The sequence below is a fragment of the Manis javanica genome, chromosome 3 (assembly GCF_040802235.1).
Source record: "Manis javanica isolate MJ-LG chromosome 3, MJ_LKY, whole genome shotgun sequence".
NCBI classification, from domain to species: domain Eukaryota; kingdom Metazoa; phylum Chordata; class Mammalia; order Pholidota; family Manidae; genus Manis; species Manis javanica.
In genome coordinates, this window is record NC_133158.1 from 157,402,390 (window position 1) to 157,544,433 (window position 142,044).

The 142,044-nt window shown below is 37.9% G+C and overlaps 2 protein-coding genes across 3 annotated transcripts; both read left to right on the plus strand.

Annotated features, from left to right (window-relative positions):
• Nucleotides 1-5,594: 5,594 nt before the first annotated feature.
• On the plus strand, nt 5,595-39,799 carry LOC108401824 (phospholipid scramblase 1-like). 2 transcript variants are annotated; one of them, XM_073232235.1, is made up of 9 exons: nt 5,595-5,660; nt 6,610-6,711; nt 13,119-13,194; nt 18,157-18,228; nt 19,322-19,364; nt 22,002-22,222; nt 31,341-31,502; nt 34,427-34,588; nt 39,682-39,799. In XM_073232235.1, the coding sequence occupies exons 4-9, from the start codon at nt 18,160-18,162 to the stop codon at nt 39,709-39,711; spliced, it is 687 nt and encodes a 228-aa protein (XP_073088336.1). In that variant the 5' UTR covers nt 5,595-5,660; nt 6,610-6,711; nt 13,119-13,194; nt 18,157-18,159; the 3' UTR covers nt 39,712-39,799. The 2 variants fall into 2 exon arrangements, with proteins under 2 accessions (XP_073088336.1, XP_073088335.1); XM_073232234.1 differs by lacking the exons at nt 5,595-5,660; nt 6,610-6,711; nt 13,119-13,194 and having other exon boundaries at nt 18,136-18,228.
• A 12,037-nt stretch (nt 39,800-51,836) lies between these two features.
• LOC108392836 (uncharacterized) lies at nt 51,837-117,746 on the plus strand. Its single transcript, XM_073230485.1, has 10 exons — nt 51,837-51,924; nt 77,481-77,981; nt 83,664-83,707; nt 97,755-97,813; nt 98,767-98,909; nt 100,095-100,171; nt 113,062-113,376; nt 114,705-114,774; nt 115,502-115,681; nt 117,279-117,746. The coding sequence occupies exons 1-5, from the start codon at nt 51,837-51,839 to the stop codon at nt 98,861-98,863; spliced, it is 789 nt and encodes a 262-aa protein (XP_073086586.1). The 3' UTR covers nt 98,864-98,909; nt 100,095-100,171; nt 113,062-113,376; nt 114,705-114,774; nt 115,502-115,681; nt 117,279-117,746.
• The last annotated feature ends 24,298 nt before the right edge of the window (nt 117,747-142,044 follow it).

Sequence of the window (142,044 nt, forward strand, 5' to 3'; positions counted from 1 at the left end):
CAGTTTCTTAGGACAATGAAACCTGCTGCATCAATGAACTCCTTTCAAGAACAATTTCTCTAGCATGACAAGCGGTTTGATAGTGGAACTTCTTTCAAAATTGCATTCAGTCCTCTGAAACCCTGTCACTGCTTTTGTCATTTCAAGCATCTTCCCCAAGGCTAGACAATGTCTCAACAAGCCACTTTGCTCATTCATGAGGCTACTCCTCACCTGTTCAAGTTTTATCATGAGATGCAGCAACTCAAATATAATAATAATGACAAATTAAAATACTGTGAGAAGTACCAAAATTACTGTGATGGGTAGACACCTAGACACAAAGTGAGCAAATGGTGTTGGAAAAATAGCTCTGATGGACTTGCTTGATGCAGGGCTGCCACAGACCTTCAGTTTGTAAAACATGCAGTATCTGCAAAACACAATAAAGCGAGGTCTGCCTGTGCCAGACAAATTTAAGGAAAATCACATATGCATGTTATTTATTCACAAAACAATTATTACACGCCTGCACTACAGCGGACATTGTCAGGCCATAGTAGAATGGTTTCTGTGGCCTAACTTCCATGATACTCCCACAGTCTGTTTCATTTTCTCTTACTTCACCAGTGGGCTTCAGTTGGTTCTGTACTCTTCAATTGCAGGCATTTAAAAGGACCAAAGGATATGGAACAAAATGGTAAATCCTTTAAAGGTACTTACAGCCTTGCCTCCATTCTCCCATGCCTGCCTTTGAGTAGAGACCATACTAATTCACAGATTCTTTCCCTTAGGATGATGTGACATACAGAACTGTGGTGTCATAAATTCATTCAGAACAGGGGCTCCTTTTGCCTGTTATTTTTTACCCTGAAGAGAGCAAAGAAAAAGTATCACACACTATGCCCACCTAGTCTTAGATCTTTGCTTCTAAAGACCATTGTCCATCTGCTTGAACTGGCTCTTTGAGAAATGGTTGATCCCACAGTTACGGCCGAGAAAAAACAAGACGGGCCCAGAGCAACTTACGGAAAAGCAGGGAGGTGCTGAAAGAATGATGGCCACATGACAAAAGGTTAAAGAACTAACTAGAAAGGGCCCCACCAGCAAAATTAAAGACCATTTGAGCATTAGAATAGTAATAGTAAAGGATAATGACCTACTGAATAAAATAGGACTCTACACATCCCTACAGACTTACTTAGAAATGTGTAAATTAAAAGTTTGTACTAAGATACATATAGGTTCAAATTACTTCCCCACAAACCCCTTTAATTTTAAAGGGGGAAAGACAAACTTTTACAGCAAAGCCTGAAAGCCCCCACAATAGTCAAGTGATCCAAGTGATAATCAATAATGGGATAAAGTGCACTTGAGCACCACTTAATGGGATTCAATAAGATGAAGCACCGCCGGGATTTTGCTATGTTGTATAGGACATACAGGTGAGGAAATTGTTTTTAATGAGCTCTCCTTTCCTTGTGTGCCTTTTATTCGGTACTTGTGTTTATCTAGTCAGGAGTTGGACTTAGTTTGCAGTTTGTTCTCATAGTTCCATTTGTGCATCCCAGTCTTCAACTTTTTCTCGTGTTCAGGGTATGGGGTAGTTTACCTCAAGGCTTTTATTCAGTGTCTGCTCCTCAGAATCTGTCTCTTGCAGCATTCCCAGCTATAATTCGCTGTTGCTTTTATTCAGTGCTTGTAGTCTGGGGGTGGGGAATGGAGAACAGAGTGTCCACTGAGGTTCAATTGAAGTGTCAGTCTTAAGCAGGCACTGTAAATCTGAGGCAACAGCCCAGCTCAATGCAGTCTGCAGTCAGAGACTGTGGGCACTTGGCCCTTCATCTCTTTAATCATGTTATCATGCAGCAGGCATTCACAGAGAGCCCAGGACTGGCTAGAAATGTGAGAGGAGTAAATGGGTGATGGGTACTGGGGGGGCGTGGAGGGGAGCCCAGGAGGAGGGTTGATAGCATCTTTCAGTCAAAAGAGACTCAGTAAGTAGACACCTACCAATTCCACTGAGAAAAATGCCAGAGTGGAAAAGTTCAGAAAAGCAAAGGGAGACCACTCATTCTGGGGTTACTTGCCCTGTGTGACTGGGCTGGGGCAAAACTCCACAGAATATTAAGTCTCCTATTACCCTGGAACTGGAAATTCCTACAGCACCTAGGCCATCACCTCCTACCCTTCATGCCCCACACCCCAAGATGCCTTGGCCTGAACGGGAACACAAAAGATGAGGAGTTTCTCAACCTGCTCTGGCAGCACCCAGGCCCAGGAGAGGAGAAGTTTAGGGCCTAGGAACCAGGTCACTGGAGGGTGGGTTGTGACACTGAATGTTACATCACTGGATGTCCCTGAAGGGTAGGTATGGGGAGAAGATTCAAAGTCAAGAGGGTGGAGCTGCATTTTCAATCTGGAGAAGGTCGTTCGGGGTGGGGAGGTCTGGCTATCAGCCTGAGGGCCTTTGGGGGTCAGAGTAGGGAGGAAGGGGAAAGATTGAAGTGGAGCAGCTGCTGGGAGAGAAGAGATGCTTCAGGAGAGACAGTTAAAATGACCAGAAAATCATGTCTGGGTTTCTAAGCATCTAGTCAACTGCTCTTTCCAGTCCAGGTATCGAGGCTGAATAGAATTTGGGCTCAAAAAAAGCTATGATAATTGAAGGGTACTTAAAGGGAAGTCAACAGAGAATTCCTGTCATCATTTAGGGGGAAAATGATCTTTAAAAAAGCTCCCAGGACACAATTACTGCTCGCAGCTCGGGCACTAGAGTGTCCTTGGTGGGTGCTCAGCGGTTCCCTCAGAGACCTGCCCAGCTCTGGCCCAAGGTACTTGAGCAAGTTCCTGCTCATAGAACCAGAGCAAAAAAATGAAAATGATCACGTTAGTAATAATCAAAGGTTTTCAAAACTGAGATAAGGTGCTCAAGCCAATGTGGAAAATTTTGGCTGAATTGAATTTCTGTACTGTGGCTTTCAATGAAATGGAAAATGTTTGTCTGAACCCACAAATAAAGGCCAATTCTCCCCTGGGAAGAGAAAGGATGTCTTCATACAAGATGTCAAACTAGCGGACCATTCTCCTCTCAGAGGAGAGTGGAATACCATCTCAGCACAGAGACCTTGACTTCTGTTCTCAGCCTCATAGTCTCAAAATGTGGTCAAGCATGAAAGACAGGCAAAAATCTGGAGCAGGAGACTAGATGAAATATTATTAACTGGACACTGCAGGGTTTGAACTGGTTTGGATTCCTAAGCAGAAATTGCCACAAGATAATACCCAGTTGGCTACTGACTTCTGAATTTACTTTTCTTCACAAAAAAGCATTCCAATTAAATTTAAATCTACCTTTCCTACTTGTACCAAAGGACAGTTTATAAATATACCCAAGTTGGAAATTAACTACAATTGGAAAACAGATGCTTGAAGCCAGCTTGCCTACTAAATTCTGGCATTTGTTTCTGCCAATGGATTTGATTCCCATCATTAACATACTGAGGTTATTCTGTCTAACAATGACAGGAAACAAGCACTGATTTATTTCTTCCTGCTTTAGAAGTTGCTTTTGAGAATTAGTTGCTAGGAAACATTTCAACTTTAATCGCATTGGCAGCAGATAGCAGCCATCTAGAAATAGTTCAGAGAATGTCCCTGTTGGATGATATGACGATGTAAATTGAATCACAGACTACTATAAATCTACTGTGCACGGTCCTATTAAATCATACTGCCAGAATTTTCTCCCTACTATTGCTATCCACGAGCAGAAGACGTTTTACTTGCACAATTCATTTTGTTTACAAATCTATTTTGTTGTTTGTAAGGAGGACAGACTCACTCAAATAACTCAGATAAATGTGCTTGTAACATTTGTTCCATTAAAATTGGGGAGAAAAATAGAAAACTATAAAGTGAATGACATTAAGGAGCTAAAACTGATCATCAGTCACATAATATATATGTACCAAGTTCCTATCGTGGACCATTGGGAGTGCTAGGTATGCCCGTCACAGTACTGAAGTAAAAAGTATTGTCCTTAAGTTGCCTAAGGCTGAGCATACATGTGGAAACGTTACGATAGTGTTCAGGGTATTACTGAAAGTAAGCAGTAGGAACATTTAGCTAAGTTTTAAGGGTCAGGAAAAGCTTCCTAAGGAAGTGATCTTTAAACTAAGACAGGAAGTTTGCTGGGCAAATGGGAGGTGAGGAGGAGACTGCTTCTGACAGAGTGAAAAACGCAAGCAAATGCACAAGGGGGGCTCTGCAATGTGGCTGGAACCACTGAAGTTGTGTTCGTGTGTGTGTTACAGGCTGAGGGTCAAGAAAGGAATGCGACAGGCGAGGACTAGATCTTGCAATCCCCTGTGAGCCACATTAAGAAGTTGAGGTTGTATCCTGAAAGCAACAGTGGAAGGTTTTAAGAAGGGGAGTAAGCTGGAGGTTTTACAAAGGGGAATGGAGGGTAAATGTCTCGCCCATCACAATCAACGCTAATATTTAGAATAGGTGTCTGCATGCTCTCTGCGGAAATGCGCCTACACCACGACTCTCACAAAGGCCCTTATGAGAACTCCTTATGAAGAACCATCAAAACTCCCCTTTGTCACAACTCATAGGCTTTCAACTAACTTGCAGTGCTCACCAAAATACATACCTATAATTATTTATTTAGCTTTATTTCCCATTTCTCACCCAAATGAATGCTAAGCAACCTTGTTTTCCTCTCTTTATATATGCTCTGGTCTCCCAGGATTTGTGTCCTCCTAAGAAGAGACCTTGCTTTGCTCTCTCTCTTTCTGTGTGCAGGTACTAAGGAGAGGCCTAGTGAAGAGTCAGAGTAAAGGTGGCCATCACAAGTCAGGAAGCAGCCCTTACCAGAAATCAACTCTGCTGGCACCTTGATCTTATACTTTCAGCTTCGAGAACTATGAGAAAATAAATTTCTGTGTTTAAGTTATCCAGTCTGTGGTATTTTATTACGGCATCCTAAACAGACTAACACACTAGATTAAAATCAAGGTATCAGAGGGGTTCATTCTTTCTGGAGGCACTATGGTAGAATTCTTTTCCCACCTTTTTCATCTTTAGAGGCCACCTATATTCCTTGACGTGTGGTCTTTCCATCTTCAAAACCAGCAAATGCTTCCATTATAACCTCTCCCTCTCTGACTACAGCTCTTCTGCCTCCCTTTCCCACATTTAAAGAACCCTTGGGATTAAACTGGACCCACCTGGATACCCCAGGATAATGTCCCTATATTCAGTTTATTTGATTAACAACTTTAATTCCACCTGCAAATTAATTCACCCTTGCTACATAACATAACATTGGGCTTAGGATGTGTACATATTTGTGAGGCCATTACTCTCACCATCACAGAAACTCAATCACCCACTCACCTAGGAATGCTTTCAGATATTTGGTCAAACACTGTATTACATGATTTTCTGAAAGTATTTTCTTGATGAGATTAACATTTAAGTCAGTAGCCAAGTAAAGCAGATTACTCTCCATAATGTGGGTGGGCCTTAATAAAAAAATTACTCACATCCCTCAAAGAAGAAAGAATTCTGGCAACATACTGATTTTGAACTCAGATTGCACTATCAGTTCTTACCGGGTCTCCAATCTGTTGGCCTGCCTTGCAGAATTTGGACTTCACAGCTTCAACAATCATGTGAGTCAATTCCTTAAAATTTATCTTTCTTCCCTTCTTCCTCCCCTATCCCTCTCCCTCATTCTGGTTTTCTGGAGAACCATGATTAATAACTTTCTGCAATCGATCTTGTGGTGAATATTGCTGTATGTGTTTCCTTGTATGCATATTGAAGAGGTTCTCTGCGGATATTCCTATTATTAGAATCACTAGTTGTAAGGGTATGAATATCTTCATTATCATGACATATTATAACATTGCTTTCCAAATTGGATATTCCAACTGATTGTCTCAACAGCAATGTATGAGTATTGCTCTTGCTGTACATGCTTACCACATCTTGATATTGTTAGTTTTTGTCAGTTGATAATTTTAATAAGGACTCTCATTGTTAATTTGCATTTCTGAGATTTCTAATGAGGTTGAGCATATTTTCATTTGTTTGTTGGATGTTCATCTTCTTTCTAATGTGAATCATCCTTTTACATACTAAAGTCTTTTTTTCCCCATCAGTTTACTTATCTTTTTTCTTATTGATTCACAGAAGTTCTTTTCTAGGTTAACAAATATTTTATATTATATGCATCACAGATATATTCTCCCAGATTGTGGTTTTGATTTCATTTATTTGTGATGATATTTTTGTGCAGAAATTTTAAACTATCATAGTTATCAAGTGTTTGTGTTTTTAGGTGTTTCATGTCTCTCTCAGATTTGGTTTTCATAGTTAGGTCATTAGTTCCCTTGGAACAGATTTTTTTAAATAGTGTGAGCAGAAACCTAATTTTATTTTACATAAATGATCACCCCAACATCAAGTAATTGTTCATCTTTTCCCTGAGTTGTGATGCCTCTGCCAGCACCAACTTTCATAGTATTGTGGGTCTGTATCTAGGGTTCTATTTTACTGATTCATATACCTGTGAAAAGTTGCTCAGTATCAGTAATTCCCTTCCAATTTTCTTGACAGTGTATTTCCTCTTGAATATCATTCTGATTTGGTCCCTTTGAATGTCAGCTTATTAACTGTGGACCACAGAGCAGGCAGTGAGGAAAGAGCACCCCAGAACAGGTAATTTAATGTCCTACTAACAGAGATTAATCTTTAGTAATTTCCCAGGAATCAATTCTTTATTTTAGTTATGTTTTTCTTCATTTTGTTTTGTAAAAACCAAGTTCAGTCATGGTAAGAAAGAAATATGGGAATCAAATAAAACTTAAAAGGTACATACAATTTTGTCACTAAAGTAGGTAACCTACCCCAACACTCTCAATTTTATGTCAAATATTTTAGGATACATAATGCATATTTTTAAATCATTGGATACTGAAGTTTTTAATAGAAAAAAAGATGGATAGTCAAAGTTCTGAGGGTGAAATATATGTTTTTTTTGTTGGGCCTAATGGATGACTGCCTTATATGACCTGTAGAATAGTCTTTATTTTATAGTCATACCTAATGTAAGTGGAACCTATGTAAGAAATGTTTTAAAGATAGTATTTATGCAAATGGGAGAATTGGTATTGTATATAGGTCAGAAAGGCTATCTATTGTACTTAGAACTTAAAATATTAAGTCGATTGAATCAGGTTCATAAATTCATCATTGTCCACTAAAATGTAGCCAGAGAGGGAAACAAAACAGGGAGAGAAAGGAGGCAGAACCAAGAATGCCTGCAGTCTTTAGCCCACTGCAGGGCAAGAGGTTTAGAATGCAGTGGGAGTCTGACCAAACTGGGCTCAGGTCTCAGTCACGGCTGAATCCACACAGGCCCCTCCCACTGACCATGGAAGTGGGGCACCCACCACGTTATATAAAGTTGCTGGCATTATAATAACGAAAATCTATGTGCAGTGAGGTGATGAGTATTTAGAAGAGTAGCCACATGTGGACAGTATTGAATATTTGAGGTATGTAAAGTAGCTTAACCTGCACACTTACACGTTTGTAAGTATCTCAGACCTCCTGTCTGCCCTGCTGGCTCAGATCAGAACCAGCGTAGCTAATAAATCATGCAGGGCAGGATTGTTCTATCCTGTTTCACTAAATGGGAACATGTTGTCTAGTCCACCAAACAGGAAACCCAAGTCCTGGGAAAGGTGGAAGTTTGCTTCCTGGTGACTGTGATAAGAGCAGTCACAGCAGCCTTCCGTTAGATGGCTGTCCCTGTCCTTCGTATTTACCACAAGTTTCAGCCACTTGGTGGGTAGAGAACAGGGAGTCTCACTCTTGTAATGTAAGTCTCACTTACATTAAGTCTCACTTAATGTAAACACATTTTTTTTTAAATGGGGGTAGGGATCTAAGGTGCATGATGGTGAGTTTAGCGAACAATCCTGTATTGCATACATGAAATTTACTAAGAGAGTAGATCTTAACTGTTCTCAGCACCAAAAAAAATTAGATAACTGTGTGAGGTGTGAGGTAATGGATGTGTTAACTCATGTATTATAGATCATCTCTCTTCCTCTCTCCCCATCTCTCTCTCCATCTCTTTCTCTCTCTCTCAACACACACACACACACACACACACACATACACACACACACATACCTTAAATTTACACAATGTTACTTGTCAGTTATATCCCAAAAAGCTGGGGAAAAAGAAGGAAAACAAACACTAATAATAAATACCCATTTATCCATCACCAAAAAAACAAATCAAAACAAAAAATACTTGAGATTTGCATCTATGTTCATTGCTCATTTTTCAACCTGTGACTCCAAATAGAAATATACACCCTGGGACCTTGAATGCTCAAGCAACTCCTGCTGATCCCTGTTCATTTTCTTTTTCATTATTATTTGTGCCAGATCCTACTCAGGCTCCTAGAGAGAATGATGTGAAGTTCCCACAGAGAAACTCCTCATGTGGGTAGAGGCCACACACAAGCAGCGTAACCTTAATGCCAGGTGATGAATGGAGGACAAATATTCCATCACCTGTGCTTGTGACTTTCAGAGCTTTGTTTTGGACTTATTGACTAGTGAACTGAACCTGTTAACCTGGGCTCATTACTCAACGCCTGATAGGTCCAGGCAAGTAAGAAAAAGTTGAGAGGCTGAAGGTTTAAGACATCGGGAACGAGGGAAGACAGGGGAATTGGCAGTGCAGTCCAGCCTAAAATCTCTCAAATTAAAAAGTAAACAAGCAAAATACTTTTCTGGCCAAACCCTCACCTGTAGGCTGGCTTCATCAGGGACAAAGGTCTCCATTTGCATTCACCTACCTATAGTGTTGTCATACCTACTCCCTACTTTTCAGAAGCAAACAACCCATGAGTAAAATTTAAGTACTTAAAACAATTTATTAGAAACATCAGCATTTCCTCATGATTGAAAGTGAGGACTGTAGAAATTCCCAATTAGAGTTAATTACTCACCTCTGCCACCTATTAGCTCCGTGCCTTTTTTTTTCTTTTGCCATTTCTGTGCTTTGGGCAAGTCACATAACCTTGCTGTGGCTCAGTGTCCTCATATGTAAAATGGGCATATTTGACCCATTCACCTGTGGCTACACCTCCAAATACTCCCAATAGATCTCAGCAGGTTGTTGTGAGGATTCAATGAGTTATTATATGTGAAGTTCCCAGAACCATGCCTGGCATATTTATAGTAAATATTACAAAATGGTGTTACCTATTATTATGTAACTGAGTTTTCCCTTTTAAATTAAAAATCTGTTTTTAATTTGATACCTGAGGTTGTCTATTATACTTGCATAGTTCAGTTTTTTGAAATCATTCGATTGCTTTTCTTTTTTAAAATACCAAAACATATGATTTCTAGTAGACTTTGTAACAAGCGTATCTACTATACCTAATCCATCAGTTTAGGATTTTGTGGTGTAGTGATGTTGTTAAACGTTAGCATGCATAATAATTATGCAGATTGCTGGGCCCATTCTGACTCTGGATCTCAGGTGCTGTGTGAGAATTTGTATTCTAAGACTCTTTAATGTAATACTGATGCTGCTAATTTGCCTATCAGACTTGAGAACCACTGTCATTGTAAATGAAACATAATAATAGTTCTTGAGGATTTTGAAATAGTAAATCTATTTGTCCCTGTGTGTACACATCACTACAAATACATACACACATAATTTAAGAGACATATAAATCTGTTAATATCATTTACTATATATTTAAAAGGTAAGACTTATTAAATAAAGAATCATATAAGTACAAATATTTAGGATGTTTGACATTCATGTAATATTTACCTAAGTTGCCATGTTGGGCTGTTTTTTAAATTTATAATTTCACAAACATGGAATTTTTTATTCTCTCAATTTGTCCTTATCTGACAGGTGGCTATATGATCACTGCTTATTCAGAGCAAGAAGGCATCGTGGTTGTTCTCCTTTATGCCCATTTTCCATTTTCCCCTTTATCTTTGGCAAAGATACAGTTAAAAAAAAAGAATCAACAAATAAAAACTCTATTTCTTGCTTCAAATGTGATTTGTGTGTGTGTATGACATTTTCAGAGATTTTCTTTTAAAAGCAGTACTCCTTTTGAAAGTATTTTAAAGCTATATGATGTTGAATTTTTAATAAGTATTAGTTGCACAGTAGTAAATAACTTAAGGAAGAGGAAAGCCAATCAAAACAATAGTAAGCTTGTATTTTGCAAATGAGTTCTTTTTACCTAAAATTGTGCTTAAGTTAAAAAGCAGAACAACATTGAAAAAAATTTTCCTGCCATTTATTGTAAAAGTAGGCACTTATACTGCAGGGATTGACTTTCTGGTTTTATGATACATGGTATATTTTTGACCAGTATATATCATGTGTTTTTATGAAAGTAGGAAGAAATAGGATTTGAAGTATGAAAAACTGGGCGCTTTAAGCAATAGAAAAAAATTTAGATTGATACTGATTTGATTAAATTTTCTTACCTGTTGAAAATGCATACATTCATTATTAAAGTAACTGCATCCTTAAGAGAAAGAATTGATCCTAATCACTCTTTACTAATGTATGTAGTGTCCAAATATATAAAATGGTATAACTCTTCTCTTTCACTCAAATTAGACACCAAATCTTCTGGAATTCTGCCAACAGATCAAACAGTGTTCCCAGGTCAGGTGATACCACCTGAGACTCAAGTGTCAGGCTTAAAAGATCTGTAAAGACTACCAAAAGAATGGTCTGGGTTTTTTTTCCTGATTGGTTTTTGGCACTGTACTGTTCTGCTGTATAGGCCACAGACATCTACGTATGCAGTATGGAACTGATCCAGTTTTCAACTGCAGAAATAGTGTCAGGTTCACCTCAAGCCTCAAATTAATTTTATGGAGTTGATGTTTAGAGAATTGTTAGTCAAATCACTCTCTTAACAGAAGTTTCCTGAAGAACTGATTTCATACAGTGTTAGAGAATTAAGAGTGATTGGTAGATAATTAAACTTAATTATATCAGCACATGAAAGAAATAGGTAAAGCTATAGCATTTTTGCTTATAAACCAAAATATGATCAGGATTTGATTTCATCTCCTGAATTTCCTACCTGTGTGATTTTGGATAAAACTTTAATGAAACCTCTCTAAGCTTTGAATTCTTTATTTCTAAAATAGGTTAATAATTCCCTTTCTGAGGTTTTTGTAGGATTAAATAAACATGTTTTACCATTATTATTACATTTATTGTTAATGCACCACCACTAATTTCAGCTCTACTTAGATAGATGACATTACACTGTAATAATTTTTTATGACTTTCAGATGATGCATATCATATCCTGAGACTATTTTTTTAAAACAATAATGTTATTCATTCTTGGTATTGGATATAGCTAATCTAGCATTTTCTACCCTGAAGACATAAGTGTTCTCCTATACTACCATGTGCATTTGTGACATAAATTTAGTCTTTGATATGTAATTCAAGTAATTATAATTATATTTGTATGTATTTACTGAACAATTTACATTTTCTAATTTTGTTTTCTTAAAGGTTTATGTTAAATTGTGAATTCACAGTGTTAATTTAGCTTAATTTCTACATATCAAAACATGAACAGTGGAACTTACTTTAGTGCTCATAAAGGAGTATTTGAGAGTATAATCATAACTATAGAATTGTATACCAGAGGAAACCTTTTAATTTATAGATAGAAAACAGAGACTAATGCTTTTTAAGATGGTTAATGGTAAAGCTCATTATATGAATATAACCTTTTAACAATTCTGGTTTTTTGAGGTTTCTATATAACCTCAGGATTCTTGTAAAAGTATAGGAAATGTAGCTTATTCTTTTCAGTGACTGAAGAAAAGGAAATTAAGAGGGCAGTTCTGGATGAAAAGGCTTGTAAAAGGCAATAATATGGCTCTTTCAAAACTCCAAATATACTTGATTTTGAATGTTACATAGTATCTCTATACTTCTTTTAATCATTTTGTCAGTTTTCTGCAACCGAGTGATTACTGGGGCCACAGGGCACAGCTCTGGCGTACTCGTTGCTTCCTCCTGGTCCAGAGAAAGGGGAGGATTTCAACATGTTAATCTGGCTGAGGGTTGGCCTGTGACCTAAACAACCCTTCTCATCTTCTCCATGGAGATTAGCTACTTGAGGGACATAGTTCCTTGTGGACTGACCTAACTTCATCTTTGACAATGTGGCAGCCTTTATCATGGACTTTCCCCCTTTAATGATCAGTGGGCACTTGTCTCTCCCTCCTGTACAGTTAGGGCTGTGAGATGCTAAAGCTCTGTCCCGTTTATGGGCAACACCCCCAGCCAGGGCTTCACTGACATCATGGGCAGGGACGAGGTTGCCTTTCATGCTCAGACTCACAGGATGTGCAAGTCTCTTCTCGTGGTTCAAGGGGGTTTACAAGTGTCCACGACTGTTGTGTTGTCTAGCTAAGATTAGCAAATGGGCCCATGCATGAGGGAAGTTCACCACTGTGTTCCTACCCCTCTGTTTCAGGGTCCTTGTGCAGTGAAGTTGCTCTCTCTCCTCCGTTTCTAATATATATCACTTCTGTTTTGAGATACCAAAGTCTGCACCGTTCTGTGACCCAAAGTCTGTTACCAAATGTGATGTCCTAATTCACATTCTAATTAGCCTTTCTCCCTTTTGTGTATGTCTGAATGGGGATTTCTCAAGAACATCCCTTTACACAAGGTGCAAAAAAGTAAACCAATACAACAAAAGACTACATACAACACAGCTCATTTTATGAACCATAGTGTAATTTAAAAAATTCTTTCTATGATCATTGTTTAACAGAGAGTGGTAGAGCCTTGAGTATCAGTAAGTCCATGAGTAGGCAGCCCCAACGTGGTCAATTATTTGAATTTAGGGTGTGGTGCTTGGCACTCCACTTCCTGCCTTTGCTACCGTTCCAGGACCTCAGTAGAATGATCGGCTTTATATCTGTATACACATAAGTATTCATAGAACTAATAAGCTTTGAAGTTCTGAATGGAATGTTTATTGTTGTGTCTGCTTGGCTTCCCCATGTTAGACGACTCCTCACAACTTTGAGCGGCTGCGGATGTGGGCAAAACAGAGAATCAAGCCTCTTCAAACTCACCCCCAAGGTAGCCATTTCACGTGGTGTTTCCAGACCGATGTACTCTGTTGGTCACCATAACTGACTTCTGCCCTTTGTTTGTATCCGTGGTCCTATCCAGTCTATCTTAACGAGATTTTATAACTCACACTGGGAAACTATGGTCTTCAGGCAAAATGATCTATAACTGCTTTTATCATTAATCTGTATTAATTTTATCTATAACTGCTATTCTGATAGAAGTGAAAAATCTTGCTGCCTTTTTTGGAAAGGGTATCTAGGTTTGTGTGTTTAGGACAAATTTCTGAGATTACCACCCAAGTGTTCAGTATCCAAAGTAGAAAACAGACATTTATATTTCTATTTGAAGGACAGAAAAACACACATCAAATCTCATGAGTAACTAATCTCCAACTACGTCTTATTTATGACTTACAAGTAGCCACTTATAATGAGATAAAATATATCCAACCCTATATGAGCCTTTTCTTTCCTGCCCTGATTCAGTTTCTCCACCTACATGCCCTGCTGTCATTCCATGATCCATTTCAATAATTCCCAATATTATTCTTCGTTAGGGTACCTGTAATATCTTTCTAACTGCTCTAGTTATAAATCTAAATGTCAACAAAATATCTTTCAGGTTAATATTTTTATCTGTCAAACTCAGATGAGAGAGAATGATGTCATTAAAGAGGAAAAATCAATGTTTTCTACCATATTTCCCTCAAAGAGGACTAATTTTGACAGTCACCAAAAATGAGAGTGTCTTTGCGGCTTTGTCACCTAAACCAAAGGCAACAAAAGGAAAAATCAGCTAGCGGGACGATGTGAAACTAAAACACTTCTGTTCAAAACAGGAAATCATCAACAAAATGAAAAGGCAACTTACTGAATGGGAGAAACTATTTTCAAATCATATATCTGATAAAGGGTTAATTCCAAAATGTATAAAGAATTCATACAACTCAATACCAAAAAAAAAAAAATCCAATTTAAAAATGGGCAGAGGATCTGATAGACATTTTCCCTAAGATTTGTACATTTTATTATATGTACCTCATTAAAAAAAAGGAAAAAGAAAAACCAGGAGATAAAGACAATGTAAATTACAAATTTTATATATATATGTGTACATATATATATATTACAAATTATAAATATATATGAGACTGACAGAAAATGAAAATCAAAATGGCAGATATAAATCTAACTGTATCAATATATCATTAAATATGAATGGATTAAACAACCTAATCAAAAGACAGAGATGGACTGAATGGATAAAGAGAACAATCTAACTCTATGCTGTCTATAAGTAGCACACTGTATATTCAAAGACACAAGTAATTTGAAAGACAAAGGATAAGGAAAAATATACCATGAAAATAATAACAAAAAAGAGGCGAAATGGATATATTACTCTCAGATAAAATAGAGTTTAAAACAAAAATGCAATGAGACACATAAGGAATTTCATAATAATAGTTATTCCATCAAGAGATATAACCATTATGTGTATTATATATATATATTTACATATAATAAAAAATATGTACAAGCCTAACAAAAAGAAATATAAAAACACATGAAGCCAAGAATGACAGTAATGAAAATAAATAATAAGAGTTAGAGTCTAGTATCTTACTCTCAATAACCTATGTAACTAGACTAGACTGGAGAACAGTAAGGAAATTGAAGACATGAATCATACTATAAATCAACTAGACTCAGCAGATATATAGAGAACTTTCCACCCAAGAACAGTAAAATACATATCCTCCTCAAGTGGACATGGAATGATCTCCAGACTATACCTCATGTAAGGCCATAAAACAACAACTCACAATAAATTTTAAGAGAATAAAATAATACAACATGTTTTTTTCTGTCCACAAGGAATGAAATTAGCCATTAATAACAGAAGGAAATTAGGAAAATTCAAAACTATATGGAAATTAACTACTTGCTGCCAATTACAAACAAGTCAAAAAGGAATTCACAAGAAAATTAAAAAGCACTTGGAGATGAAGGAAAATGAAGAAACAACATAACAGATGTGATGCAGGTAAAGCAGTGCATGGGGGACACTTATAAATATAAATGTCTATAATAAAAAATGAAAGATCTCAAAGCCAAAGGCATTTTAAGACATTGGAAAAAAAGAGAAAATTAAGCCTAAATCAAGCAGGAGGGAAGGAATAAAAAAGATTAGAGAGGGAATTAATCAAGCAGTAAATTGTAAAATGAGAGAAAACCCCACAAAACCAAAAGTTCATAGTGTGAAAAGATGAACAAAATTCACAAACATAGATGGACCAATAAAAGTGAGACAACTAAAATTACTAAAATCATGAATGAAACAAGGAATACTACCAACCTTACAGAAATAAAAGGGATTCAAAATAATATTATGAACAAGTATATGCGAATACATTGGATAACATATGAAATGTATATATACAGAAGGATGCAAACTACCAAATTTGATGCAAGAAGAAATACAAATCTGAATACAGCCACAACAATACACTGAATAAAAAAAAACTAACTACAAAGAAAGTCCACACCCATTTGGGTTAAAGGATGAATTATACCAAAAAATTTTAAAAAGAATAAATACAAATTCATCATAAACCCTTCCAAAAAAAAATACAAGAAGAGATCAACTTTCTAAATCATTCTTGAGGCTAGTATTACTTTGATAACAAAATCAAAGACATAAAAAGAAAATAAAGCAAAATTTCTTATGAATATAAACAAAAAAATCCTCAAAAAAATATCAGCAAACCAAACCCAGCAGGATGTAAGAAGAATTATACACCAGAACCAAGTAAGATGCAAGGAATGCAAGGTTGATTTAAAATCTGTAAATCAGTTAATATAATGCACCATATAAATAGAAAAAACTATATTATCATCTCTATAGACGTAGAAAAATGCTTGAAAAATAATAAACACTCTCTGTGATTAAAAGAAACACTCAAAAAACTAGCAATAGAGGGAAATTCCTCAACCTGGTAAATGGCATCTGCCCCAAAAAAAAACAGAAATTAAAAAAATATATAAAAAAATAAAACCCACAGCTAACCTGAGACTAAGTAGTTAAAGACTGAATACTCTTCCCCTAAAATCAGGAACAAGACACAGATGGTCCTTTAACCACTATATGCATACCTCAGAGATATTGTGGGTTAGGTTCCAGACCCCTGCAATAAAGTGAGTATCACAATGAAACAAGTCAAATGAATTTCTTGGTTTCCCAGCACATATAAAAGTTATGTTTACACTATATTGTAGCCTATTAAATTTGTAATAGTACTGTGTCTAAAGAAACTATGTATCTTAATTTTTAAAAAAAAGTTTACTGCTAAAAAATACTAACCATAATCTGATCTTTCACTAAGTCATAGTATTTTTACTGGTAGAAGTTCTTGCCTCCACGTTTATGGCTGCTGTCTGACCAGGGCGGTGGCTGTGGTTGAAATTTGGGGTGGCTATGGGAATTGCTTAAAACAACAACGAAGTTTGTCGCACTGATTGACTCTTCTTTCTATGAGAAATTTCTCTCTAGAATGCAGTGCTGTCTGATAGTATTTTACCCACAGTAAGTTTATGTCATAGTCTATAAATCCTTTGTTGTCATTTCAACAGTCTTCATGGCACCTTCACCAGGAATAGTTTCCATCTCAAGAAACCATTTTCTTTGCTCATCCATAAGAAGCAACTCCTGATCCATTCAAGTCTTATGAAATTGCAACAATTCAGTCACATCTTCAGGATCTACTTTTAAGTACAGTTCTCTTGTTATTTCTACCATATCTGCTCTACTTCCTCCATCGAAGTCTTGAATCTCTCAATGTCATCTATGAGGGCTGGAACCAACTTCTTACAAACCATTCATGTTGATATTTTGACCCCCTTCCCACAAATTACAGATGTGCTTAATGGCAACTAGAATGGTGCAGGAAGGAAGGAAAGAGAGAGAAAGGAAAGCAAATAGCTCCTAGTTTTGCACTTTACTCTCTTTTGCTAGGACCCTTCCTTCATTTCTCTTTACCTTAACCCATTTCATAGTCTGATTATTTGGAGTTCAGTCTGTTATTTAAAACTCATTCATTTTCTGTAGTAAATAGTTTTCCAAAATTCCTTTATCATGATTGATGTTCATGTCCTGTATTCATTTTGTGAGCTGTTTGTTACTGTTTTTTCTTTTGATGTTCATGAATGAGAGTATAACTTACAATATTTGCTCCCAAAACAATGTAAGTAAATTCTTTAATACCTTCAAAATGTTTATAGGCACTGTTAGAATCATCCTCATAAAGTAATAGCTGGAAGCATGGGTTTGTAAATGTATTTTTCAAGTTTAATTCTGATACAACCTGAGGAAAAGACAAAATAATGAGGCTTTAACCACAGCTAATAAGAAAATTTTGACTCCATACATGTTTATTCTATGTTTGTTATAATTATGACACTATAGATATACAGCTCCCCAAACCTCATTGTTAAAAATTTTATCTGGTCTTTACCCAAAACAGAATGTTGTCCTGTCTACCATAACACATCTCAACATTAGAGGGGAAAAGTGCATCCAGCCATTAATGAATGATTCTGTACCTGAAGATTTAATTGTACTTAAAGAGGTCAAGGTCATGTAGTTATGTAGGTAACAATTTACACTCAGTATATCATGTTGGTATTAATTGAGGCTTCTGGTATTTGTAAGGTTTCTTTCTGGCTTTAGTTGGGAAAGACTCCATAAACAAAACCATAAAAACTTCAGTTGAAAACCATTTAATGTATGGATGATGTTTATACCATTTAATGAAGAAAAACTAAACCTGAAGTTGAAGTTGATTTCACTCTTTAACCAAGTTAATGTCTCTGCAGTGTTAGATTTTAAAGATAAAAGGAGAAATTCCTCCAATCTGTCATACTTTTGAGCATTTATATAACCCAGATTATGGCTTCTTGTAATCTACAGCCAATGATGCAACAGATGCAAATACCAGAGTCAATATCCAACTGTCCACCTGGATTGGAATATTTGAGTCAGGTATGTATGTGTTTATTAATTTTTTTTATCAATCAATAATATGAAGTTAGAGTCTCAAAATATAATTTGTGTTCTAAGAAAAATTTGTGACTTGAGAGAAAAATACTATACTTGCAACGTTAAGAATTTTACATTTTAATTTTTGATTGAGGTAGTAAATTTACATTTGAAATAATATAACTTTATTTCCCAATTTGTTTCCTGGAAAATCCATTTAAAAATAAACACCTACTTTTTAAAATAGGAAATTGTATTTTGAGAATGTAAGTAAAAATTGAGTTCAGGAATCTTTAGTTCATCTAGCTGCTTAGATATTAGAAGCCTGGTTTGCAAATGGAAAATGTGAACACTAATATTTGAAAATGTCTACCCAATTTAATGACACTTGAATTGTATTTTGTTTAGGCTGTAAGTTCTGATTTAATTTCCTGTAGTGCTGTCCCTGAATAACTTTGGCATTTCACGTGACTAATCATTGGCTTTATCTTATTTCTTAATTCTTTTAAACTTAACAGTATATATATTCCTCCTTAAAAAGGTTGTTTACAGTTTTAACAATTATAAACTTGTCACAATGATATAAATGTAATGACATTTTTGAATGTGGGTAAAAACTACATTAAAATTTTTACTTCAAATTACTGTATAGATATTTCTCTGAATTTCAAACATTTTTAAATAAAAGTCTAAATATTTTTGGACAACAAAAATATTAAGTACATTAACAATATATCACAAAGAATACACTTTATAGACTTTCTATTTCTTTTTTCTATGATAAAAAAACTTCACAGCTAAACTACTGTAATATATCAATTACTTTAATTATCCTAAACATAAGTATTAATGTATATTTATTGGAATGAAGATTTAATTGTACTTAAAGAGGTCAAGGTCATGTAGTTATGTAGGTAACAATTTACACTCAGTATATCATGTTGGTATTAATTGGGGCTTCTGGTATTTGTAAGGTTCCTTTCTGGCTTTAGTTGGGAAAGACTCCATAAACAAAACCATAAAAACTTCAGTTGAAAACCATTTATATTTAGTTTCATTATGTCATAACATCTATCTTTATTTTCTATTTTAATAGATAAATCAGTTACTCGTATGTCAACATTCTGATCCTCTGGAAGGTATGTACCAAACACACTGATATAGTCATTCTTGAATATATAACTTGTTTTGCTATAGTTAGACCAATCTCTATAACTTTAAGTGCTTCTTATCTCTGAAAAAAACTAAACCTTGAAATACAAAGAAAATATATAGAAGGTCCTTAGAAGATGAGAAGGTGAATGCAATAGTCTTTTCATGGGACAGGAGCAAGATACTGGCTATAAATTAGTATTGAAAAGAGTAGTCTGCCAGTTTAGTCTTGCTAAGTGGTTGGGATATTTCCCAAAAGAGTTTTCTCATCTTGAATAACTCAAATGACAAGTATTTCAGAGAAGCAATGAGTCCAGCTTCTTCAGGAATTCTGCTGGTAGAAGCAGAATGCAGGTAAGTTTCTGAGCAGTCCAATTCTACTCCAAAGTCTGAGAAATTAAAGTGCCCTTTGAGTACAGCTGTTTATCTCTACTTCCTCAACTAAGTAGAAATATCCCTTTCATGAAGATGAAGCCATAATACATGTAAATAAAATGAAATGTTAAAAGCACAGTATTATCACCACTGATGACCTTTCTTATATACATTAGAGGATCTAAGACTGAAAAAGGCATTTATAGTTTTATTTAATTCATAAAAACTTTTCAGTGTAAGTATATTATAAATGAATGCTTTCTTTGAGCTCTTCCTGCTATTTTATTAAAAGCTTTATTTATAAAAGACCACTTATTTTATTTATAAAAGACCACTTATTTTAGAACCCCCTTGGAGTACCTATAATGAGCAAGGCATGTGTTGGCAAGTTTGACTGAACCAAAGAGTCAGACCTGGGCTTACCTTGAAATATGAGGGTGAATATACTTAAATAAAACACACAGTACAAAGTCATATAAATCATGAGATGTAAAAATCAGTTATAGGAATTCACAGAATGGAAACAGTCACAGTTACTTATAATTTCAGTAACCATAAAAATAGCAAAAAAAAAAAAAAAAGAGAGAGAGAGAAAAATCTAACCTTCCATGTTATAGGGAACTAGATCTCCAAAGTAATGATTCTGAAAGCATTGTTGCTGGACCAGCAGCATCAACGTCATCGTGGAACATGTTAAAAATCAAATTCCAAGGCTTCAGCACAGATCTGCTGAATCATGAAACCCAAAGTTGGGGTTCAACAATCTGTGTTTTATCAAGCCCTCCATATTGTTCTGATGCAGTCTAAAATTTGAGAACTACTACTCTGAATTATATTTTCACATGACGCTGTGTAATTATTTAAAATAATGAGGAACTCTGCAGAATATCAGGAATATCTCCAAGATATATTGCTAAGTATAAAAAGCAGTTACAAAGTAGTGCATATAGTTGTGTGTATCTGTGTGTAAAATATACTTAGGCTTTGCATATGTTTGAGATATCTCTAGAAGGATATATATGAAATTGGGGAAGGAAGAGGAAACAGAATAGGCATGAAAGGAAAAATTATTTTTCATTTTATACCCTCATTTGAATTTTTAAATTTGTGTCATGCATAGGGAATTCCTACTTATAAAAAGAGATTAAATTTAAAAGGCAGTCAGAAAACTTTATTCATTAATTTTGAATCATTATTTATCTTTGAACATTAAGTAAAAGTATCTTTCAAATGTATTTATACAATATGAAAAATAATTAGGTGCATATGTCCATTAAGTCATTAAAAAATGAGGAAATTCCCTAACAACCTGTTTCAAAGGTTAACACAAAACAAAATGTTAAATGTATATTATTGTGGCATATACTCATTAAACATATACTCATTCAAAAACATCTGAAATAAAGAAAACAGGAGAAAAAAAAATCACCCATCTATAACTACTGATTCATTTCCTCTGAGGTTTTAAAAATGACTTTTATTACTGTCCATAGAAGTTTTTCAACTCCACAGAAGCATTTATTCAATGAATGCTTTTTTGTTGTTTTTATCTTAAAATCCAATATTTTAAATGTCTACACAATAATCCTCAAAAGGGGATACTACATGCTGCCTCTTGTTGGATATTTACTTGGTTTCCTTTTTTCTCCTCTTTTCTAAGTAATGCAGTAGGGAGCATTTAGTGCAAAAAGCATTTTTTCAATTTTGATTATTTTGTTTGCATGAACACAAAAGTCAAACAATTAGAGAAAATATGATATTTCCATTTGCTTTCAAAAATGGTGAATTTGATTATTATTTATGTGGACAATACATGAGCATGCTTACTGTCTCCCTCAACTTAGCCTAAGTGAAAATGTTTTTTTTTCTACTATCCGAATTGAAAAACTAATATTTTCAAGTCCTATAGGAAAGAAAAGATGAAACAAAATTTAACACAACTCAAAAGAGTAATGAGTTAATCTCTGAAATTCAAAAATTATACACAAAACTTGTTGAAATTATACAAAAAGTCATTCAAAAAAATTGTTGAAAAGAATTTTAGCAGTGAAAGGAACCAGAGAGGAGCTAGTGCATCTCTTCTATTTTTCTGTATGGAGAAAGTAAGATACCAGTGAAGATAAGTAATTTAGGGCCAAGCAGTGTATTACCAAACCTATAGTTTCATATTTGAAGGTAATTTGACATATAATTTATACAAATCTCCCACCAGTATTACTAATAAATCAACACAGTGTTTCCTTCTCTAGTCCTCAGACATTTTGAAACTAGTAAAAAATATGAAGTCATGAACAATCAAGGGCAGAGAATTTATTTTGCAGAAGAGAAAAGTAATTGTTTTCTGCGACACTTCTGTGGACCTACAAGGCCTTTTACCATGACAATTTATGATAATGTAGGCCGTGACGTCATTACTATGCATAAAGCTCTAAGATGTAGCTGCTGTTGCAGTAAAGCCTGCCTACAAAAGGTCAGTAAACATTATTTCTACCATGTGATTTAGAATGGATTTGTGTTCCTTCAAAAAAGCCTCAACACTTGGCAGTAATTAAAATTAAAATACTGTGTTTGGCTACAAAGTATTGTCTGGAATAAAATATATCAGAAAGGGAATTATATATTTGTACCACATATGTATAGGCTGAGAATCATGCACAACTGTGAATAATTTTTAGGTAATAAAGGTCTCAAGATCTTTAGATTTTTAAGTTTTCTATGCTAAAATATCATTGTCATTTTTTTTGCATTTCATTGCAGGTGCCTATTAACTATTTACTATCCTTTTTGAGATGTTCAAATCTTTTGCCCATTTTAAAAATGAATCTATTTGTCTCACTATTGAGGAGTTCCTTTGTCAGATCTATGTACAGCCAATATTGCCTCCAGATTTACAGTTTGGCTTTTCATATTTCTGTTTTTGATAAACCAGAATGTTCCAATTTTGATAAAATCAAACTTATCATGTATTCTTTTATGGTTCATATTTTTTATGACATGTTTAAGAAATCTTTGCCTAGTATAAAAAGACAAACAGTCTCATGTTTCCTCAAGAATTCCTTATTTAGGTGTAGTACAATTTTGAGTTAATTTATATGTATATGTGAGGAAAGATTTTGAGATTTTTTTTAAATTTGGTATTTAGTTGTTCAAATATCATATCTTGGAAAAGACTTTTTCCATTGAGTTGTGTTTTTACCTTTTTGAAAATAAATTGCCAAAATATGTGTGTACCTATTTCTGGAATCTACTCTTCTCCATTGTTCCACTGATCTATATATATAGATATATACCTTTATACCAGTAATACATTGTCTTGACTACTTAGCTTTAGAGTAAATCTTAATATCAGCCAGTATGAGTTTTCCAATTTTAGTTTGACTTTTAAACATTATTTGGCTCTGCAAAGTACTTTGCATTTTCATATATCTTTAGAAGAATTCTTTATATTTGTAGCTCTGGGAGGAAAGGGTGTTCCTGGCCCAAGGTGGATCCCCTATGAAACCAGTGAAACCAAAATAAGTCAAGGGAAAGAGTAGACTGGGAGAAACCGTTTTTATTGCTCACAGCTTGCTCAAATCTGTTGGCCAGGCTTGGCACCCTCCATCTCCTCTGGCCACAGCTTCCATTCTGCAGCCATGGGGCACTCTCTACTTTCTGACAGCTGCTTCTAGGAGAAACTCTATTGGCAGGTCCTTGGTGAATGGCAGATGCCAGACCAATTATGTTCCAAGAATGGAGGGGAGGAGAGAATGGCTGTTTTCTCTCCATCCCTTGCCTCAGATCAACAGAAGGCTCTGCAGTGGTAACACCTGATATGTAAATGAACTAAGGCCAGGTGGGAGATTCTGGAAATTCTGTCATTTACTCCAAAATACACCCCTCCAGAATTCAAGCCTAGCAATCTATGTGCCTCCCATCTTCCACAGTGGACCCTGTGCAGGAAAACTGGAGTACTGCAACCAGACTAACAACATACAATAATAGCTTGTCCATTCCACAGGAGGCTGGCAACTGAACCAGCAGGGCAGCAGGGAGCTCCGTGCACACTCAGCAAGCACCAGCTGTGGCCAGGAGTTGGGCCAAATATGTAAGGATTGTAGAAGAACACAACCTTAAGGGTGATAAAATACATGTTTTAATGACACTAGCATAAGCAAATCCTGTCCACCACGTAGGATGCATGCAAGAGAGTGGTCCTGTGAAAGGACAGTGGCAGGAATGGGATCTCGTCCTGGTCTAATATGCCAGACTTTCACCCCTGTGGGAGTTAAAGATGGGTCAATATATAGGGCTACAAGAGGTACACACACTGGCCATAAAGACAAAAAAAGACAAAACTTCCCCATAAGAAGGTTTTACCTTTCAGCCATTTTGGGTACACTACTGTGATCTTTGGGGGCCACTCTATTGTTACTCCAGGAACACACAGGAAGCAAAATTCCAGGCCTTGTCTCCATGGTGCCAGAAGGGCCAACCACTGCTGGTCCATGTGTTGAAATGTCCAGGGCCATGTCCACTCAACATAGTCTCCAGAGTTAAGAGCAGTTGGTGCTGGAAGCAGGATGTTGCTCTGCTGGCCATAACCTGGCTTTAGTAACTCCTCTTTGGTTTGCACATGAAGTTGTATAGATAAGGCAGCAATATGTGCTAGCATGTCCACAGGACTTAAGGCTCCTTTTCAGGGCTTTTCATTCAAATGCTGTGGCACTGTCCACAAGTGGGCTGACCATCCTTGTAGAGTTATTGTCTGACTTCAGGCCACATTTCAACAAACCATTGTACTTCACTATCATGTCTGTCCTAGAAGGGTTATATGGTACCTGAAACTTCCACCTTATCCCTAATTATTGCACCCATTATTGTAACACACATCCAGTAAAGTGGGTGCCTTGATTGCTCTGAATCACCTGTGGTCAGCCAGAGACCCTCTAGGCCCCTTTTGGTGGTTTGCTGATCTGTACAATGTGCAGGGAGATAAACCAAGAGTCCAGTAGCCATGTCCACACAAGTTATGGCATACCGAAATCTTTCTGATATGGGCAGAGGCCCAATACAGTCTATGCCACCTGACGAGGGGTACTGGCCCCTAACTATTGTCCCACATTGCTGTGGGACTTGGTATAAGTCCCTCTTAGAGAACACAAGACACTTCTGCTGGGCTCTGCTTTTTCTTCAAAGGTCAATGGCAAGCCCCACCAACATCCTACAGCCCATGTTGTTTTTGCCCCAGATGAAACAAACACTGATACAACCTTTGGGTTACATCAGAGGCAGGATTTCTTTCTAGCCAACTCACCTGGGCTAATGTGTCTGCAACATCATTCCCTGGGGATGCCAAAGGCAAATGGCTAGTCACATGATATATAGTAACTGTTCTAGTCTCACCAGAGGCCCATAGGTTTGCCAAAGTCTTGTCCCTAGCAGGGCCAGTGACCAACCATCCATTTGACCTAGTACCACATCAGTAGCCTCAAGGTCAAACCACAAAAGATTGCCCAGCTGTCCATGTAATTATTGGGGAGAACTCCTGGGTAATCAAAAGCCATACTTCCTGCAGTTCTGCCCATGGACGACTCTTCCCCTCCCAATCTTCCACCATATTGTCTCAGTCTTGGAATGGAATGCCACAGCCCTCTACTTTGTGGTCTACCCATGACTGGAGCTGTCTGTATACCAAGCATCTTCAGGCACAGGGGCTCTTCCCCCCTCATAAGGGGTCTGTTACTAATGGATCCAGACCAAGTTCTTCCTGCTTTCCACTTATGTATGTCACTGGCCACAGTAAGCATCGGTGTTCTCCACTAAAGAAGCTAGTGGGGAGGGGGAGGGGGCTATGCTGCTGTAAATATGCACCTCATCTGGCCAGTGCAGGTGTCTGTGCCACATCACTCCATGGTCTTTGGGTCCAGTCTTGCACCCACCCTCTGATGGGATAGGTCATTATTACTTTGGTTGAAGCTGTTCTGGTGAAGGGCTCCATAGCCAGTGGCATGGAACATAGCAGCCAGTTACTTCTCTATCAAGGTCTACCAGACCTCTGGTCCCTTCCAGAATTGTATCCAGAATCCAATCGGTTGGAAGATCCATCCAAGCTGCTACCAGAGGCCCCATCCATAACCATCTTTGGTTACATGAACATCTAGCTCACAGGGCCTTGATGAGTCCATTACACTCAAGGGCTCTACAGCCTTGACTGCTCACTTAGCAGCAGTAAAAGCAGCTGCAGTAAAAGCAGTTTCATCCTCGTCCCACCTAATGCCCTTTCACCAACAGGTATAAGGGCCTAAGAATTTTTCCCAAGTGAGTGACACTCTCCAGTAGCTCAAAAGACCTCAAAACTCTTGTGATACTACCACAGTGGTAGAGGTAGGGAAAGCTTGGACCTTATCTATGACTGCTTCTGGGATAACTTTAGTCTTATGAAACCATATAACCCCCAATAACTTTACTGACAAACCAGGTCCCTGAACCATAGTGCTGTTCAGAGCCCATTCTTTCTCCTGTAGATGTTGCAGCAGTCTAGGTGTTGTACCTTCTAGATCTGCAAAAGAATCAGACATGAACATAATGTCATCAATATAATGATACAACTGCACCATTGGTTATTTCTCCCATGCTTCCATGTCCATGTTACTTGTCCGTGACAAACGGTGTGACTGTGGAGGTATCCCTGTGGAAGGAGAGTGAATATCCAGCACTAGTCTTCCCACATGAAGGCAAATTATTCTTGACTTTCCTGTGCTATGTCAATAGAGAAGAAAGCATTAGCAAGGTCCACAACATAATGATAAGTCCCTAGTTCAGGACTGAGAGTGTCCATAAGGTTTGCTGCTATAGAGGGGACAGCAGCATGTTGACAGGGCGTGACTTTATTCAATTCTCTGTAATCCAGTCATACAGCAGGAGTTGTCCAGCTTTTTCACTGGCCACACTGGGGAATTAAAAGGACCATGGGTGTGCTTTATGATGCCATATGTTTTCCTAGCAGGGAAATATGGTAAATCACCCTGATTAAGCCATGCTGCCCTAAGGGCTGCAGTCAGCCAATCCAAAAGCACCACATGATTCTCTGGGATCTGATGGGCATTTTTTAACCTATGCCAGAGAGAGGAGTGAGGGGTGAGTTATCAGGGAAGCGAGTTTACCTATTTCTGACTGAGACCAAACAATACATTTACTACTAAATTCCTAAAAGAGGCAAAAGCCGTGTAGGCAGACGTTCTGAGGGCTTCTGCCAAAACTGGGTGCTCAAATCAACCAGCTTGGCCTGGGTATAGGGGCAGAGCATGGAGTGCTCCACAACTTGGGAAGGAGGCTGTTCCTCTGTTGAGGAACCCATGGTTGTTGCATCTTTATTTTCTTCAACACAACTGGGCAGGTGTTTAATACAGGAGAGGCGGGTGCCTCAGGCAGTAGCCTCAGCTGCAGCCCCACCCTCGGCCCCACCCTCTCATCCTCTCCCAGTTCCTCCTTCCCATCTCCAGGGCTGAAGGTATCACCTCTTCCTTCACCTTCCCCAAGGCCCCTTGCAGTTCATATTTTTCTGCTGCCTGCTCCCATGCCAATAGTATGTCTCTCAGCAGCATGACCTCAATTTTCAATAGCTTTCATTCCCTTTTCAGAGCATCCCACAACTCATCTTCCTGTTCTTCCAATCAATGCTGATGCTCCTCTCTCTCCTTGGTGATCCTTTTCAACGCTGCGAGAAACAGCCACCCCACACATCTTGCTGCCCTGTGGTCACTCACTTCCCCTATGGAGTCCCCTATTTTGCAAAGGGCCAACTCCACTGCCTCCAGTGTCCCCACCCTTCCCTAGTTCTGGGGAGGGGCTCACTCTTCTAGGAGGCACTTTACCCCAGACAAATCCCTTCTGAGGAATCCCCACCACCCACAGGGGGATCCCCAGTTAAACCCCCACTATTCACAGGGGGTTCCTGGCTATCTCCCCACCACCCACAGGGGCAGCTCACCCAAACATTGCACCCATGAAGACATATTTTAAGTTCACTGGACCCTGCTGACCCACACACCACATGTAGCTAAGGGGAGAAGGGTGTTACTGGCCTGGGGCTAATTCCCCTATGAAATAAGTGAAACTGAAATAAGTCAAGGGAAAGGGTAGGTTGGGAGAAACCATTTTTATGGCTCACAGCTTGCTCAAATCTGCTGGCTGAGCTTGGCACCCTCCATCTCCTCTACCCACAGCTCCCACTCTGAGCCACAGCATGCTCTCTACTTCCTGCCAGCCCTTTACAGGAGGAATTCAATTGGTGGGTCCTTGGTGACTGGCTGATGCCAGACTATTATGTACCAAGAATCAAGGGGAGGAGAGAATAGCCATTTTCTTTCCACCTCTTGTCCCAAATAGATGGGAGGCTCTTCAGTGGTAACACCTATTGATATGTAAATGAACTAGGGCTAGGTGAGAGATTCTGAAAATTCTGTCATTTACCCGACATTATTTTAAATTTCTTACTGAGATACTGATTTATATGACATTGAATCTATCTATTAATATTGGGGAGAATTGATACTGTATCTTCTGTTCAATTACCATAATACATGCATCCTTGTATTTAGGTCTTCTTTCTGAGACTCAAAATGGAGTTCCCTATTTTGCAAAGGGCCAACTCCACTGCCTTCTTCACAATTTCCAGTAATGGTTAGTTGTTTTCAGTACTTAGTCTCGCAAATATTCTATTAGCAGTACATTTAAGTATTTTGCGGGTTTTTTTATATAATTAAAAGTATGTTGAAATTAAATATTTGATTTTTGTTACTATATAGAACAATTGACCTTTGTATATTGATCCTTTACCCTTATTAATTCCAGATTTTTGTAAGTTTCTTCAGGTTTTCTACAATTATATAATATGAAAATAAATAAATTTTACTTCTTTTACCATCTGTATGATTTTTATTTATATGTGTATATGCATGAATGTAGTATTTATTTATTGCCATTTTGTTCTACTTAGGAAATATAATTTGAGTAGAAGTGGGAAAGAAGTGGGAGTAGAAGTGGGAAAGAATAGCCTTGTTTTTTGTCCTGCTTATGGAGAAAAGGATTCAATCTTTATCATTAACTTATCTGTAAAGTTTTTTTAAGATACATTTGACAGATTGAAGAAGATACCATTTATTTCTAGTTTATATTATAAAATAAGTTTTGCATTTTGTCCAATATTTTTCCATATCTATTCACTTGATTATATGATTTTTCTTTTAATTTATAAACATGGGAATTATATCAATTGATTTTTTAAATGTTAATCCAACCTTGTATTCTTGAGGTATATCTTACTTGGACATATTTGTTATTCTTCTTATATATTGCTGGATTCTCTCTGCTAAGATTTTATGCCTATGTTTATAATATATAGGTCTGCAGTATTTTTTAAATATTTGCATGCTTTGGTATTGGTATTATAATGTTGGCTCTATAAATAGAATTGAGAAGTGTTCTTTATTGTCTTCTGAAGAGTTTTTGTAGGATTGGAATTATATCTTACTTAAATATTTGACTGTATTCAACAGTGAAGCCATTTCAGCCCAGAGTATTAGGATTCTACATTCAAAATCAAAACTTCTTTAATAGATACAGGAAAGTTTGGGTTTTCTTTTTCTTCCTGAGTTACAAATTTTTGTAGTTTGTCTTTCAAAGAATAAGTTGAGGTTGTTGAATTAACTGGCATAAAGTTGTTAATATTTTTATTGTCTTTTTAAGTTTGCATATTATCTAGTAATATCCCCTGTTCATTTCTGACATGAGTGTTTGTTTTCTTTCTTTTTTCATGTTTAGGTAAAGAATTTTATTCATCTTTTCAAAGACTCACTTTTCAATTTCATTTGTTTTCTCTATATTTTTTGTCTATTTTCTATTTCACTGATTTTTTTCCTCTAATCCTTATTATTTCTTTTCTCCTACAGTTTTTCCTAGCTACTTAAAAACGCATAAAGCAATGACTGGGGCCAGCCCTCAAGGAATTCAACCAGTGCCATTCCCTTTTTCCAAATGCAGACTAACATCCAGTTTTTGCCTTCATAATAATTTTTGGAGATTATCCTAGGATGGTGGAGCTTAGGGATTTCTCTGCAAATGTTAGGAATACGGCTTCTTAGTTCTTTTAGAGATTTACTTTTCCTGAACACCTCTTCCACCTTCATCTGAGCTTCTTTTTTAATCCCAAGGTCTGCCTGTCTTGTTTAGCCTTGATTCTACTACCAGCAATTTCTTGTCATTGTGATGCTTTGTCATGAAAGGAGTCTTGGACGGATGATTTTTTTAAGGGTTCTGAAGCCTAGACAACTTCAGCACCATTCAATCTTCCCACAGCCTTTTTGTACTGCCAACAAATTGGGGGCTGTATGGTTCCATCTTATTTTCAGCTGTGTTTCTCGGTCTGGTCCTTTGAGCTAGCTTTTACTCTGAGAAGGATCCCTTTCCTTTTGGTGATGGATATTGTTAGTGATGTCTGGATTCCCTGGATCGCAGGAATATCTTGTTGCTGTCACTTGTCTCACTCAATCTGATTGTGTTTTGAGATGTGGGGCTATAACTTCTCCATCTACCTTTGATAAAGAATTTGTCAGTGGTTTGGTTTTGTTTAGCTATCATACCTGTTTTGTGCTTTCTATGAGGGTTTTGAGAAGTTTCACAAACTACATTATCATTGCCACCATGTTGATATAGTATTCTTCATTTAGTTTTGAGTAAGTAATACTGATATATGGGAAAAAAAAAAAAAAAAAGAAAGAGAAAGGCAAGAGAGAAGGAAGGAAGGAAGGGAGGGAGGGAAAGAGGGAGGGAGGGAGAAAAGGGCTAGTTAACCCAAGTGTATTCAGGAAAAACAATGTCTGTCAAACTCTTGTTTCCCTGGCCTCCTTTATTCCTCTCCAGAGGCAACTACTATTATGAGTTTAGGATTCTTCCAGAAATCTTTTATGAATACTTGTGTAATATATACATATTTATGTTATATATGTGTGTTTTTAACACACTTGGCAAATATTCTTCTATAATTTTTAACACATAATTTAATTTGAACATTATATCAGTATGTATAGAACTTCTTCATTCTTATAAATGGCTGATAATAACCCATTGTATGGATGGTATGTTAAAATTTATTTGGCCAGTCTCTACTGAGTCTGATGAACTAGGTTTTAAATCACAACAGGCATAAAGAATTTAAACGAATTCCTATTTGAATTGAAAGACATACAGAAGTCCTTGGCATATTGGGTAATAAACAGTTTCTGGTGTGACTGGAGTTTAAAGCATTTCTCATAAGCATTTAAAGAACATTGTTATCTCTCTTGTGCAAATGGAAAACGAATTTCAGAGAGTTTAGTGACATACCCACATTCCTTGTAAGTAGCGAGGTGCAGCATCAGGTCTCAGTTCACAGTTTTCAAGATCTAAATCTTGTTTTTTTGCACTTTCATGTGCATTCTCACATAGAGGGCATACCTTAGACACAAACAGTTCTGTTCGCATATACAAAAAGCTAAGTTCAAAGGTAACACACAGCAAAATCAGACATATCTCATTTGGCCAGCTTTATATTTTTCAATCTTTTGCAGCTAAAAGTTGAGGCTCCACCTGGTGAAACAATAGGATATGTTCATCAGTACTTTCACCCATTTGTGTCAATGTTTAAAATAAAAAGTGAGAATAAGGAAGATGTAATGAAAATCAGAGGGCCATGTGTGGTTTCCAGCTGTCTCAAGGATCTAAATTTTAATGTGAGTAATTCATTATGTTTTAAGATTATAATGTTCAAATTAATTATTTTATTATTTTGTAATACATATAATTAATAAATGTGATTAAAGGAAAATATAAACATGTTACCATGATGTTACTATAACTGATTTCTCTATTTTTAAATTGAATTTCTAATTCAGAATTTCCTTGCTTAATTAAACCCTTCATGTCTATGAAGCATATATGACTTCTTTTTAAGCTATATTTTAAGTATGTAGTTACCAGACAACAATTTTGGTATTTAATATTTCAAGGAATACTGAAAGAAAAAAGGTAACTGATCTGCAATGGACAATAACATAATCCAATGTTAATTATAGATTACATATTAATGCTAATTTCTGTAAAAAAAACTGGTATGATACAATCTTATTAAATTTTTATGTGCTTACTGATTTATTTCTCAGATTATGGCCAACATTCAGATAATAATTTGGGAAGTTAACTATTAAATATATTAAGTATAGTTAGTAAACTAAGAAAATCCACTACACTTAGTTAAATGTGAAGATTCTTAAGCAACAGAAAATATTGTTTTTTTCGATTTGAAAAAAGTACTGCTCCTCAGTCTTTTATCAAGGATGTTTATTTATTTTTTTAATATCTGAAATGCTTAGTCATAAATTTGGACACAGGCTGAGTAAAATGCTACCTGCCGTTTTTTCCTTCTCTAGAATTATGTCAATTCAGTTTAGTGATACTGATTCTGATTGGCACCTGCACGCACTAAGTAAAACATATGTAGGCAAATTAATCATAGCACTAATATGTTTAGTTTGGAATATTTTAACAAAATGAACACGCAGGACTCTTCTCTATTTCAAGTTGGAAACCAATGAAACAGAACTATCTATGCATAAAACTCTGGGAGCCAAAGCTACCTTGGCTCATTTTATAATGACATCAATAGACAAAATGCTTTTTGTGCATTGTTTCACATCTCACATTATGACACAGTAAATCCTACTTTATTATAATGTGTTCAGAACTTTTTCCGAGGTGTATAAAATACTTCCTATTTCCTCTAAGCTTGATGCAAAGCCGTTTTGAAGCTGACACTTCTGGGCAAGCTCCAAGAGTGAGGAGCAGGAAAGGGAGGCCATCGTTCTGGGAGACGGTCAGCCTGTGCGCAGATGCAGGCCGCCCTTTTAACACTTTCAGCTTGTTACAGGGCCAGGATAGGGTAAGGCAAATAGGGCATTTATTTCAGATACAATATTAAGGGGGTTCCAAAAAACTTAGTAATTAAGATAAATGATATTTGAATATCACATTTAAAAAAATCAAAATCAATGCCAAATCTTCAGTATAAATAAATACCAAAAATTTAAGTTAAGAAACAAACTGACTACGCACTTGCATGACTTGTCTACTGTCTTACCATAATCCTGTTCTTGGCTGGATGGGGGCATAGGGTGGATGGAAAGGTATTTTTTGGAAAGATGTCCTTCGCATGTCTTGATTTTAAAGGAAAGGAACCAAATGGGAGGGAAAGTGTGGAGAAACAGGAGAGGTGAATATTTGATGAACCCTGAGTCTTGCATGGCATGGGACCTAAGGCTAGTAGGGAACTAGCCTTAAACAGGCAGAGAGCTAGTACATTTATCCTAAGAGGCGGGAAGTAGGGAGTGTTGATACAGACACAATAACCTTCTGGGGTTGGTGTCTGTGAGTTCGTGAGTTCCTGACCAGTAGCTTCTACTATAGTGTTTTGGTGAACCAGTGTATCTGCTCTCTCCATCTTTTTCCTCTGCCTCTCTGCATTTGTATCCTAATGATAGGCTAGACTTTTCTGCTTTTGAGTTCACATGGCAGGAAATGGTCCCTGAACCAATTGACTGAGGAGAGAGGCGTTGGTCATCTTGTCTGTAAGACATTTTGCTGACAATGAGGGGGAATGGTGTGTTCAGAGTTCTGTAACACCTGAGAAGCTGTGACATAGTTACATAAAACTCTTCCATATTTCTTTCCCCAAGTTCAACACTACTTACAAGGCTATGTATGACCTAGCTCTGAATATCTCTCTTTCTCCCTCATTTTTCGCCACTAGCTCCCTCACTCACCTTGCTCCAGCTATGCTCCCTCCCAACTTGGGACCTTTTCACATATTGCTGACTCTTTCTAGAGTGTTCTCACTCTCCCTATTCCTCTGGTTACTAATTTCTACCAATCTTCCATATCTCAGCTTAAATGCCTAAGAGGTTTTCTCTAAAACCATCTCCCCAGTTCTTTTAGTCACCCTGTTTACTCCATCCTATCACCCTACCTCTTCCTATATGGCATTCATTCATTACAAGACAAGTTGTAGGATTTATCACAGATTTGTTTTATATTTACATAAGTATCTTTTATAAATTAAGAAATAAATATTACTTGGTATGAGAAGTGATGCTCTAGAGATTCTAGATAAGAAGGGAGAAAATGGAATGAGGAAAAGGTAGAGGCATCCAGGAAGCTAAGATTTCTTATGAAAGAGTTAACTGTGTAAAACAGCTGTAAAACGAGTGTCTTCATTTTATAATTAAGTTGATGCTTGGATCAAATTTAAGCAAATTATATACTAAGCATATATAATTCATACATAGTATATGTTATATATAAAATATCATAATTCATCACATATAATTCATTTATATAAAGCATATATATAACTTATGTATTATATACAAAATATCATGTATATATAAAATCAGTTGTACACAATCAACTTAAACAACTTCTTTTAGATAGGAATTATGTGTAGGTGTTTTCCAGGCTATTATGTGTCTATATTGCATGTTCTTTTCATTGCAGGATACAATTAATATGATTATAACTTACATGGTACTATTTAATTGTAAAATTGATGTAGGAACAGTTAGTATTTTTCAGAGACTTTATCTAAGATTTTTATTTATTTTAGTTATTGTCTCTGGATGAAGAAATGGTTATTGGTAAAATTTCAAAACAATTGCCTGGATTCATGAGGGAACTAGTTATCAATGCTGATAAATTTGGGATCCAGTTTCCATTTGATCTGGATGTTAAAATAAAAGCACTCATGCTTGGAGCAGGTTTCCTCATTGTAAGTCTATTTTAATTCTATTTAGCTGAAAATTACATTTTCTAAGATTATCATTGCACCTTTGCTAATATTTCTCCTCAAATCATCTATATCAACTGAAAATTGCACCTTTTTGGTCTTGTCCTCAGTCTCCAAATTATATCCTGGATTCAGTGTTCACTGTAAAGGAAGTAAAAATTAAGTACCCTGGAAATATGATCATTGAACTTGAAATCCTTAGTCTTGAAAAGCAAGACTAAGTCACTGAAAATAGGAATAAAATGGCTAGTTTATTATATCTACTGTTATTTCGCACAATTTACAATTTTGTAAAAATAAATACCTTTTTAAAGATTTCATTTAAAAAGTAATGTATTGTTAATTTGGAAACTATAGATATGAAGAAATTTTGAAAAGGAAAATATCAGTATTGATTATTATTGGTTCTTAGGGGGCAAAATGAACATAAGTGACTACCTTCATTCTCCAAATATTATGAAATCACAGAAAATGGCAAGAGAGATATGTAGGTCTGGGTCATATACAGCCTTGTAAGTAGTATTAAGTAATTTGGAGAGAGAGAAAAATAAATAGGTTAAATAGTAGATTAGACATAGCTGAGGAAAAAAATTAGTGAACTAAGGGATATAGTTGAGTAAACTATTCATAATGCAGTTCCGAGAGACAAGGAAGTATTAAAGTCAAGAGTTCCAGATAAGGTAGGAGAGAGAATAGATGACTGCTAAAAAATTTCCAAAACCAAAAAACATGAATCCAGTGATTCAGAAAAGACCATACAGCCTAAGTAATATAATTAAAAATTAACATCTCTACAAATCAAAATGGAGCAAATCAAGAAAAATAGGTAACCAGAAAGAAAAGAGATCGCCCACACAGAATTCGAGTGACAACTAACTGATTTCTTAACAGAAACAGTGAAAGCCAGAATACAGTAGAATATCTTCAAAATACTGATTTAAAAAAACAACTCTCAAATTTCATTTTCTTTAAGATGAAAGTCTCAAGGATGACAGTAAAGTAAATAAATGTATTAAAAAACTCAGAGTTTGACAACACACAAATCATTTCTGAAGGAGATAGTTTAAGAAGAAGGAACTGAAAAGGATCATCTGAGGTTCAACAATATTTATAAGCAAATAAAAGCTAAACATATTTATGAATGCAAACATGTTTTAAGAAATAATAGCAAACATCTAATCGTTTGAATTGAGAAAGAAGCAAACTAAAATAGTCAACAAAAGTATTAAAGTTGTTAGAAAGTAATTAAAATTAAAATAGTTTATCATCTTTGTACTGTTCAGGAGATGAATTAAGTTTAAATGTGTGTGTTAAAATTTCATGGCTAACCACTGAAACAACAAAAAGATTGTATAAATTTCAAACTTGCAAAGACAAAAAATGGGAATAAAATACAAACAAAGAAAAAACAAACACCCATTTTGGGGAAAAAACAGATAAAGTGGGGCAAACAGAAATAGAGAATCAAAATGGTTAGAAAAATATATATATTTTCTATATAGGTATCAAAATGAATTTCTATAGTAATATGTCATTTAAATATATTTTATGCAACTTTTACAATAACCACAATACATGTAAATAGGCAAAACTTGAAAGTTAAAAGAAAAACATTGTTAAATTGTTTTGTTTCACTATCCAGAGACAAATCTAAAATAATGACAAAAAATTTGAAAGATGTATAACAGAAAAATGCTAAGCTAATAAACACACGAAAGCTAGTAAAACTAAATTAATATCAGAAAATAATTAGACTTTAAGACAAAAAACACTAAGGGCAAAGATCAGAAAGGATAACTACATGATGATAAAATTCTACTAAAAAGAAGACATAGTAATTCTAGACCAGTGTGCATCTAATATCAACCTTAACATGTAGAGAAATATGTTATTACAGTTAGAGTGACAAACTCAACTTCATAGTGGGAAATTTATGCACATCTGCCAATTTTTACTTGGTGTAGGAGACAGAACCTTAGTAAAGTTACTTAAAATTTGAACAACAAAATTAACAAGATTGATTTAATGGGCATATGTAAAATTTCATATTAAACAAGCAGATGATATATATTGTTCTCAAACATTTTTACAAAAGTTATTTCAGAGTAGGCCAAAAAGCATTTGGACCTTGGTGTCTGAGCATATAACATTAAATTATAAATTCATAAAGATACTTATTTTTTAAATATTTTACATATGGAAATGTGTAAATAACTCAGGGATAGAAATAACGCATAACTCAAAAATTTTAATGTCAACTTACATAACTAAAAAAAATGACCTGTCAAAACTTTTGAGATGCAACTAAAGATGTTCAAGAGAAATGTATAGCATAAATACTCATTGAGGAAAAGAAGTAAGTGGAAAATAATGAGATAGGTATCCATCTCTAAAAAGTTAGTAAAAGGACAGAACAAACCCAAAGGAAGCACAAGGAAAGAGATGTTGAATTACTAACAAAAATAAACAAAAAGCAACCACATCTCATCTCTAGATAGAAAAGAAATTTCAAAGCAAGTAGATCACAAAGTAACAGGCTGCCAAATTAGAATATCTTAAAGTTCTGTACCTCAAAACAAATTGTAACATTAAATATTCAAAAGCAAACAATAAATATATGCTTCCAATAAGACCAATGAATAATATCCTTATATTAATAACAATTTTATTTAAATAAGAAGAAAAATAGCAGATTTCTATGGAAATGGGCAAAGAATATGAAAAAATCATACAAACATTTAAGAGGGAGAACAAATAACCAATAACTCTAAGAAAACATTTTTCTTTTTTTTTAAAAAAGCATATGAATAAAATAAAACAAGTGAAATATCCCTTTTCATTTATCACACAATAGAGGTTTTTCTTTTCTAATGATGAACTCTGCTGATGGAGGTTTAAGGTATGATGAGCTACTGGTACAACTTTTGGGGAACAAATGGAAATGTCTATCAAAAATGTTAAGGTTCAGAGTTTGGATATGTTACAATTTTATCCACACACATCCAATTGACTACTGTGCATCTACATGGGAACATTTAGGTTCCTTTAATTTAATACATCCAGGATAACTCAAAATCTTCGCTTGGAAATGCCACAAAGCCTGTGATTCTTCATCTGGTGAGCACCATCCTAGCAGTTCAGCAGAGAAATTAGAAGACTACTTCATGAATCCACAGTCTTTCCCACACTTGTTGGTGTACATGATTGTCGGTAATGTAAGCTGGAGGGACACTGTCATGGGGGATAGAATTTGGTGAAGAAGGCATATGTATCTAGGAGCAAATATACCAGTGAAAGCTTTGTCCCAGTGGAAGCCTGCAACCACTAATCTGACATGACAACAGCAATGGAAGGACTGTTTGACCCAAATGCGCTGGTAAAGAAGTTCCTGGAAGGCCCCCCTCTGGTTACATACCCATTTCCTAATCCGAAATTTTACAAGGGAAGAAGAAAACATATCCTTGTCAACTGAATGAAGAACGGTACCTGAGAACCAGATTTATATTCTAACAGCTGATGAGTACAAAAAAGCCAACTTCCTCCCTGATATTTTATAACATTTTTAAACAGAGGGGCTACCTCCACCCCTTCACCGGCTCCTGGAAGGACCCCCAGTGTCACTGGATGTCCCCGTACCACTTGCCCCCACATGCACATCAGTACTTCTCCCTTCATTCACGAAGATATTTCTAACAGGGCTCTCATATGAACTGACTTGCTCTGAGTATTTGGTTGTAACAGAAAACGATCACAGGATAAGAGAAATTGGGAAGATTCCTTGTTTGAATATTAATCATCTTAAAATCCTTGACACATATCATTAACAGAAATTTATCTTTTGCCAGATTTCTCTTTAGGTCCTATATGCTGCATACTCTATGGGCTTGTCTTTCTCCACTGTGGCTCATTACTCTCAGGCTGATAGCTCAGAACTCCAAATTTCTGTAACTGTTAAATGTACATAAATCTGTTTGTTAGCCTGTGCCGAGACTAGGGCCAACACATAGCCTTGATAATCTAAATTCACTGGTGGATCGATCTAAGCATATTATTAATAGATATCTGCCAGAGTTACATTAAATATTCTACTACATTCTGAAACTGTAAGAGAATGCAATATATTTATTCCTGCCTTATGTACAGAGAAACATGACTAGAATGCCATATATCAACATATTATATAAATTGTGAGCAGTCTTCCTGCATGTTGCATGTTTTCTGGTAATTCTAAATTAGGTGAGATTATTTTTGCAGTTGTTCTGTGTCACCTTCAATCTACATCATGCCTTGTTTCACTGAAAACTCAGCGATATGTATTCAAATCTTTGTGAGACTAAACAATGTTTCATTGTGTTAAAAAAAAAATTTAAGGTTCACATTCTTTCATATGTGTTAATTCCTTCCAAAAAAAATCAGCAGAGTTGCAAATAATTATATACTCCACTAATACTTTTGTATACTTATGTGACAAACTTTAGTACAATAAATAATGAAAAGTAAAAACAACCTTTAAAACAAAATTTTTTTTAATTTTGTTAAAATTTAAAATATGAGATTTATTCAATACATTATGAGCTATTTCTGAAACAGAATGTTAAACTTAAAATAAATATTCAATAAATGAACTTTAATAACATGAAAACTCAGGATATATTATGCAGTGATAAAAACTGGAGATAAGCATATTATAATACCAATTGCATGTATCTGGAAGGAATCTGAATGAAAATGTTAATGGTAGATTTTGGAGGAATTCAAAATGTAAATTTTTCCTTCTCTATTGCTATGCTTTTCTATATGATGGAGTATATATGAATATGAATATATATGCATGAATATATAAAGAAGCAGAATTACTTGCTGTTCTCAAGGGGACTTTATATCCAAATTTACTATTTTGTTGTGTTTAAGAGTAGTCAATCATTCTTATTCCTTTAGAAGTTGTTTCCTAAGAGGTCTGACCCTTAGAATTCTGTTTTAACTCAAGACCCAGAAAGCACTGTCATGTCTAAAGTCTATACCTGTTTCTACCATTAAAACAATTTAATTATACTTATTTTTCATTTTTACTCTAGGACTACATGTACTTTGAACTCTGGTCATAAGAATCAGCCTGAAAGAGTATGTCAGAGATTATTAACACATACTAAGTTTTGCCAGCCCTCAGGTAAACTGAACAACTTACACTGAGAACATGTAAATAAAGTTTTATTTCACAATAATTATTTGTATGTCTTTTTTCTGAATAGTAAACTACACAAAAATTTAGGAACTTAAAATGATCATTTTATTTAGCGTATGATTCTTCTGGTCAACCTAGCTCACTCATGCGTGTGCAGTCTGCTAATAGATTGTCTGTGGACTAATTCCCAGTTGCCTCATTCATATGTCTGGCTGTTGTCTGAGGCAAATGAGGCAACAGGCCATATATCTTTCGGCATCTAGGAGGCTAGCCAGACCTTTTATACATGATGACTTTGTTACAAAAGCAAGCAACTGTTCAAACTCATCTCAAGCATCTGTTTCTATTACAGTTGCTAATGTCCCTTTGGTCAAAGCAAATTGCATAGCCAACTCCAGATTACGGAGTGGAAAGAAAGGCTCAATTTCTTTATGGGAGTTGCTGTAAAATATTGTGACCATTTTTTATTCCCTACCTCAGTGAACTATTGTCCACCCTCTGGCCACAATCATTTCATTCTCCCCATATGGAAAATATCCTCAACCTTCTCAGGATTCCCCAAATTCTCTTTCAATTCCTACATCAGGCTCAAGTCCAGTATCATGTGATCTGCATATTTTGTGAATGCAAGTGAGGATACTTGGATACAGCTCCTCTTGATTGAGAAACTTCAAAACTAAAAAGACACACCCAATAATGAGCCAAAGTCAAAATAATTACAATAAACAAATGGCACTTTCATAGCTGTCACTGATCAATAACAATTGTAAAATTGAGATGGGTACATGTTGCTAGTTCCCCTGTCTGGGCACAAAGAATAGTCCAGTCTCTGGTAGTGGCTGTCCAGTCCATTGTTCTCTATGGATATGCCCTCTGGGATTTGGCTCTGCTTTCTGAGACATTTTTCCTTTTATAAATGAAATGGCTATGCATCCTGCTCCAAGCTATCTATAGACTAACTGTAATTCCTATCAAAACACCAATGGAATTTTTTAATGAACTAGAGCAAATAATCCTAAAATTTAGATGGAACCACAAAAGACTCCAAATAGCCACAGCAATCCTGCAAAAGAAGAACAAAGCTAGGAGTATCACATTCTCTGACTTCAAGCTATACTACAAAACTACAGTGATAAAAATAGTATGATACTGGCACAAGGATAAATACATGGATCAATGATACAGAATAGAGAGGCCAGAAATAAACCATGCACATATGGTCAATTAATATATGACAAAGAAGGCAAGAATATACAATGGGGAAAATACTGTCTCTTCAATAAACGGTGTTGAGAAAATTGAACAGCTACATGAAAAGAACAAAACTGGATCACTAAGACCATACAAAAAAGTAAACTCAAAATGGATTAAAAACCTCAATGTAAGACATGAAACCATAAAATTATTAAAGAAAAAACAGATGTGAAGCCCTTAAACATCAGCATGAAAAATGACCAAAATATATACAGTCATACAACTCAACACCAAAAAACAAATAACCCAATCTAAAAATGGCCAGAGGACCTGAGGAGACATTTTTCCAAAGAGGATATATAGATAGCCAAGAGCACATGAAAAGAAACTCCACATAACTAATCATTGGGAAAATAAAAATCAAAACCACAAGGAGATATCACCTCACACCATTCAGAATGGCCACTATCCAAAAGACAAGAAATAACAAGTGTTGGTGAAGATATGGAGAAAAGGGAACTTTCTTACACTGTTGTTTGGAATGTAAGTTGATGAAGTTACTGTGGAAAGCACTATGGAGGCTCCTCAGAAAACTAAAAATAGAAATACCATACAACCCAGCAATTTCACTTCTGGGAATTTATCCAAAGAAAACAAAAATCACTGATTTGAAAAAATATATGCACTCCTATGTTTAGCACCACATTACTTACAATAGCCAAGATATGGAAGCAACCTAGATGAATGGATAAAGAAGATGTGGTGTATTTTATTCATGCATATATATAACACAATAGAATATTATTCAGCCATAAAAAAGAAAGAAATCTTGACATTTACAACAACACAGATGAACCTAGATAGTGTTAAGCTAAGTGAAATAAACCAGGCAGAGAAAGACAAATACTATATGACTTCACTTATACATGAAATCTAAAAAAAAAACAAAACAAAATAAATGAACAGAACAGAAGCAGATCCACAGACACTGAGAAGTGACTGGTGGTTACTATAGGAGAGAGATTGGGCTGAGCAGGTAAAATAGGTGAAGGAGGCACAAAATCTTAATTATAATATAAATTAGTCATGCAGATGAAAGTATACCATAGAGAATATACTTAATAATTAATGTCTTCCTTGGTTAACAGTAACTACCCCAGATAGGGTGAGCATTTAATAATATAGATTACTGTCAAATCACTATGTTGTATACTTGAGACCAATGTAGTATTGTGTAACAACTATATGTCAATAAAAATAAATGAAGTAGCTTTTAAAAATCAAATTTAATATATATACATAGTGACATGTAGAAGTTTTATGAAATTCAAACTTTAGTGTCCATGAATAAATTTTACTGGAACACACAAAACAAATAAATAAATGAAATGGCCATGTTTTCAGCTGAGTACTTTGCAACTTTGCAGCCATCTTCATAGATACAGAAAGTTGGAGACAGGTCTCTTTTCACTTTAAACTCAGTCTCTTTTAGTGCAGGCTGGTACAGCTCTCTTAAAAACTGTGTGGCCTTCCATGTATCTGATTTAGACTTCTACATGGGAAAAAGTTACATTTCTCTTCTTTTAAAGACAGGCTCTGTCTCTGGCTTTACTCATAGACAGCCTAGTTTTGTTATATGATGGTTGAGTTCCAAAAGCAGCCAAAGCACCCATCCTTATGTGCAAGCACTTTTCACAGAACACAAAACACATTCTTATGTTCTCTACTTGCATCAAGTTTATCAATGTCCAACTGGCCAATTCAAGTCACATGGCTAAATTCACATTGAAGGGATACTGAAGAAAATTCCATTCTATGAGGGGAGGGACTGTGAAATATTATAGACTTTTAAAATAATTCACCACATTATTTAATGGGTAATTTTTCTTGATTTGTGTTTCCCATAGACTGAATGTGTCTCACCCCCAACCCTCCACAGACAAATTTGTATGTTCAAATCTAATCCCCATTATGATCGTATTTGGAGGTGGAGCCAAGAAAGCAATGCTGCAGTCCCAGTGTTCACAATATCTACACAATAGCAAAGGTGACTCTGCTGAGAAGTAAGAATTACCTTTGGACATTCAATAAACATTGGATTATAAACCCATGAAATCCAAAATAAACCAAACTAATCCAAAACTTCTTTAGTCATCCAGTAATTTGAATACTGACAATTGTCTGAAATTATCCTGAAAGATTTACATGTGGAACAGATGTTAACTGGTCCAGTGTTGTTAGCTGATTGGGATGGAATTCTGGGAATGATGATTTATATGAGATAGTTGTGGAACAGTTCTGAGAAGGCAATCCTACGAGGGCAGAAAGCCAGCAAAACTGACATCCCACAGGCACGTCTTGGTATAGATAGGGAAGTTCCTAGAGGCAGTTCCTGTGTACTAACATAATTGTAATGATTTCATTAAGTCAATGATACATTCTGTAGTGTATACCTGAAGATCCTCAACCATTACGTTTTAAGGTGTGGCTATCTACATGATTGAGTTTCCCTCTAAAATGTTTAATATGAGGAGAATAAAGATGGCAGGGTGAGAAGTGAGACAGAGGCTTCCTCCTAAAACCGCATAAAATGAGAAAATATAATTAATACAACTAATCTTTGAAAGAGCAACATGACAGAGGGCTGTGCCAGACTGCATACACCTGGAGAAAAAAATAAACTTCACTGAACAGGGAAACATACTAAAGCTGTGGTCTGGTGGGACCTAAGCCCTTCCTCCACCCCAGGTCACTGGCGGGAGGAAGAGAAATGGAGCAGGGAGAGAGTGGAGGCCTTGGACTGCTGAATACCTAGCTTTGGAGATCTCCTCTGGGAGCACAAACTTGTATTACATGGTGCTCTCTTGATTAGGGGAGTTGGAAAGCTAAGACAGGCAGAACACCTGGAGAGACTGAGATTCCAGCCGCTTGTGGAAACCAGGGATCCATATCCAGCTTCCCTAGGACAAGAGAAAGGCAGGCACTGTGAGAGAATTTTTGACAGCAAGAGGGCTGCTAAAGGGGCAAGGATTGCACAGAGCTAACTGCTCAGGAGAAAGGACAGGTAGACAAAATGATCTGCATGCACTCTTCCCAGCAGTTTGGGAACTTTAACGATCTTCAGGCGCTCGTCCTCTGGCTGGCTACACAGCTCCAAGGCACCCCTCTATGATACGCAGCCTGCTGCACCTTCCTCCCTGACAACCTGCACATGGCTCACAAACTGCAAACCCTGCCCTGGCATTAGGCCAGCCAGAGGGAAACCCCACCTACAGCAGCCACAAACACAAAGCATAGAGGATTATACTTGTGTGCTTGGCCCAGTGATTCTGGCAGTGCAGACAGGCATAGCAGCCAAAAAGCTGGAAACAGCTCTTTCCTCCCCCCAGGCACCAACATTGCTCCCCTGTGACCCCCAACATTGCTCCAGGGGCTGAGCAGCTCCAGAGAGTAGAGCTTCTGGGCACTAGAGGGCGCCACATACAAATATGAAACATCAAAGGAACCTGATTCAAAGGAAAATTATAAATACACCAGAGAAAGAGTCAAATGATATCAACCTAATGAATCTTCCTGAAACAGATTTCAAAATAAAAATCATAAACATGCTCATGGAGGTACAGAAAAATATTCATGAACTCAGGAATGAACTCTGGTCAGAGATCCAATCATTACGGAACACAGTATCAGAAATGAAACATACAATGGAAGGTTTTAAAAGCACATTTGATACAGTGGTAGAGACGATAAATGAAATAGAAATTAGAGAAGAGGATTAAAAAGAAGCTGAGGCACAGAGAGAAAAAAGGATCTCTAAGAATGAAAGAATATTGAGAGAACTGTGTGACGAACAAAAACGGAACCATATTCATATTATAAGGGTACCAGTAGAAGAAGAGATAGAAAAAGGGATAGAAAGTGTCTTTGAGAAGGTAATTGATAAAAACTTCCCCAACCTTGGTAAGGAGATAGTCTCTCAGGCCATGGAGATACACAGATCTCCCAACACAAGGGAACCAAGAAAGAAAACACTAAGACATTTAATAATTAAAATGGCAAAGATCAAGGATCAGGACAGAATATTAAAAGCAGCCAGAGAGAGAAATAAGATCACATACAAAGGAAAACCCATTAGGCTATCATCAGACTTCTCAGCAGAAACCTTACAGGCCAGAAGGGAGTGGCATGATATATTTAATGTAATGAAGCAGAAGGAGCCTCAAATCAAGAATACTTTATCCAGCAAGATTATCATTTAAATTTGAGGGAGGGATTAAATGATTTCAAGATAAGCAAAAGTTGAGAGAATTTATCTCCCACAAACCATCTCTACAGTCTATTTTGGAAAGACTGTTACAGATGGAAATTTTCCTAAGGTTTAATAGCTGTCACCAGAGGTAATAAAACCACAGTAAATATATAAAGAATGGAGGAGGAAGAAAAAGGGGGAGAAAAAAAGAACCTTTTGGTTGTGTTTGTAATAGCATACTAAATGAGTTAAGTTAGACTCTTAGATAGTAAGGAAGTTAACCTTGAAACTTTGGCAACCATGAATCTAAAGCCTGCAATGGTAATAAGTACATACCTGTCGATAAGCACCCTAAATGTAAATGGTCTGAATGCACCAATCAAAAGACAAAGAGTTACTGAATGGATAAAAAAACAAGATCCATCTGTATGCTGCTTACAAGAGACTCACTTTAAATCCAAAGACATACACAGACTAAAAGTGAAGGGATAGAAAAAATATTTCATGAAACTAATAAGGAGAAAAAAGCAGGAGCTGCAGTACTAGTATCAGACAAAATAGACTTCAAAACAAAGAAAGTCACAAGAGATAAAGAAGGACATTACATACTGATAAAGCGGTCAACCCAACAAGAAGATATAACCATTATAAATATCTATGCACCCAACACAGGAGCACCTACATATGTGGAGCAAATAATAACAGAATTAAATGGGGAAATAGAATGCAATGCATTCATTCTAGGAGACTTCAAAACTCACTCAATCCAAAGGACAGATCAACCAGACAGAAAATAAGTAAGGAGACAGAGGCACTGAATAACACATTAGAACAGATGGCCCTAAAAGACATCTACGGAACTCTCCACTCTTAAGCAGCAGAATACACATTTTTCTCAAGTGCACATGGAATATTTTCAAGAATAGATCATACATTAGCCCACAAAAAGAGCCTTGGTAAATTCAAAAAGATTGAAATTGTACCAACCAGTTTCTCAGACCACAAAGGTATGAAACTAGAAATAAATTATGCGAAGAAATAAAAAAGCCCACAGACACATGGAGGCTTCACAACATGCTCAAAAAAAACCAATGGATCAATGACCAAATAAAAAAGAGACCAAGCAATATATGGACACATATGACAACAATAATTCAACACTGCAAAAATCTGTGGGATGCAGCCAAAGCCATGCTAAGAGGAAAGTATATTGCAATACATGCCTACCTCAGGAAAGAGGAACAATCCCATATGAACAGTCTAAACTCACAATTAACTAAACTAGAAAAAGAAGAACAAATGAGGCCAAAAGTCTTTAGAAGGAAGAGTATAATAAAGATTAGAGCAGAAATAAATAAAATTTAGAAAAATAACACAAGAGAAAGAATCAATGAAAGCAAGACCTGGTTCTTCAAGAAAATAAACAAAATAGATAAACCCCTAGCCAGACTTAATCACAAAAAAAAGAGAGTCTACACACATAAACAGAATCAGAAATGAGAAAGGAAAACTCACAATGGACACCACAGAAATACAAAGAATTATTAGAGAATACAATGAAAATCTATATGCTAAGAAACTGGATAACCTAGAAGAAATGGACAACTTTCTAGAAAAATACAACCTTCCAAGACTGACCCAGGAAGAAACAGAAAATCTAACCAGACCAATTACCAGAAAATAAATTGAATCAGTAATCAAAAAGCTACCCAAGAACAACACTCCCAGACCAGACGGATTCACTGTGGAATTTTATTGACATTTAGAGAAGACAGAATACCCATTCTCCTTAAAGTTGTCCAAAAAATAGGAGGGAATACTTCCAAACTCTTTCTATGAAGCCAGCATCACTCTAATACCAAAAACAGGCAAAGATACAACAAAAAAGAAAACTACAGACCAATGTCACTGAAGAACACAGATGCAAAAATACTCAACAAAATATTAGCAAAATGAATTCAAAAATACATCAGAAGGATCATACACCATGATCAAGTGGGATTCATCCCAGGGATGCAAGGATGGTACAACATTTGAAAATCCAACACCATCATCCACCACATCAACAGAAAGGACAAAAACCACATGATCATCTCCATAGATGCTGAAAAAGCATTCAACAAAATTCAACATTCATTAATGATAAAAACTCTCAACAAAATGGGTATAGAGGGCAAGTACCTCAACATAAGAAAAGCCATATATGATAAAACCACAGCCAACATCATACTTAACAGTGAGAGGCTGAAATCTTTTCCTTGAAGATCAGAACAAGACAGGGATGCCCACTCTCCCCACTTTTATTCAACATAGAACTGGAGGTCCTAGCCACGGCAATCAGACAAAACAAAGAAATAAAAGGCAACCAGATTGGTAAGGAAGAAGTCAAACTGTCACTGTTTGTAGATGACATGATACTGTACATAAAAATCCCTAAAGAATCCACTCCAAAACTACTAGATCTAATATCTGAATTCAGCAAAGTTTCAGGATACAAAATTAATACACAGAAATATGTTGCATTCCTATACACTAATGATGAACTAGCAGAAAGAGAAATCAGGAAAACAATTCCATTCACAATTGCATCGAAAAGAATAAAATATCCAGGAATAAACCTAACCAAGGAAGTGAAGGAACTATACCCTGGAAACTACAAGACACTCCTTAGAGAAATTAAAGACGATGCTAATAAATGGAAATTCATTACATGCTCTTGGGTAGGAAGAATTAATATTGTTAAAATGGCCATCTTGCCTAAAACAATCTACAGATTCAATGCAATCCCTATCAAAATACCAACAGCATTCTTCAACGACCTAGAGAAAATTGTTCTAAAATTCATATGGAAGCACAAAATACCTCGAATAGCCAAAGCAATCCTGAGAAGGAAGAATAATGCTTCCCAACTTCAACCTCTACTACAAAGCCACAGTAATCAAGATGATTTGGTACTGGCACAAGAACAGATCCAAAGACCAATGGATAAGACTGGAGAACCCAGATATAAACCCAAACATATATGGTCAATTAATATATGATAAAGGAGCCATGGACATACAATGGGAAAATGCAGCCTCTTCAACAACTGGTGTTGGCAAAACTGGACAGCTACATGTAAGAGAATGAAACTGGATTATTGTTTAACCCCATACACAAAAGTAAACTCAAAATGGATCAAAGACCTGAATGTAAGTTATGGAACCATAAGTCTTTTAGAAGACAACACAGACAAAAATCTCTTGAATACAAACATGAGCAACTTCTTCTGAATACACCTCCTCAAGCAAGGGAAACAAAAGCAAAAATGAACACATGGGACTACCTGAAACTAAGAAGCTTCTGTATGGCAAAGGGCACCACCAACGAAACAAAAAGGCATCCTACAGTATGGGAGAATATATTTGTAAATGACATATCTGACAAGGGGTTATCATTCAAAATTTATAAAGAACTCACATGCCTCAACACCCAAAAGCAAATAACACAAATAAAAATGGGCAGAGGATATGAAGAGACAATTCTCCAAAGAAGAAATCCAGATATCCAACAGACACATGGAAAGATCCTTCGTATCACTAATCATCAGGGAAATGCAAATTAAAACCACAAATGAGATATCACCTCACACCATTTAGGATGGCCAGCATCGAAAAGACTAAGAACAACAAATGCTGGTGAGGATGCGGAGAAAGGGGAACCCTCCTACATTGCTGGTGAGAATGCAAGCTACTTTAGCCATTGTGGAGAGCAATATGGAGGTTTGTGAAAAAACTAAAAATAGAAATACCGTTTGACCCAGGAATCCCACTCCTTGGAATTTACCCAAAGAATACAAGTTCTCAAATTCAAAAAGACATATGCACCCCTATGTTTATCACAGCACTATTTACAATAGTCAAGATATGGGAGCAACCTAAGTGTGCATCAGTAGATGAATGGATAAAGAAGATGTGGTACATATACACAATGGAATATTATTCAGCCATAAGAAGAAAACAAATCCTACCATTTGCAACAACACAGATGGAGCTAGAGGGTATTATGCTCAGTGAAATAAGCCAGGAGGAGAAAGATAAGTACCAAATGATTTCACTCATCTGTGGAGTATAAGAACAAAGAAAAAAGTGAAGGAACAAAACAGCAGCAGACTCACAGAACCCAAGAATGGACTAACAGTTACCAAAGGGACTGGGGAGGATGGGTGGGGAAAAAAAAAAGAAACAAACAAACAAATCCTACCATTTGCAACAACATGGATGGAGCTGGAGGATATTGTGCTCAGTGAAATAAGCCAGGCATAGAAAGACAAGTGTCAAATGATTTCCCTCATTTGTGGAGTATAACGATGAAGCAAAACTGAAGGAACAAAATAGCAGCAGACTCAGAGGCTCCAAGAATGAACTAGCAGTTACCAAAGGGGAGGGGTGTGGGAGGGCAGGTAGGGAGGGAAGGAGAAGGGGATTAAAGGGTATTATGTTTAGTACACATGGTGTGAAAACTGCAGCACAAAGAAGGCAAATAGTGAATCTGTGGCATCTTCCTACACTTACAGTGACTGCATTGGGGTATGGGTGTGGACTTGATAATATGGGTAATTGAGGTAACCACATTGTTTTTTCCTGTGAAACACTCATAAGACTGTATATCAACAATATCTTAATAGAAAATATAAATGAATAATATAAAATAAAATGTTTAATATGTCTTCATGATTTTGAAAATCTCCACAAAATGTTCCAATATATTTAATGAAAAAAATTCATGTATTACTGGAGCCATGCAGTTCAAACCCACGTTGTTCAAGGGTCAACTATGTTGTAACAGAAATCTTTTTTTTTGTTCCCAATTTTCTTTAAGGGAAAACCTTTTAATATTTCACCCTTACATATGTTGTTAGCTCTAGGTTTTCAATCAGATACTCTTAATCAGACTGAGGAAGTTTAATTCTAATCCCAAACAGCTGAGATTTTTTTCAAGTTAAATTGTGGGTTTTTGCCTTATTGTGATAAGCTGGTGAACTACACTGACTGATTTTGAACTATATAACTAACCTTGCATTCCTGAAATATCAGTCATATTTTCATATCCCATTTGATCATAATGTTTTGTTTGTTACCTTATTGATACTCTGTTAAAGATATGTAAGTCTGTTTTCATGAGTGATTTCAGTCTGTAATTTTCTTTTCACATAATATCCTTGTTGAATTATGGCATCGGGGTTAATCTGACCAAGTAGTGTGCTGGTAAATGTTAAATCATTGGCTTCCCAAAGGAATAAAAGGTCTAGATTTACAGGATTGATGATTACCTTCGATGACCATACCCCCACTGCAGCTGATTTCAACCTACCAATGTAATGTCAGTGAATGCAGTGTTGAGAAGAGATGCTCACAACTGGCTCTTACGAGCCTGTGCAGGCTGCATACCACTATTCTGACCTAAAAAAAAAAAGAGAAAGAAAACCAAGTTGGGAATTTTTCTATCATGCTTTGTACTCTGAAAGAATTGGTGTAATATTGGTATTTCTACTTCTTTAAATTTTTGTTAGCATTCAGTTTTAATTAATGAGTTTGAACAGTGATCCTATTACTCCTGAAACATGTATGTTTTCTCTTAATGTAAAAAAAAAATTCCCTCTTCTACAAAGAGCATATCCTTAATTGCGCTGTGTCTTTGAAGAAAAGGTCATAGATACTATTTAAGTACAATATTGTCATATTCCAGGAAAAAGAAAACCAAATGGAGACAAAGGTAAAAAAGAACCCCAGGATTCTACTACCTGACAAGTACATTTATAGTAGGCTAAATAATTAACAATAGTTTTTGTCAAAAGCTATTGGAGAAAGATGTATGCTTATAATGCTCCACTTTGTCTTATGAAGACATTAGCTTAATCAGTGGCTCACTTTCTCTTTAGCTAAAACATTAACTAAATCACATTGGGAAAATAAAGTCCAGAGGCAGAAACTAATTGGAAACATTGCTTTTAGGTAATGAAGCACTTTCACATCCGTTTTCAGGATTCATTAAGTTTTAGATTGGGGAAGTTTTCACATAACTCACCTGAGAATCTCATAATTGTGTTGGAGATATATAATTGCCAAAATCTGAGTAAAAGGAGAATTTGGCATTTCATTTTACCAATCATGTCTTCAAAGTTTGACTAAATTTTAGGGTTCTGAAGATCAAAAGGATGAACAAGACCATATTCCTCTGCTTAAGGAGTCTGATAGGAGACAAACTCATTCAAACCAGTAAGAACTCTACCAGGTGAGAAGGGCAATTACATAGATTTATCTGAAGTGCTACAGGAACACAATGAGAGAGCAATCTATTCTCTCTTGGTGGGAGACAAAGTCTATTGAGAGTGTTATAGCCCGTCTCTCCCCACCTCCTCTCTCTTTCTACCTCCTCCTCCCTCCCCACTCCCATATTATTAAGTTAAAGGAAGACCAAAGTATCTCTTCAGTAAGCCACTTTTGTAAGAAAATCACTGTTATGCCAAGTCCTGAAGTTTGCTAAGAGGTTTGCACAACCCAAAGGAAGGGCATTCATTCCCAGCGGAAAGGCCCCTCCATCTGGAGCGCTCCAGAAGCATCGCCATGGTGAGGAGCGCTGCAGCAACAGTGAGCATGTTCAGGGTCAGCGAGTACCATCACCACAGGAGAGAGAACACTAGTATCCAAGACGGTAAACTGTTTTACTAATGATGAAAAGAAAGGGATTAGTCCCCAGATTGTCCAGGAACAATCTTGTTTGTTGATTAGGATTAGTTTTATCATTATGTTTAACCATGCAGACTATTCAAAGAGCTGCTGAGGTATTTTCCAGAAGCAGAATCAGCTATATAAGATGCTGGGACCTATGCAAACTAAAAATGCAGTGCCACTTGCTTAAATATCACTGAAATTTCAAGATGGCAATGGCAGTGCATGAAACCAAGCGGAAGACACGAGGCCTATGGAGCCAGCCCCAACCAGAGCAGTGTCACTTCACATACTGAAGCAAGCTAAACATTTCTCATTTGCTAGAATGGGGAACTTTGAATTGTAGCAAAAACAGGTCTGAGTTCTACTTGCATCACTTGTTACCTATTGGATGTTGAAGAAGTTATGAAAATTTCCATTTCCTCACTGAAATGTAGTCAAATTAAAACTTCCACTCCAAGTTCCAGTAATATATATGTATACACGTGAATTTTCTTCTGGTGAATTTACAAATAATAATTACAATTTGCATAATTATATAAAATAATTATATTACAAATAATAATCATAAAATGAGTTTGTGTAAATTATTGGCTTTGTAGTACTGCTGTTCATTTTAGGAAAGTAACTATGTTAAAACAATCTTGTGTTTTTTTTAATTCCTTATCAAATGATACATTTATTTAGGATTAAGGATGAAAAATGTAATATCATATGCATTATATATTGTGCATGTTGTATTTTTCATTATAACATTTCACCATTACTATAGGGTATTCATAGTTAGATTCATTTAATTTACATTGTGTTTTAACAATTTAATAAAAAGCATTTACTAAAACAGTATGCTGCTGACATAATAACAGACATATAAATCAGTGGAACAGAATATAGAGCACAGAAATAAATCTACCCACATATGGACAATTAATTTACAATAAAGAAACCAAGAATACATAGCTGGCCCTTGGACTATGCAGGGGTTAGGAGTACTGACCCCCAATTACAGTAAAAAATACAGGTATAGCTTTTGACTCCCAAAAAACTTAACTAGTAGCCTATTGTTGATCTGAAGCTTTATGTAACATAAACAGTCCAATAATAACATGTTTTATGTGTTATATGCATTATATATTGTATTCTTACAATGAAGTAAGCTAGAGAACAGAAACATTTTTTCAAATTGTTGCAAATCTCCAAAAATTTTTCCAATATATTTATTGAAAAAAAATCTATATGGGGACCCACACAGTTCAAATCTGTGTTGTTTAAGGGCCAACTGTGCAATGGGGAAAGGACAATCTAAAATAAGGGCTGTTGGGAAAACTGGGGAGCTACGTGCAAAAGAATGAAACTGGGTCACTATTTTATAATGCACACCAAAGTTGATTGACGTGGATTAAAAACTTAAACTTGAGACTGTAAAATTTCTAGAAGAAAACAGATGGTAAGCTCTTTGACATTGGTCTTGGTGATGATTTCTGTTTTTTAACACCAAAAGCAAAGGCAACAACAAAAATAAGCAAGTCAGACTATATCAAACTAAAAGCTTCTGCACAGCAAAGGACACCCTCAACAACATAAAAAGGCAAACTACTAAATGGGAGAAAATATTTGCAAATCATATATCTGATAAGGGGTTAATATCCAAAATATATAAGGAACTCATACAACTTAATGTTAAAAACGAATCCAATTTAAAAATGGGCAGAGGATCTGAATAGACATTTTTCCAAAGATGACATACAGATGGCCAACAGGCACATGAAAAGATGTTCAACATCACTGGCCATCAGGAAAATGAAAATCAAAACCAAGATGAGATATCACCTCACACATGTTAGAATGGTTACTATCAAAAGACAAGAAAATAACAAGTTTGGGTGAAGGTGTGGAGTAAAGGTAACCCTTATATACTGTTGGGGGGAATGTAAATTGGTGCAGCCACTATGCAAAATAGTATAGAGGTTCCCCTCAAAATTAAAAATAGCACTAGTGTATGATCCCGCAATTCCACTTCCAGTATTTATCCAAAGAAAACGAAAAACACAAAAAGACATATCTATATATACACCCCCATGTTCACTGTAGCATTATTTACAAGAGCCAAGGTATGGAAACAACTTAAATGTCCATCAATGCATTAACAGATAAGAAAATGTGATATATATGAATATTATTCTGCCATAAAAAAGAATGAAATCTTGCCACTTGTGATAACATGGATGGGCCTTGAGGATGTTATGCTAAATGAAGTAAGTTGGAGAAAGACAAGTACCATATGGTCTCATATGTGGAATCAAAAAATAAACAAAAGATGAGCACATAGACTAGATCGGTGGTTGGCGTGTGGTGGGAGGGATGCTAGTGAAAAGAGACAAAATGGATAAAGGGGTCAAAAGGTACAAACTTCCAGTTATAAATAAGCATGTACAACATGGTGATTATAGTAAATAATACTGTATTGCATACTTGAAAGTTGATAAGAGATCTTAGAAGGTCTCATCACAAGAGAAAAGAATTGCAACTATGCATTGTGATCAATGTTAATGAGATTTATGGTGGTGATCATTTCACAATATATACAGATATTGAACATTGTGTTGTACACCTGAAACTAATATAATGTTGTTATCAATTACACATCAGTAAGAAAAGGAAAAGAAGCAAAAGGTAAAAATTAAAAATCATGTACTTACATTTTGTCTTTCATTTGTGTACAGAAAAACAGGAGTAATGGTTCTGGACTACAGAACTCTCTGTCTGGGTGGCCTAGCAACTTCCTTCACTGTCTCTAGGCAGACAGTCCTGGCTTTTCCCAGCACATCATTAAGAAACCGGAACCGCAGTTTCAGGTATCTAGTCCCCTGAGCAAGGTCAGTGTTGTGCTCTCTCCATTAAAAAGAGAAAGAGCATTTCTACCAACACCCAGCCCCATGGTCTAAACACATCTCTCTAGGAAATTGCAAAAACAGGGAACTCATGCCTTTGATGAAATTCAGTACATGATGCTTGCTGCTATGGGACTGAACCTTTGCAACAGAGCCCTTATTAAGTCATTATGGGATAAAGAGGGCAGGAATTACTCATCTCCTTTTACTAGTGAGAAACATGATGTCAGATAAATGAAATACCGAAGGTCACAAATCTAGTGATCAGCATTGAGGTGGCACTTGACTTACCTATTCCAAGATAAGTCATCACTGAAGTAGGCTTCCAAATAAAATAATTCACATATTACTCTAGGCCATATCCTCTCACAAACACTTTACATTTACTGACATATTTAATCTTACCAGAAACCACTAGGACAGGTACTATATTATATCCTCTTTATGGTGGAAGAAACTGAGGCAAAGGAAATTTGGTGATTTCTTCAAGGTAATCTTATTATTCATAAGTTACAAAGATGGAGTTCAAATCTAGGTGATCTAGGCCCAAAGTCCAGGTTCTTACTTTCTAGCTGTATTTAAACTTACGTCTGCTAGCTCTGGGAACCCCTTCCCAGTGGTGGGAGAGCTGCCTGAGTATGCCTGTTCCCAGATCACATAACCACTTTGTCCTAAGGAAAGGGAACAGAAGGTCAGGGTGGTGTGAGGGCGATCTAGGATGCCTTTACCCCAAGGAGTTTTTGTATTTCTAAGGTTCTATTTGTAATTAGTTGAAAGGTAGACTATATACATTTAAAAAAAATTCACTTGTAAAACTGTACCTAGCATTCCTAATTCCTTTTGCACAAGAGAAAAAAAAATCTGTTCATGAAAACTAATAAACACAGAATTGAGTCAGTTTAAAGGAAAAATAATTTCATTATTAAAAATTCACTTTACCTATCAAAGTAAAATACTTCAATCAAAAATATGATAAGAAACTGTAGTTGGAAAAATTTTGTTGAAATCTATTCACAGGTCAGCATGGAAAAGAAAGGTAAAAGCCTTAGGTAACCCCTCTGCAATTGGACACTATTATATTACCTGCTTCTGGAAACTGTACATTCTACGATGACCCATTTTATCTAGAGGTTACTACAGAGGCAACCAGACTTTTACAAGATGACCACCCCTTCTCTCCACAGTCATTTGGTTCAGGGACCATTTCCTGCCATGTGAACTCAAAAGCAGCAAAGTCCAGCCTATAATTAGAATACAAATACAGAGAGGCAGAGGAAAAAGATGGAGAGAGCAGATACACTGGTTCACCAAAACACTACAGCTAGAAGCAGCACATAATTTCTGGTCCTTAGATCAGAACAATTTAATCAGAGTTTCTGTGTGGGGAGTCTGGATTTTTAAAAGATCTCTCCAGACTGAAAGGCAGCCAGCTTTAAGAATCATGGTTCTAGACAGATGCTGAAGCTCAAAGGCATCTCTCATCTGGAGCTTGGAAGACAGTCCAATATCCGTCCCATAAATGACTCCTAACTAATATAGTTTCTCTGGCAAAATTTTAGAACATATCAGGAGTGCTGCAAAGAAAGATAGCAAAGCAAACTGCAAATAGATACCATTTTAATTATTTTGTTCAAAAGGAAATTTATCTTAGACCTACAGTGTGATTCTTCTGACTAGTGTGATTCATTTTGGCCCTTTAAAAAACAAAAGACCTTGTAGTCTTATGTGGATATACAAAATAAATACAACTAAATTGGTTTAATAGAAGTCTGAGTTTTAGACCCAAGATATGCTAAACCTCATTCTATAAAAGAAGTTGCTTGAATTCAGTATGTAAATTAATAACAGAGTTTTAACAACCCCCCCACACATTTTTTTTTTTTACCATATGTGGCTATGAGAGCAAATAAGTAGTTAGGGAAAGTGTTATACTACTTTTTAGCCTACATTTTATCTGCTTTTTAATTAATTACCCATAGTGTCTTAGAAATAATGTTAAATGAAGAGAGAGGGAACCAAGAGGGGAAGAAAAAGAGAAAACAAACATTTTCTTTGGCCCTTATTAGCTGCTGAGAAATCAGCTTCAGATTATTCTATGAGGAGTCCAGATTTGTCAAGGTTCCATACCTTTCCAAAATGTATTCACAATACTATTTTATCTGACTCAAGGTAGTCACATATATTACCTGATCCAAAAGATTTAATCGCAAAATGTCTGTATACCTCTTCATTCAAATATATTTGCAGTATGCGGGATTCTGTTCATCTTATCCTCATTTGCATCGTCCTTGTCACCCTGTTATTTTTCAGGTCTGAAGTGTTTTTTTTTCTCATGCCCTCAGAGCATTTGTCTCCTGCAATTTCAACACAGAAGAAAACTCCAGACCTTTCCCCCAACAATTTACTTCTGCTTTCTCCATGAGTATTTCCCAGGCATCTCTCCAGAGACCAGTGCCAACAGCTGCTTCCTCAGTGTGCTCAGTTTTCCCAGATGTTGATGAAAATGCTATTTTCATCAAATTTACCTGCTCTATATATGGGAACTAAGTGCACTCTCTTAGAGGAAATGAACTTTGGGAAAATGAACACCAGAAATTTACCTTAAAATGAACTTTTTCGTTTTTTGAAAAGAACCATCTTCCAAGTGATGATATTGTTAGATTTTCTTGAAACTTCTTTTGGCTTATTTTTTCTCTTCCAAGCCTACAGGCAAATTTTTATTTTTTTCACTCTTTAATGAGCTTCATATTTTTCTTCTGTCATTGTCTTTAGCTTTTCGATATACACTGGAAGATTTAACTAGTTTTGACACAATTTCTTTGTATCTTATTTTTATAAGCTCCTTCGATTTAACTTGTTCCAGAATTCTCTATATCCAAAGTATGAAGGAAGAGTATTGCATCCCTCAGTTTCATTAAATATTACCTTTCTTCTGCTGCTGCTGAGGAAGAATTATAGCTTTATGTGTAAAGGGCATTTGCACATAGATCAGATTGGGTCTAAGTCCACCAATTTGCTTGGTCATGAAGATAACCATACAGGCATAGACAGTCAATCCAACATTCCTTTAACCCAAGTAAGAATAAATACTACCATGCCTCCATTCGTTAATGAGTTTGCTCATTTTTCTCCTGCCAACACAGAAACCAGTTACTTTCTTCTTTGAGGTCCTCTCTGAACTTGTATTACTCCATCTGCATAATTTAATAACTTTCACTACAAATATGTTGTACCTTGAAATCGGTCGTGACAGTTAGCAATTCATTCTTGAAATAATGGTTGTTGTAAATTTTGTTTAGATTCTTTGATTTTTGTTGTAAATTTTGTTTAGAATCTTTGATTTTTTCTTAGCATTTCAATTCTCTTGAATCTGCTATAAAATAATAGCAAAGGAAATTTCTTCTCTCGGTTCCCAAGATTGTTTAGAACTCAGTAGTGGGGGATGTGTCATTGTACTTTTCTCATGAAACATTCTTTAGCACAGACCTCCTTAGCTTTTTGGTATTGCTATTATTTGGTTCCTAATGGCTATACTCCAAAATTAATCACACTTTTCCCTCTCTTTATTAACTCTGTCCTAATTTTGCAAGAGCTAAAATCTCTCTTTTGATGCAAGTTTAATGTGTCAGAAACTTAATAGGTTTCTGCAAGCCTTCATTTTCCAAGAGCAGGAGACGTAAACACTGACAGATGGAGAATTCTTTCATTGTAGTTAGACACTGTATTCACTGTTTTCAAACAGCCTAGAACTTGTCCAAGATTTGTAGACAAGTAATGTTTTAGTGTATTCTTCCACTAAAGAAAAGGTATTAAAAATTTTTGTAGAAATGATGAAAAGATAATCTAAACTTGTAAAACACAGAATCATTAAACTGGCAAGCTACACATGTCCAAAAGAGAAATGTCTTTTCAATGCTACTACTAAAAGCCTTCATTTGAGTAGCTACACAACTGTGAAATATTCATTAAGTATTTAGTCCACACTGTGCTGGGACAGTACTAATCCCTGCACGAAGATTTGAAGAAGTTGTCCTCATGGGGCTACAGACTTTTCTTTTTTAATCTTAACAAAGATTCTTTAAAACATGAGGGATGGCATCATTATGCCAATAATAGATAAGAATAAAAATTCATTGTCTTGTCTCGGGTCAAACTAGTAATTAAATCTCCATATTTTTCAGGACTTTTTCAATATATAAAAATACAGTTTTACTGTCATTTAAAAAATATCTTGATATCAAGATAAGAATAAACCAAGAAATAAAAGAACTAAATTTATACTCTGAATTAATATATCTTGATTAGTTATTTTGCAGCAATATCTTCTTCAAGCAAGATATTCATTGCTTCCTATTGGATTTATTCCTTTATTCTACAATCTACTACCAGATATGTGTCATATACTGTGCTTGGCTTTATTCCAACTTCTTCCACAATAATAAAAAACCACCACAGACTTTCTGAAGCCCAGCTGGGTTCTCTTCCCATTAAACTCTTCTTTCCTTGTTCTCATCTCTTGGTACACCTGACAGTCACATTCCATCCCACCTAAGCTGAGTGTCATGAGCTCTGTTAGGCTTACATTTATGAAGCTGTAAATTGCCCTGCTTCTGGGACAATTGTCCACCGACTTCTCATGCATTAAGTAATACCTCCATTCTTTGGCCCAAAATAAATATATCATCTCACTGCCACTGTAGAATTATCACCCATGCACTCCAAAATCTCTTTCATACATTGTAATGAACATGTCAACATGCCAGCTGAAGACTTATTTTCATAAAATTGAGTTCCATATTTACATTTTTTTTAACTGTTACTTTTTGCCTTCCAAGACATTCCAAGATTCATAAAGAAAGTACTGAATTTCCTCATTAGAATGCTTTCTAAGCGCCTACTGCAATGCTATGGGTCTTGTAGACATGTAACATCTATTGCCAGATGAACTTCAGTATTCTCAGGCTAGTCTCTCTCACAATGCTTTCCACTCCTAGATTACTCTCCTTTCTTTCTTCTCTACTCCCGCATGTGACAACATTGAGGTGTGGTTGAAAAATGGAAAGTAACAATTATTTTTCCTTCCACATGTCAAGAACCACTTTTTATCTTTTATTAGATTCTAGATATGTTGTACTCATCCTACAGCTTGGTATGTGGGTGGAAAAGTATTAACATGGAAGAGATGTGAACCTTGGAACTGGTAGTGAGAGTGAAAAGCCTCTGGGAAGATCAAGGTGCTGTGGTTACAGAGATTCTCTCTTTGACTGAACTCTAGCCAGGCTTCTCCAGGTTCTCTTCTTGACTAGGCCTCAACCTTGGCCTCTAAAGACTTAAACAGCTCAGAGCCATATCCAGAGGATGACCCTATCCTGCTTTAAAAGGACCTGCCTAAGAGAACTCAAGGCTGCCCAAAGAATTCACTGTTTGTTCCAGTGAACGCCAAAGACAGTGCCCTGTCTTCCAGCAGCTGTGGGAGAGATGGAACCTAATTTCAATAAGCACTGGTTACCAAACCCTGGGGGTTTCACAAGGACCAATACCTGCTTCCCACTTTTTTGTAATTTTCACTTATTTGATTCTACTGAGCCCCCACTAGCCCGCCTCCCTAGTTCCTCATACTCCTCTTAAAACACCCAGTCACCTCTCTACACCTTAGAGGTGTTAAGGTCATACTGAACTTTTTTCCCTATTGCAATAGTATATTAGTAATTAAAACCTGGTCTTACCATTTTAACTGTGTCTGACTTTGTTTACCTTTAACAGTGGGAGCAAGTGGGTCTGCCAGGGACTTACGCAGCAATTATTGTTTATGGAATGTACTCAGCCCAGAGCCTCCATAACTCAGATTTCCACAGGTATAAGACACATACTACTAAATCAGTTTTTGTTATTTGTGTTTTTTCACAGATTCAAAAAATTCTCTTTTAAGTTTGTGCATACTGATGCCACTATTCATCCTCACTTTGATGTCTAAGAAACTGAAATATATGATTCATCACAGACATTTAAAATTATCTGATGAAATTATACCAGCATAGGTATTTGATATATTTCTATTTTTTTCATTCCATTAAGAGGTCCAAATGCTGGCTTTACTAACTTTCCAAATTCTGAGATCTAGCTGATAGTCTTACCCAGATAAATTCAGCTCTGAGCCTTCTACAACTTTGTTAGGTTTCTAGTTCTAGATTCTTCCTCTTTGCAAAATATCATATATAGTCAATTGAAACAATTGTTATCTTGTTCCCTGCTACACAGTAATATGTTTATATTGTACACAGTATAATATTCAGAACATATATAGGTGAAATACGCAGTATGAAATTAAGCATTCCAGGCTCAACTTAAAATCTGAATGTAAAGACTATATTTAGAAAAGCAATCTGCAGAACAGAGTATCATTTCAGGAATATATAAACCCACATGTTACTCAGAGAGTAAATAAAGGATTAGGAGGAGACTGCCCAGGAAGTTGCCTGGGGAAGGCCTACACATGGAATGGATTTGTCAAATGAAGGACACAGTGAAAAAGTAGATGACAACTATGGTGAAATATAGCATTTGCTTTTCTGATTTATCACTGATAAATTTCTATTACTTGATATAGTTACGATCTAGCTGAAATACCAAGGAAGACATGATGAATACTTTAAAGGGAAAAAGTGACTTACTGTGTTATTCAAATAGTAAGCTTTCTCATATGACCCCCCAGAAACTTTCTGATTCAAAAAATTGAAAAAGAAAATGGAAGAAGAATAAGAATTATGGAAAAGTGAAAAAATGTTTCCACAGTTATCTTCAGACTAGACTTAGTTTTGACAAACTGCTCAGAAAGTACTTAGAAGTGATTTAAAACCAGTTTTTTATCCAAGTCTACTAAGAAGTACTGGAAAATTTCTGAAGCACATTACTTTGAACAAGGGTCACATTTTTAGCTTTCCCAGGGTAACTTACTTGCCTACCTTCATTTTTGTCCCAGGTGAACCAAGTTATGATAAAGCTGTGTTAAATGAATAGAGATGAATGCTGAAATTCACTTTGGATTTAAGCAGTTGCCATTATGTGGTACATGAATGAATAAAAGATGAACGAAATTGTTAGGCAATATAACAGCATTTCATTCAATTATGAGAAACTTACCCTATTAGTCAGGTTTCTCCAGAGAGACATTTATTATGAGTCACATAATTGTGAAAGCTTAGAAATCCTATGCCTACTGTCTGCAAGCTGGAGGCCCAGAAAATCTGGTGGTGTAATTCTGAGTACAAAGGCCAGAGCACCAGGGGAGCTGATGGTGTAAATCCCTGTCCAAGGGCAGGAGAAGATTAGATGAGATGTCCGAGCTCAAGCAGTGAGGCAAGGAAAGGCACATTCCTCCTTCCTCTGTCTTTTGTTCTATTCAAGCCCTCAATAGATTGGATGATGCCCACCCACTCTGAGGAACAGAATTACTTTATTGAGTCTACCAATTCAAGTACTAATCTTATTCATAAACCCTTTCATAGACACATCCAGAAATATTTAATCTGGGGACCCCTAATCAAACTGACACATAAAATTAACCATCACACTTGCATTCACACATTTCATAAAAGATGTATGTACATAAGTATTCACTGCAGCATTTAGCTTTTAGTGAATGAAGCCTGCAGACTTCCATGTTAGCAATTAAAGCTCATTGATTATTGTCTTAAAATATAATTGTAAAAGCATTACATTATTTGGGTTTCTGAAATGCCTTGTTATTTTTTGAAATACATGCCAGTGATAGAAAAACAATTTTAAGTCCATCAATTTATGAATGGATAAATGTGATATATCCATAAAATGGAATAGTCAACAATAAAAGATTTTATAACATATATGAACCTTGAAACCATACTAAGTGAAAGAAACCAGTCAAAAAAGACCACATATTTTATAATTCCATTTATACAAAAAGTCCAGAATAGACAAGCTATCATATGACTCAACACCAAAAATACAAATAACCCAATTTAAGAATTGGCAGAGAACTTGAATAAACATTTTTCCAAAGAAGACATACAGATGACCAACAGGCACATGAAAAGATGCTCCACATTATTAATCATCAGGGAAATGTTAATCAAAACCACAATGAGATACCACCTCACACCAGCCAGAATGGCTACCATCCAAAAAACAAGAAATAACAAGTTGGTGAGGATGTGGAGAAATGGGAACCCTCCTACACTGTTAGTGGAAATGTAAATTGGTGCAGCCACTGTGGAGAGCAGTTTGGAGGTTCCTCAAAAACTAAAAACAGAACTACAATATGACCCAGTAATTCTACTTCTAGGTATTTACCAAAAGAAAACAAAATCTGTGATTCAAAAAGATGTATGCACTCCCATACATGCACTCTCATTATTTATAATAGTCGAGATAAGGAAACAACCAGTATCTGTCACTAAATGAATGGCTAAAGATGTGGTGCATATACACAATAGAATATTATGCAACCATAAAAAAGGAAAGAAAACTTACCATTTGCAACAGGATGGATGGACCTGGAGGGTATCACGCTAAGTTTAATAAGCCAGGCAGAGAAAGACAAATACCATATGATTTAACTTATATGTGCAATCTAAAAACAAAACAAAAAACAGCAGTAGTCTCAAAGACACAGAGAAGTGACTGTTACCATGGTGCGGGGGTTGGTGTGGGTGGGTGAAGACACAAGGGCTATAGGGGCTGAAGATTTCTGCTCTTAGAGGGCTTGTGCACAGGCTCACTCATCCCAGGACACAGTGCAAAAGAAGGAATTTGTATACAGTTTAGACCATATGTGAAAGAAACTCAATTGCTAGTCTTAAAGCACTTTCAGAGAGGCAAAAGCCTGCTGAGACTTTCTCTAGGAAGAGAGGTACTGGTTTCCCTGTACCTCTCTGTTTTACAGTTTTCACTTAACTTGCTAATACTATTGCTTTTTGAATTTTTTCAGCTTTTGCACTATAACTCTAACCTGCTAATCCCAACCCCTGTGCAGCTGCTGCAGCCAAGATAGAGGTGGCAAACAAGGACCCACCCTCCTGCACCACTAAATTGGTGCCACCAGGGGCAGAAGCCACTGTATTGCCTCTCCAGCTACTAGAGCTATCCTGTCCCCATGTACCACTGCCACAGTTCCACCTAACCATGCCACACTTGCACCCTCACCAGAAGCAGAGATGAGTGCCCTACCAACCCAAGCCCCCAAAGATGGGCATGCTTGTACTCCATACAGGGAAAGCTCTCAGGAACCAGTGTAAAGTTAAACAATAAGGTTCAGCTCCCAAACAGAGCTACCATTTCATGACTGAGAGACATAACTGTTCTGTCTAACAGAGACAAACAAAATAAGGAAACAGAGAAATGTGTTCCAAATGAAAGAAAAAAAAAAGAAACAGAGGTAAGTAGTTTACCTGAAAAAGAGTTAAAAGTAATGGTTATAAAGATGCTGCACCAAACTCAGGAGAAGATTGAAGGAACACTGTGGGAACTTCCACAAAGACACTGAAAATATAAGAAATACCAAATAAACGTCAGACTAATACAACAACTGAACTAAAACACACAACAGGGTTGAAACAGCAGACTAGATGAAGCAGAAAAAAATAATCAATGATCTGGGAGATAGGGGAGTGGAACTAACCCAAACAAAGCAGGAAAAAAAAAGTAATTTCAGAAGTGAAGATAGCTTAAGAGACTTAAAAGACTTTATCAAGCAGAATAACATTCACCTTATAGAGCCCCAAAAAGGAGAAAAGAGAGAAAAGGGCGCAGAAAATTTATTTGAAGAAATAATGGCTGAAAACTTCCCAAATCTGGAAATATACATTTTTCTCAAGTACAGATAAAACATTTGCCAGGATAGATCATATACTAGGCCACAAAGTAAGTCTGAAGAAATCTATGAAGACTGATATCAAGCATCTATGCTAACCACAATGGTATGAAATTAGATATAAATTACAAGAAGAAATCTGGAAAACCACAAATAAGTAGAGATTAAACAACATGCTACTGAAAATTAATGGGGGAATGAAAATATCAAATAGAAATCAAAACACCTGGAGACAATGAAAATGAATGTACAACATCAAATCTATGGGATGCAGCAAAAAGCAGTTATAAGACATTCATAGTGATGAATGCCTAGTTCAAAAAGCAAAAAAAAAAAAAAAACCTAAATAAACAATCTGAATTTATATATAAGGGAGTAGAAAAAGAAGTAACAAAGCCCAAAGTTAGTAGAAGTAAGTCAATAACAAAGACTAAAGTAGAAATAAATGAAATAGACTAAAAAGACAATAGAGAAGATTAAAAAAAGAAACTAAGAGCTGGTTCTTTGAAAAAATAAACAAAATTGAAGACCTAATCATGTGTAAAAAAAATAGAGGGCTCAAGTAAATAAAATCAGGTATGATAGAGGAGAAACTAAAACTGATATTAAAACATTATAAAGGATCATAAGAGATTACTATGAAAAATTACATACCCATGAACTGGACAACTTAGAAGAAATGGTTAAATTCCGAGGAAACATACAATCTTCCAAGCAAATATTCTACAATCATGAAGAATAGAAAATCTGAAAAGACCAATTGCTCGTAAGAAGATTCAATCAGTAATCAAAACACTCCCAACAAACAAAATTCCCAAACCAGACAATTTCACTGGTAAGTTCTACCAAACATTGAAGATTTAATAGGTATCCTCAAATTCTTCCGAAAAAATGAAGAGGAGGGGACATTCTCGAACTCATTTTACAAGGCCAGTATTACCCTGTTACCAAAACTAGACAAGGGCACCACACAAAAAAAGAAAATTATAGGTCCAAATACCTAATGAAGATAAATGCAAATATCCTCAATAAAACTAGCAAACTGAATTCAACAATACACTAAAATAATCACACACCATGAGAAAGTGGGATTAATTCCAGGGATGCAAGGATAGTTTAATATCTACAAATCAATCAACATGATACACCACATTATCAAATGAAGGATAACAATCACAATATCATCTTAGTAGAAGCAGAAAAAGCATTTGACAAAATTCAAAATCTGTTTATGATAAAAACTCTGAACAAAGTGGGTACAGATGGAATGCATCTAAACATAATGAAGGCCATATATGACAAGATCACAGCAAACATCATTCTCAACAGCTAAAAGCTAAAAGCATTTACCTTAAGATCAAGAACAAGACAAGTTGCCTACTCTCACTACTTTTATCCAATACAGTATTGGGAGCTGGAGCCACGGCAATTAGGCAAGAAAAAGAAATGTAAGGCATCCAAAGTGGAAAGGAAGAAGTAAATGATCACCATTTTAGGACATGATTTTATATATAGAAAACCTTAAAATACTACCAAAACTAATAAAAGGGATTCAGTAAAGTTGCAGGGAACAAAGTCAATATACAAATAGCTGTTACTTTTATACATTAACAACTGAACTAGCAGAAATAAATTAAGAAAGCAATCACATTTACAATTACACCCAACAGAATAGGATACCTAGAAATCAATTTAACCAAGGAGGTGAAAGATCTATATTTTGGAAAGTATAGACATTAGTGACAGAAATATGAAGACACAAGTAAATGGAAAGATATTCCATACTCATGAATTGGATGAACTAATATTGTAAAAATGTCCATACTACACAAAGCAATCTACAGAGTCAATGTAATCCCTATCGAAATCCCAATGGCATTTTTCACAGAAGTTGAACAAACAATACTAAAATTTGAAATCACAAAAGATCTTATATAGCCAAGGCAATTTTGAGAAAGAAGAATAAAACTTAAGGCATCACACTTCCTGATTTCAAACTATATTACAAAGGTATAGGATGGAAAACAGCATGGTATTGACATAAAAACATACACATAAATCAGTGGAACAGGATAGAGAGCCTTGAAATGAAATAAACCCATTCATATGTGGTCAATTAATTTATAATACAGGAGGCAAGAATATACAACAGGGTAAAGGCAGTCTCTTCAGTCTCTTTAATAAATGGTGTTCAGGAAACTAGACAGCCACCTGAAAAATAATGAAATCAGACCACTATCTTATACCATACAAAAATTAACTGAAAATGGATTAAAAACTTGAAAGTAAGACCAGAACCATAAAACTCCTAGAAAAAAACATACCTAGTAATCCTCCTGTCATCACTGTTGGAGATATTTTTTTAAATCTGATTCCAAAGGCAGTGACACCTAAAGCAAAAATAAACAAGTGGACTACCTTAAACTGAAAAGATTCTGCACAACAAAGGAAACCATCAACAAAATAAAAAGGCAATCTAATGAATGTGAGAAGATATTTGCAAGTCATATATCCAAAAAGGAGTTAACATCCAAAACATATAAAGAACTTTTATAACTCTATATCAAAAAAATTAACAATCCAATTAAAAATGTGAAGAGGACCTGAATAGACATTTTATCAAGATGTACAAATGATCAACAAGCATTTGACAAGATGCTCAACACCACTAATCATGGCAATGCACATCAAAATCACAGTGAGATATCACCTCACACCTGTCAGAATGGCTATTACTAAAAGAGTAAGAAATAACACGTGTTGGTGAGTATGTGGAAAAATGAAACTCTTGTACAGTTGATGGGAATGTAAACTGGTGCAGCCACTATGGAAAGCAATGGCGATTCCTCCCCAAAATTAAAAACAGAAGTACCTATGATTCAGCAATTCCACTTCTAAACATTTATTGGAAGAAAAAGAAAACAATAATTTAAAAAGATATATGCACCCCCATGTTCACTGCAGCATTTTTTACAATAGCCAAGAAATGGGAACAACCTGTCTATAATAAGTGAATAGAAAAATTAGACACTACATATATATGTGCAAGAATGAATTCCTTTATATGGCTGAGTAATGATATATCATTACATATGGTCATATGTAATGACATAACTAATAATCATTTATCATTACAATGATATATATATATATATATCATTATTCAGCCATACAAATGAATTCATTAATATACTATTAATATTCCATCTTATATATTATATACATATTATATTGTATTATATAATTATATATTTTGTATATTATATATTATATATTAATTATATAATATTCTATATATGCATTGTTACTCAGCCATAGAAAATTTTTTTTCTATTTCACTTATACATTAATACATAACATTCCATATATATAGTAACATAACACACACACACACACACATATAAAAGAATGAATTCTTGCCATTTGTGACAACATGGATAGATATTAGGATAATATGCTAATTGATGACAGATAAGACAAACACTGTATGATTGCACTTTTATGTGCAAAATAGGTCCTACAGATAGAGACAAACACTACATGATAGCACTTATGTGTGGAATATAAAAGAAAAAATAAACCCATAGATACAGAATATAGATTGGTGGTTGCCAAGGGGAGAAGGGTTGGGGGTGGGGCTGTAGTTGAAATGGGTGATGAAGGGTCCCCACCAGTAAGATGGCAAACTTCCGGCTTCTCTTCGGGGTCCTCAGTTCCCGCCGGCGCCACCTGAAGCCCAATCACCTCTCGCCCCCCTCCCAATCCCAGCACCTAGCCAACAGCCACCAGCCCCGTAGAAGTGACACCTCAATCAATTCATGCCCCCTCCTATATAACCCAGCACCTTTCCCTAATAAAGCGGAACTCTCCGGTGAATTGCTGCTATGTGTCGCTCCTTTCCTTTCATTGGTGCCGAAACCCGGGAGACGGGACACCCCAACTGGGCCCCGTCTTCCCCCGACACCAGCAGCAGCTTGCCCTCGTCCTCTTTTTCCGGCGCTGGCTCATCACACTCACCACTCCTCTCTGGCCTTTAGGTAAGTTTTCCCCCCGGAGTGGGCCACTCTTCCCCGAGCTATCGCAGTGCCATTGACCGTGATCGTCCGGCAAGGCCCTGACGCTCGGGGATGAGGAGGGAACGCTCCCCACCTCAGGCCTTCACGGCTGCGGCGGACCCTCAGGCCCCTCCTCCAAAAGCCATAAATCCCCGCCTCAAGCCTTTACGGCTGCGGTGGACGCTCAGGCCCCTCCTCCGACAGTCAAACGCATTCACCATCCCTTCCATCAGTGCTGAAAGTTTTTAAGCAAAATTTCCCAGGGGTGGGCCACTCTTCCCCGAGCTATCGCAGTGCCATTGACCATCATCGTCCGGCAAGGCCCTGATGCTCGGTGATGAGGAGGGAACTCTCCCCGCCTCAGGCCTTCACGGCTGCGGCGGACCCTCAGGCCCCTCCCCAAACAGCCATAAATCCCCGCCTCAAGCCTTTACGGCTGCGGCGGACGCTCAAACCCCTCCTCCGACAGTCATAAATCCCCACCTCAGGCCTTCACGGCTGCGGCTGACTCTCAGGCACCCCCCTCCAACAGCCATAAACGAGGTGACTCCTTTGTGGATGAGAACGCTCCCTTTTTCCCCCCTCCTCCTTCTGCTCCGTCCGCCGAAAATGCCTAGCGCTAGGTACCTCGTGACTCCGGCACTCTGCCTTCTTAGGGAAGTCTGGGTGATGACCCACACTTCCCAAGAAATTCCGACTCGTATACGAGTTTCCGCAGACCACCAAGGATCATCGGGGACGCCCTTTGTCTCCTTGTGGTCTGCTTCCAGTCCGAGGATCTCCGTTCGTCTTCCCGTTTGTCTCCTTCTCTGTCCTTTAGCCATGGGAGCCTCCTCATCCCTCCCTGAAAGTTCACCTCTTGAATGCCTGCTTAAGCATCTGGCTACCCTCTCCCTGACGCCTGATATAAAACCAAAACTTCTCCGTAAATATTGCTCCCAAGATTGGCCGACATACCCCCTAGACAATAACAAGCAATGGCCAGCAGGGGGAACTCTTAATCCTAACATCACTCGCGATCTTTTTAACTACTGCCAGCGCCTGAAAAAAATGGAAGGAGATTCCCTATATCGAAGCTCTCTGCCTCCTCCTCTCCCCGCCCCCTCCCAAGTTCTCCTAGCCTGCAAGCCGCCGCCCCCGCAGAAGCCTCCTGTTCACTCCCTTCCCCTTCTTCTCCTACAATAGCCCTTCTCCCTTCCTCCCCAACCATCTCCTCCCCCATCTCACCTCCTCCACCTTCATTCCCTGCAGATTAAGCCTGAGCCTTTCAGCCCCCCTTTAACTAGGTCCCAGGGGCCTCCTCCGTCTTTGCCCTCATCACCTGTTTCTCCCCTGTTAGGGACCGCCTTTGTCTTCTCACATGTTTGTAGAGAGAATGGGAAAGCACCTCCCCCCATGTCTGAACGCAGCATGGGAAAGCACAAGCTAGAGAACAACCGGTGCAGTCCTTAGAAGTTATCTGTCCACAAAAACATATCTTGCCAAGACTCCTCACTCTGAAAATAGGGAGACCTTGAAGATGTGTAGAAACACCGCCCCTGCTTCTAGCTATGCTCTTCCCCCACTTGCCGATGTGGCAGGAATAGAAAACAATGCATTCCATAAGCAATTAACTGGAGCCCTGCTGTAGCTCAATTAGTAGGGCATGGGACTGTTAACCTCAGAGTCATGAGTTCAAGCCTAACTAAAGCAGCAGAGGCAAGCAGCTGGGCTGCTAGCTGGCGACACGTGAGTCTGATTCTATCTTTCTTTATTTTCTTTGCCCCCACTTCTGCACTTCAGGACCTGCTCAACTAGGCATAGCTAGACCACATCACTCCCCCACAGACTGAGCCAGAACCCTTCAGTCCCCCTCAGACTCGGTCCCGAGGGTCTCCCAAAATTATCGCCCCCCTCTGGGAAGTAGCAAGATCCGAAGGCATCATGTACGTTCACATCCCTTTCTCCTTAGGAGATTTAACCCAACTAGAGAAACGCCTAAGTTCTTTTTCCACTGATCCCACGACATACATCAGGGAGTTTCAATAGACCCTCCAGTCTTACAGCCTCACACATCATGACATTTTCATGCTCCTGGCCAATACTCTCCTCCCTGAAGAGCGTAGACGAGTTTGGGACTTCACCCAAATGCATGCTACCGAAACCCACAAGACTGACCCCACCTATCCCCTTGGCCCCACTGCTGTCCCCGAACAAGACCCACACTGAGATTATAACACCACTGTAGGTCTCCGCTCTCGAGATATTTTTGCCTCCTGCTTAATAGCAGGTCTGAAAAAGGCAGCTCATGAAGTAGTCAATTTTCAAAAGCTCCGAGACATAATTCAAAAGAGAGATGAAACCCCCTCCGAGTTCTTAGACTCACTCAAGCCCTATTACAGTATACCAGCCTAGACCCAGAAACACCTAAAGGAAGACATGTCCTTATGACATACTTTCTAGCTCAAAGCTACCCCGACATTAAAGCTAAACTCAAAAAGTTAGAACAGGGCCCCACTACCCCACGACTGAGATCCTAACAGTAGCCTTTAAAGTCTTCCATAACCAGAAGGAGGAGAAAGAACACGGTAAACAAAAGGCTGATCAGGCCAATTTCCAGATGTTAGCCCAGCTGATAAAACCACAACCTGGGCGCCCCTCTACAGACAAGCCCCCCCCCCAGGAGCTTGTTTCAAGGGCAGAAAAGAGGGACATTGGTCAAGGGCGTGCCCCTCCCCCAGATCTCCTACCACCCCATGCCCCAGATGCCACAAAAAGGGCAACTGGGAGTGTGATTGCCCAACCACCCGAAGGGGAGGCTGGACGAACAACTCCCATCCTAAGCCCGCCGTAGTGGGGCTGGCAGAAGAAGATTGACGGGGCCCGGGGGCTTCTCGCCCGACCATTTCCATCACCAAACAGGAGCCCAGGGTTACTTTAACAGTAGACGGTCGCCCCATCTCCTTCCTCCTAGATACAGGAGCCACCTTCTCAGTCTTGTGAGAATACCGGGGCCCTACCATACCAGCCATTACTCCTATAGTCGGGGTAAGAGGTAAACAGATTTTCCCATTAAACCCCCCCCTTTTTTATGCACAATCCTAGACAATCCCATACTTTTCTCCCACTTCTTCCTGGTTATGCCCCAGTGTCCCATCCCTTTACTAGGACGAGACATCCTTTCCCTCCTCCACATTTCCATAACTATATCCACTCCCACAGCCCCCAGTACTCCCTTTCTGATGGCCCTCATAGCTGACGACCCCCCTCTACCCAATGAAAGCTCCAGTTCTGCCCTCATACACCCTGTAAATCCCACAGTTTGGGACATTACAAGCCGCTCCGTGGCCCTATGTCCCCCTGCCTCTATCAAATTATGTGACCCCTCTCAGTATATCTGTCAGGCCCAAGACCCCCTAACCACTTCAGCCCTCATAGGCCTCCAACCCATCATTCAAGCAGACCCACTCACTCCCCATTTAATATCCCCATATTAGCTGTTAAAAAAAACCAACGGATCTTTCCACCTTGTCCAAGACCTTCGCCTCATCAACATAGCCGTTGTCCCTATCCATTCCTTAGTTCCAAATCCATACAGCCTTTTATCGCATATCCCTGCCTCAGCATCCCACTTCTCAGTCCTAGATCTCAAGGACCCATTTTTCTATCCCTCTAGACCCCTGCTCCCAAGATTTTTTCATCTTCACCTGGACAGACCCATACACAAGACATTCTAAACAACTCACTTGGACAGTTTTGCCACAAAGCTTCCGAGATAGTCCCCATATTTTTAGACAGGTCCTAGCTCAGGACCTCAAACAGTTTCATCATGATCACTCCAAGTCCACCTTATAATACATAGACAATCTTCTACTCTGCAGTCTCTTGTGGGAACAGTCTCAACTTGACACTGCCTCCCTACTTAACCTTCTAGCTTCCATAAGTTACCGAGTATCCCCCGTCAAAGCTCAAATCTCTTCCCCTTCTGTCACTTACCTCAGATTCCTTCTATCTCAACAAAGAAAGTCCATTACCTTAGACAGAAAATAGCTCCTCTCTGACCTGCCCATTCCCAAAACCAAGACAGAAATCCTTTCCTTTCTAAGCCTGGCTAGATATTTTAGAACATAGATCCCTAACTTCTCCCTGCTCCCTGTTGGCAAGACCCCTATACGACCTCAGCAAAAGCCCCCCTAAAAAACCATTATCCTCCTCACCCTGACACTCCTTCATTAAGCTCTGTCAAGCCCTTGTAGAAGCCCCAGCTCTCCATCATCCTGATTTGTCGAAGCCCTTCTCATTATACATTCATGAGAGGTCCAGTCAAGCTCTAAGAGTCCTAGGCCAATATTATGGCCCATCCTTTGCCCCAGTAGCTTATCTCTCCAATCAATTAGACCCCACAGTTCGGGGATGGGCCTCCTGCCTACGAGCATTAGCTGCTAGACAGCTCTTGCAGAAAGAAGCTCATAAACTGACATTCAGGGCTCCCCTTACCATTCTGTCCCCACATCACCTAAAAGATCTCTTAACCTACAAAAGTTTACAGACTCTCCCTCCCTCCAAACTCCTCACCTTACTGTCCTCTTTCCTCCAAAATCCCATTCACCCCCTTTGCCATCCATACCCGAATCATGACTTTTTCCTCCTTTACTGCTCTCTTGCTTTTTTCCTCATTCCTATTGTCTTCCCCGCCACCCCAGCCTCCTTTGTATGGCGATTCAAAGTCAGACAGACTTACACACAGCATCAAACAAAAGTTACTGCTCTCATTGCCACACCAGACTGCCCTCTGAAAAGCTTCTCTGAGCCTTTATACCTCCACTTTCCTCCCTCCACCGAAGTGTTCACTAGCAGCTACCCTTATTCTCCCTACCTCTGCTTCCTCTATGACCAAAAACAAGCCTATTGCAGGTGATAGCCAGACACCTACAGGAGATGTCCCTACTGGTCTTGCGCCATTCACTACATGAGTAACTTCCAGTACCCACAGTATTACTCCTCCAACCGTTTCATGAAATATCCCAACGACTCATTCTCCTTATCAATCCCAGATCCCTGGGACTCTTGATGAGCTGCCAGAGTCACAGCCTGAGTTTTCTATGGGGGGGGGGGTCCTCGACCCCCCACGGTACCCTTCATATCTCTCAAAAGTATGTTCCCTCTCATTCCCAAATCTCTCAAGTTGCATCAGATATCAGACATTCTGAAAAAGTCATTATCCAAACTCTTGATGGCGCCTCTTCATCTTCTTATCCCCACCCCTCTTCCCATTTCTCCTACTCTTCATTACAGCTCATTCAGGACACCACCATCTTTCTCAACCACACCCTTAACACAGCCAATTGCTTCTTGTGTGCATCACTACAGCGCCCACTGCTGGCCGCCGTGCTCCTTAATATTTCCAACTACTCCTTCCATGCAGAAAGACAACCCCTCTGCCCCCTGGCAGACATACCCCTATGGGAACCAGAATACGCAGATACTCTCACCATCCACCACTGTGTAGGCCCAACTACACCCCCCCTCCAGTGCACTTCACTGCGTCTCTATCTACACCCCTACCTCCGGCTCTAAGACTTTTATGCAACCGGGACACTTCTTTTGGTGTAATGGCAGTCTTTTCAACTCACTGCCTCTCAACTCCGATACACCCTGCATTCTCATCACCCTAATCCCACAGTTAACACTTTACAGCATGGCAGAATTCCTTGAGCTCCTACCTCCCTTGCCCTTGCGCACAAAAAGAGCTGCTTTCCTTCCCATCATGGTCAGTAGCTCTTTGATCACCTCAGCCATTGGGGCAGGGTTTTCGGGAGAAGCCTTGGGTCACTCTCTATAGGCAGTTAGAGATCTCAACGCCAAACTTGAGGGAGCCCTGACATCCACTGCCGATTCTCTAGCCTCTCTCCAAAGACAGGTCACTTCGCTAGCTAAAGTCACCTTTCAAAACCGGCGGGCCCTAGATCTGCTTACAGCCGAGAAGGGCGGCACCTGCGTCTTCCTCTGGGAAGAGTGCTGCTATTCCGGCATTGTAGAAACTAACATTACCAAACTCACCGACCTTGCCTCCAGCCTCCACTCTGCTTCCAATTCCAACCCATTCTCTTCAATACTAACAAACCCCCTCCTCACCTGGCTCTGGCCCATTGCAGGCCCCATAATAATCATTCTTCTCGCCTGTCTCTTCTTACCCTGTATAATAAAGTTCATCAAATCCCAAGTCGGAAAAATCTCTAATCAAGCTTTCAACCAGCTTTTACTCAGGAACTATCAGCTTCTGGCCACAGAAGATCCCTCACCCTCAGGTGACCTCCTCACCACACGCTGAGATGGACCCCTCTCTCCACTGGAAACTGTTCCTGGAAACAATGGCCGCAGACGCCTGGCTCCTGACACCCATATCCTCTTGGCACCATTGGAATCAACAGGTCCTCAACCTATGGTTACAGGGAACCTTCATTGATTTCCAAACCTGAAGAAGTCCACATCTACTCGTCCTTACTGTGGGGAGTCCTATCAACCCTTTCCTCCCAATCCTCAAGCCCTCACTCCCTTCTCCGCCCCTGTTCAGCAGGAAGCAGCCAGAGAGAAAGAAACGTCCACAAACCCATAGAGGAGAAAGGGGGGAATGAAGGGTCCCCACCAGTAAGATGGCAAACTTCCGACTTCTCTTCGGGGTCCTCAGTTCCCGTCGGCGCCACCTGAAGCCCAATCACCTCTCGCCCCCCTCCCAATCCCAGCACCTAGCCAACAGCCACCAGCCCTGTAGAAGTGACACCTCAATCAATTCATGCCCCTTCCTATATAACCCAGCACCTTTCCCTAATAAAGCAGAACTCTCCGGTGAATTGCTGCTATGTGTCGCTCCTTTCCTTTCAGGTGAAGGTACAAACTCCAATAAATCATGGGGATGTCATGTACAGCATGGTGACTACTATCAATGATATTGTAATATAAATTTAAGAAAGGTAATAACCAAATAGAAATACTAGAACTGAAAAGTGTAACATCTGAAATGGAAAAATCACTGGGCAGGCTTAACAAAAAATTGAAATAAAGGTTAACTTGAAGAGAGATCCATAAAAATAACAAATTCTGAGAAAATAATAAAAGAATGAAAACACAAATTTGTGGGACATTATCTAGAGTTCTCACATACATTCAGGTGGATTCCTAGAAATAAGGGAAAAATTGGAGCAGAGAAGAAACATAAAAGAAAAATGGCTGAAATGTAACCAAACCTGGGGAAAAATACCAACAGACATATTCATAGAAGAAGAGAAGCTTACAGAACAGGCAGAAAACATACAAAGAAAATGACATATCATAGACAAATGACAAAACCAAAAATAAAAAGGTATCTTAAAAGCAATGATAGAGATAAAAATGGAGGTCAAAGGGATGTCTTTAAAGTGTTAGGAAATAAAATAAAATATTGTCAATCCAAAACTGTATGTTCAGAAAAGATAACCTTCAAAAATGAAGGCAAAATAAATATATTTTCAGAATAATAAACACTGAGAGAATTTATTGCCAACAGATCTGCACTTTAGATATCCAAAAGGAAATTCTTCAGCCTGAAGAGATGTGACACTATATAAAACTCAACGGTCCAGGGAAAAATGAAATGCACATGGAATTGTGTAGATGTGAATAAATACAAAGGTAATTTTTTTCATCTCAATTTCTATAAAAGACAACTGACATTTTAAGCCAAAATCATAAAAATGTTATATCTTACATACATGTAAAAAATGTGAAACAGTGACACAGAGGACTGAGAAACTGAAATGTAATGTTGAAATTTCTTAATTTTGTACTAAATGATATTATATTAATTCTAAGTGGACTATGGCAACTTAAAAGCAACCAATTAAAAATAATAATAAAATGAAAAAGATGAAACTAAAAAGCATCAAGACAAGTAAAATCAGGTATTTTTTAAAAAGGAATGAGGTTGTTATCTCCTAACTTATTATTAACAAAGTTGGAACATTATCAGATCATGGCTTTAAGACTTGAGTTTAGATCTCCATAGCTTTAGTTACTACTTCTTAGTTTTATACCTTACTTAGCACAGTAATCCTACATTTGAGAAATGTCCTGTGCAATCTCTAATGAAAAATACAGTACAATTAAAAAATCTATTGCCACATACTATCAATAGCATATATACAAAAGAAAACAGAAAGTTGCTACTGTATTTTCTATTTCTTTGAGTTTATTTTTATTTTTCACTAGTTATAATATTTCTACTTTTCTCTGTTTTCAGTGTCTTCCTCTATCCAGACTTCCCCTATAGTGGAGCACTGCCAAGCATTCAAGTTTAAAGGTCATCAAATCAGTAATTTCAAAAAGACATGGATTTGAATCATTCTTCCTACCCTCAAAACGTGTGATTCGTGACATACGATGCACACAAGGCTTTGGAACCTGCCTCTGGAACTCGAGCTAACTGCCCACTGGCTCCTACCCGTGTCCTCACCTCCCCATTAGAGCTGCGACAACTTTTTCCTCATTTCCCCCTCCCCCTCGTTTGCATCCGGAGGCCCAGGCCACGGGGTCGCGACGCCTCTGGGACCAGCGACCTGAGCGGCGGGGCGCCCGGCGCGGGGTGCGAACTTGGAGCGCGAGCGGCCTCCCGCCCCGGGAAAGGAGGGTCCGGGCAGGCCGGGCCACGCCCCTGCTTCCCGCGCCGCCCCTCCCCTGGCCGCTCTATTTTGTTTTCAATTTGAGAAGTCCTCTTCCTTCTCTTTGCTCGCAGATGAAATCAGAACCCCGGCCTGTCCTCGCGGGGGTCGAGGGACAGCGGGCTGGGCTGTGAGCGGGGCCCCGCGGGCGGGCGGGCGGGCGGAGAGCGGGGTCCGGGCGGCACTGGCGGCCGAGCTGCGCCGCGAGGCGGGCGCCCTGGGCTCGCAGGTGGTGGCCGAAGTTGCGGGCGCCTGGCGCTCGCGTCTGCGGAGGAGACGCGGGGGTCCCGCAGCGAGCTGCTCCCAGCGGGGCCTGGGCGTCGGGCCCCCCGGATCTCAGCGTCCGTGGCAGGGGGGACGGGTCCGCCCGAGGGACCGCGCCCGTGCAGAGCGGCTGCGCTTCCCGCCCGCTGCCGCGCTTTCAGCCTCCTGCGGGCTGCTGGCGCGTTGCACCGGGCCGGCCTCGCCCCCGCGCGTCGCTGACCCGGGCCTGGTCCCGCTCACCCGGCCCCTCCTGTGTGTCACAGGCCTTCCCTTGGCGCAGCTCCACGGACTCGGGCCAGGCCGACTCTCAGGTAAAAGGGTTTACAGCAACTTCTGTGCTTGGCAGGCAGAAGGGGGAGAGGGTGCAGGAGGAAACCCATCCGTCTAGCAATTCGGGCAGACTGGGAGATATATTTATTTTGGGGTGTATTTGCATATAAAATGAAATGACTCGTATTTCTAAAGTCTGGTTTTCTTCTAATTTGTATTGTCGCCATTTTTTACCTTTAAATTTTTCATGTTATATTGCATACTTTAAAAAGGAACCATCTATACAGTTCCCAGTGAAGACAGTATGTACTAAGTTGTTTTCCCACCTACTTAAGGATATAGATTTAGTATTTTCAGTTGCATGCCTCTCTTACAGAAATATACAAATAATCTTACAACATAAATTGACTCAAGTGTTTGTAGGATTCATTTCATATTAAGATATAATTAAATTAATAATTATATGCATTCTAATAATAAAAGCTCTGTGTAACCATATATGGGTATCTATATGTTTGTTATTCCATAGTAATAGATCTTGATTTATCTTGTAAGTGCAAAGCCTTTTGTAACTGGTGGTAGGTCAGGAATCCCAGGGCAAAATACCTTTGAAACCGAAATCAGTCAAAGATAGAAATAAGGTGGGAGAAACCAGTTTATTGCTTACAAGCAGTCATACACTTCTACTCTCCTGTGTCTCTTGCGACCCAGCTGGAGAAGAAGGGCCACCAGCCAGCTTCTGTGGTCCAGATGTGTCCTCCCACACTCTTGTAGTTACCTGTTGATATGGAGATGGACTACTTATCTCCAACCCTTGGCAACACCTATTGCTATGGAGATGCACTAAGGCCAAGCAAGGATTCTGGAAATATTCCAATTCTACCCACAAACCACCCTTCCAGAAATCTCACCTCACAATATACGTGTTTGGCATCTTCCACAGTGGCCCCTGTGCAAGGAAACTGGAGCATTGTAACCAAACTAGTAACATACAATAGCAACAGCAATAAAATCCTGATAATCCTCCATCCAGATAATTCAACTATGTTCTAAGTCCTATGCAGATTAAGCCCATAGCTCACCATTTCCACAGGCAGTCAGTAGCTGAATGGGTAGGGAGTTCAGAGCGCAGCAGCTGCAGCCAGGGGGGCACATCCAGGCCACAAGGACTATAGAAGAAAGTAACCTTAAGGGTGATAAGATATATGCTTTAATGACACCAGCATAGGCAAATCTTGTCCATCAGGTAGGATACATGCAAGAAAGTGGTCCTCTGATAGGACAGTGGCAGGAATGGGACCTCATCCTGGTCTAGTATGCCAGATTTTGACCACACTCCCTGTGGGAGTTAAAGATGGGTTGATATATAGGGCCATGGGAGGTACATGCACTGGCCATGAAGATCTAACAAAACTTCCCTATAAGATGCTCTTACCTCCTGGGTGTTTGGCTACACTACTGCGATCTTTTCGGGGGAACTCTGCTGTTACTCCAGGAACACACAGGAGGCCAACTTCCAGGCCTTTTCCCCAAGGTGCCGGAAGGGCCAGCCATGGCTGGTCCAAGTGTTGAAATGTCCAGGAACACGTCCTCTCACCAGAGTCTCCCGGGTTTAACACAGTTGGGGCTGGCAGCAGGAGGTTGCTCTGCTGGCCATATCCTGGCTTCAATAACTCCTCTTTTTTTGCACATGTAACTGTATAGGAGAGGCAGCAATGTGTGTTAGCATATCCACAGGGCCCAAGGCTCCTTTTTGGGGCTTCTCATTCAAATGCCATAGCAATGTCCATAAGCAAACTCAACAGCCCTGTAGACTAATGGTGTCTGAATTCCAGCCAGAGTTCAACTATTGTACCTGTTTATCATGCCTGCCCCGGCAGGGTTATATGGTACATGAAACTTCCACTTTATTCCTAATTGCTACACCCATTCTTGTAACACATGTCCAGTAAAGTGGGTGCCTTGATTGCTCTCAATCACCTACAGCTGGCCATAGGCTGCAAAGAGAAACTCTAGGCTCCTTCTGCTGTTTTACTGATCTCTGCATGACATGGAGGAAAAGCAACCAACAGTCCAGAAGCTGTGTCCACAAAAGTCATGGCATACCGATATCCTTCTGACATAGGTAGAGGCCCAATATAGTCTATCTGCCACCTGACAAGGGGTATTGGCCCCTTTACCATTGTCCCATATTGCTGCGGGACTCTGTAAGTCCATCTTAGAGCACACAAGACCTCCATCTGGGCTCTGCTGACTTCTAAGGTCAACTAAAGCCCCACTGACGCACTAGAGCCAACATTGTCTTTTGCCCCACATGCAACAAATGCCGATGTAACCATTAGGCTACATCAGAGGCAGGATTTTCTTCTAGCCAATGCACCTGGGCCAATGTGTCTGCTTTATCGTTCCCTGGGGATGACAAAGGCAAATGGCCAGTCACGTGATATATAGTAACTGTCTTAGTCTGACCAGAGGCCCATAGGTCTTGCCACAACTCTTGCCCCCAAAGGGGTCAGTGACCAACCATCCAGTTGGCATGGTACCATGTCGGTAGCCACAGGGTCAAGCCCTGATAGACAGCCTAGCTGTCAGTGCAGACAACTATGGCGGAAGACTCCTGGGTGATCATGAGCCATACTGCCTGCAGCTCAGCCCATTAGCTGCTCCTACCTTCTTCATTTGCCATTCATAGTGTCTCAGTCTTAGGATGGAAAGCCACAGCCCTCCACTTCAGGGGCTGCCCATAACTGGAGCTGTCTATATACCAAGCATCTTCAGTTACAGGGGCTTTTCCCTCCTGATAAGGATGTACCTACCAATGGCTCAAAAGCAAGTTCTTCTTGCTTTTCATTGGTATATGTCACCGGCCCCAATAAACGGTGGAGTTCTCCACTTAAGGGGCTAGTAGAAAGGGCACTATGCTACTGTAAATATGCACCCCATTTGGCCAGTGTAGGCATCTGTGCCATGCCACTCCGTGGACTTTGGGTCCAGTCTTGCACCCACCCCAGGATAGAATAGGTGGTTATTAACTTGGTCGGAGTTATTCCGGCGATGAGCTCCATAGCCAGCAAGGCATGGTACACAGCAGCCAGTTGCTTCTCTGTCAAGGTGTACTAGATCTCTGCTCCTTTTCATAGTTGTGACCAAAATCCAATAGGTTGGTGTGTGCATTCAAGCCACTGCCAAAGGCCCCATCCATAACCATCTTCCATTACATGAACATCTAGCTCATGGGAACTTGTTCAGTCCATTACACTCAAGGCCTGTACTGCCTTGACTGCTCACTTAGCAGCAGTAAAAACGGCTGCACATATTTCATCACAATCACCTTATGCCCTTTCATACCAACCAGTATAAGGGCTTCAGAATTTGTGCCAAGTGTGGGATAAACACTCTCCAGTAGCCTGAAAGACCCAAAAACTCTTGTAATACTGCTGCAGTGGTAGGGATAGGGAAAGCCTGGACCTTGTCTATGACTGCTTCTGGGATAACTTTAGTTTTACCTGAACAGACAACCCATGTATTTTTGAGACAAACCAGGTCCCTGAACCTTGGTGCTATTCACAGCCCATCCTTTATCCTGTAGATGTTGCAGCAGTCTGGGAACTGCTCCTTCTAAATCTGCAAGAGAATCAGACATGAGTGTAATATCATCAATGTACTGATACAGCCACACCATCTGTGGTTTCTCCCACGTGGCTGAGTCCTGGGCTAAAGTCCATGACAAATGGTGGAACTGTGGAGTTATCCCTGTGGAAGGACAGTGAATGTCCACTGCTGGCCTTCCCATGTGAAGGCAAACTGTTCCTGACTTTCCTGTGCTGTGTCAATAGAGAAGAAAGCATTAGGAAGGACCACAACGTAATAATATATCCCTAGTTCATGACTGAGGGTGTCCATAGGGATGCTGTAGAGGGGACAGCAGCATGCAAAGGGGATGTGACTTCATTCAATTCCCTGTAATCCCCGGTCACATGCCAGGAGCCATTTGGCTTTTACTCTGGCCATTCCGGGGAATTAAAAGAAATATGAGTGGGCTTTATGATGTCCACCTTCTCCAACTCCTGTAGAGTTCTCCAATTTCCTTGTGACCCCCAAGCAATTTATACTGCTTAGTATTTGTCACCTGCTGAGGTACAGGATGAGCTATAGGTGGGTGCTTAGCATGTCCCCTCAGAAATGAACACATACCCTCAGTCTGAACTCACCTGTAGTGGTCTATAACCACAGGCCCTTCATGGTACCTAGCCCCAAAATATATTCAGGGATGGGAGAAATGTATTCAGTATACTCCTTTGGGGGTAAACGCTCTATCCCAGAAGGGATTTAGGCGTTCTTCACTCTAATTGCCTTACCCCTACAGCCATCTGTCACAGCAGGGGTCCCAGGAAAACACTTACAGTTGCCATAAATCAGGAAAAAATCAGCTCCTGTGTTCATCAGTCCCAGGACACACTGCACATTCATGGGGGACCAATGAATTGCTAATTCTACATGTGGCCTCTGGTCCCCACCACATCCCCCAAGGTGGGGACCTTGATCCCCCTTCAGTTGAACCACGATGCCCAATCATCATCTTTTGGGGGTGAGAGCTCAGGCAAATCCTGAGTACTGTCCCCCAGGAAGTCTTACAGGGACACACGCCGGACATGGGGCTTTGCCTCTGGCTTCCATGTCCTGGACCTCAGTAGCTGGAACTGCTACTCTGCCTTTAATTGGTGCCACAGTTCTAACAAGATCTTATTCGGCTTTCCAGCAAGTTTTTCTTTCACTACCTCCACCTTTATCAAATCAACCCAAATCTGGGTCCTCAAAACATTTATGGGACCCTTTGGACCTCTCTTTTCAGTTGCAGCCTGTACTTCCTTCTGTGCTCTTACTGTTTCAACCTTCCCTAGATCTGCTAAAATGCAAGTAGCCTCACTTATGGGTTGCCCTATGTGGGGGTGAAGAATAGTCACTAGGGACCCAAAGAGAGATGGGGTTGCTGTATGAAGCACCAGATTTCTCATTCCTATGGTGAACAGCTCGTCATTGGGGCCCTGGGGGGTCCATATTAATGATGGTATTTTTCATGCCCTGCTCCCGTAACACCTGCTGGAACTCTGTTTGTTTTCCAGCTAGTGGGTAAATATGGTAAGTCACATTTATTAGACCAAACTGATCTGATGACTGCTGTCAGCCAATCCAGAAGCGCCTAATTCCTTGAGGTGTGATGGGCACTTAGCAGCTGCTACTGGAGGGAAGGGTGAGTTGTCTACCCATTTCAGAACCCAACATAAGGTTTTCCACTCCCATGCATATCCCAGAGACACAGAAGCCATGTAGACAGAGGTTCCAAGAGCTTCTGCCAAAACCAGATGCTCATCCTAGGTATAGGGGTGGAGCATGGAGTGCTCCACAACCTGGGATGGGAGTGGCTCCTCCCCCCTGAGGAGCCCGCTATTGCTGCATTTTTATTTTCTTAATTACAACTGGGAGGGCTTTAAATATGGGAGAGGCATGTGCTGTTGGCCTTGACAACAGATCAGCCTTTTGCTCCACCCCCTCATCCTCTCTCAACATCTTCTCTACCATCTCCAGTGCAAAGGCACCACTCTTTCCTGCCCCTTCCCCATGGCCTCCTGCAATGTGGATTCTCCTGCTGCCTCCTCCCTCACTACTAACTTATCTTCCAGGAGCGGGACCCATCTTTTCAATAACTGTCTCTCTTTCTTCAGGGCATCCTATAGGTCATCACCCATCTCCTCCAAGCAATGCTGAGGTATGTCTCTCTCCCGCCAAAGTCCCTCTCTCTCCTCAGTAACCTTCTCTCTCTCCTCGATAACACTTTCCACTATTTCAAAAAAAAGACACCCCACTATCCCAGATGCTACATGGCCACTCAGGGCCTCTAAGCAGTCCTCACAGGGGGCTAACTCCCAGCTTCTGAAGTCTCCTCCCTCCCCCAATTCTGGGGTAGGCCCCACCCCTCTAGGAGGTGTTTCACCCTAGACCAATTCCCCACTAGAGGCTCCCCAATTGGGAGCTCCACAGGTGGGGGGCTCCTGAGTGAAGTTGCAACCTCTACCACTGATGCCACTGGGGCCTCCTGCCATCCACATGGAGGCTTCCGGGCATCTCCCCACCATCTCTACAGACAGCCTGCCTAAGGGTTGCACCTATGTAGAAGATTTCAGGTTCAGGGGTCCTACTGACTGCTGCCAGATGTAACTTCAGGGGGAAAATCCCAGGGCAAAATATCTTTGAAACTGAAATCAGCCAAAGGGAGAGATAAAGTGGGAGAATCCTGTTTATTACTTATAAACAGTCATACATTTCTGCTCTCCTATGTCTCTCATGACCCAGCTGCAGAAGAAGGGCCCCACCCAACCTCTCTAGTCTAAATATGCCCTCTCTCACCCTTGTAGTTGCCTATTGATACGAAGATGGACTACTCTCTACCCCTTGGAAACACATATTGCAATGGAGATGCACTAGGGCCAGGCAAGAGATTCTGGAAATACTGCAATTTTACCCATACCTGTATACTGACTTTGAGTAGGATAGCTTCTCTAAATTCTGCACATGTGACAGCAATCTTTTAAGGTTCCAATGTATGGATTAGGAATGCCTGAATCCTTCATAAGTCATTAAACTTTACTTCGTATTGAGCCCATACAACTATCCAGGTCCTAGGTAACCAAGAAACCCATGAAACTAATCAATACAGTATACCACAGAACTCAAACTTTTAATTCAGGAGAATTAAGTTTTGAACAATGTGCTTAAAACATTCATCTGGTGAACTCAGAGGTCCTTTTACTTACAGATTTACTACAAAAGAGTACTTTGTCAGTTCTGGGGTTTTTTTTCATAGTTTAATTTCTACTCAATTTTTTAAACTCATCATAATAAATATGCATTTTCCATTTTTAATTTAGCTTTAAATGTAAATAGAGGCATTTGCTGCTGCTATAGATAGATTGTTGTCTTTTTTCTTTTTTGTTATGATAAAATATACATGACAAAATTTACCATTTTAACTTTTTAAGTGTATGGTTCAGTTGGTGTTCTGTTTCTTTCTACAATTTTTTTTCCATTTTCAGATTATTAAAATCTATTACATACTTATTGTAGAAAAGTTGAAAGGAAATATTGCTTACATTTTAGTATTTCCTCTAGTTTTTCCATTCTTTTATAAAACAAAATTACCCATCTTATACTTATCCATATTATATTGTAAACATTTTAATATTTTTATAAAAGTATTTGTAACCTACATTTTAAAGGTGGCAATAATATTTTATCAAAAGCTTTCACTATAATGAGTTTAGTTAACCATTATGATATGTTTAAATAATTTTTCTTGGGTTTCAACATGATGATAAATGCAATGTTTACAGTCTCACAGAACAAATTCAACTGTGACTACCTAAAAATATATTGAGCTAATTTCATTTTCTAGTACATTTTGGACAATATTTCAATGCTTTTCAGAGTAGGAATATGAACATTTTGGAAATAGATTCATCAAATAAAAATAAATAAATTTGGGAGATAAGTCATGAAAATGGAAACACAACATTCCAAAATCTATGGGAGCAGATCTAAGAAGGAAGTATATAGCAAACAAGCCACCTCAAGAAACAAGAACAAGCTAAAATTAAAAACCTAACCTATACCTAAAGGAATTAGAGAAATAAGAAAAAAGAATGCCCAAAGTTATTAGAAGGAAGGGAATAATAAAGATCAGAGTGGAAGAAAATGAAATACAAGGTAAATATATAAAAGATCAATGAAACTAAGAGATGGTTCTTTGAAAAGATAAAAAATTAGTAAACCTTTAGTCAGACTCATCAAGAAAAAAAGAGAGAAGACCCAAACAAAATCACAAATGGAAAATAAGTTAAAATCCATACTACAGAAACACAAACACACGGGATCATAAGAGACTATTATGAGCATCTATGCACCAAAAAATGGACAACCTAGAATAAATGGTTGAATTTCTAGAAACATACAATCCTCTAAGACTAAATCAGGAAGAAATAGAAAATCTAAACAGACCAATTATTAGTAGTGAAATTGAATCAGTAATAAACCCAGAAAATAAAAGTCCAGGATCAGACACTGCACAGATTAATTCTACCAAACATTTAAATAAGATATAATACATATCCTCAAACTATTACAAAAGATATGAAAGGAACCCTATGAGGAGTTCCTAAGGCCAGAGTTAACTAATCACAAAACCAAAGACACTACGAAAAGAAGAAAAATTACAGGCCAAGATCCCTGAAGAAAATACATGCAAATATCCTCAACAAAATAGTAGCAAACAATTCAACAATACATTAAAGTGATTATACACCAGGATCAGTGTGATCACTCTAAGGATGCAAGGACGGTTCAGTATTTGGAAATATATCATTGTGATACACCACATTAACAAAAGGAATGACAATCATATGATCATCTCAATAGATGCAGAAAAATATATGATAAAATTCAACCTCCATTTATGTTAAAAACTCTCAACAAAGTGGGTATAGAGGGAATGTACTTCAACATAATAAAGGCCGTGTATGACAAACCCACAGTTAGCACGATACTCAATGGTGAAAAGCTAAAAGCTTTTCCTTTCAGATCAGGAACAAGACAAGGATGCCCACTCTTACCACATATATTCAACATTTTATTGGAAGTACTAGCCACAGAAATTAGTCAAGAAAAATGACAGACATGCAGATCAGCAAGGAAGAAGTAAAACTCACTGTTTGAGATGACAGGATACTAAAGCCTCCACCAAAACCTATTAGAACTAACAAATTAATTCAGTAAAATTGCAGGATACAAATCAAAATAAATAAATTAGTTTTGTTTCTATACACTAACAACTTTGGAATCAAAGAACGAGTCTCTTTTACAAATGTGTCAAAAATAGTAAAATGCCCAGGAATAAATTCAACCAAGGAGGTGAAAGAAATGTATTCTAAAAACTGTAAGGGAATTGAAGATAATATAAATAAATGAAAAGGTATGCTATGTTCATGGATTAGAAGAATTATTACTGTTAAATATCACAATACCCAATATTATCTACAGATTCAATGTGATACCAGTTCTCATTGAAGGAGACCATACAATTCTGAAATTGGTATGGAACCAGAAAAGACCCCAAATATCCAAAGAGATCTTGAGAAACAGAAAGTTGGAGGTGTCATGCTTCCACATTTCAAACTATAGTACAGAGGTATAATAACCAAAACAGCATGGTATTGGCACAAAAACAGACACACATATCAGTGGAACAAAATAGTGAGCTCAGAAATAAACCCATCCTTATATCATCAATTAATCTATGATAAAAAGAAGGCAAGAATATACAATGGGGAAATGAAAATTGGTGCAGCCACTGTGGAAAATAGTATGGAAGTTCCTCAAAAAATTAAAAATGGAGCTAATCATGTGATCCAGCAACTTCACTTCTAGGTATTTAACTAGAGCAAATGAAAAAAATATAGGTTCTCCTATGTGCATTGCATTCTTATTCATAATAGCCAAGATGTGGAAGCAACCAAGTATCCATCAATAGGTGAATGGATAAAGAAAATGTATAAATACACAATAGAATATTAAAACTCAGGCATAAAGCAGAATGAAATCTTGACATTTGCAATAACATGAAAGGTATTATGGTAAGTGTAATAAGTCAAAGACAAACACTGTATGATCTCATAAGTGTGACATAAAAAAACAATACAAATAGACAAACAAAAAAAAACTGAAACAGATTTAAAGATACAATGAACAAACCTGATAGGTGACAGAGGTTGAGCTAGGAGAGCATGGAAAAAATAGGGTGAAGGGGATTTTTAGTTACAATCTTCCAGGTATAAAATAAATAAGACTTGGGGATGTAATATACAACATTATAGTCAATAATATTGTAACAACTTTCTATGGTGACAGATGGCAACTAGATTTAATGTGGTGTCCATTTTGTAATACATATAAATGTCAAATCACTATGTTATACATCTGAAACTAATACAATATTGTATGTCAATTATTCTTCAGTTAAAATTTAACCATACATCATAGTGTAAAAATATCTCAAAGACCATGCCCACCCAATTATGAATTTGGCAACATATTTTTAATCTCACTCTACTAATATATATTCCCCAGAAAGGTGAGCACATTTATTTCTGTTTTACTGCTGTTTTCAACATCTATAATAGTGCCTGGCACAAAGTAGGTGCTCAGTAAATATTTGTGGAATTAATGAAGAAATCAATGAAAGGTAATGACACAAAAAAATCATTAAACTTGTTATATATACATATCACTAATTAATAACAATATATGTATGTGTAAACATATTATAGCCTTAAAACATTTTTTAGTATTAGAATTCTTAAAAAATGTCAGCAGGTGGGTCTTTTGGGAACAAATTTATTATGCTTTATTTCAAATGTGAATTATGTGATTGTTTTCCTTGAGTTTATTTCATTTTCAATTTTTCTTTATTGTCTAAAATTTGAACAATATAAATATATCCTTTAATTAAGATATTCCTATCTTCCTATATTTGGCCTGGAAAGGATTAAAAGAGACTTACATTGGTCATATCTAAAGAAAGATACTAAAAATACATGAGGAAAATTAGGTAAAGGAGACATACAAGTAGGAAAATAAGTCTGACAAAAGAGTTGATATTAATAAAAAGCTTTCCTTGATAGAGGAGGTCTGAAAAGCAGGCTAAGTTTTCTAACAACTGATAGAAGAAAGACACCACATTTATGGGACTTGTGTTTTCTGTGAGATAAGAGAATCCAGTTATTTTAGAAATACTGAACTATTTCTGATACTGAGGTCAAGGAGAAATATCTCACATCTCAATGAAAGGCCAGGGTTAATATGAAACGTGGCCTTTACAACTTCCTTTCAGTAATTAAAGTGACCTAGGTTGTTTTAGGAACAGTAAGTCAAAATATGAGCCACTGGTGAAGTGAACTAAATCATCTCCTAAGTGAGTTGTGTGGGGCACACTGCTTTCTTTTTTATTAAGGTATTATTGATATACACTCATATGAAGGTTTCACATGAAAAACAGTGTGATTACTACATTTACCTATATTATCGTGTCACCCCCATACCCCATTGCAGTCACTGCCCATCACTGTAGTAAGATCCCACAGAATCCCTATTTGTCTTCTCTGTGCTACACTGTCTTCCCCATGATCCCCCACACACCATGTTTGCCAATCATAATACCATCAATCCCCTTCTCCCTGCCTCCCCACTCACCCTCCCACACCCCTCCCCTTTGGTAACTGCTAGTCCCTTCTTGGAGTCTGTGAGTCTGCTGCTGTTTTGTTCCTTCAGTGTTGCTTCATTGCTATTCTCCACAAATGAGGGAAATCATTTGGCACTTGTCTTTTTCCACCTGGCTTATTTCACTGAGCATAATATCTTCTAGTTCTATCCATGTTGGTGCAAATGGCAGGATTTATTTTCTTCCTATGGCTGAATAGTATTCCATTGTGTATATGTACCATATCTTCTTTATCCATTCACCTACTGATGGACACTTAGGTGGCTCCCATATCTTGGCTATTGTAAATAGTGCTTCAATAAGCATAGGGGTGCATATGTCTTTTTGAATCTGAGAAATTATATTCTTTGGATAAATTCCTATGAGTGGAATTCCCGGGTCAAATAGTATTTCTATTTTTAATGTTTTGAGGATCCTCCATATTGCTTTCCACAATGGTTGAACTAGCATACATTCCCACCAGCAGGGTAGGAGGTTTCCCCTTTCTCCACATCCTCACCAGCATTTGTTTTTGTTAGTCTTTTCAATTCTGGCCATCCTAACTAGCGTGAGATAATATCTCATTGTGGTTTTAATTTGCATTTCCCTGAAAATTAGTTATGTGGAGCATCATTTCATGTGTCTGTTGGCCATCTGTATTTCTTCTTTGGAGAAATCTGTTCATATCCTCCACCCATTTTTTAATTTGGTTATTTGCTTTTTGGCTGTTGATGTGCATGAGTTCTTTATGTATTTTGGATGTTAACCCCTTGTCGTCTATGTTGTTTACAAATATATTCTCCCATACTGTAGGATGCCTTTTTGTTGTTCTGCTGATGGTGTCCTGTGCTGTACTGAAGCTTTTTAGTTTGATGTAGTCCTGTGTGTTCATTCTTGCTTTTGTTTCCCTTGCATTCAGAAAAAGGTTGCTCATGTTTATGTTCAAGAGATTTTTGCCTATGTTGTCTTCTAAGAGTTTTATGGTTCCATGACTTACATTCATGTCTTTGATCCATATCGAGTTAATTTTATGTATGGAGTTAGACAATAATCCAGTTTCATTCTCTTGCATGTAGCTGTCCAGTTTTGCCAATACCAGTTGTTGAAGTGGCTGTCATTTCCCCATTGTATGCCCATGGCTTCTTTATCATATTGACCATATATGGTTGGGTTTATATCTGGGCTCTCTAGTCTGTCCAATTGGTCTATTGTTCTGGTCTTGTGCCAGTACCAAATTGTCTTGATTACTGTGGCTTTATAGTAGAGCTTGAAATTGAGGAGCATAATCCCCCCAGCTTTATTCTTCCTTCTCAGGATTGCTTTGGCTATTTCAGGTCTTTTGTGCTTCCATATGAATTTTACAACTATTTGGTCCAGTTTGTTGAAGAACACTATCAGTGTTTTGATAGGGATTGTGTTGAATCTGTAGACTGCTTTAGGCAGGATGGCCATTTTGACAATATTAATTCTTGCTATCCATGAGCACAGGATGTGTTTCCATTTATTGGTATCTTCCTTAATTTCTCTCATGAGTGTCTTATAGTTTTCAGAGTATAGATCTTTCACTTCCTTGGTTAGGTTTATTCCTAGGTATTTTATTCTTTCTGATGCAATTGTGAATGGAATTGTTTTCTTGATTTATCTTTCTGCTAGTTCATCGTTAGTGTATAGGAATGCAACAGATTTTTGTGTATTAATTTTGTATCCCACAAATTTGCTGAATTCAGGTACTAGATCTAATAGTTTTGGAGTGGATTCTTTAGGGTTTTTTATGTATAGTATCATGTCATCTGAAAACAAGGACAGTTTATCTTCTTATTTACCAATCTGGATGCCTTTTATTTCTTTGTGTTGTCTAATTGCCATGGTGAGTACCTCCAGAACTGTGTTGAATAAAAGTGGTGAGAGTGGGCATGTCTTGTGCCCAATCTTAAAGGAAAGGCTTTCAGCTTCTCACTGTTAACTGTGATGTTGGCTGTGGGTTTGTCATATATCACCTTTATTATGTTGAGGTACTTGCCCTTTATACCCATTTTGTTGAGAGTATTTATCATGAATGGATGTTGAATTTTGTTGATTGCTTTTTCAGCATCTATGGAGATGATCATGTGGTTTTTGTCCTTTTTTGTTTGATGTGGTGGATGATGTTAATGGATTTTCTAATATTGTACCATCCTTGCTTCCCTGGAATAAATTCTATTTGATCATGATGGATGATCTTTTTGATGTATTTTTGAATTCGGGTTGCTAATGTTTTGCTAAGTATTTTTGCATCTATGTTCATTAGGTATATTGCTCTGTAATTTCTTTTCTTTTTTTGTGGTGTCTTTGCCTGATTTTGGTATAAGGGTGATGCTGACCTCATAGAATGAGTTTTGAAGTATTCCCTCCTCTTCTACTTTTGGAAAACTTTAAGGAGAATGGGTACTAGGTCTTCACTAAATGTTTGATAAAATTCAGCAGTAAAGCCATCTGGTCCAGTGTTTTGTTCTTAGGTAGTTTTTGATTACCAAATCAGTTTCATTGCTAGTAGTTGGTCTGTTCAGATTTTGTTTCTTTCTGGGTCAGCCTTGGAAAGTTGTACTTTTCTAGAAAGTTGTCCATTTCTTCTAGGTTATTCAGTTTCTTAGCATATTATTTTTCATAGTATTTTCTACTAATTCCTTGTATGTCTGTGGTGCTCATTCTGATTTTTCCTTTCTCATTTTTTATTCTGTTTATGTGTGCAGACTCTATTTTTTTCTTGATAAATCTGGCTAGAGGTTTATCTATTTTGTTCATTTTCTTGAAGAACCAGCTCCTGCTTTCATTGATTCTTAGTATTGTTTTATTCTTCTCAATTTTATTTTTTTCTGCTCTAATCTTTACTATGTTCCTTCTTCTAAAGACTTTGAGCCTCATTTGTTCTTCTTTTTCTAGTTTCATTAATTGTGAGTTTAGACTGTTCATATGGGATTGTTCTTCTTTCCTGAGGTAGGCCTCTATTGCAATATACTTCCCTCTTAGCACAGCCTTCACTGCCTCCCACAGATTTTGCAGTATTGAATTACTGTTGTCATTTGTCTTCATATATTGCTTGATCTCTGTTTTTCTTTGGTCATTGATCCATTGGTTATTTAGGAGTATGTTGTTAAGCCTCCATGTGTTTGTGGGCTTTTTTGTATTTTTGCGTAATTTATTTCTAGTTTCATACCTTGGTGGTCTGAGAAGGTGGTTGGTACAATTTTAATCTTTTTTAATTTATTGAGGCTCTTTTTTTGGCCTAGTATATGATCTATTCTCTAAAATGTTCCCTGTGCACTTGAGAAGAATGCGTATTCTGCTTCTTTTGGGTGTAGAGTTCTATAGATGTCTGTTAGGTCCATCTGTTGTAATGTGTTGTTCAGTGCCTCTGTCTCCTTACTTATTTTCTATCTGGTTGACCTGTCCTTTGAAGTGAGTGATGTGTTGAAGTCTCCTGGAATGACTGCATTGCATTCTATCTCCTCCTTTAATTCTGTTAGTATTTGTTTCACATATGTCAGTAGTCCTGCATTGGGTGCATATATATTTATAATGGTTATATCCTCTTGTAGGACTGACCCCTTTATCATTATGTAATGTCCTTCTTTCTCTCTTGTAACTTTCTTTGTTTTGAAGTCTATTTTGTGTGACAAGTGCCTTTTTCTGCAACACCTGCCTTTTACTCCCTATTAGTTGCGTGAAATACCTTTTTCCATCCCTTCACTTTTAGTCTGTGTATGTCTTTGGCTTTGAAGTGAGTGTGTTGTAGGCAGCATATAGTTGGGTCTTGTTTTTTTTATCAATTCAGTGACTCTATGTCTTTTGATTAGTACATTCAGACCATTTACATTAAGAGTGATTATTGATAGGTATGTACTCATTGCCATTGCAGGTTTTAGATTTGTGGTTACCCAAGGTTCAAGGGTAACTTCCTTACTTTCTTAGAGTCTAACTTAACTCACTTAGTATGATAGTACAAACACATTCTAAAGGTTCTTTTTTTCCCTTTCTTTTCTTCCTCCACCATTCTTTATATATTAAGTATCATATTCTATACTCTTTGTCTATCCCTTTTTATTACCTCTGATGACAGCTATTTAACCTTAGAAACACTTCCATCTATAGCAGTCCCTCCAAAATACACTGTAGAGATTGTTTGTGGGAGGTAAATTCTCTCAGCTTTTGCTTATATGGAAATTGTTCAATCCCTCCTTCAAATTTAAATAATAATCTTTCCCAATAGAGTATTCTTGATTCAAGCCCCTTCTGCTTCATTGCATTAAATATATCATGCCACTCCCTTCTGGCCTGTAAGGTTTCTGTTGAGCAGTCTGATGATGGCCTGATGGGTTTTCCTTTGTATGTGATCATTTTTCTCTCTCTGGCTGGCTTTAATAGTCTGTCCTTATCTTTGATCTTTGCCATTTTAATTATTATATGTATTGGTGTAGTCTTCCTTTCGTCCCTTGTATTGAGAGATCTGTGCACCTCCCTGGCCTGAGAGGCTATCTCCTTCCCCAGATTGGGGAAGTTTTCAATAATAACCTCCTCAAAAACTTTTTATCCCTTTTTCCTCTCTCTTCTTCTTCTGGTACCCCGGTAATACGAATATTGTTCCGTTTGGATTGGTCACACAGTTCTCTCAGTGTTCTTTCATTCTTAATGATTCTTTTTTCTCTCTGTGCCTCAGCTTCTTTGTATTCCTCTTCTCTAATTTCTATTTCATTTATTGTCTCCTCCACCATATCTAATCTGCTTTTAAAACCTTCCATGGTATATTTCTGATACTGTGTTCCATAATGATTGGATCTCTAACTGGAATTCATACCTGAGTTCTTGAGTGTTTTTCTGTACCTCCATGAGCATGTTTATGATTTTTATTTTGAAATCTCTTTGAGGAAGATACATGAGGTTGGTTTCATTTGCCTCTTTGTCTGGTGTATTTATGATTTTGCTTTGAACCAGCTCCCTTTGATGTTTCATATTTGTATGTGGCACCCTCTAGTGCCCAGAAGCTCTACTCTCTGGAGCTGCTCAGTCACTGGAGCATTGTTGGGAGTCGCAGGGAAGCAGTGTTGGTGCCTGAGGGGAGGAAAGATTTGTTTACTGCTTCCCAGCTGCTATGCCTTCTCTACTACAAGAACCGGTGGGCTGAGCATGCAGGTGTAAGCCTCTATGCTTTGTGTTTGTAGCTGCTGTAGACAGGGCTTCCCTCTTGCTTTCCTGAAGCCAGGGAAGGGTTTGCAGTTTGTGCGCTTGGTACGGGCTGGCTGGGAGGCAGGTGCAGCAGGCTTCATATCACTGTGGGGGGCATTGGAGCTCTGTAGCCAGCCATGGGAATGGAGTGCCTGAAGATCATGGAAGTTCCCAATCTGCTGGGCAGAGTGTACCCAGACAATTTTGCCTACCTGTCTTTTCTCCTGAGCAGTAAGCTCTGTGCAATCCTTGTCCTTTTAGCAGCCCTCTCACTTTTAGGAGGTCTCTCAGTCTGTTTTCCCAGATCAGCTGGATATGGATGCCTGTTTTCCACAAGCAGTTGGAATCTCAGTCTCCCCAAGTATTCTGCCATTCTTAGCTTTCCAACCCATCTAATCTCCATAGCACCATTCAGTGTAGGTTCATGCCCCCAGCGCAGATCTGTAGGGCTGGGTGATCAGCAGTCCTAGGCCTCCACTCCCTCTCTGCTCTGTTTCTCTTCCTCCCACTGTGAGCTGGGGTGGGGGAAGGTCTTGGGTCCTGCTGCATCACGGCTTTATTACGTTACCCTGTTCTATAAGGTCTGTTCTTTTTTCTAGGTGTGTGCAGTCTGGGACAGCCATTTTTCTTGTTGCTCTTTCAGGATTAGTTGTATTAATTCTATTTTCATATTACATGTGACTTTATGAGGAGGTCTCTGTCTCACCTCTCACACCACCATCTTTAAACCTCTCCTTTAATATGTTTGTTTTTGGCACACTGCTTTTTAAACCATTAAGTGTTTATGTTGTTTTATTTTGAATTTGATGCAGTCATTTTCCAAAAAAGATGGAGTGGGACAGGAATAAGATTCATTCTATAAGCTTCTGACATAATAAAGTAGGAAGAAAGGAGCATAATAAACATGAAGTCTATCCTCTCTTCATTAAATTGTTCTGACCCTTAAAACAACTACTCTACATATTCACTTGACACCAACATGAGGCCTTCAACTCTTCTTGGTTCCTTTTTCTATTTTCAATTTGTAATGACCTTGATCATCTTGCTATATTTCATAAGGTGACTAATTTTTGATGCAATATATAATTTCATTAAAATATTTTTATAACTACTTTTCTGAATACAGGTATTATATAGTCCCTCAAAAACTCCTGTAGGATCTGTTACAAATCATGTCATGCATCTGTCTTGTACATGATATAAGATCAGTATTCTATAAGATGGTTTAAGTCTTTCCTGTTTTGTGAAAGAATACTTTACATCATCTTACTCTAAGCTTAGAATAAACATTTAAATACTTACAAAGGTTGTCAAATATTTTGATTTTCCAATCAATTGTGTATGTTACTACTGAAAATTTTAAAAGGTGTTCCACTTTACATCCTAAGAAATGCTATATGAATACTTTGTGAGGCCCATTTTAACTGCTTCTTATTTAAAGTGACTTTCTTGTTTTCATTTTTAGTAATGATATGTTTGAAAGTTATAATAGATATAATATTAAAAACAACCTGGACCAGATGGTTTATATCATAACTGAAGACACAGAAAACTATACAAGGAATGCTGATCAGATGCTAAGGCCCTTCATCCTCCAGGTCACTGACTGTGTGGGTCGAGAAATGACCCTGCAGAGACCTTTCAGATGCACCTGCTGTGGCTTCTGTTGTCTCTCCACCAGACAAGAGGTCAGAGAACAGGGTCCAATCCATTGTTCCTCCCAGATCCAACTCTTCACAGCATGGTTGTGCTCTTCCAAAACTGCACAGGAGGGGGTTTTCACATGCTCTGCCAGTCAGAATGAAGGGAGGTAGTGGGGAGGGAGGAAGGCAGACCGTCTCACAAAGGGCTTTTTCTTGTGGGTTCATGTTCCCAGGGTTAGTTGAGTGGCTAAGTACAAATTAGGGTCATTTAGTCAGTGATCCTACTTGTGTCTACTAAATTAGGAATGTACCTCTCAGCTAGAACAGTAGTCAAACACATTTATCTCAATGTACCTACCAAATCCCCAGAGAACGTAATGCATAAACATATGCTTTTAGAGTTCTTAGAAGAGACTAGATACCTTTACTCTACCTATCATAACCCATCCCTTGCTACAGATAAAGAAGGGCTCACTTGGCAGGGGGACAGGGTTGGAAATAGAAGGCAGATGTTCTGAGTCAGAGTCCAGTTATTCTCTAACTTGTGCATCTCTAGGAAGGTTGATTGCTACTGGGAAAAGCAAGGCAGTTTAGAGAGAGGCCAACCATAGTTTTGTATCCTAGATATGCCACCTACTTAAATTTATACAATTTACTTAACCTCTTTGGGCCTCAGGGTTCTTGTATATAGATTATGTGTAATAATACCCCATAAGATTACTGTCATATTTAAAAGAAATAATTTTTTAAGTAACAGCATTTGCTAAATGTGACTCTATTTTTTTACAGCTCTGTGTTTTGATTTCCTATATAATGGAAATAGTAATAGTATCTCTCACATAGGATTTTTTGAGGATTAAATAGTAAATGAATGTTAATTACTCAGAACAGCACCCAGCACAAAGTAAGTGCTCAAAAATGTTACTTGTTGTTTCCAGATACCTTACTCCTCTATCATTATCATTTTTGTAATAACAACCTTATATTTGAGATAAATCTTCACCTCTAATCCTTGATCCTTTTGAATATACTACGAGTTTTTCTTTATTTGCATGACTTGTTTTTTCTTCTCAAATCCTGTAAGAGCAGCCTTCCAAGATTAGAGTAAGCCATGACCTAATAAAACTAATTGAAATTACAAACTTACTCAATTTATAGTAGTTTATCCCATGCTAGAGATTTTTTTCCCACTTTCTCCAGCTTTACTTGTCCTGTGTGTATATTTAGTTCTATGAAGTTTTGTTACCTGGGTAGCTTCCTATATCCACCACCATAATGCAGACACCCAACAGTTCCTTCACCACAAAAATCCACTTTTATAACCATACCTGCCACAGAATGAGAAAGAGAACTGACCCTCTCATAGCCTGTGATAATCAAGCTTCCTCTGTATCCTGAAGAAAAAGATGACCTTATCCCTCAAGGCTGCTCCCTGCAAAGACAACCCTGAGAAATGGCCAAGGCAAGGAACAGTCAGGGCCTTGCATTCTTGGAACATGCAGTAGGAAGTTTGCAGGTGCAGGAGACCCATGAAGGATGATTTCTCCCAATAATAATTCTTCTTGTCCTTGAATGAACTAAGAGTGCATAAGGTAGTGTGCATGTGTACACATATGTATATTGCATCTTCACCTCTGTTGCTGCCATCACCATGGGCTTTGTTGCAGGACACTGGAACCTGTGCAGGGCAGTTTGCAGCATCCAGAATGAGAAGAAATGAAATATGGTGAGAGTACATGGGCCATGTTCAACCTAGGGCTGTGGTTCAGATTCCATTTTCATGGTAAACAATTGCAAAAATAATATTTTTAGAATTTCCTCTTCATGACTAACCAATCTCAAAATTACCTTGTTTCAGTCTACTTTTCCATGTAATGAATTGAGGTTTAGCATATCATTTATAAAACAAATACAGTCATATGGTGAAGCATTTGTAAGATACTATATTAGGTATTTACAGAAACTTAAAGATGTACAGAATTGTACTCTATCCCTTAGTAAGTGTTTAAAGCAAAAAAATGTATGATTTAGTATGAGGCTAAACAAGAATTGTTGATATAAATCAATACAACTTAATCAGTTGGCATATGTGTACTTTATGATTCCGCCAACCAGGCCATAAGATAATTATCAACCCCATTTTTCAGAGACAAAGCTGAAATTCATCAGGAGTAGATCATAAGGAGATGGGGTATTGAGGAATTTTTTCCCACTGATGCATTTGTAATGAAAGGCATTGTATGGAAAGTGAGAAATCTCCTGGAGGAGGGGATTCAGAACAGGTGGGCTTTAGCTGATACAAGTGCTTGTAGAGCTGAGAAGTTCCCTCAGAAACCTGGTGAGGTAGTCCACTGTCCTAACCCTGTTTTCCCAGTTCCCGGAGTAGGCTGGTGGTCAGTGTCCAGTGTGTGTGTGGCAGGGGGAGGGCGAGGGGCTGGGTCCATGATGCACCCACTCTTGAGGCGAAAGCTGTATTCAATTTCATCAACCATGTGTGTATATTTATAAGTATAGTTTTTAAAAACAAAAACACAAAATAAATAAGTTCTAAATGCACATCCTGTAATTAGATAACTATTGGTTGCCAGTTAAGTTTTCCTACAGTTTTTAGTTCTGCTGCTTCTCAACAAAGGAACCAGTCATGTGAAATCATATAATTTTGTTATATATAATTACTAGGTTTATCTCAGGATTTAATTCTAGGCCGGATGGATATGCATTTGGGGGAATTTGGAGAAAAAAACATCCTAATCATGAAATGGGTGGAATGATCTGACCAGTTGCCTGTAATAACAGTGATGATAATGGTGATGCTAATGATGGTAAGACCAGCTATCCCTTGGTAGTGCTTCCTATATTCTAGGCATGATTCTGGTTATAACTACTTTCTATATATTAACTCATTTAACTCTTATAACAAACCTGTTAGATTACTAGGATCATTCCCATCTTAGAGATGAGAAAATTGAGGTTAGGTCTCTTGTACAAAGTCACCCAGCTGGCTGTATGTATATAAAGCCATTATTTGAAGGTGGCTATACCCTAACCCACTATGCCATGTGCCTCTTTCATCTTTCTATGACATTTGATTTCTTTGTTTGTTAACACAGAGGAACAGAAATAGAGTAAAATGGGAAAGTGATACCTCATGTGTTCTCAAATGTAGGAACACAGCTGGGAAGTCCACGAAGCTCCAGGGAGGTTTTGACTGGGGATGTGTTCTCCTTGAGGCTAGCTTTTTTGGCTTCTGCTCGTGTCCCAGTGGTATAACCAACTAAAGACCACTTTTTATATTTTCTTTCAGTTTGATGTTTCCCAAGTCATGTATTTGTTTTAAATGTGAACCCCTAAATGGTGAATGCAAATTTTGATAATGAATTCTTAATGAACTATTTTTTCCCTAACTCTAACACAGGCCAAAACAGTCAAGCTTTCACTTTATCTTTTTTTGCCAATGGATGATATTTTTGTAGTTTCTACCATTTGTACTAGGTTGTGTCCCTTTGTGGGTCCCCACTTTATTGGGGATCTCTATTATAATACATTTGTTGGCCAGGCCCAAGGTCTTACCAGTGCTTTACTATAATTTATGAAATTAAATCTCCTTACTAAGGAAGATTGGCAACTCTCAGAAGCCATAGTGTCAGCTTCTGTGTAACACTCAATGTTTTCTGATTTCTCCTTACTTTTTGCCCCAGAGATTTCACTAACTTTCCTAGGAGATCAGCTTTGCATGTAAATAGGTTTTAACTATGTATATCTTTAACTATTTTAATTGTTACAACTTTTTGCATGTAACTATGTTTTAGCACTTTTAGGTTTTCACATTATGTACTTTGCAATATTGCCAGAAATGGAAATGACATAATTGTTAAAAGGCACACAGATTTTAGTGTCAGGAACATAGGAGAGAATGTTCAAACATCAACATAATTAAAATTATTTTCTTCTTGTGAATTGTTTATTGTTGGCAATAACTAAAAAGATACTTCTGTTTTTTATTTCAGAGACCATATGTAATGTTTCAGTCACATGGAATTCATGATCCTCTGAAAATGCTTGTTTCGCATCACTGTTTCATTAGGTAAAACACCATTTAATTAATATGGTAGCAACTGTTTTAAAACCCAAGGCAGAAAAATTTATCTTGGGAAAATTGCTGAAACCATGTTTTTCTTCGAAGTTTCAACAGGACGTTTGCTTAATTATCTTAGCTAACAGTCATTGATTTATTTGTTTTTTTTTGTTGTTGTTAAAATAAGCAAAATGGATTTGGAAAATAAACAATTATAGAAACTCTTACTTTTTCAAGGATAGGCAGATGAAGGATGCCAGAGAGAATAATGAAATCACAAAATGTTTATCTAGTTTTGTAAATATATTGCTGCTGGCAACCTTTTTCACCCTCCCCGCCAAAAAAATGAATTAGAACAAGCCTAAAAAGGGCACAGCACTAGTTCATAGGTTTCTTTACTAAAATGAACTCATTTTCTTAGCCAAAATTATGCCAGTACAAATCAATACATTTTAATGAATAGAGCCAAAGGATTTCAGAGTTAGTAGGAACATTAAGGACTATCTGCTCTGCATTCTAATATATAGATCAGATCAGAAAACCAAAAAGACCTAGTTAGTATATCCAGAGTTCCACTTTAAATTAATAGAATCAGAATAATAATTACAGATTCCCCTTTTTTTGTACAGTGTCCTTGCAACTACACCAAAAATTTAAGATAATTTAAAACATTTCATTATACTGTCTTTCATAGCAGTGACACTTTAATTAATAAAAACATTTTTAAATCCTGTTTCAAATTTGTCTAATATTATCAATATTTTTAAGCAAATGCTAACAGATTCCAATTCAATAATCTGGAATGATCTCACAGCAATCTCCTAACTATGAAGAACTAAGTTACCATGTTACAAAAACAAAAACATTTAAAATGTCTGTTATAAACATATTTATTTTATTTCAGATATTGGTATACTTATATCTTTCTTTTAGTAGCTACTATTCTTACTGAGTTTCTTTTTTAAGTTTGTCTATTTTTAGATGTTTGAAGAATTTTCAATATTCAGTATTTGGTAGATTTTCTTGCATTGAAGAAATGTAACTATTGGTGAGACAAAGAATATCAGATGAGCAGAGATAGAATCGAACCATTATCTCAATTGGAGGAAGGGAAATATGTCTAATGGGCAGTTGGATACAGTACCTAGCCTGCCTGTTGGCCTGAGAGAAGACATGCCATGAATGTTTTATTCAGGGGTCTGGCAGAATCACAGTCAGCTATACAAGTTATCCTGGGGATTGCTACTGTATTTTCTATTTCTTTGAGTTTATTTTTATTTTTCACTAGTTATAATATTTATACTTTTCTCTGTTTTCAGTGTCTGTATTTTTCTCTATTCTATTTCCATTGTGTATTTCTGTGCACATGTAATTTATGCCACTTGTTTGAGAAATGGCCATAGGACCTGCCTGGATTTGAAAATCAGGAGAAATTTTGCTGTTTTCTTCACTGATAGCTTTATAAATTTCTAAGACAAAATGTTCTCATGTTTTTGGCATTTTGAGAGATCACTTTATGCTATCACTGTTCTTTACCTGTGAATGAAATCAATTGAGAGATAGGCACAGGAGTGAGAAATGCATCATCGTCTTTGTCTGGATAAAGCTATTGTGAGGATGTGGCTACATGCTCTGGTAACAGTAGGTCTGTAGAAGGGTGCAGTTTGAGAGTTACTCTCCCTATCTCAGGCAGAGCTGAAAAACCACAGTCCCTTCTTATGGAGGCCTGCCACTATATATATCACTCCACAGTGAGGTTAAAAATGTATGCTCCCTGTGGGCAGGCTGCTTCTCCACAGAGGCCACAAACTACTCATAGCCAGTTTTTTCTTTTAAACTCGCCAGTCCAATAATTCATCCCTGCTTCCTGAGGCAAGCAAATAAGGGGAAAGAGAAAGGTCAGGTATGTTCTCTAATACCACTGTCTTTGCATGGAAATTTCAAGAGTGCAGAGTAATTATGGCAGTGGTGAGCTTGTCCTTTAGGTCTCCTCTCCTCTTCCATAATACTATACTTGAGTACTAATAGGAAGGAATATCCTTTACACTGGTAGTTTCCAAGCCTCCATTTCTCTCCCTCTCTCTTGATTCTTAAATAAACCAAGTCTTCTGCCATTTTTCCAGAACCTCCTAAGCACTATGATCAAAAGATTAAACAGTAAAAGATGTGGAATTATTTTCCTTTTTACTGGTTTAAGAGACATTGAAGAAGACACTCCAGATTCATTTATCTAAATTCTGTAATATTTTCAGTCTTCCATATGCTCCCAATAAAACACAGTTATCCATAGTAAAGAAAACATTGTTACATCTAACTCAAAATTTCTATGGGATCAGAGCAAGACAAGATGTCCCCTCTAATCAGTTCTTTTGAACCTTGTATGGAAGTCCTAACTAATGCAATAAGACAAGAGAAGGCAATAAAAGTAATACAGATAGGAAAGAATATAAAGCTGTCTCTTCACAGATGACATGATCATCTATAGAAAATCTGAAAGAATCAACAACTACTGCAATTATAGCAAGGTTCCAAAATACAAGATTAATATACAAATATCCTGTATATCACCAATGAACAAGTGTAATTTGAAATTCAAAACACATCACTATTTATATTAGCAACCCCCAAGATGAAATATGTAGGTATAAAATAACAAAGTATATATAAGATCTATGAGGAAAACTACAAAACTAATGAAAGAAATCAAATAATTAAATAAATAGACATTTAAAGTTCATGGGTAAGTAGACTCAGTATTATCAAGGTGTCAATTCTCCCCAGCTTGTCTATAGAGTCAGTGCAATCCCAATTAAAATCCAGAAAGTTCTTTTGTGGACATAGACAAACTAATCCTAAAGTTATGGAAAGAGAGAAGACCCACAGCAAACACCATACTGAAGGAGCAGAGCAAATTTGAAGGACTGACACTGCCTGATTTCAAGATCTATAATTAAACTACAGTAATCAAGACAGTGTGGTGTTTATAAAAGAATAAAAAACTAGATGAATGAAGCAGAAAAGGGAACCTCAAAACAGACCCACACGAATATGGCCAACTGTTCTTAAAAATGAAGCAAAGACAGCCTTTGCAACAAATGGTACTGGAATAGCTGGACATCCACATGCAAAAAAAAAAAAAAATGAATCTATACACAGACCTTAAACCCTTCACAAAAATTACCTCAAAATGGATCATAGACCTAAATGTAAAATGCAAAATAGAAAACCTAATTTTAGAAGATAACATAGGAGAAAACCTATATGACCTTGGGTTTGGTGATGAATTTTTAGATAAGACATCAAAAGCATGATCCATGAATGAAATAGTTGATAAGATAGACTTCATTAAAGTAAAAACTTCTGCTCTGTGAAAGAAAGACAATGTCAAGAAAATGAGAAGACTAGCCACAGACTGGGAAAAAAATATCTGAAAAAGACATTTGATTCAGGAATATTGTACAAAATCTACAAAGAACTCTTAAAACTCAACCTAATCAAAAAATGGATGAAAGACCTAAGCAAACACCTTGCTGAAGAAAAGAGACAGATGGCAGATAAGCATACAAAAAAATGTCCCACATTACATGTCATCAGGGAAATGCAAATCAAAACAACAATGTTATACCACCACACACTCTTAGAATGGCCAAAATCCAGAATACAGACAACACGAAATGCTGATGAGGATGTGGAATGACAGGAATTCTCATCCATTGCTGATAACACAAGATTGTGCAGCCACTTTGGAAGACACTTGGGCAGTTCCTTCCACAACTAAACGTTACTTACCATATGATTCTTAGGTCATGTTCCTTGGTATTTACCCAAAGAAGTTGAAAATATGTCCATGCAAAAGCCTGCACAGAAGCTCATAGCAGCTTTGTTCATAATTACCCAAACTCAGAAGCAACCAAAATGTCCTTCAGTAGGTGAATGAATAAGTAAACTGATATACACAGACAATGTAGTATTGCTCAATGCTAAATATAATTAATAAAAAGCATGAAAAGACATGGATGAAACTTAGATGCATATTACTAAGTGAAATAAGTCAGTCTGAAAATGCTACATACTGTAAATTCCAACTATATGACATTCTGGACAAAGCAAAACTATGGAAACAGTAAAATGATGAGTGGTTGCCAGGATGATGATGGGTAGGGCTAGGAGGAGAGGAGGGATGAAACAGACAGGACATATGATTTTTGGGGCAGTGAAACTACTCGGTACGATACTATAATAGTGAATGTATGTCGTTTCAAATTTTCCCAAATCCATAGAATGTACAGCTCCAAGATTGAACCCTAATGTAAACTATGGACTTGGAATGATAATGATATCTCAGTGTATGTTCATCAGTATTAACAGATGCTACTCTGATGGGGGATATAATGGGAAAAGTTACTCAGATATTGGAACAGTGAGTAAGTGGGAAATCTGTATTCCTTTTCAATATTGCTGTGTATCTAAAACTGCTCTAAAAAATGAAGTTTATTAAAAACAAGTAAAATTCCTATAGAGGCCTGATAAGTGACATAAATGAGGAAAAATTACCAGGGAATTTTCAAACTTGAAACCACAAGTGGCACCTCAAGGAGTTACCTGATATTTAGCATCAACAAATTTGAGTCATTGGAACACGTAAGATTTACACAGACAAATTGCCAGTCAGGGTACGCTTAGGTTATGCTGTGGTAACAAACAACCCCAAAGTCTTAGTAGCTTATAAGAAAAAAGGTTTTTTTTAAATTATTTACCCTATATGTCCAATGCAAGATATCAGAATACCTCTGGCTCATCACAGTCTCTTAAGAACTGTGTGTGCTGGTAAAGACTGTCTTGACTGAATCTGTCATAAGGCATGGGAAGTGCACATGGCAACCCATGGACTGGTTCTCAAAGTTTCTGCCCCAAAGTGAAACACCTCGGTTTCAGTGACAATTGGATGTGAAACACTTCAGTTTCAAGGACAAAACTCAGCTGCAGTGACAATTCACTGGTCAGTGCATGCTGCATACATGTATATATATACATATATATATGACCAACCTCAAGGGAGCAGAAAAATGCAATCTTACATCCTTGGGAGGAAAGAAAAGACTTTGTAAGTAACATTAATGACTACATTGCAGATGTTCTGGGCTTCTTGTTTTCTTTTCCTCCAAAATAGTCCGTAATCCACAATATAATGTGAAATTACTTGATACATAAATGTGAGAAATTAGTGACATTTTTAAACACATCTGGGTTGATGATGCTTGCTGGTTTCTAGTGTCATTTTGTTTTTCTCAATTAACATCTCAGTAGATTAAGATGAGTTTGACAACTGATTAAAGGCAGTTAAAGGCTCTAGGGACAAAGGAAATTGAAGATATATGGGGACCTTGCTTGACTAGACATAAGCAGGAGTATCAAAGGTAAGCTTTTACTTCAAAATTTGCCTGCCCTGCATGGATAAAATTTAAAAGATTGATAAAAACAATTATTGGCGAGAGTGTAAAGCAATTGCAGCTCTCATAAATTGTTTCAACCACTTTGGAAAGCCATTTGGAAGTATCTAAAAAGACTAGATTTATAATCACTCTATGATTAGCTCTTTAATGTTTTAGGTATGTACTCAAGAAAAGTAAGTGCAGGATCACGGGAAGATGGCGGCGTGAGTAGTTCAGAGGAAATCTCCTCCCCAAAACATACATATTTATGAAAATACAATAAATACAACTATTCCTAAAAGAAAAACCAGTGGATGCAGTACAACAGCCAGGATACATCTACATCTGTGAGAACTCAACATTACACAAAGGGGGTAAGATACAAGCTGCGGCCAGATGGGACCTGAATGCTCCCCAACCCCAAAACCCGGCAGAAAGAAAGGAGTCAGAATGGGGAGGGAGTGAAAGCCCAGGACTGCTAAACAACCAGCTCTAGAAATCCGCATCCAGAAAGCAGACATAAGGTGCACGGGGTGCTGGATATTAGAGAAACGGCAAAGTAAAACCTGTGGGCAGGTCCCTGCAACTGGCGCCCCTGAGACACAAGAGAAGTCAATGCTTTCTGCAAGTCTTAAAAAGACAGGGACCCCATAGCTGAAAGACGTTATCCCGGCACACATAGCCAGCAGCTAGGAATACCGGGAAAACTTAGGCGCCCTAAACCCCAGGGAGGCAGTGCAGCTCTGAGGCCCCTCACAGCACTAAGCAGCCTGCCAGTCATTCCTCCAACTGGCGCGGACCCTGACACACCGGCCCAGTAGCAGGAGAGTGGCAAGGCACGCTGGGGGCGGAGGTGCCGGAAGGGACCAGGAGCAGATCCATGCATCAGTGGCGCCACACAGGACCAGCAGAGGCTTGTGTGAGCCTGCAGCGGCGTGACCGAACAGCCCAGGTGTTGTTGAGCCCACACACCAGTGGCAATGAAGCCAGAGGAGCCTGGTAGAGGCCTGTGTGGGAGATCCCCATGCATCTGCAGTGGAGCCAGAGGGAGCAGGTGTGCACTCAGCAGCCGACTGGAATCCCAGCCCGATGCACAGCTGCCCGGGCCAGACCCAAAGGCCGCTGCTGCCACACAACTTCCCGGAAGGGGTGCTGCTAGCATGGACGAGCACACCTGGCGTACCTGCCACTTCCCGCAGGGCTCTGCGCTGCTCTGATGGAGACCCCGCCCACAGTACCTTACGGGACTAACCCGGTGGCTGCTCCAGGAGTGCGGGTAACTGACACAGGCAGTGGAGAAGGGCAAGGCATCCAGCATGCAGGAAAGGAATTTCTTCTCCCAGCTGACACTCCCGCAACCTGCCTACAGCCACTGCTATCACCGTGAAAAGGCAAAAAAAATTTAGTCCAGTCCAAGATAGTTCAAACAACACCTGAGAAAGGATCTGCAGAGGTAGACCTAACCAGTCTCCCCGAAAAAGAAAAAAAAAAGAATTCAAAATAAAAATCATTAACATGCTGACAGAGCTGCAGAGAAATACACAAGAGCTAAGGGATGAAATCTGGAGGGAGAGTACAGACATTTGGAGGGAGATTACAGAAGTGAAACAAACTCTGGAAGGATTTATAAGCAGAATGGATAAGATGCAAGAGCCCATTGATGGAATAGAAACCAGAGAACAGAAACACATAGAAGCTGATGCAGACAGAGATAAAAGGATCTCCAGGAATGAAACAATATTAAAAGAACTGTGTGAATAATACAAAAGGATTAATATCTGCGTTATAGGGGTACCAGAGGAAGAAGAGAGAGAAAAAGGGACAGAAAGGGTGTTTGAAGAAATAATTGCTGAGAACTTCCCCAAACTGGGGGAGGAAATAGTTGCTCAGACTACGGAGGCACACAGAACTCCCGAGAGATGGGAACCAAAGAGTATAACACCAAGACACATAATAATTAAAATGGCAAAGATCAAGGACAAGGACAGGGTATGCAAGGCAGCCAGAGAGAGAAAAAAGGTCACCTACAAAGGAAAGCCCATCAGGCTAACATCAGACTTCTCAACAGAAACCTTACAGGCCAGAAGAGAATGGCATGATATATTTAATGCAATGAAACAGAAGGGCCTTGACCCAAGGATACTGTATCCAGCACGATTATCATTTAAATATGAAGGAGGGACTAAACAATTCCCAGACAAGCAAAAGTTGAGGGAATTTGCCTCCCACAAACCACCTCTACAGGATATCTTAGAGGGACTATTCTAGATGGGAGCACTCCTAAAAAGAGCATAGAACAAAATACCCAACATATGAAGAATGGAGGAGGAGGAAAAAGAAGGGAAAGAAATAATAATCAGACTGTGTTTATAACAGCTCAATAAGCGAGTGAGGTCAGACAGTAAGGTAGCAAACAAGCTAAACTTGAACCTTTGGTAACCACGAATCTAAAACCTCAATGGCAATAAGTACAAATCGTTCAATAATCACCCTAAATGTAAATGGACTGAATGCACCAATCAAAAGACACAGAGTAATAGAATGGATAAAAAAACAAGACCCATCTATATGCTGCTTACAAGAGACTCACCTCAAACTCAAGGACATGCACAGATTAAAAGTCAAGGGATGGAGAAGGAAATTTCATGCAAACAACAGAGAGAAAAAAGCAGGTGATGCAATACTAGTATCAGACAAAATAGACTTCAAAATAAAGAAAGTAACAAGAGATAAAGAAGGACATTACATAATGATAAAGGGATCAGTCCAACAAGAGGATATAACCATCATAAACATATATGCATCCAATACAGAAGCACCAATATATGTGAAACAAATACTAACAGAATTAAAGGAGGAAATAGAATACAATGCATTCATTTTGGGAGACTTTAACACACCACTCACTCCTAAGGACAGATCCACCAGACAGAAAATAAGTAAGGACACAGAGGCACTGAACAACATACTAGAACAGATGGACCTAACAGACATCTACAGAACTCTACACCCAAAAGCAACAGGATACACATTCTTCTCAAGAGCACATGGAACATTATCCAGAATGGACCACATACTAGGCCACAAAAAGAACCTCAGTAAATTTCAAAAGATTGAAATCCTACCAACCAACTTTTCAGACCACAAAGGTATAAAACTAGAAATAAATTGTACAAAGAAAGCAAAAAGGTTCACAAACACATGGAGGCTAAACAACATGCTCCTAAATAATCAATGGATCAATGACCAAATTAAAATGGAGATCCAGCAATATATGGAAACAAATGACAACAACAACACAAAGCCCCAATTTCTCTGGGCTGCAGCAAAAGCAGTCTTAAAAGAAAGTATATAGCAATCCAGGCAATTTTAAAGAAGGAAGAACAATCCCAAATGAATAGCCTAATGTCACAATTATCGAAATTGGAGAAAGAAGAACAAATGAGACCTAAGGTCAGCAGACAGAGGGACATAATAAAGATCAGAGAAGAAATAAATAAAATTGAGAAGAATAAAACAATAGAAAAAAACAATGAAACCAAGAGCTGGTTCTTTGAGAAAATAAACAAAATAGATAAGCCTCCAGCCAGACTTATTAAGAGAAAAAGAGTCAACACACGCCAACAGAATCAGAAATGAGAAGGGAAACATCACGACAGACCCAACAGAAATACAAAGAATTATTAGAGACTACTATGAAAAACTATATGCTAACAAGCTGGAAAACCTAGGAGAAATGGACAACTTCCTAGAAAAATACAACCTTCCAAGACTGACCATGGAAGAAACACAAAATCTAAACAAATCAATTACCAAAAAAGTAATTGAATTGTAATAAAAAAAACTACCCAAGAACAAAATCCCCTGGCCAGATGGATTTATATCGGAATATTATCAGACATACAGAGAAGACATAATACCCATTCTTCTTAAAGTTTTCCAAAAAATAGAAGATGAGGGAATACTCCCAAACCCATTCTATGAAGTCAACATCACCCTAATACCAAAACCAGGCAAAGACCTCACCAAAAAAGAAAACTACAGACCAATATCCCTGATGAACGTAGATGCAAAAATACTCAACAAAATATTAGCAAACCGAATTCAAAAATACATCAAAAGAATCGTGCACCATGACCAAGTGGGATTCATCCCAGGGATGCAAGGATGGAACAACATTCGAAAATCCATCAACATCTTCCACTACATCAGCAAAAAGAAGGACAAAAACCACATGATCATCTCCATAGATGCTGAAAAAGCATTCGACAAAATTCAACATACATTCATGATAAAAACTCTCAACAAATTGGGCATAGAGGGGAAGTACCTCAACATAATAAAGGCCATATATGAAAAACCCACGGCTAACATCATACTGAACAGCGAGAGGCTGAAAGCTTTTCCTCTGAGATAGGGAACAAGACAGGGATGCCCACTCTCCCCACTCTTATTCAACATAGTACTGGAGGTCCTAGCCACGGCAATCAGACAAAACAAAGAAATACAAGGAATCCAGATTGATAAAGAAGAAGTCAAACTGTCACTATTTGCAGATGACAAGATATTGTACATAAAAATCCCTAAAGACTCCACTCCAAAACTACTAGAACTAATACCGGAATTCAGCAAAGTTGCAGGATACAAAATTAGCACACAGAAATCTGTAGCTTTCCTATACACGAACAATGAACTAATAGAAAGAGAAATCAGGAAAACAATTCCATTCACAATTGCATCAAAAAGAATAAAATACCTAGGAATAAACCTAACCAAGATAGTGAAAGACCTATACCCTGAAAACCACAAGTCACTGTTAAGAGAAATTAAAGAGGTCACTACCAAATGGAAACTCATCCCATGCTCCTGGCTGGGAAGAGTTAATATCGTCAAAATGGCCATCTTGCCCAAAGCAATATACAGATTCGATGCAATCCCTATCAAATTACCAACAGCATTCTTCAATGAACTGGAACAAATAGTTCAAAAATTCATAAGGAACCGCCAAAGATCCCGAATATCCAAAGCAATCCTGAGAAGGAAGAATAAAGGCGGGGGGGGGGGGAGGGGAGGGGCGGGGTTCTCACTCCCTAACTTCAAGCTCTACTACAAAGCCACAGTAATCAAGACAGTTTGGTACTGACACTAGAACAGAGCCACAGACCAGTGGAACAGAATAGGGCTACAGACATTAACCCAAACATATATTGCCAATTAATATACAATAATGGATCCATGGACATATAATGGGGAAAGGACAGTCTCTTCAACAGATAGTGCTGGCAAAACTGGACAGCTACATGTAAGAGAATGAAACTGGATCACTGTCTAACCCCATACACAAAAGTAAACTCCAAATGGATCAATCACCTGAATGTAAGTCATGAAACCATAAAACTCTTAGAAGAAAACATAGACAGAAATCTCATGGACATAAACGTGAATGACTTCTTCATGAACATATCTCCCCGGGCAAGGGAATCCAAGACAAAAATGAACAAGTGGGACTACATCTAGCTAAAAAGCTTCTGTACAGCAAAGGACACCATCTGTAGAACAAAAAGATATCCTACAGTATGGGAGAATATATTCATAAATGACAGATCCAATAAAGGATTGACATCCAAAATATATAAAGAGCCCACATGCCTCAACAAACAAAAGGCAAATAATCCAATTAAAAAATGGGCTGAGGAGCTGAATAGACAGTTCTCTAAAGAAGAAATCCAGATGGCCAACAGACACATGAAAAGATGCTCCACATCTCTAAACATCAGAGAAATGCAAATTAAAACCACAATGAGATATCACCTCACACCAGTAAGGATCGCCATCATCAAAAAGACAAACAACAACAAATGTTGTCGAGGTTGTGGAGAAAGGGGAACAGTCCTGCACTCCTACACTGCTGGTGGGAATGTAAATTAATTCAACCATTTTGGAAAGCAGTATGGAGGTTCCTCAGAATGCTCAAAATAGAAATACCATTTGACCCAGGAATTCCACTTCTAGGAATTTACCCTAAGAATGCAGCACTCCAGTTTGAAAAAGACAGATGCACCCCTATCCTTAATGCTGCACTTTTCACAATAGCCAAGATATGGAAGCAACCTAAATGCCCATCAGTAGATGAATGGATAAAGAAGATGTGGTCATATATACAATGGAACATTACTCAGCCATAAGACAAAAACAGATCCTACCATTTGCAAAAACATGGATGGAGCTAGAGGATATTATGCTCAGTGAAATAAGCCAGGTGGAGAAAGACAAGTACCAAATGATTTCACTCATATGTGGAGTATAAGAACAAAGGAAAACTGAAGGAACAAAACAGCAGCAGAATCACAGAACCGAAGAATGGACTAATAGTTACCAAAGGGAAACGGACTGGGGACGATGGGTGGGAAGGGAGGGATAAGGGCAGGGAAAAAGAAAGAGGGCATTACGTTAGCATGTATAGTGTGTGGGTGGCATGGGGAGGGCTGTGCAATACAGAGAAGACAAGTAGTGATTTTACAGCATCTTACTATGCAGATGGACAGTGACTGTGAAGGGGTATGTGGGGGGGACTTGGTGAAGGGGGGAACCTAGTAAACATAATGTTCTTTCTGTAATTGTAGATTAATGATACCAAAATAAAAAAGAAAGTATTCATTTATAAATGCCGAAAGCAAAAATAAGAAAGAAAATTAAGTGCAATTATTTACCAAAGGTCAGGTAAAACAATGTTTCTCACAGCTATATTGCCAGCCCCAAATGCAGAGATCCCAAAATGTCCATCAGTAGGAGAATAGATAAATTGTATTATATTCACACAGTGGAATACCATACAGTGATAAAAGGAGAAACTGCTGATGTACAATATAACACAGATGGTGGCTAAATCTTAGAATTTATCTGTATTGGGGTTCTCCAGAGAAACAGAGCCAACAAACAGAACCAATATATAGAGTTGACCCTTTAACAACATGGGTTTGAACTGTGTGGGTCCACTTATATGTGGATTTTTTTCAGTAAGCATATTGGAAAATATTTTGCAGACTTTTGACTGTTTGAGAAAACATTTTCTTTTCTCTAACTTACTTTATTGTATGAATAAAGTGTGTATTGCATTTAACATATAAAATACATTGTAATTGGCTGTGTAATCAGTAAGGCTTCTGATCAACAGTAGACTATTAGTAGTTAGGTTTTTTGGGAGTCAAAAGTTAAGCACAGATTTCCACTGCACAGAGAGTTGGCATCCCTAACCTCCACGTTGTTCAATGGTCAAGTGTATACAGAATTGGCTCATATATGGTTATGGAGACAGGAGTCTCACCATCTGCAGTTGACAAACTGGATACGCAGTAGAGCTGATGGTATAGTTCCAGTCCAAGTCTGAAGGTAGGAAAAGACTGATGTTCCAGTGTATTCAGGCAGAGAGAGAGCAAATTCTACTTTGTCTTTTTTTTTTCTCTACAGGCTTCCAGCTGATTAGATCAGGACTAACCACATTGTGGAGAGCAATTTGCTTTACTCAGCTGACCAATTCATCTGTTAACCTCATCCAGAAACACCAGAATGTTTAACCAAATATCTGAGCACTCATAACCTAGTCAAGCTGACACATAAAATTGACCATCGCAAGTCCACTCCTCACCAATTTGGCACCCATGTACATCTCCTTAAGCCATACTTAATCTATAAATAAAGACAATAACAAGATCATAATTCCATCTAACATGATACAACTATACTGCCTACAATCAAAAACACACTACAGCTTCCCTAGAAGAGGTAAGTCCTTGAGTGACATTAACTCTTCTCCTGATATCCTGTAAGTTAAATACTGTGATATAGAAGTATCAATACTTAAATACCATGATAATAATTCAGTATGTTATATATTACATGACAAAGAAATAGGGGAGGAAAACAAAGATATTTGCTACACACATAACATACAACAAAATTAAGAGTGAATACTCTTAACAATTACAATTCTTGTGTCTGTAACAAGTCTCATGGTCACAGCTGGCATGTGTAATGAACTTCTACCATCCATTCTGTATTACCTTTGCCTTCAGCAAGCATCTCAGTTGGTTGGGGTTCTTTGTCTGGTGGAATTACCCAAACTTTCATTCCTAAAGGATATGGGATATTACTAGCCCTGTGTGGGTTGTGGTATTATCATTTTTCATTGACATTAACACAGGATATGGTAATGCTAAGAGAGGCCCTGAGGATCTCCTGTATTCCAGACATACTCTCCCTTACCTCCTGTGTTAAGCAGCAGTTCAGTTTTCCCTTTACAGTCAGGATCAATTGCCTCAGTTGGCACAGCTCCCTTCTTTGGTTGTTGATTCAAAGGCATGAGGAGTCCAAAGGGCTAGGGTGGCAGTTTGAACTTTCAGTTCAGTGGAATCATTGTTTTGTTTCCTGGTCTAAGTACTTACTCTGGTACTAAGACTTCCAGGCCAGCAGGGCATAAAGTTACAGGAACAGGAAGCAGAAATTTTGCAAATGGGTCAGTACGAGTAATAATGAGGGTTGCCACTCTCATTTCCACTCATTGATCTGTGGACTTAGCAAATCCTGGTTATGGGAAAAAGAGCCATATATTGGATGCTGATTCAGAGTAGATACAGAATCCTGGAGAACCTTGCCCCAGCTTTGCAAGGTATATTGCTACCTAGTTGGTACTGTAACAAAGTCTGCAAAAGGCCATGCCAATACCCTATCAAGCCAGGTGAAAGGTGAGGAATCTGGTAGCACCAATGAATTTCCTATGAGCACAGGTCCTTTGCCACACTTCTTTTGCTGTGATGTATGTTCCTTGATCAGAAGCAATGCTGTGTGAATATGTATATATATATAAATATACATGGTAATTATTTAAAAGATATATGAAATTATTAATATATCATTTGCTATATAGTTAAAAAGATCTTACCAAATAAAAATTCTGTAAGTACAGATATTTAGGAGGTTTATGTAACATTTATCCTTATTTGGGATATTTTTTATTCCATAACCATGGCATTTTTCTTGCTAAGAATTAGTTACAGGTAGTTACTCGTCATTTCATTGTCTGACAGATATCCATATGATTACTTCTCATTTAGGGCAAAGAGAGTTCTTGGATGTTCTTTATGCTACAAACCTCAAAGTAAAAGTCTGCTAAAAAATAAACAAGCAAGTATTTTCTTACCTCTATTTGTGTGTGTGTGTATGATTACTTTTAATGAGGTGTTACCATTACGAAGTACTTTGAGAGCGATGTAGTATTGAATTTTTAAAAGTATACGTATATAAAGAAAGAGAAGGCGAAAACAATAGTGAACTTATATTTTGTACTGAGTTTTTCTAAGTTGTGCATAAATTAAAACACAGGACAACACGTACAAGACCCTTTTGTTCTTCCCTCTGTTATAAAATCTATATTCATATCCAGGGACTGACTCTAGTTTCACCATACATGCTCTTTTCTGAGCAACATTTAACACACTCTTTAAGAATGTCAGAAGGAAATGGCATTTGAAGGGTGAACAACTGGGAGCCTCATACAGTAGAAACAGATTTGAACTGATGATTTATTACATTTTCTTACTGAAAATGCGGATGTGTATTGTTTAAGCAACTACTTCCTCAAAAGAATTGACTCTTATCACTCTGTTAATGTAATAGTTTTCCAGAGCTTCCCATTTGGTCAAATTGGGGCATAAAATCTTCTGGAATTCTGCCAAATGTTCAGGCGGAGAGCCCAGTGTTTCTGATCAGGCAGGATACCAGGCTGCGGACACCGCGCGAGGCCACAGGGTCTTCAGCCTAAAGCAGCAGATCTGGGGAGCCAGTTTAACTAAAGGGTGTGTCCATTTTGTTTCCGTCTTAGTTTCTGGCACTGTCCTGTTTCATTGTGCAGGTCATAAGCATGTGAAGTCCGGAACTGACCTAATTTTTTCAACTGAAGAGATAAGTGCCAAGTTTACATCCATGCCCCTAAGCTTTATGGGCGTTGATATTTTGAGAATTACTAGCCACGCCACTCTTCTGATGGTGGCTCGATTTCATCCATCCTTTGGGAACTAGAAGTAAGTGGCAGGTGAGGAAATTCAATCATATCATTAGATGTAAGACATATATAAAATGATATCATTTTTGTTTCAGAAATCCAAATATGACCAGGGTTTGATTTCGTGGCTCTGCTTTTTTTGGACAAAAGCCTTAATGAGGCTTTTCCAAGCCTTATTAAGTAAGGATAATAATTCCCTCTTCTAAGGGCTTTTGTTATGATTATATAAGTATGTTTTACCATTAGTATTTTTATTTATATTATTAATGCACCCCTGATTGTCAACTCTACTTACATAGATGACTGTGTTATTTTTATGGCTTTCAAATGTTGTATAAGTGCTCTAAGTGGGAGATAAATTTCTTTAGAAGAATAATGAGAAAGTAAAGTTTTATTAGTTCTAGGTATTAGATACTTCTAATCTAGTATTTTCCATACTGTGGATATAGATGCTTTCCTACACTACTGGCATATATTAATGATATATTTTTTGGTTTTGATATTTGATTCAAATAATAACCATAATTATGTGTGTATTTATGTAAACAATTCACATATTCTCCAGTTGTGTATTCCAATATTTTCTCCAATTTTAGTTTTCTTGAAGACTTGTTCTAAGTTGAGCTATAAATCATTTTAATTCCTACGTCTCAAAATATATGAACTTGCTTCAGAATACAATAAAGAGTATTTGAGAGCTTTTCCACAACCATAGAATTTGATAACTAGAAAAAAACTGCTATATTAGTATGCAGATAAAATATAGTTTTACAGCTAGTAATATAGTAGTATTTTGTATTATTTATTTTATAGAAAAGAAAACCAAGATTCCAGTATTGTTAATGTTCACTGACACCATGCATAGGTCTGAGGTTCTGTTTTTATACCCACAAGCTTTCATAAAATGTCCAAGTCCCTTCCCTTTTTGCAGAGGGATTTAAAAATGTCCAGGACTGTTGTGTTGTCCATAGGTCCATGGGTGAAGTTGGCAGAGGAGTTCATGCCCAAGGGCAGCTCATCCATGGAATCCCTACCACTCTGCCTCTAGGTCTTGTGTGTTCAGTTTCCCTATCTCTTACTGTCAATTCAGTTTTTACTCCTGGTTTTGGTTAGCAGTCTTCTTTCTTATACCCAAAGGCTGGTACAAAATAGGATATACTAATTCACTTTCCATGTCGTCTGTCTCCTGTCTTTCATATATATATATATATATATATATATATGCTTGAGGGCGCTACTTCTCGATACCTTGCCCTCACATAAAGTGCAAAAAAGTGAACCAATGCAACACACAACAGCAATCAATGCTCTTAAACCATTTCATGGGCTGTATTGTGATTCTTCATCATCTCAGACATTATCTCATCTTATCATTAACTTTATAATTATGTTAATTATAAAATCTTCTGAATAATTTTTAGCATACTGAAATTACATCAGTTTATTACAGTGCTTATCACAGCTTGAACGAAGGCAGGACTTAGAACTTCCTTCTAAAACAACAGGATATGAAAATGAGATGAGATGTCTCTCCTCCATTAGGTTGCATTATATGACAAAGGTTAAGGGATGTCACTCTTAATTTTAATAGTCTAGCGAGAGATTTTTCTTTGTTGCTGGCTTGCAGAAGTAAGCTGCCAAGTTGTAATGAGCCTAGGAAGAGGTCCAGGTGGCAAGGAAGTGCAGACAACCTTCAACGGACAGCCACAATAAAACAGACACTTCAGTCACACAGCAGCAAGGAAATGAATTATGTCAGCAACCTGAAGACCTTGGGAACTAATTCATCTGTAATCAAGCCTCCAGGGGATAATGTAGCCTGGCTAACACCTTAACTGCAGTCTTGTGGAACCCTGGGCAGAGGGCACAGTTTAGCTGGGAGTCAATGACTGTGACTCACAGAAAGTGTGAGATAATAATAAATGTATATTGTTTTAAGCTGCTGCAATTGTGGTAATTAGTTACACAGCAACAGAACAGTACTATAGCCAGCAAAGTCAAATCACAATCATTTGAGCTTGCTTTCTATTTTCTGTATTTTTGTCTCATAAACAGTTGCAATTTAACTTGTGAAGTATTTTTAGTTAAATAAAAAGATTTTGGGGAGCCAAGATGGCGGCGTGAGTAGAGCAGTGGAAATCTCCTCCCAAAAACACATAGAGCTATGAAAATATAACAAAGAAAAATCTTCCTAAAATAGAGACCACAGGACACAGGACAACATCCAGACCACATCCACACCTGCAAGAACCCAGCGCCTTGTGAAGGGGGTAAGATACAAGCCCCAGCCCGGCGGGACCCGAGCGCCCCTCCCCCCGGCTCCCGGCGGGTGGAGAGAAACCGGAGCAGTTTTTTTTTTTGGCGAGCGCTTTTTGGAAGCCTTAGAGGGACGGGCCCCCGTTGCTGGGGAGGCAGGGTGGCGGGACCGGTGAGGAGGTGCCTGGGAACAGCGCCGGAGGACAAAGAATATCCCACGTTTCTCCCTGCGAGACCTGGGGGCGGGTGCCTGAGACCGGTGCCTGAGGACGGAGGAGGTCGCGCGTTTTTCCCCTTTTTTTTTTTTCTCTTTTTGGCAAGCGCTTTTTGGAAGCCTTGAAGGGACGGGGACCCCAGTGCTAGGGAGGCACGGTGGCGGGACTGGTGAGCGGGTGGCTGGGACCGGCGCCTGAGGACAAAGAATATCCCCCGTTTTTCCCTGCGGGACCGGTGGGCGGGTGCCTGAGACCGGCACTTGAGGACAGAGGAAATCGCGCGTTTTTCCCCTTTTTTTTTTCTCTTTTCTGCGAGTGCTTTTTGGAAGCCTAAAAGGGACAGGGACCCCGGTGCTAGGGAGGCAGGGCGGCGGGACTGGTGAGCGGGTGCCTGGGACCGGCACCTGAGGACAAAGAATATCCCGCATTTTTCCCTGTGGGACCGGTGGGTGGGTGCCTGAGACCAGCACCTGAGGACGGAAGAAATCGCGCGTTTTTCCCCTTTTTTTTCTCTCTTTTTGCCAAGTGCTTTTTGGAAGCCTTGAAGGGACAGGGACCCCGGTGCTAGGGAGGCAGGGCGGCAGGACTGGTGAGCGGGTGCGTGGGACCAGTGCCTGAGGACAAAGAATATTGAGCGTTCCTTCCCTGCGGGACCGGTGGGTGGGTGCTTTTTGGAAGCCTTGAAAGGACAGGGACCCTGGTGCTAGGGAGACAGGGCAGCAGGACCAGTGCGCGGGTGCCTGGGACCGGCACCTGAGGAAAAAAAAAAAAAAATCGCGTGTTTTTTCTTTTTTTTTTTCCTTTCTGTTCCCTCTCTCATTGTTGCTGTTGTTGTTTTGGTTTGGAGAGTGCTTTTTGGAAATCTTAAAGGGGCAGGACAGGTCACTTAGACCAGAAGCAGGGAATCTGGGGATCTCTGGGCACTCTAACCCCCTGGGCAGCAGGGAGCACAGAGGCCCCTTACGGAGATAAATAGTCTCCTGGCTGCTCCCCCTCTAACGGGGCTCCACCATTTTGGAGGAACAGCCCCAGCCAGGCCAAGCCCACAGCAACAGTGGAGATAAACCCCAAAGCAACTGGGCAGGAAGCAGAAGCCCTGTCTGCGCACAGCTGCCCAGCACAAGCCACTAGAGGTCGCTATTCTCCCAGGAAAAGGCTACAAACCAACAAGAAGGGAAGCTCTTCCAGCGGTCACTTGTACCAGCTCTGCAAACTATCTCTATCACCATGAAAAGGCAAAACTACAGGCAGACAAAGATCACAGAGACAACACCTGAGAAGGAGACAGACCTAACTAGTCCTCCTGAAAAAGAATTCAAAATAAAAATCATGAACATGCTGACAGAGATGCAGAAAAAAATGCAAGAGCAATGGGATGAGATGCAGAGAAAAATGCAAGAGCAGTGGGATGAGATGCAGAGAAAAATGCAAGAGCAGTGGGATGAAGTCCGGAAGGAGATCACAGATGTCAGGAAAGAGATCACAGAAGTGAAACAATCCCTGGAAGGATTTATAAGCAGAATGGATAAGATGCAAGAGGCCATTGAAGGAATAGAAGCCAGAGAACAGGAACGTATAGAAGCTGACATAGAGAGAGATAAAAGGATCTCCAGGAATGAAACAACACTAAGAGAAATATGTGACCAATACAAAAGGAAAAACATTCGTATTATAGGGATACCAGAAGAGGAAGAAAGAGGAAAAGGGATAGAAAGGGTCTTTGAAGAAATAATTGCTGAAAACTTCCCCAAACTGGGGGAGGAAATAATCGAACAGACCATGGAATTATACAGAACCCCCAACAGAAAGGATCCAAGGAGGACAACACCAAGACACATAATAATTAAAATGGCAAGGATCAAGGACAAGGAAAGAGTTTTAAAGGCAGCTAGAGAGAAAAAGGTCACCTATAAAGGAAAACCAATCAGGCTAACATCAGACTTCTCAACAGAAACCCTACAGGCCAGAAGAGAATGGCATGATATACTTAATGCAATGAAACAGAAGGGCCTTGAACCAAGGATACTGTATCCAGCACGACTATCATTTAAATATGATGGTGGGATCAAACAATTCCCAGACAAGCAAAAGCTGAGGGAATTTGCTTCCCACAAACCACCTCTACAGGGCATCCTACAGGGACTGCTCTAGATGGGAGCACCCCTAAAAAGAGCACAGAACAAAACACACAACATATGAAGAAGGGAGGAGGAGGAATAAGAAGGGAGAGAAGAAAAGACTCTCCAGACAGTGTATATAACAGCTCAATAAGCGAGCTAAGTTAGGCAGTAAGATACTAAAGAAGCTAACCTTGAACCTTTGGTAACCACGAATCTAAAGCCTGCAATGGCAATAAGTACATATCTTTCAATAGTCACCCTAAATGTAAATGGACTTAATGCACCAATCAAAAGACATAGAGTAATAGAATGGATAAAAAAGCAAGACCCATCTATATGCTGCTTACAAGAAACTCACCTTAAACCCAAAGATAAGCATAGACTAAAAGTCAAGGGATGGAAAAACATATTTCAGGCAAACAACAGTGAGAAGAAAGCAGGGGTTGCAGTACTAATATCAGACAAAATAGACTTCAAAACAAAGAAAGTAACAAGAGATAAAGAAGGCCACTACATAATGATAAAGGGCTTAGTCCAACAAGAGGATATAACCATTCTAAATATATATGCACCCAATACAGGAGCACCAGCATATGTGAAGCAAATACTAACAGAACTAAAGAGGGAAATAGACTGCAATGCATTCATTGTAGGAGACTTCAACACACCACTCACCCCAAAGGATAGATCCACCGGGCAGAAAATAAGTAAAGACACACAGGCACTGAACAACACACTAGAACAGATGGACCTAATAGACATCTATAGAACTTTACATCCAAAAGCAACAGGATATACATTCTTCTCAAGTGCACATGGAACATTCTCTAGAATAGACCACATACTAGCTCACAAAAAGAGCCTCAGTAAATTCCACAATATTGAAATTCTACCAACCAATTTTTCAGACCACAAAGGTATGAAAGTAGAAATAAATTCTACAAAGAAAACAAAAAGGCTCACAAACACATGGAGGCTTAACAACATGCTACTAAATAATCAATGGATCAATGAACAAATCAAAATAGAGATCAAGGAATATAGAGAAACAAATGACAACAACAACACTAAGCCCCAACTTCTGTGGGATGCAGCGAAAGCAGTCTTAAGAGGAAAGTATATAGCAATCCAGGCACACTTGAAGAAGGAAGAACAATCCCAAATGAATAGTCTAACATCACAATTATTAAAACTGGAAAAAGAAGAACAAATGAGGCCTAAAGTCAGCAGAAGGAGGGACATAATAAAGATCAGAGAAGAAATAAACAAAATTGAGAAGAATAAAACAATAGCAAAAATCAACGAAACCAAGAGCTGGTTCTTTGAGAAAATAAACAAAATAGATAAGCCTCTAGCCCAACTTATTAAGAGAAAAAGAGAGTCAACACAAATCAACATAATCAGAAATGAGAATGGAAAAATCACGACAGACTCCACAGAAATACAAAGAATTATTAAAGACTACTATGAAAACCTATATGCCAACAAGCTGGAAAACCTAGAAGAAATGGACAACTTCCTAGAAAAATACAACCTCCCAAGACTGACCAAGGAAGAAACACAAAAGTTAAACAAACCAATTACAAGCAAAGAAATTGAAACAGTAATCAAAAAACTACCCAAGAACAAAACCCCGGGGCCGGACGGATTTACCTCGGAATTTTATCAGACACACAGAGAAGACATAATACCCATTCTCCTTAAAGTGTTCCACAAAATAGAAGAAGAGGGAATACTCCCAAACTCATTCTATGAAGCCAACATCACCCTAATACCAAAACCAGGCAAAGACCCCACCAAAAAAGAAAATTACAGACCAATATCCCTGATGAACGTAGATGCAAAAATACTCAATAAAATATTAGCAAACAGAATTCAACAGTATATCAAAAGGATCATACACCATGACCAAGTGGGGTTCATCCCAGGGATGCAAGGATGGTACAACATTCGAAAATCCATCAACATCATCCACCACATCAACAAAAAGAAAGACAAAAACCACATGATCATCTCCATAGATGCTGAAAAAGCATTTGACAAAATTCAACATCCATTCATGATAAAAACTCTCAGCAAAATGGGAATAGAGGGCAAGTACCTCAACATAATAAAGGCCATATATGATAAACCCACAGCCAGCATTATACTGAACAGCGAGAAGCTGAAAGCATTTCCACTGAGATCGGGAACCAGACAGGGATGCCCACTCTCCCCACTGTTATTTAACATAGTACTGGAGGTCCTAGCCACGGCAATCAGACAAAACAAAGAAATACAAGGAATCCAGATTGGTAAAGAAGAAGTTAAACTGTCACTATTTGCAGATGATATGATACTGTACATAAAAAACCCTAAAGACTCCACTCCAAAACTACTAGAACTGATATCGGAATACAGCAAAGTTGCAGGATACAAAATCAACACACAGAAATCTGTAGCTTTCCTATACACTAACAACGAATCAATAGAAAGAGAAATCAGGAAAACAATTCCATTCACCATTGCATCAAAAAGAATAAAATACCTAGGAATAAACCTAACCAAGGAAGTGAAAGACTTATACTCTGAAAACTACAAGTCACTCTTAAGAGAAATTAAAGGGGACACTAATAAATGGAAACTCATCCCATGCTCATGGCTAGGAAGAATTAATATCGTCAAAATGGCCATCCTGCCGAAAGCAATATACAAATTTGATGCAATCCCTCTCAAATTACCAGCAACATTCTTCAATGAATTGGAACAAATAATTCAAAAATTCATATGGAAACACCAAAGACCCCGAATAGCCAAAGCAATCCTGAAAAAGAAGAATAAAGTAGGGGGGATCTCACTCCCCAACTTCAAGCTCTACTACAAAGCCATAGTAATCAAGACAATTTGGTACTGGCACAAGAACAGAGCCACAGACCAGTGGAACAGATTAGAGACCCCAGAAATTAACCCAAACATATATGGTCAATTAATATTTGATAAAGGAGCCATGGACATACAATGGCAAAATGACAGTCTCTTCAACAGATGGTGCTGGCAAAACTGGACAGCTACATGTAGGAGAATGAAACTGGACCATTGTCTAACCCCATATACAAAGGTAAACTCAAAATGGATCAAAGACCTGAATGTAAGTCACGAAACCATTAAACTCTTGGAAAAAAACATAGGCAAAAACCTCTTAGACATAAACATGAGTGATCTCTTCTTGAACATATCTCCCCGGGCAAGGAAAACAACAGCAAAAATGAGCAAGTGGGACTACATTAAGCTGAAAAGCTTCTGTACAGCGAAAGACACCATCAATAGAACAAAAAGGAACCCTACAGTATGGGAGAATATATTTGAAAATGACAGATCTGATAAAGGCTTGACGTCCAGAATATATAAAGAGCTCACACGCCTCAACAAACAAAAAACAAATAACCCAATTAAAAAATGGGCAGAGGAACTGAACAGACAGTTCTCCAAAAAAGAAATACAGATGGCCAAGAGACACATGAAAAGATGCTCCACATCGCTAATTATCAGAGAAATGCAAATTAAAACTACAATGAGGTATCACCTCACACCAGTAAGGATAGCTGCCATCCAAAAGACAAACAACAACAAATGTTGGCGAGGCTGTGGAGAAAGGGGAACCCTCCTACACTGCTGGTGGGAATGTAAATTAGTTCAACCATTGTGGAAAGCAGTATGGAGGTGCATCAAAATGCTCAAAACAGACCTACCATTTGACCCAGGAATTCCACTCCTAGGAATTTACCCTAAGAACGCAGCAATCAAGTTTGAGAAAGACAGATGCACTCCTATGTTTATCGCAGCACTATTTACAATAGCCAAGAATTGGAAGCAACCTAAATGTCCATCTGTAGATGAATGGATAAAGAAGATGTGGTACATATACACAATGGAATACTACTCAGCCATAAGAAGTGGAAAAATCCAACCATTTGCAGCAACATGGATGGAGCTGGAGAGTATTATGCTCAGTGAAATAAGCCAAGCGGAGAAAGAGAAATACCAAATGATTTCACTCATCTGAGGAGTATAGGAACAAAGGAAAAACTGAAGGAACAAAACAGCAGCAGAATTACAGAACCCAAAAATGGACTAACAGGTACCAAAGGGAAAGGAACTGGGGAGGATGGGTGGGCAGGGAGGGATAAGGGGGGGGAAGAAGAAGGGGGGTATTAAGATTAGCATGCATGGGGGGGAGGGAGAAAGGGTAGGGTGGGCTGCACAACACAGAGAGGACAAGTAGTGACTCTACAACATTTTGCTAAGCTGATGGACAGTAACCGTAATGTGGTTGTTAGGGGGGACCTGATATAGGGGAGAGCATAGTAAACATAGTATTCTTCAGGTAAGTGTAGATTAAAAATTTAAAAAAAAAAAAAAAAAGAAAGAAAGAAAGAAAAGGGGGATTACTCCTTAACAGGATAAAACTATTGGTAAATCAAAGATCAACGCATGCTTTAAATATCCTTAATGTTGATCACTTAAAGGGTGTCAGATGATCAGCTATGGAGGTACTCTTTTCTGATAATATTCCTTTCTCTTAATTAAAAAAAAAAAAAAAAAAAAGCAGTTACTGTGTGCTGACCTCCAATGAGTTCTGCACAGTGGTATAGAGGGCATGTCAAAGTGTGGGCAAAGGGTCTGTTTGTTTCTACGCAGAAGATCAAGGCCTAGCCTGGATACCCAGAAAATGAACTAAGATACGATATGAGGAGGAGCTTCCGGCATCAGCACTCTCTGGAGGACTCGTGCCGGGGGATGATCATCAAAAAGCCTCCACAGGGATCCGGACGATGCTGTGGTTGTGGCTGCATCCAGCCCACCGTCTCCTGGACTTGCCATAAGAAGGAGGAGGGAGATGTCTAGGCTGGCATGTGCATACAGTGAGACAACGAATTTGACTGGATCTGTACTGTTGGAACTCAACCAGGAGTTGGGAGGGGTGCAAGTTGTAGCACCCCAAAATCTCATGACTATAGACTATCTATGGTTAAAAGAACATATGGGATGTGAACAGATCCCAGAAATGGGCTGCTTTAATTTGTCTGATGGTTCAAGTACAGTTGGAAAATATCCATCATATCATAGATAAATTTTCACAAATGCCTAGGGTGCCTAAATGGTTTTCTTGGCTTCACTGGAGATGGCTGGTGATTATAGATTTGCTTTGTTTATGTCACCGTATTCCTATTATGTCAATATGTGTGTGCAAATTAGTTAGTAGTTTAAAACCTATACATACTTAAGGTACTACACAAGAAGATATGTCAAAGAAATAATCAATCCTCCCAAGTTTCCTTCATATGCTACATCTATAGCTTTTCTTCTTCCTTCCTAATTACAAACTTTAAATAGAATTCGTGCCTCATATCGAATTTACCGAGTATCATAATTCCTCCAGGTGGTAAAGATACCTCGAGACAAGTGCTGGGCATAGAAGCCACAGGGCATAAATCTGCAAAGAAGTAAAAAGCTAACCTTTGCAAACAATATGGCTTCTCTCTCACTTACCAACTTTACATTTCCCTGTATGGCCCCGGAAGATGACTGGTTAGCCAGAGACGGGTAAGATTCCTCAAGGGAGGAACAACCTAAGACAGGCACAGTCGCAGGGGGGCCATCAGGTGAGAATTTGGGGATCAACAGAGGTGAGGCTCAGAACCTCACCCCCCCTGCTTTGAGAGAAATCTTCTGCATCCGTGGATGTCTTGCTGCCCTTGTCTAGCCTGGATTAATACTTAGTCCATAGGCACACACCTGATCATCTGATCATCTACATTTGCCTTCTTACAGCACTAAACTATGTTTTCTACCTTTATCTTGCATCTACCTACCACTTCAGCATTTTATTAAAAATAAAAATAATAATAATAATAGGAGAAATGTGGGATCAACATATAAATCAAGTACAAAAATCAAATGAATATTCATATTTGACCTGATGGTTTATAGGTCATATTGCATGATCAAAACCGAAAGTTTCTGTGATGACTGCCCTTGTACTGTTCACCATGTAAGAATTTATTCACTCTGTAAGAATTCGTTCACCATGTAAGAACTTGTTCGTTATGCTTCAGAAGATTGGAGACTGACGAGAATTAGGCTTGAGATGGATTAATGATTGTACATTGAGCATTGACCCCCCTATACTGAATTTTATTGTTGTTAACAACCATTTGATCAATAAATATGAGAGATGCCCTCTCAAAAAAAAAAAAAAAAAAAAAAAAAAATAATTCCTCTGAAAAGTCAAAAAAAAAAAAAAAAAAAAAAAAAAAAAGATTTTATTCTTCTGGATTTGAGTTGTGTGACATTTGTCAATTTTTTTTTTAATTTGCCACTTGTAAAATTTGTGATTTCTTTTATAAATCTAAAGCAATAGTCACCTTCACATCTAATTTTGAGCTACTTTTCTTAAAGGGGACTTGCAAAATCTGTGTGCTTCAGGATTTCAAAACCCAGACTCACCTTGAGCCTTGGTCACACTCTCTGGTCCTTGGACAGTCTTGCACACCAGACAGTGAGCTCCTTGAGCATCTGACCAAACCCCATGATCCAGCAGCATTCAGTTCAAGGCCAGGTGCAGAAGCATCAGGACTGTTTGTAACACAGTCTAGTCCAAAATTTGTAACATTTGCTGTGAGAGGGAATCGCCTACAACACTTCTTTTTAAGAGCTTTGTTCAGATATTACTTACATGCCATAACAACTCAGTGGTTTTTAGTATAGATACAGAGAGTTGTGCAACTGTGTTAGTTTTCTAGAATTGTTACAACAAAATACCACAGACTAGGTGACTTGAACAACAAATATGTATTTCCTTGCAATTCTGGAAGCTAGAGCTCTGAGATGATATTCTCATAGCTCTACATAAACATCTATCTCTTACTACTATTCTCAATGAGACCAAAGCTGAATTAAAACAATGGGGCTTATAAATAGCTACTGATAAAATACAAATACAATACCCAATGAATTACTTGGGGAATAAAATTCAAGAAAATTCAATAATCCCTTAGAAAATTCAGATAAGGAGAGATCATCTTAAAACTAAATGATTTTCAAAAATTATTAGGAGATATCAGTTGGATCTGACAGTTACTAAGTATTCCTACTTATAAACTGCAACATCTCTTCAATACTTTGAAAAGACCCTCAGGTCTTAATAGTCCTAGAGACTTAACCTTAAAAGCTGAAGAACTCAAGTAGGTAGAACAACACATTCAAAACAACTCAATTATCAAAAATTGACTTACACAAACCTTTACTCTTATTAATTTACCTTGCTCCCCATTCAAAGCAGTCCTCTTAGGCCTGCACCACTTTCTCCTATGTAATGTAAATGAAGTCTGTAAGGCCATCAAGCTGAAACGTCAAACCAACATGTAAATAACTCTGTTCTATTGACTCCTTTCTTTAGAGGCAGTCGTCCTGGGGCTAGGCATTTCGTTTTCTGCAGCCCCAGGGAAGCAAGACAGGCTTGTGACTAGGATCAAGGCTCTAACAGTGATAGGTCACACAGTCCCTGCACTTATCAGACAGGCAGGGGGCTCTTAAGGAATGACTAAAGTTCCAGGCAGAAAAAATTAGGAAAACTAACTGAGAGTAATTCAATCCCTAAACTCTAAAAAAGAAGTGTCTTATCTTTTACACACAAACCTGGCCTCAGTACAAACTCTCTGATTAGAGAGGCTTGGCCCCTGAAAGACATATGCAATATAATGTTAAGCAGCTAAATATATTTTGCCACAAGGAAAGAAGATAGTCAAAAGTCCCATGAACTACTACAATATGGAATTGGTTTTCTAAATTCTTTTAGTGAAAATCTATTCTACTTATTGGGTTCATCATTATCTTTAAAAATTGGGAAGTTTTAAACTAGACTCCCTGAAATAAAAGAAATTTATCTTTTACAATGCAGGCTGGCTTTAAATAACTGGTGCTAGAATTGTACTTGCATTTCATTTCCAGTCCCCTGGACACACACAGTCCCTATCAGTTCAGAGCCTTCATTGGCCCTTTTAGTGTGGGGCTGTCTAAACCTTAACCCAGTTATGTAAACTGCTCGCCCTTAGAGTATATTCTTGAAAACTGAAGTACTTTTAATCAAATAAGCTAAAAGGAAAAAAGGCAATTGAATATTAGTAACTCAAATCTTTGCATCAGTTTGTCTGTGTATATGTTCTTTTATATGAAAAGTGTTGCTAACTGTAGTCATTACATCTCAATTCTGTATGTTGGTGTGTCTAAGTGTGTAAATGAAAAATATTTTTCTATCTCCGGATGATATTAGTAAAAATTGATTTAAAGACAAGCGCTTGTGAAAATTGGGCATTCTAAAACTTCCAGAAAATCTAATAAAAAATATTAAGCATTAATGCTAATTTAAGTTTAACTGAAACAGACATGTCTTTATAGCTATCAGCTGCCAAAGTTTACTTAAAGTCACTTCAGTTAATGTTACCTGTTAAATATTTCAAGAAGATGCTTAAAGAAAAGCTTGACTTTGATGTTTGGTAAAAGTTTTATAAGTAATCTAGCATAGTTGATAAAAATAGGTAAACAAGTGTAGCAACTGAACGTCTTAATAATAATACTGTATTACTGTATAACAGTGTATATATCTGCAAACAGCCTGAGAATTTTTGTGGTAACCCAAATTCTTAAAGTTTTGCTAAGTTATATAGACATATTTTATGCTTAATGAGAAATTGTGCTGTAAGGCACATTTCCAAAAATGATAAAATATGTTCATAGATGTATTAATCTGAAGAATGCTGGTGTAACAGTTTACAGTGGCCTATTTTTCAGTGTTCACTGAAGGTTAAAGTACCAAATGGTTTTAAGTTCTAATTAAAACTACTTAATATAATAAGGAAAACTGTCGGGAGCCGGTCAGAACCGCCCGCCTGATGACACGGTCCGGGCAGTCAGATGGCAGGGACCGCACAGCAGCCTTCCCAGAGGAGCAACCCCGATGTCCCTCCTGCTCAAAATGCCCCTCCTAATAAATTTGCTTATTTTGGTTTCAACTCAAACTGCTCCTGCAGAGAAGAGGCCATATCCAATTCTCCCTGAAAATTTTAGGTACTGGCCTTAAAGGAAATTGGAAAAAACACTACTGCCCTGGGACTACCCCCGATGATGGGAAAGTGAGACCCCATGAGAACTGAACCCAAGTTTATGGGGAAAAGATGGGAAATTACCTGGGTTGAGGTTCCTTCCCCCGCCCCTATGTGGCCTCCAAATAACATATTCAATGATAATGGCAACAGGTGCGTACAGAGAACAAATGCTATTCTGTGGTTATCCAGCCAGAGAACAGCCTGGAAAACTATAAAACAAGAGAAAACAGGGCACTACCTAACTCCAGATCAGAAAAATCTCCATTGTAAGTCTTACTGAAAATGGGTCCGAGGCACAGTCTGTAAAATTTGTCCCTGCCTGCCAAAAAATCATGTTATTTAAAGAGAGCGTCCTTCTTTCCTACTGGAGATGAAGAATGGGTGTATAACTATGAAAGAATGAGGGCCTTACATAAAAATAACAGAATAGTGAACTTTAGATAGTCATCCGTAAAAAAAAAAAAAAAAAAAAAACCAAGAGTCTGGCACCTACCTAACCTTTGTGAGATTTTCTGGCTGCAATAACTGAAAACCAAGCTTACTTAGAAACAAGTTAACTGCTAATAAGACCTGCCAAATGATGTCATTTCAGTCTCCAAACTCATGTAACCATGCTATGTGTCAATTATATGATTAATATCTCTACTTTATGTAATCAAAAAATCAAACTGCTACTTTTCATTAAAGGTCAGGTTCAGCTTTTGCTAGTGTCTGTGTCCTCATTCACTTCGTCAGTCGCCAACGCCGTCCATCCTTCAGGGACTCCTGGACTCGCTGGAGCTGGACTCCGGCAGAAAACATTTCTGTATGCTAAAGAATGTGTGTTTTAATAAGAGAAGGTATAAAGAATAGAAATGCATTGTACTGAAAGTAAAAGAAGATAACTTGTTCTTAAATACAGCTGGTTATTGACTGCTCAGGAAAATAAAATCTTAATATTAAAAGACCTGTAAGCTAAGTGTTGTTAACAACTATGTAACCTTCTGTATTTGCTTTTAAACCTTATTATCATTCTGGTTAAATAATAAGTGTTATTTAATAACTATAATTCTATTTAGGCAAGTGTCTTAAAAACTTTTGACAGCTTCCCAAGACCAAAAAAGAAAAAAAACTATTTTTACCTCTAGTTTACTCTGATATTTTCCAGAAGGCCCCTAGAACATGTCAGTGTAATTTCTTCTCCTCATAAAGGAAAATATTTGACTGATTTGGCTTATTTACCTGATATATACTTATCTGGAAAGTGCTGTCAAAAGGAATAATGCTAAATTTTATTACTGAATGTTTTTATATTACAGACATATCCAAATTTTCATATATCAACTGCCTTCAGTAAGCTCTCATCAGCTCCTTAACCACCGTCATTCATAAATCTTTTGTTATGTATAATTACTGTTTAATTACTCCTAAACTAGTAAAGAACTGTATTTCAGCAGAAGGGTATTGGTTACATAAAATAAAGTAAACTAAAGAAAATCATTTTGTAGCTTTTTGTTTCAAGTGTTGCTGATAAAATGTTTTAAGCTTTTTCTCTTAAGCTGACTGACAATGCTCCAGTTTACCTCTCTTCTACGCTAAAAAAAATTTTTCAGCTATATGATGTCACTCATAAAACAGGCATTACTTACAATTCTATAGGTCAAGCTCTAATTGAACGTTGTCATCTTACTCTTAAGCATTATTTATTACAACAAAAAGGGGGATTACTCCCCAATATGATAAAATTAATGCAAATCAATGATTAATACATGCTGTACATATCCTTAATTCTGATCTTTTAAAGGGTGACAGACAATCAGCTTTGGAAGTGCATTTTCTGATAATATTTTCTTCTCTGAAACAACAGCAGTTTCTTTGTGGTGGTCTCCAGTAGGTTCTTCACAATGGTATAAAGCTCATATCAAGGTGTGGGGCAAAGGGTTTGTTTCTGTTATTACAGAGGATCAATGCTTGATTTAGCTACCCAGAAAATGAATTAAGATACAATATGAAGAACTTCCAACATCAACATCCTCTGGACGATCATTCCAGAAGATGACCATCAAAAAACCTTTCATTAGAAATTGTCTACATATTGTACTCCTATATCTATGTACTACTTAAAAGAAAAGGGGGAAATGTGGGTTTGGTGAGGTTAATACATAATTCAAGTAAGGTAGAAATCAAATGTATAAGCACACATGACTTGATTGTTTTTCCCACACACTCTGTTGATGCGTAATCAAGGACTGAGTGATGAGAACCAAAGCAATTCTCATGGCTCGGAGCCACCTTCACACAGTTTTGGTATCCTTGAGAAGTGTCACGTCCTTGGGCTAGACTCAAGGCTGGATAATGATGTTTGAGTTCATTGTAAGTTCATTTATTCAATAAATACAAGTAATGCCTTTTCAGCATTACTCTTGAGCTGTTACGCCTTGAGTCCCCTGGCTGGCCCTTTCAGATCTTCAATATCTCATCGAGTCTCCTCCCTTGTCTGCGGCTCCAAAGCAGGGAGGGGACTTACAAGAGCCTAGCACATGAAGTGGTCTCCTACCCGATAGGGCATGAGACTTCTCCCCAGCCCACAAACGCCATTCAGCTGGCAGCATAGGCAAAGAGCATCATGACAGGATACACACCCAATCTGGAAATGTTCTTTGTCTCATGCACTGAAGAATGCTTCTCTAGAGGCATGACATCACTCAGCCTGGGAAAGCTCTTTCAAACAGTATCAGCTGGGGCCAGTGGAAACACAGGTCACAAGCTAAGACAAGCAGAAGAGCAGAAGAGCACTCCACAGGCTCTGAAATTCAGACAGTCATTGGAACCACAGCCTACTGAGTCAGGCTAAGGATAAACAGGGGACTGCCTGCTAAAAGAAAAAATTTAAATAGGACCCTGAGGGCCTCCATTAAAAATTGCCAAAATATCCAGGGTACATTGGAAAACCACCCATTATATAGGAAAATCACAAGTTGAATGAGAACAGAAAATTAATATACCAAGATGAATCAGATATTGGAGTGATCTTGTCAAAGATTTTAAAGCAACCATCATAAAAATTATTCTATAAGAAATTATAAATTCTTTTGAAACAATTGAAAAAGTAGAAAATCTCTACAGAAAAAGAGAAGTTACTTAAAGGAAACAAATGGAAATAATAGAACTGAAAAATACAGTAATAGATTAAATTATACTGTAGACATTATTTTGTATACATAGACAAGCTTATTCTAAAATTTATTTATAAAGGCAAAGGCACAAGAATATCTAAAATAACCATGAAAAAAACAAAGATGTAAAAATTCATTTACCCAATATTAAGACCTAATATATCACTACAGTATTGAGGACTTGGTGATACTGGTGTAGGCATAGTCACATAGACCAATAGAACAGAATACAGAAGTGCCAAATTAATCCACAAAAGTTTGTTCAGCTGAATTTTACAAAGGTGCAAAAGCCATTTAATTGAGGAAATACAATTTTTTCAAGAAATGGTGCTGGAGCAATTGGATATCCACAGGTAAAAATATAAACCTTGACCTAAACCTCATACTTTACACAAAAATTAACTCACTGTGCATCAGATATGTAAGTGTCAAACAAAACTGTAAAATTTTTAGAAAAACTAATTTTCAGGATCTATTATTACACAAAGAAATCTTAGACTTGACACTATCATAATCCATAAAAGAAAAAATCAATAAACTTGCCCTCATCAAAACTAAAAACCTTTACTCTACAAAAACCCCATGAAAATAATGAAAAGGCAAGCTACAGACTGGGCAAAAAATTTTGCTAACTGCATATCCAAAAATGGTCAACTACCTATACTCTTTAAGGAACTCTCAAAATTCAAGAGTGAAAAGAGAAATGGTGATACAGAATTCCATACCAAGTGAAAATATGCTCAAAAATGAAGGTGGCATTAAGATATATTAAGCTAAAAGAAGATGAAGAGAATCTGTCACCACCATATTTAGACTACAAGAAATGTTAAGGTAAGTTTCCAGGCTAAAAGGAAATTAAACCAGCTGAACACTATATCCATGAAGAATGAAGATGGTAGAAGTGTTAAATGGAAAGTCTTTTTTCTCTTAAGTACTTTAAGTACTTATGAATGTTTAAACCAAACATTTTAGACCTAGTGAAGTTTAAAACATGAAGATATACCACATGTGACAACTGTAGCATAAAGGATGGGAACAGAATAAACAGCCCCATATGTTTTCAATTTGTCTATAGTAATATGAGTGGTATGATATTAATTTTAATAGGCTGTGAAAAGTTAAGATATGTACTATCATCCAGAAAAAAACCCTAAAAATTATATAAGTATAATTATAGCTAAACATCCAATAGACTAATTGAAAGCCAGAAATTTTAAGCATGGATAAAAAAAACAAGACCTGACTATATACTACATATAGCTGTTGCAATTTAAAACAAAGATACCAGAACTGAAGTTAATGGATAGAAAAATATACAGAGATAACAATCAATATCAGATAAAGTAGACTTTAAGAAACAGATCAAATATAAAAAAAGACATGTCATAATAATAAAATATTCCACTATTTTGAATAAAGATATGAATAAAGAAAATACAGTCATCTTCAATGTATCTAAAAATAGAGCTTCAAAATTCAAGAAAAATTTAAAAGAACTAAAAGAAGACTAACAATTTCATAATCATAGTTGAAGATTATAAAAACATCTCTCTTAGCACTTGATAGAACAATAAACAAACAAAAAGTAGCAGACTTAGAAGACCTGAACAATACTATTAACCAACTTACCTAATTGATATTTATAGAACACTATACCCAAGAACTACAGAATACATGTTTTTTTTCCATTGCAAATGGTTCATTCACTAAGATAAACAATATGCTGGGCTCAATAAATTTGACAGTATTGGTTTCATACATAGTATACCCTCTGACCACTATAGGATTAAATTATGAAGTAGTAATAATAAAATATATTTAAACCAGTAAATATTTGAAAATTAAGACATTTCTAAGTAACCTATGGGTGAAAGGAAAAAATGGAAATTATAATTAATGATAACAATAGAACATAACAAAATTTGAGTGATGCATCTAAAATAGTGCTTTCAGGAAAATTCATATTTTAAACATGTTAGAAATTTTCTATAAAGTGAATTATTTAAGGACATTAAGACTCTCAAAGTATACATGAGGAAGAAAATAGATATAAGATCAGAATTCAGTGAACTATAAACATTAATAGAAAATATCAACAGAATTAATAAACCTAGCCAGACTTACCAAGAAGAAAAAAAATTGTGGTCATCAAAAATTGAAGAAATAAAGTATATAAATGTCCTAAAAATATAACTGTACAATTTACCAAAACTGAGATAAGACGGACTGGAAAATATATATGGTCCTATATCAAATATAGGAATTAAATTTGTTATCAAAACTCTTCTACAAGGAAATCTCCAGGTAAAAATTGTTCACTGATGAATTCTATTAAACATTTAAGAACGAAATAACACCATGCAGAGAAAATGGAAGTTCATATGTCCACGATCCTCATCTGACCCTAATCTATTTGCCCAGTGCACATGTGCAATGATGCAATGATTGGCCTACTGCAAAGACACATTCTTATATACTTGTTGGCAATTAACCATGATTGTTTGTGTTGCTATATACAGACCTCCACCCGGTGCTCTTGGTGGAGGCTGAGACAGACTGTGGACTTGCTGGATATGGACATGACTCAAACAGTGGAGCTGTCACCATGACAATGAAACTTGGTGTAAGACTTTTTATCTTCAATGACCCATTGTCCTTATTCAGTTTCACAGAATACAAAGTGAACTTGCCCAAAGCTGAAATCCTCTAGTGCTACACACCAATATTCCAAAAACTTTTTGAGAAAACATAGGGAGAAGAAACACTTTACAATTGGTTTTTTGAAGCTAGAATAACTCTAATATTGACAATTGATAAAAATATCACCCAACATAACCCACTCTAAACTGGTATTTTTCATAAAGCCACAAAAAATTTCTAGGAAGATGTTAGCAAATCAAGTCTAGCAATATATAGAGAAGAACACATACTGATCAAAGTAATTTATCCTAAGAATGCAAGTCTGGTTTCACATTCATAAGTCAACCAATATAATTCATTATGAAAAACAATAAAAGACAAAAACAATACTATCATTCAAAAAGATTACAAAAAAGCATTTGACAAAATTGAACATTCACTTAACTCTCAGCAAACTACAAATAATCTGAAAAAACTACTTACTGCTGAAATATTGAGTGCTTTTTCACTAAAATCTGAAATCAGCCAGGACACCAACTCCCACTATTTCTATTGAACCTTGTATTGGAGGTCTTAGCTGATTACTGTAAAACAACAAAAATATTTAAAAGGTCTAAAGTTCAAAAACAATAAATAAAACTGTCTCTTTTGGTAGATGACGTAATTTTTAACATAGAAAAAACAAAGGAAATGGAGGATTAAAGATGGCAGCGGAAGAAACGAGACAGAGGCTTCCTCCTAAAACCACATATAATACGAAAATATAATTAATACAACTAATCCTGAAAGAGCAACAGGAAGGAGGACTGCACCAGACTACATACACCTGGAATAAAGAGCAGACTTCAAGGAACATGGTAATGTACCAAAGCTGTGACCCGGTGGGGCCCAAGCCCTTCCCCCACCCCAGCTCACTGGCTGGAGGAAGAGAAATGGAGCAGGGAGGGAGTGGAGGCCTGGGACTCCTGAATACCTAATTCCAAAGATCTGCTCTGGAAGCACAAACCTACATTTCATGGTGCTTTCATGAGACTCACATGACTACTGGGTTGGAAAGTTAATACAGGCAGAGTTCCTGGGGAGACTGGGATTCCAGTCACTTGTGGAAAGCAGGGATCCATATCTATCTGTTCTAGGACAAAAGAAAGGTGGGCAGTCTGAGGGCTTTTCTTAACAAGGAAGCCCTTAGCAAGAGGGCTGCTAAAGGGGCAAGGACTGCACAGAGCTTACTGGCCAGGAGAAATGACAGGTAGACAAAATTGTCGGCCCATCAGGTTGGGAGCTTTCACAATTTCCGGGTGCTCCAGCTCCCTGGCTGGTGACACAAGTCCAAGGATCCCCTCTGTTATAGGCAGCCTACTGAGCCTTTCTCCCAGCCAGGCCCACCTGGCTCGCAAACCGGCAAACCCTACCCTGGCCTTAGGCCAACCACAGGGAAGATCTGTCTACAGCAACGACAAATGCAAAGAATAGAGGCTTATACATGTGTGCTTGGCCCACTGGTTCAGGCAGTGGAGACAGGCATAGCAACCGGGAAGCAGGAAAAAGCTCTTTCCTCCCCCCAGACACCAATACCATCTCCCTGCAACCCCCAGCATTGATTCAGGGGCTGAGCAGCTCTAGAGAGTAGAGCTTCTGGACACTATAGGGTGCCATATACAAATATGAAAAGTCCAAATGAACATGGTCCAGAGTAAAATTATTAATATAACTACCAAGAAAGACTTAAATGACATGAACTTCGTGATTATTCCTGAAAGGGAGGTCAAAATAAAAATCATTAACATGCTCATGGAGGTATGAAAGATATTCAAAAACTCAGAAATCAATTCTACTCGGAGATCCAATTGTTAAAGAGAACAATGGAGGGTATTAAAAGCAGATTGGATATGGTGGAGGAGATGATAAATGAAATAGAAACTAGAGAAGAGGAATTCAAAGAAGCTGAGGCACAGAGAGAAAAAAGGATCTCTAAGAATGAAAGAATATTGAGAGAACTGGGCGACCAATCCAAATGGAAAAATATTCACATTATAGGGATGCCAGAAGAAGAAGAGAGAAAGGGATAGAAAGTGTTTTTGGAGAGGTAATTGCTGAAAACTTCCCCAATCTGGGGAAGGAGATAGTTTCTCAAGCCATGGAGATCCACAGATCTCCCAACACAAGAGACCCAAGAAAGACAACACCAAAACATATAGTAATTAAAATGGAAAAGGTCAAGGATAAGGACAGACTATGAAAAGCAGCCAGAGAGAGAACCAAGATCACATACAAAGGAAAGCCCATCAGGCTAACATCAGTCTTCTCAGCAGAAACCTTACAGGCCAGAAGGGAGTGGTATGATGTATTTAATGCAATGAAGCAGAAGGGCCTGGAACTAAGATTACATTATCCAGCAAGATTATCATTTAAATTTGAAGGAGGGATTAAACAATTTCCAGATAAGCAAAAGCTAAGAGAGTTTACCTCCCACAAACCATCTCTGCAGTCTATTTTGGAGGGACTGCTAAAGATGGAAGTGTTCCTAAAGTTGAATAGCTGTCACCAGAGGTAATAAAACCACAGTAAAGAAAGTAGAACAGCTAATTACTAAACAAATGCAAAATTAAATTAACTATCCCCAAAGTCAATCAGAGGATAGACAAAGAGTACAGAATATGATACCTAATATATAAAGAATGGAGGAGGAAGAAAAAGGAGAAAAAGTAAAGAACCTTTAGATTGTGTTTGTAATAGCATATTAAGTAAGTTAAGTTAGACTCTTAGATAGTAAGGAAGTTAACCTTGAACCTTTGGTAAACATGAATCTAAAGCCTGAAATGGCAATAAGTACATACCTATCGATAATCACCCTAAATGTAAATGGACTGAACTCACCAATCAAAAGACATAGAGTCACTGAATGGATAGAAAAAAAAGACCTATCTATATGCTGCCTACAAGAGACTCACTTTAAACCCAATGAAATACACAGACTAAAAGTGAAGGGATGGAAAAAGATACTTCATGCAACTAATAGAGAGAAAAAAGCAGGAGTTGTAGTACTTGTATCAGACAAAATAAAATTCAAAACAAAGAAAGTCACAAGAGATAAAGAAGGACATTACATAACGATAAAGGGGTCAAAACAAGAAGATATAACCATTATAAATATATATGCTCACAACATAGGAGAACCTACATATGTGAAACAAATACTAACTGAATTAAAAGGGGAAATAGAATGCAATGCATTCATTCTAGGAGACTTCAATACTCCACTCACTCTGAAGGACAGATCAACCAGACAGAAGATAAGTAAGGACACAGAGGCACTGAACAACACATTAGAACAGATGGACCTAACAGACATCTACAGAACTCTACACCCAAAAGCAGCAGAATACACATTCTTCTCAAGTGCACACGGAAATTTTCAAGAATAGATCATATACTAGGCCACAAAGAGAGCCTCAGTAAATTAAAATAGACTGAAATTGTACCAACCAGTTTCTCAGACCACAAAGGTATGGAACTAGAAATAAATTATGCAAAGAAAATGAAAAATCCCACAAACACATGGAGGCTGCACAACATGCTCCTAAATAACCAATGGATCAATGACCAAATAAAAACAGAGATCAAGTAATATATGAAGACAAATGACAATAATTCAGCACAGCAAAATTTGTGGGATGCAGGCAAGTCTGTGCTAAGAGGAAAGTATATTGCAATACAGGCCTACCTCAGGAAAGAAGAACAATCCCATTTAAGCAGTCTAAACCCACAAATAATGAAATTAGAAAAAGAACAACAAATCAAGCCCAAAGTCAGTAAAAGGAGGGACATAATAAAGATTAGAGCAGAAATAAATAAAACCAAGAAGAATAAAACAATAGAAAGAATCAATGAAAGCAAGAGATGGTTGTTTGAGAAAATAAACAAAATAGATAAACCCCTAGCCAGACTTATCAAGAAAAAAAGAGAGTCTACACACATAAATAGAAGCAGAAATGAGAAAGGAAAAATCACTACAGACACCACAGAAATACAAAGAATTATGAGAAAATACTATGAAAAATTATGTGCTAACAAACTGGAAAACCTAGAAGAAATGGAAAACTTTCAAGAAAAATACAACCTTCCAAGGCTGACCAAGGAAGAAACAGAAAATCTAAACAGACCATTTACCAGCAACGATATTGAACTGGTAATCAAAAACCTACCTAAGAACAAGACACCTGGACCAGGTGGCTTCACCACTGAATTTTATCAAACATTTATTGAAGACCTAATACCCATTCTCCTTAAAGTTTTCCAAAAAGTAGAAGAGGAGGGAATACTTCAAAACTCATTCTATCAGGCTAGCATCACTCTAATACCAAAACTAGGCAAAGAAACCACAAAAAAAGAACATTACAGATGAATATCCCTGATGAACATAGATGCAAAAATACTCAACAAAATATTAGCAAACCGAATTAAAAAATACATCAATAAGATCATCCACCATGATCAAGGATTTATTTCAGGGATGCAAAGCTGGTACAACATTCAAAAATCCATCAACATTATCCACCACATCAACAATAAGAAGAAAAAAAGACCCCATGATCATCTCCATAGATGCTGAAAAAGCATTTTACAAAATTCAACATCCATTCATGATAAAAACTCTCAATAAAATGGGTATAGAGAGCAAGTACCTCAACATAATAATGGCCATATATGACAAACCTACAGCCAACATTATACTTAACAGTGAGAAGCTGAAAAATTTTCCTTTAAGATCAGGAATAAGACAAGGATGCCCACTTTCCCCACTTCTATTCAACATAGTACTGGAGGTACTAGCCATGGCAGTCAGACAACACACACACACAAAAAAAGGCATGCAGATTGGCAAGGAAGAAGTTAAACTGTCCTTGTGTGCAGATGACATGATATTGTACATAAGAAAGTCTAAAGAATCCACTCCAAAACTATTAGATCTAAAATCTGAATTCAGCCAAGTTGCAGGATACAAAATTAATACACAGAAATCTGTGGCATTCCTATACACTAACAATGAACTAGCAGAGAGAGAAATCAGGAAAACAATTTCATTCACAATTACATTAAAAAGAATAAAATACCTAGGAATAAACCTAACCAGGGAAGTGAAAGACCTATGTTCTTAAAACTATAAGACACTCATGAGAGAAATTTAAGAAGATACCAATAAATGGAAACACAGCTCATGCTCATGGATAGGAAGAATTAATATTGTCACAATGGCCATCGTGCCTAAAGCAATCTATAAATTCAGTGCAATTCCTATCAAAATACCAGCAGCATTCTTCAAATTGAACTAGAGAAAATCATCCTAAAATTCATATGGAGCCACAAAAGACCTCAAATAGCCAAAGCAATCCTGAGAAGGAAGAATAAAGCAGGGGGAATTATGCTCCCCAACTTCAAGCTCTACTACAAAGCCACAGTAATCAAGACAATTTGGTACTGGCACAAGAACAGACCCATAGACCAATGGAACAGACTAGAGAGCCAGATATAAACCCAACCATATATGGTCAATTAATATATGATAAAGGAGCCATGGACATACAATGCGGAAATGAAAGCCTCTTCAACAGATGGTGTTGGCAAAACTGGACAACTACATGCAAGAGAATGAAACTAGATTACTGTTTAACCCAACACACAAAAGTAAACTCAAAATGGATTAAAATACTTGAATATAAGTCATGAAACCATAAAACTCTTAGAAGACAACATAGGCAAATATCTCCTGAATATAAGCATAAGCAACTTCTTCCTGAACACATCTCCTCGAGCAAGGGAAACAAAAGCAAAAATGAACAAAGGGGACTACATGAAACTAAAAAGCTTCAGTATGGCAAAGGGCACTATAAACAGAACAAAAAGGCATCCTACAGTATGGGAGAATATATTTGTAAATGACATATCCGACAAGGGGTGATCATCCAAAATTTATGAAGAACTCAAATGCCTCAACACCCAAAAGGCAAATAACCCAATTAAAAAATGGGTAGAGGGTATGAAGAGACAATCTCCAACAAAGAAATTCAGATAGCCAACAGACACATGAAAAGATGCTCCACATCACTAATCATCAGAGAAATGCAAATTAAAACCACAAATATGATATCACCTCACACCAGTAAGGATGGCCAGCATTGAAAAGGTTTAGAACAACAAATGCTGGTGAGGATGCAGAGAAAGGGGAACCCTCCTACACTGCTGGTGGGAATGTAAGCTTGTTCAACCATCGTGGAAAGCAGGATGGAGGATCCTCAAAAAACTAAAAATAGAAATACCATTTGACCGAGGAATCCCACTCCTTGGAATTTACCCAAAGAATACAACTTCTCAGATTCAAAAAGACATATGAACCCCTATGTTTATCACAGCACTTTTTACACTAGCCAAGATGTGGAAGCAACCTAAGTGTCCATCAGTAGATGAATGGATAAAGAAGAAGTGGTACATATACACAGTGGAATACTATTCAGCCATAAGAAAGAAAGAAATCCTACCATTTGCAACAGAATGAATGGAGCTGAAGGACATTGTGCTCAGTAAAATAAGCCAGGCAGAGAAAGACAAATGTCAAATGATTTCCCTCATTTGTGGAGTATAACAATGAAGCAAAACTTAAGGAACCAAATGGCAGTAGACTCAAGAGACTCCAAGAATGAATCAGTAGTTACCAAAGGGGAGGGATGTGGGAGGGCAGGTGGGAAGGGAGGGAGAAGGGGACTGAGCGGCATTATGTTTAGTACACATTGTGTGGGGGATCACAGGGAGAAGAGTGTAGCACAGAGAAGGGACACAGTGAATCTGTGGCATCTTGCTGCACTGATG

Bases quoted from the DNA above. Each gene is read 5' to 3' on its own strand.
- LOC108401824 (XM_073232234.1), top strand. From the start codon at position 18,136: ATGGCTTCTTGTAATCTACAGCCAATGATGCAACAGATGCAAATACCA. The intron at 18,229-19,321 runs GTATGTATGTGT...CTATTTTAATAG, and splicing joins GATTGGAATATTTGAGTCAG to ATAAATCAGTTACTCGTATG. The intron at 22,223-31,340 runs GTCAGTAAACAT...AATCTTTTGCAG, and splicing joins GTAAAGCCTGCCTACAAAAG to CTAAAAGTTGAGGCTCCACC.
- LOC108392836 (XM_073230485.1), top strand. From the start codon at position 51,837: ATGGTGAGGAGCGCTGCAGCAACAGTGAGCATGTTCAGGGTCAGCGAG. The intron at 77,982-83,663 runs GTAAAAGGGTTT...CTCTTTCTTCAG, and splicing joins CGGGCCAGGCCGACTCTCAG to GGCATCCTATAGGTCATCAC. The intron at 97,814-98,766 runs GTGAGAGTACAT...TATAATTACTAG, and splicing joins ATGAGAAGAAATGAAATATG to GTTTATCTCAGGATTTAATT.